At 44.4% G+C, this 142,600-nt stretch overlaps 3 protein-coding genes and 3 long non-coding RNA genes across 13 annotated transcripts; 4 read left to right on the forward strand and 2 right to left on the reverse strand.

Annotated features, from left to right (window-relative positions):
- Positions 1-1,091: 1,091 nt before the first annotated feature.
- LOC135315693 (uncharacterized) lies at positions 1,092-15,684 on the forward strand. Of its 5 annotated transcripts, none has more exons than XR_010375190.1 (5): positions 1,095-1,387; positions 6,198-6,300; positions 7,089-8,810; positions 9,645-11,158; positions 12,135-15,684. It is a non-coding gene; the product is annotated as an uncharacterized LOC135315693 (long non-coding RNA). The 5 variants fall into 5 exon arrangements; XR_010375189.1 differs by having other exon boundaries at positions 1,107-1,387; positions 7,089-7,287; positions 8,664-11,158; XR_010375187.1 differs by having other exon boundaries at positions 1,092-1,387; positions 6,198-6,355; positions 7,089-11,158.
- A 6,503-nt stretch (positions 15,685-22,187) lies between these two features.
- Positions 22,188-72,571, reverse strand: BCAS1 (brain enriched myelin associated protein 1). Of its 3 annotated transcripts, XM_064465256.1 has the most exons (12): positions 72,479-72,571; positions 72,291-72,372; positions 61,895-62,478; positions 56,213-56,368; positions 55,617-55,661; positions 50,772-50,912; positions 47,585-47,620; positions 47,046-47,249; positions 38,798-38,965; positions 32,668-32,733; positions 28,635-28,901; positions 22,188-23,146 (listed from the first exon to the last, which is right to left on the reverse strand). In XM_064465256.1, the coding sequence occupies exons 1-12, from the start codon at positions 72,545-72,547 to the stop codon at positions 23,072-23,074; spliced, it is 1,893 nt and encodes a 630-aa protein (XP_064321326.1). In that variant the 5' UTR covers positions 72,548-72,571; the 3' UTR covers positions 22,188-23,071. The 3 variants fall into 3 exon arrangements, with proteins under 3 accessions (XP_064321326.1, XP_064321324.1, XP_064321323.1); XM_064465254.1 differs by lacking the exons at positions 50,772-50,912; positions 72,291-72,372; positions 72,479-72,571 and having other exon boundaries at positions 61,895-62,495; XM_064465253.1 differs by lacking the exons at positions 32,668-32,733; positions 72,291-72,372; positions 72,479-72,571 and having other exon boundaries at positions 61,895-62,495.
- LOC135315694 (uncharacterized) lies at positions 38,653-41,475 on the forward strand. The gene is made up of 3 exons (XR_010375191.1): positions 38,653-38,818; positions 40,487-40,606; positions 40,697-41,475. It is a non-coding gene; the product is annotated as an uncharacterized LOC135315694 (long non-coding RNA).
- A 26,598-nt stretch (positions 72,572-99,169) lies between the features above and the next one.
- LOC135315695 (uncharacterized) lies at positions 99,170-119,895 on the forward strand. Its single transcript, XR_010375192.1, has 4 exons — positions 99,170-99,242; positions 102,639-104,307; positions 108,151-108,204; positions 119,659-119,895. It is a non-coding gene; the product is annotated as an uncharacterized LOC135315695 (long non-coding RNA).
- LOC104039545 (1,25-dihydroxyvitamin D(3) 24-hydroxylase, mitochondrial) lies at positions 112,317-121,474 on the reverse strand. The gene is made up of 12 exons (XM_064465257.1): positions 121,232-121,474; positions 120,943-121,133; positions 120,655-120,748; positions 119,876-119,972; positions 118,545-118,636; positions 117,632-117,743; positions 116,078-116,223; positions 115,601-115,767; positions 115,382-115,460; positions 114,772-114,966; positions 114,553-114,664; positions 112,317-113,686 (listed from the first exon to the last, which is right to left on the reverse strand). Exons 1-11 carry the CDS (start codon positions 121,472-121,474, stop codon positions 114,554-114,556), a joined length of 1,527 nt encoding a protein of 508 aa, XP_064321327.1. The 3' UTR covers positions 112,317-113,686; position 114,553.
- Positions 121,475-133,923: 12,449 nt separating this feature from the next.
- Positions 133,924-137,017, forward strand: PFDN4 (prefoldin subunit 4). 2 transcript variants are annotated; one of them, XM_064465258.1, is made up of 4 exons: positions 133,924-134,170; positions 134,997-135,104; positions 136,129-136,272; positions 136,607-137,017. In XM_064465258.1, exons 1-4 carry the CDS (start codon positions 134,147-134,149, stop codon positions 136,736-136,738), a joined length of 408 nt encoding a protein of 135 aa, XP_064321328.1. In that variant the 5' UTR covers positions 133,924-134,146; the 3' UTR covers positions 136,739-137,017. The 2 variants fall into 2 exon arrangements, with proteins under 2 accessions (XP_064321328.1, XP_064321329.1); XM_064465259.1 differs by lacking the exon at positions 133,924-134,170 and adding an exon at positions 134,374-134,582.
- Positions 137,018-142,600: the final 5,583 nt, after the last annotated feature.

Raw genomic sequence — 142,600 nt, forward strand, 5'->3', positions numbered from 1 at the left:
GTCGCCTTCTGCATAGCCGATGCGGCGCTGCCAGCAGGGCGAGGGAATGAGGAAGAGTGCGGAGCTGCTGCTTTCGCACACACCTGGCTATTGTTCCAGCCGCTAAGTAAATGAACAAAGGGGCTAAAGCCGTTTTCAGACGCCGGTAGTAAACAGGCAGTTACGCTCGTCCAGCTCATTGTCAAAACCTGAGCGTTCTGCCCTGCGATGAGGAACAAGGAATGAGGAACTTTTCCAGTTTTAGTTTTCAGAAGGGCTGTTACGGAGCTGCGTTCGTAAGAGGCCAAGCAGCCTCTGCTTTCAGAGTTCCCAGAACAGAAATTCAGGCGCAAATACAAATCTGGCACAAGCAGGCTCGATTCCATTGAAAACTGAACGGTGTCTCCAGATCTGATTCACGGACAACTCACTTTTGTTATAAATATTTATGTGCTCTTATTAATCCCAGTGGGAGAACTTTGGGCACGCATTATCAGTTATTTATATACTCCCTGCCCCTAGAAAGCTGAGGCTTTTACGTCTGACCCGGGAGAGTAACAAGTTACTCAAAAGTAAAGCCAGTCAGAAACTTTCTGACAAAGCGAGGGTTTGTTGGATAATCACAATTTGCTAAGCCTGAAACGTGTTATTTAAAACATCCTGGGGTTTGATGAGCAGCCACCGAGGCTGGGGCAGGGTCGAGCCCAGCTGCTGGGCCAGCCTGCTGCCCTCGGCGCTTCGCCGCTGCTCTTGTCAATTCTCCCGGCGGGCTGGGGGGGCCCGAGCCAGCGCCTGCAGAGATCTTCGCCCCCCCAGTACCCAGAGCGAGTTCAAAATGAGCAAGCAAACAGGATTAAAAAACCCAAACAAAAAAAAGGACACAACCCAAAATAAAATGAAAAAAAATCCCTGCAAACTGGAAACCCTGCTTTTCAAGCCAGCTGTACTCCGGAGTAATTAAACCAAAACAAAACAAGATCTCTGTATTTGAAACTGAGATTTAAAGGAGGAGAATCAGTCCGGAAAGATTCTGCCCCCGGTCAGCATGCCGGTCAATATTAGATACCCTTTGCCTATGTTGGGCGTACATCTACAACTGGAAAAGCACATGCTTTCAAGCATATATAAAGTATACTTAGCTTATCTTTGCTTATCTACAGTCTGAACAGCGCAACCGCGGCCAAACAGAAGGTTCGGCGCGCAGCAGGTTTTGCCCGAGTGTGTGCGCGCACACGTGTGTGCGTGAAGTCAGAGCACAAAAATCACAGAAATGCAAAGCTGGCACTCAGCGAGGGCTGCTGGAAAAGCTTCACGTTGAAAGACAAAAGCTGATGTGTTCCCTAGGAAAGATTTCCTTGCTCTGCAGTTATTTCACCCAAGGTGCGCCTTTCTGTGTGCATCTGGAAAGGTATGTGATTGTTTTTCTGACTGAGTTTCGTGTTTTAGTAACAGGTGGTTGGACTAATCCTCAGAAAATAGCATGCAACACACAAAGCTTAACTCATTCTGAATACTGCTTTTACCGTACTGAATCAGCACACACCCAGCTTAAAGGTTATGAAACCTCCTGAGTGAAACTATCCAAGTTGCTTACCTCTCCCCTAACACGGGAACAGTGAGGATGTTACACAAATACTCTCATCTGTGCTTTATCCTAAACCTTTAGGCCACGCCTTTAGTTGGAATAAATCAGAGGAGCCAAACCGATAGCAGCAGGACAATGCGTGCGCTTAAAATCAAAGCCAACGGCTTGTGAAACCCAGAGTTTTCATTAACTCACAGAATTTAGCCCTCTTTCCAAAGATTTGCCAAAAAGCGTACAGTTCCCCTTTAAATTCCTTTCCTTGCTCCACTTTCAAGTTTTCTTTACTTTTTAATTCCTTTCTTCTTCCTCCTTCTACTACCACTCCTCTGCTTCCTCCCTCCACTGGGGGAGGGGAAAGGGAAGAATAAGTGCTTTGTTGTTACTCCCCTCCCCCAGCTTGTAAAGTTTTCTTCTCGTATCCCACTGGAAAATAGCATTTCCCCAACCATCTGAAAAAAATGCTGCAATTTTTAATTGACAATTAGATGTTTGAAAAAGTAAAAAGAAAGAAAAAAAAAAGAAAGGCTTTGTGGGGAGAAAGAATGCATCACTCTTTTTTTTTCCTCCTGTCGGACACGTGATGTGTAACTCTGCAGAGTGGGACTCTGCATCACGGTGTCTACGTTCGCGATCGTATCGCTCCCACCAGTGAGAGCCGGGCAAAGTGAACTAATTGAAAAGTGAGAGAAGCCACTCCCTCCAGCTACTGCAGCTCCATCTTCCTCAATTACTCTGCTTTTGAGGCCTTTTAGGGTTTTACTTCTCCAGGCTCTGTTCTGCGGGAATTTCCTATTCCCAGCTATTTCAGTCCCTTCCACTTTATAAAGCGATCAGCTGTTAAACAATTCCCACCGGCAGGAAGTGCCATTACTCCACTGGAACACTTAATGTTCCAGACACGGAGGAAACGCGGGGCAGCCTGCGCCAGCCTCCCCGCCTGCTCAAAGGCCATCCTAATATCAGTTTAAAATTCCAAGCAGTCTCTTCGCTATTATCTCCGTACTCCTCTTTCAGCCTTCACTACACCCCAAAAGCCAGCCGACTGTTTGAAAGGGGCAGTTTGTTGTCTCGCGGAAGGACAAATGCATAATGAATAATTTCACACGAATCATAAGTGTGCTAAATTAAATCACCACTGAAGACCCTGGGAAAATAACACAAGTCACCAACTAATTTTAGAATCGTACAAACCTGATCACTGAGAGGAGCTCTGAACCGACAGGGAGGGGACTGGCAAAAAAAAAAAAAACAACCAAAAAACAAACAACCGACACCAAAAAACCCCAGACTTAATTTGCACAACTGTTGTAATCTTCACAGAGACTCTTCTGTCTACCCCCCCCAATCCTTCCAATTAAAAAAAAGTTTATTACATTGCTGAGTATATTTTAATACTTCTGTATGAACTCCCTTTGATTTTATAAACTTCCCCTTTTTACCCCCACCCCAATGTCCAGCTGTTTATAGGGTTCTATCGCTAACTCAGGGACGAGAAAAATAACTAGGCTTCTGGGTGAATTAATTTATTTAAAAAGAAAAAAAGACAAAAAAGACGACAACAGAAAGGTTGAACACATGTAATTTGGTAAAATTATGACTAAGGGAGGATATGATAACAGCCTAAAATATTTGATGTGTGCAAACATTAAAGACTGGCATGAAATAGTGTGGGCTGAAATGAAATTAGACTGACTAGCAACACAGTCTCTCCTAGACTGTGGAATATTTTGCTAACAGGAGTGGTGTTTGAATCACTTCAACCTAGACTGGACAGGGAACTGGAGAACATACTACATGGTTAGAGACACAGCTACATCAAAGGGTGATTTTCAGTCTATGAGTCACCGTGACAGCTGTGCCCCGCTGGGAAAATGCGTATCACAAAGCTCAGGATGAAGCACATGAGAGGCAGAGACAAAGCTTTCTCTGTCGAGGGGAGCTGGCTACACAGCGGCCTTCAGCAAAGAGATCAGGGAAATCCAGAGTCTGAGCATCTTTAGGACACGCTGCAAAACCGCCTCCCTTAAAAAGTCTCTCCACTAGGAGACAAGCAGGATATTGATAGTCCCTTCCACTCTGAAAGTGCAACCGACTGACTGACAAGAAGTAAGGGAAAAAAGAAGACAAACCCCAAACACACCACCAACCCAACTTGTCTGTAAACAAAGATCTTATCCCAGAACTTTGACCCTGAAATGCAGAAAGGACCCACACCCCGTGAAGCCCACTACAGACTCGCCCGTGCAGCAGTGCCCACACACTGACCTCTGAATAAAGCTCCTTAATCCAAAAGAGGAGTTATTCCAGCAAAATTAATAAATACATATTTTCTAGTAGCTGCTTTTCTCATATAAATAACCTCAGGCCCAGAGCACAGAAGAATCCTGAAATGACAGGGAAGTAAGTGGGCCATTTGGCCAGACCTCTTTAATTTCTTATTTTAAACTCAGCCTTTAAAACACTGCGTGTGCAGTCTGCCCAGGGGAAACTGCTGCTTAAAATCAGCGTATTGGATGAAGATAAGCTGAGGATGAAGATATACCGATTTACACTCAGGGTCTACATATATGTCACAAAAATCAAAGTTTGCTAGCACTGTTTTGTTGTATTTCTGTTGTATAAATCCAGCCTAGTCATTAAAGCCTCACACCATCAGTAAGGTTTGCTGCGCTGATCTGCGATGTTTATATACTTCAGGTAACTCTCTCCTTGTTTAAATAACCAAAATGAAAGCAACTCTTCCAACCAGGCTACTCATAACTAAAAGCTGTAACAACAGAAATCCCCTTTCTTCATCCAAAATAACTGCAGCCGGAAATTACCCTCGACCAATTTTAGAGTTAAGAAATTCACTGTCATCTGAAAAGAAATGGGAATTTGGAATTAGGCAGGCGTCGTTCTTACTGTCTTATTGAGACAGAGCTGCTCCCGGGGCGCTCCCAGGAAAGCCCACCCCGCTGTACCAGTGACGAACACGGCCATTTAACAGGCACGAATTTGTGCAAACAATAGTTCTCGTGTACGCGCAAATTCACCTAAAAATTAGAAATATTTGTTTCATATACTGCAGCTTTAAGTGGCCGCATTCTGTTCCAACCTAATGATAACAACGTTCATTTAGCCCTTCCCCCCTTCCCAGATACACGTAAAACCAGAAAATAAAACTACAGTTCTGCCAAAAGTTTGACTTGACTTTGGGTTGAGAGATACTGGGTTACTGGGTTTGTTCCAAATGTTAAAAAAGTCTCACATTTCTAGACTTGAAAACTCTTGTATTTTTCTTATTAGAATAGACAGCACTGTAGTCTAAACTACGAAACAAATGGACAAAAACAAGTACCCTGTTTTTCTCCTAAAACTAGTTTAAATGTAACCTTGTCAAACCTTCCTGGTTTTGACCTGAACAGAATCCTGGTTACACTGGTGGGATTTCACGAAGCACTTTAACTCCAAGAGTCCTGCATATAACCAGCTCCTGATTTCCTATGGGTGAATTCCCCCATTTGCAGATTAAACCAGACTCTGCCATGGCCAGGAGCACCCTTGCTGCAGAGTACACGCTACGCTGCCTGGCCTTGTTCGCCGTCTGATAATTTATAGGTTTTTAAAACAGGAATTTAATGCATATTATTCCTACGGCCTGACATCCGCGCTATACGATGGGTTTCGCTTTATGTACGTGGCTCCTCCCTACCTCTTCAGCCCCCTGAGTTGCCAGAGGTAACCGAAAGCCAACCACGGTCAGCGAGTACGATTTTGTCAAACAACTGCGAGTTTGCTGCCAGACAATGCTTGAACGTCTGCCTTTTTTCTCTCAGGTATATTCTCACTAAACATACCTTTATAAAAAAAGGTCTTGTATTAGCAGACACAGAATTAGTTTAGTGACCTTTGGGTTTTGTGTGATCTTATCTTGTGGTCTTTCATTTTCATTTAAACCAATGTTAAACTGTGGCTGAGATTATTAAAAGAAGCGCTATGTAGGCTACAGGAAACTAATGTGGGATTGTTTTAAATCTCTTCCTCAACCATCATTCATTTGTACTACTTTTTCTTTTTTGGTTCAATTTACTAACAGACAATAACGCCGGGGCCATACCGGCACCCACCCCCCGCAACCGAAAGGTACTATTTTTGTATGGTCTGACAGGCCTGCAATGCTTCTGGGGCCTTTGCACAGTTTCACATCTAATTTAAATTACATTAGTGCGTGCAATTAGCGCCAGCGTGGCAGTGCACAGCCACTTGTGCACGTAGCTGCACAGTCTTTGTATAAGACCCGCAAACTGCCTCTCTACAGGGAAATGAAGAAAGTGGCCCATGATGATTCATCAAACGAACAACTGCCCAGCTTCAAAGTTTTGAGGTAGCTTTTAAACCAAAGACGCATAAAGCATTACCAAAGAAATAAGGCCAGGTGTCCAAACACGGAGAGCAAAGATCCGAGCGGCTTTGCTGCCCAGAGCACTGAGGAAGAGCAGCTCCACCGTGAGCACCGGTGCAAAACACCTTGGGTTGAACAGGCAGAAGGAAGAGGGTTCTTGGGACAATTCTCAAAAGCTAGGCTTTTATTTGCATAACAGATCAGATAATTTGCAAGACCTGCCATCTCTTATTTTTTGTCATCAAACAGGAAACAGCAATAACAGAATGTGACTTGTGGCCGATCATGTGACAAAAAACCCGAACGACATGAACCGACTCCTGGACTGTCTACGGAAAAATCACAGGACACGGTTTGTTTGCACAGGCTATTTGATGATTCATTGTGAACAAACAGACTTAAATCAGGTGATTTAAAACAAAACAAAACAAAAAAGGATTAAATTAGGTTATTCGTGATCTCTGTGATCAAATCTCTAAGTGGCTTATTTTATTCCGTTCCACAAAATATTACTTTTTATCTAGACAGAGTGCCCAATGCCTAAGTTTAACGCATTTAAGTGTCTCCAGATAAAGTGGGCCACACGGAGCAATATTTTGAGTGAAGAAGGGGAAAGTTCTGAGCCTCTCGCAGCTCAGATTTGGGTCGCTTCTTTTATTCAGCCTAGTTTGCTCATTCCAAAGCCAGGCTTGACTTTCACTGACATTATAAACATCGCTTGCCCTACTCCAGATACTATGAGTCTTTTTTTCTTTTTAAGCCCACTAATATTCAAACACCTTCTGTGTGGAAACAAAATCAGCAGTTTCTCTTTCTATAACTATCTCTGACATAGATAGCACCGACGGCTTCTGGCACAAACAGGCAGGAGCTTTCGGAGAGGTTATCAGCCGCCGCACGCAGGCTGGGTACACACCCCCAAACCTTCCTGCGTTCCAGAAGTGGGGTTTCTGGCTCAATTCCACTGTCGCTTGGTAGACTTTAAAGAAGGAACCACTGTTCCTGCTTCGCAGAATAAATCATCCTGCAAAATATCCATCGCCCGGTTCCAATAAACCCCTGTGCACCTTGCAGGCTATATTCTTAGCTGTACTTTGCAGATCGTTCTTCTTTCAGCCCTCTCTCCCTCTCTTTTTCCAGAGTTTTATCGGTGAGCCTAAAATAAGTGATTTCTCAGAACACGGCCACACTCTTTCAAAGAACACAGAAATCTCTCAAGAAAATCTGCACCAAGATGTTCAAAAAGCATTGCTGCACGTGGGAAGTTGCGTTTCACAAGCCTCTCACGACACTGCCTCCATTATGCATGCCAATAAAACCAGGGCACAGGCCCTCGGAGGTAAGCGCTGCATTTATTTGGTCTTTAAGCTTTGATAGAGTATTAACTGCTGTGTGATCTTTATTAGAAGCAAGGAAACACTGTGTCAGGCAGCAGCAGATGTGAAGTAGTGTGTGTGGGGTTTTTGTTTTGGGGTTGTTTTTTTTTTTTTTCCCTCCTAGCAAGCTCTGTCAGCCCTGCAAACAAACACTTGGCCAAATGCTGTGTATCAGTGTACGATGTGCAGGCTTTTTGTGCTTTTTATTTCAAGCTTTCATTCACTATAGTGAGGTTACGGTCAGAAAGCACTATCTGAAAACATGCCCTTCCTCACTATGCTTCTTACTGTCTTATTAACCACAACTTTTACTGTATCTGCTTGCACTGCTCAGGTACAGGGATGCTGAAAGGGAAGCATATAAACTAGATTTATGCTGGTCGCCCAGATTTGCCCTGGTGACACTCCCTGCTTATTATAATAAATCAATACCTCCCTACGGAGGAAAAAGTGGAAGCGGCTTATTGCTGAATCTTAAACCACGGGCAGGTCTCTGTGCCCACTCAGCTGCTCATCACTGCCATCTCAGAATTTGCTGGCAAGCTGCTTTTTATGGCTGCCTCTGGCTCGTTTGGCCTGAAATCAACAAACTTGACCACAAAAGTGCGAAGTTTTCTGAAAACCTGGCTCCTTTTGCCTGCGGAAGGTTTGGGACCAATCCCATAAGCAGCTTTGCTCCCAGGCTGGGCAAGGGGCAGCGACTCTCCCGCCTCGGCTAGGCGAAGGTGTGCATCTGTGGTCCTTGCACGTGGGTATGCGTTGTCCTGTAGTGGAAGCGGAGGCCTGCATCCATCCTGGGCGCTGCTCCGGACTCCCCAAGCATCCCGAAAGCTCAGAGCTCCAGCCTGTGCCACCTCTTCCCTTCCAAGAGGATGTCTGGCTTACAGGAATGGCACTACTGGAAACGTTTGCTTGACAGAAGTGCAACAGGAGCAGCTGAGCAGGTTATCCCACCCTTCCTTACGCCAGGCAAAGCTACAGGGAGATGTAAGACTCTTTACTAGGCCGACTGACACATTATTTTTCTTCTTCTCCTTCCAGACTGTGTTAAAAAAATAAATATCTTTCTGGCTCTGTTAACTAGGTCTTTGTCCACCACAGGGTTCAAGTGCATGGAGAGTCAGAAATATAGACCAAGCTTTCTAGGGATGAAAACACAGTGGTTTTGTAAGCACAAGAACCTGAAATTAAATTTATGGGTGTTTTTTTTTTTAACCCCTGTTATCTAAGTACCTGCCCCCTTCCAATAACTTCTCTTTTAACCTGTGAGTTGTGATTAAAGGGTAAATTGCTAATTGCCTCAGCCAACAGGCTGAAGTACTTATTCTTATCACCAAAGAAATCTCAGTGCATTGATGAGCCTGTCAGAACCCAGCAAAGAACCTGAACATTTGCCTCATTTACACAAAAATTCGATCTGGATCCGTGACTCATATCTGCCTGAACCAGAATGCTGACACCGAATACCAAGAACTTCAGACACCACGTTGAGTAGGAACCATCCTTTATCTTTAAAGGGAGAGTTCAGAATATGGTTTTTCCATTATTAAACTGAAATATGTATTAGTCAGTTTTAGAAGAGTTTCACCATTTTCAGTCTCAGGAAGTACCGTAGTTCCTAAGAGCCACAGCCACAAACTAGAACCCCGTTGTGTGAAGTACTGTACCAAAGGACTGAGAGGCTTTACAAAGACAATGCCTTCTCCGATTTATAACGAAAGGAGGAAATTAAGAATTTTCCTTTATGCTGAAAGGACGTAGCTGATAACGCACACCCTGGACGGGACCTGCTGAGTGTGCTGTTTAAACTGGGTTGAATTTGCACTAAATAATACCGGAAATGCTGGCAAATTATTTTTCAGCTTCAGCTTAGGGCAGGGACCTTGAATACTTTGAACTGGTACAGACTGCAGGATAAGAATACTTCCTTTTAGAAGCGACTGATTCTGCAGCAGCTATTTTGCTGAGGTTACAGAGATGACAAGTTAAGGACTCCAGTTGTCCCAGTATATGCAAGGCTTTCCCATTAGTAACTCAGCTGTCTGTCCAAGCTCAGCCTATTGCGACAGGTACGACTGCACTCCTATTTTACTCACGCAGTTACGACTGCGTACGGTATTTAATTAATTATGCACGGGACTAGGCAATTATGCATCTCACTAAGCAGTTATACAGTTATCCGACTTATACGTGAACTGAAAGCACAGAACTGACTGTACGACTGTATATATACTCATGACAGCTGTCAGTCACGAATCAGGTGTCTTTGCTCAACGGTGTGCAGTTATCAGCCACCGACCCTCTTTATATTTTGTACCAGCCGCGCTTCGGTTACTTCCATGAGGTAACAGCTTTCCCAGCTGGATGGCAATGCTCGCAGAGAAAGGTTCACAGCAAGAGGTTTCACAGGTCTCAAGCAGAAAGCTGAAAGTTGCTTTCTGAGAAGAATACGGTAAGAGTAAACAGCGCCGTTTTTCTTCAAAGCAACGTGGTAAAGTACACAGGTAGGCACGTTTCCTCTCAGCCAGCCATCTGTCCCAGCAGGGCTTTGGCCCTCGCTTGTCATTAGCATTGTTTTTATTTCATTCTTCATACGAACAAGGCAGCGAGAGAAGAACAATAACACATCCACAATCGCACAAAAAGCGACTTCCGTGTTATGGTGTCGACCAAATCTCTCTTGACCTTTTTGTTTCTTCTGCATTTGAAAGGCAAAGAGAGAATGGAGCGGAGAATACGTCTTTTCACATACATAAGGCACTTACTCTCATTTATCCTCTCTCTTTTTAATTTAAAAGCACTTCTGTGAGGCTTACTTAACATTCATGTCACACTGCGCACAGATACATTTTTAGGCATGTTATTATTTTTCTCCTGTCCTAAGAACATTGGTTTTCGCAAGGCAGCAGATGAAGCAGCCAGAGCGCTCTCATTTCCCCTTTACCATCACCCCTCTCCCTTTCCGTGACACTCCTTCGCTTTTGTCTGCCCCGCTCCCACAGTCACCCCCCCCCACATCACCTCTTAACCAGCGGGATCCCAGAACAGGCACCCACGGGCAGCCCACCTCCAGCGACACCCAGCAGTGCTGAGCAGGGCCTCTCCTGAGCCGGGCATCAAGTATTAAACCCTACGGTGGCATTGCTTTATTCTCTGTGAAGGAGGGTGGGATTCACGGGAAACCTGAACAGAGATCACGGGATGCAACATCCACCCTAAGCTGTCAATTCTGAAGATAAAAAAACTACCCAGGCGTAAGCAGAGGAAGAAGCAGGGGGGCTTGGGGGTGCGCGCTGTCGTGCCGTGCGGAGCGCAGAGTTAGGCTAAGGCACCATTTCGCTGAGAAGGCAGAAGTGTTATTTACCCAGAGCACCGCTGTGAAGGAATTGCTCTGAAAACATTTTGGAGAACCCTTTCATTAGCCTCCCTCCACGGTCAGAAAGAGCCTCCTAATGAAAACAGATGACTTGGAGTTTACCAAAACGGGGTCCCCCAGCATCGTCCCGTGCTGTGACGTCCCCATCCCTGGCACATCTTCACCTCCAGGCACCGCTCTCCCCTCCCTGATCTCTACGTAAATTCTGATCATGTAGGTTTGGGTTTTTGGTTTGCTTGGGTTTTGTCGGTTGGTTTTTTGTTTGTTGTGTTTTTTTTTTTTTTCTTTTTGTCTCCAGGTTTCTATGAATGGGAGGACACCAAAAAAAAAAAACACAAACAAAAACCCAACAACCTAAACCTGCAAGTGCAACTGCTTGAATAGTTTTAGCGACTGAAACGTCCAAGACACTAAGTCCAAGTGCCCTCTACTGGCATCGGCGAGGAGGATGTGGCTGGGTAACGTGGGTGGGGAGGGGGGTGGCAGGAGGAGGAGGGAAGTGGTGTTAAGCAATAGTAAAAGGAAACTGTGTCAATAAAGTGGGTATGGCCTGAAAACTATAATCGCATAGCAGAGCTATTAAATTGTTGGCAGGCTGGGTTGTTAGTGTAACGTACAGCACATGCCAAAAAGCATATTGCTGGTATGAAAGTAGTACCAAGCCAGGATGTTGAAACAACTTCTGTTTTGGGGGTGGGGAAGGGGGAGATAATGAAACTCTCCTTAATGTAATGTCTCTACTTCTGATACAGGAGATGGCTTTTTTTAATTTTAAAATATATATTTATTTTTGGCTTTTAAATTTCACATTGGAAAAAACTAGTCAGAGAGGTAAGGAGGAAAAGTTGGTTATTTAGTACTTAATGTCTTTATTTTAAAGCTGAGAAAAGCAGTTGTGCAACAATGACATTACCACATGAATCTGGTCCTGGAAGAAATTATATCATGTGTGCTTATGGGAACTTAATCCATGAGGTCCCGGGAATGCCGGGATTGTATGTGTGTACATGCACGCACACACACTGACAAAACAGTTCATGGAAAATCTGTTTCAGACAGTCATTTTTGGACAGAACAACTCATTCTTGCCCTGCTAGAAAAGCAGCGTGTACTATTTTATTGGTACCACTGTGCTGACATTTAGTAAATTTGCAAGATCAAGAAGCAGTGTCATATACATTGTAGGGCGTACAGATTTTACTGAGCTCGGTAATCCACAGGATCTTATCAACTGCCTCATCAGAAATTAAACCTAACGTTATTATAGACAAACAGAACAACTGCAGTAGAACAGCAGGGCTATGTAAGAAAAAAAAAAAAGAGAGTTTAACAGACATTCAAGCAGCAAACTTTGATAAACTGGTGGTTAGAAATACATGTAGTTCTGGGAAAGTACTTTCCAATTCTTGTAATAACAGCAGCCCCTTTTTTCAGATTTACTGAGGAGACCACGTCGGGAACGGAGAGTCACACAGCATTCACAAGACAAAGGCACTGGGGAAGCGAAGCCCAGAACAGGAGAGCTGGACGGAGATGGGATTCAGCTGCCGCATGAGGAAGCAACTTGGGGAAGTGACAATTCTGTTTGTTTTTCTGCCAGGAAGGCAGGGGAGGAGACTGCTCTGCACGGTCTGAATAGAACTGGATGGGATTGCGATTACTCACTGGAAGAGAGAGATGTGACGATTACAAATCTCTGTACTGTGTCCTTTTCCCCTGCTATGTCCAGAATCAGTTTCAGAAATGTCATGTACTAAGTAATTCAGTAAGTAGCTGCAATATTTATCATACTGAGAGAGGACGAGCACCACTCACGGTTTGCAGAGCTGCATCTGTTCTGCACTCTGTGATTCTACTAAATTCAGTTTAGGTAATCCTGAGGTATATGCATTCATTACATTAAAAGCAAGTCAATTTTTGACATCTAAATTCAACATGCACTAGGATAAACCTACCAGAAATGGTGACAAAACCTTCTGTGAAATCAGGTTCATGCATTATATTTTTCCTTAAAAATTCCTTAAGGAATCTCCTTAGGGTTTTTTCCTTAAAAAACCCCACGTATTATGCATTTGTCAGACTGGAACTGGAGGCAAGGATCACATCGAGTTCCCAGTAACCACCACCAGATCAGCCACACAGTATCAGCCTAAAAAAAAAAAAAGCTTAAAATCTTGGTCAGCTTTCTAATATAAAAACAAATACATACAAAAATCGTCCTGCTAGCCAGTCAGCTTAGGGTCTCTTTCTGTACGAAACAGATGTTGATATTTGATTACTCCCTTTAATAGTGTCCATCTGTGGAAAGGGCCGCAGTGCTAGTACACATGCATGAAAGCAGTAATCGTATTTTCAATACCAAGGATACCAAGGATTGTTTTATCTACCTCATCTTTAATATTTCACTGCTGAGGCCAGGTTGTGCATGTGGCTCCGCAGCAGCTTGTTTGCAGCCCATTTCATTGCGAACACCTCCCTTCTCGCACCTTCCCTTTTCCACCTGAGCTGATTCTTTGTACAGTGCGGCAACATTAGCTTTTATATAGTGTTCATCATCTGGCCCAGGCCTAAACCTCCTCATGGGCAGGATATTAAATCATAAACGGCTCAGGACTAGTTCTGATACTGAAAGTTAAATATCCCACCAAATGCAAAAAGGAAAAAATGAGAAAAAGTCCATCATGCCTAAGCATGGACACGCTTGAACCACCACATGTGAATCAGGGCTACGGTGAGACTGGAAACCTTGTCCCTTGGAGACAGTTACCAAACCTGTCATGTGGAGGAGTGTCTCAGGTGTAACATACACCGGGAAAACTGAAATTAAACATATATATGTAGCTATCTTTTTACTTGTTCCTTGCATACTAGTCCGGGAAGAGCCTGGCTTGCCCCTGCCTAGTTCAGGGTCTTCACTTGGCGTGGAAGTCCCCGGTCCCGCCAGCTCCCAGAGCAGCAGAGGGTAAGCAAGCCCCACAGCCCCGTTTCGGCCCCTTTGCAGAGGTGGCGTATCAGCCCTCCATCTGCCTCGCATTGCTCTTGGAGGAGGCTACGAGGGAAAGCACCGTCAACAGGGAGAGGCCCTAAGGGTGACCCGTGCTGCCCTCACCCCGCCGCAGACCCCCCTCCTCTGTTGGGCAGCGTTTCATCGCTTTCTGTATCTCTGCCTGCAACGTAAGGAAGCCCAGCTACACCGATGAAGTACAATAAATGCAAGAACAATGTATTCACTTACTGGAGGTGTCTATTTTGAAGGTAGACATTGCATTAACTTGCAAAAACTGATCTTTCCAGCCATGGAATTGTTTTTCCTCTCTAGACTGTTAATGGCAAGATCCAAATTCAGACAAACAACTAGAGCAAAGATCTCGCTTCAAATATCCGAGACGTTTGTTAGTGATCACAACTGGATTGCTCACATTAGTTTTAATTCTCATCTCAGAGTGCAAATTGAGATCTTTCAGAAGCACTTCAGTACTTCGTGTTCCCTTGTCCGTAGGGCAGAGATCAACTAAACGTATTAAGAGGAAGTCAGACATTAAAAAATGTACTTAGATAAATGAGATTAATGCATGGGGTCTGACAATAAATTTTTGGTCCTAAACACAAAATATTCCACAGAAACAGATAATAAATCATCCCCGAACTCCGAAATCGAGTTCCAAACTAATAATATTTTTCGACTTTTATAGGAACTTACACTACGGTCTCAAAGACTAGTCATCTTGGGGGACCAAATCCAAAATAAATGCGAAGACTGAAAGCATGCTAATACTGTCAAATTGGGGTGACCTTTACACTATCTCACTGCCAAAGAATCAGCTTTCATAAAAGGTTAATTTCTTTGAGAAGGTACAAGCTGAATACCCCAAAACTGAAGCATGCATAATCATTAGTTGCTTAGGAAATTCTTGGCAGACGCACGTACATAAGAACAAAGATACATCTGTGAACAAAAAGCTTAAGGAACACTTTCTGCAAAACCCTAAATACTATTTCCACCCTAGAATATAGACATTTACAAGTAATTCTGCCAGTAACCAGTAGTAATTTTAGTACAATGTTTGTTTCCAAGTGCTTGAAAGCACCTACTCTTGTGTAATGGGCTATGAATAGTAACTACCATCTTTATCCTGTCTACAGCAATTACTCCCCCCCCCCACCCTTGAAGCTAGAAAAATGAGGCACAGGCTTGATGGAAAGAAAGTAAATTTTTCTAAATTCTTCCACGTTCAGCATATGGTTTAGTTTCAGTTTTCTCCAAGCCAGAACAATATGCTTTACAGGAGACAAGATGATGAAGGCTTAATTCTGGGTTCAGTTAAAACAAACAACTTTCTCTAAAAGCACATGCTTTGTTTCAAAGTGACATTTGTTAAAAGCCTCAGTGTCCACATTACATCACTGCGGGTCAGCTATCATGACTGACACGGTGACACGGGACAATGAAAGGAAGGCAGATTTGCCTTAACCCTCGCCACGCCACATCTGTACGCTCTGACCACACCAGACTTTAGGTTCCTTCTGCGTTGTTTTTACACCTCTTTGCCACAACCAAGGAAGAATACAAACTTAAGATATATAGAGATTTTTCCTTGCTGAGAAAAAAAAACCCTAAATGCAACCCCCCCAAGATTAACCTGATGAAAATAGACTAAAAAAGTATTTCCTACAGAGCACACGCCAAGAAGCAATATCTCACGCTGTCCGGCACAGGCAGGCTTTCCGATGCTGGCGTGCCAAAATCCACCATTACTCTCTCACCTCAAGATACTCGATACAAGCCCTGCTTGGGTCCCTCAGCGAGGCTGTGAAGCGACATATCCCCTACTTACAAAACAGCAGCGCATTTTACAGGGAAAAGCAACTTCATAAAGTAAGCTTGTTATTTCTGTGATGAGTGTTCCTATGTACTTACAGGCTTTGGTAAATTTACATTTTAGCATTGCCATTCACCTTTAAATAAATATTGATGGAGGGCAAAGCTGTTTATGATTTCAGGGTTGAAGTTAGGTGGCTAAGTCCACATTTAGGCCTCTGACAAACAGGCGGGAAAGCGTATCGCTTCACTGGGTTACAGGAGTGCAACGCGTCCCAAAGGATGGGTTTTAATGAGGGCTCGAGCTAAGGCACAGCTCCTCCAGACAAGTCACACCACGAACGCCAAAGAAAGCTAAACCCAGGAAAGCTTATCGAGGAGCCGGGTCTCCTTGGGAGGCCATAGATGGACTCCATGCAAAAGGCTGAGCACATACTCCAGACTGAAAAAGACAACAAAACAACCAAACACTGGCCTGTTTGCCCGAGGGATGGTTCCTTAACGCACAGCTCCAGGCTGGTCCCGTCCAAACCTGGCCTTTCTTCCAGCAGCTAACGTGCTAGCTCTGTCTTCCTTCCCAACCCCTTCCAAAGGAACTTAAACCTTCTCAGCAGCTTATATATGAAAACCAATTGGGCTGACTCACCCCACTTGCAGTAATTAACTCCGGCTGGTGCTCTGGGGGACCCGCAGACCCCGCCGCAACAGCAGGGCGGTGGAGGCAAAAGCCTAGTTTTTACCTGGCAGTTTAACCGGCAGGGTTGCGTGGAGGCGAGAGGGTGGGAGAAGAGAGTCAAAAATGGTTTTCAGGTATAGCCACAACATCAGTAAAAGCCTTAGCATGGATTTAGTTGCACTGGAATTAAATTTGTGTGGCTCAGGCCTCTGGCAGGGGTGCTCTGCTGGCACAGTTGCAAGCACTTAGCTGCAATCACCAAAATGCTTCTAGTGTGCACCAGTAGTGGGTTCATCTGGCAACAGGGAACTGTTCCTTTAACATCTAAGACCAAGTTCTGCTCCAGGATTGGGGATTTAAATATAGATACAGCCATTTTTGTATCAAAAAAACCGTGCTAATAAAGTTATCTAGCTTTGACCACTGGATTTGATGAAAGATGCCTGCTAATTTGTGCTGCAGACATTTAGGAGGTTACTGTCTCCACCTGCTTGCTCTCCAGTTCTTCTGGCAGCTGAGCGAGAGGACACCTTTCAGTCATCTCAGGTCACACCTGGGGATGTTCGTTTACAGAGATACATATCCAGGGCTGTGAAATACTTCAGCTGAAGAGCTAGCACAGGTTTACTTCTGTATGTCTCCCATAGTGCTTCTAGTGAGAATCACCAGGCTTTAGGAGCTCACCAGGTATCCGTTCATCTAGATGTTTATATGAACCTGATCTCCTCAGCAGCAAAGCATGATGTCCATTCACACATAGCACGGTATCGCCTCTGGAGCAGTGGCAACAAGCACTTAGGTTCATATATTCACTAGAAATAGTATAAACTACGTAGAGATAGGAATTTATGGCCTCCTGTACAGAGGCTGAGGGAGAAGGCTTTGAGAAGGAACAGGTACGGGATCAGAAGCAGGCAGCCGTACATCTGCAAACTAAACCCTTGCTGCTCCTACAAGCCTCGCGCTATAGCAGCGATTACAGCGCTGCCCACTGCCCCGTTAACCCTCGCTCCCTCCCAGCCCACTCCGGTGGAGGCTGAAGCCAGCTGCTGGCAAAGTCCCACACTTCCTTCAAACCCTCTGCTGGTGCCCTCGAAGGGAGACGCTTCCTGAAGGCAGCACTCGGTGACAACCTGCTTGCGGAGGAATCGTGACAGCAGTGTTTTGATTTGAGCCTTCTAAAGTGAATGAGTGATAGGAAGATTTTCAGTTCTACCAGACAGACATATGTTCTTATTTCTATCAGTCTTTTCCTTATCAGGGGTTATATAATCTTATTTGTGTAGGAACAGGGCATTTGATAATTACATGCTTTTCCAATACCGTGAATCGGTGGTTAAAGAAAAACAAAAACAAGCAAGATAAAGGATTGCTTCAGAGGCAAGCTCAATTTTACGAGCAAATTTTTCACAAGCCATTCTTTTCCTGCACTTATGGCAGCCACTGCCAGCACTCAAAAGCTGCAAAGAGAAAGCTTCCTGTGATGACAGTGCCTCAACATACTGGGTTGCTTCAGTCTCATTTATTCAAGCAATTTCAGTTTATACCGACGAAGAATCTATTTCTCCAATTGACTAGAAACTGCCGACAGAAAAAAAAAAAATAGCGAAAACTCTGCACCTAAATCCTCACTTCCCTTATGTTTTTTCAAACAATCCTAATGAAGAAATCACAAACATCCTTAAAATTTGCGAAGTATTGCAACAAAGATGAGTCTGCAAAATTCTAATCGTGTTTTAAATGTCCTGAAGGTTGTGTCCAGGGTCTGTCTTTATCATTCCCCCTGCATTGCGATAATCGTAAAGGACCTTACTCCCACTCTGGGTAAAGGTAGGTGAAGGGGTAGTGCCGAATGCTGCATCACCTGCTTACAGTGGGCTGTGATAAAGAAGGAATTTGGACTTTGTGCCTTTCCGGTTTAAAGTCAAACCGCTAATGCTTCCTGTGCAGGAGGCTGTTTTCCTCTGCAGTTTGGTAGGTGGCAAATTTAATAGGAAATGGTTAAGTAAAAGCACAGAGTGTTGATAAGGGATTTATTCTCCTCCAAGGCTTTTGATAATTTGTTTTCAGAAAATAATACAGTCTTTAAGGAATTTATACGCATCTTCAGCCTCCATCAAGGCTGCTGCAGAATTTCCTGTTTTTGTGTTCTCAGAACTGCTAAACTGCTGAAGTTGCCAGTAAAGACCTGGGTGTGTTATCCAGAAGAGGTGGAGTCTATAGCAAATCCAGATTCTTCACTGATATCCTCAGATGAGTACACAGAAATTAGAGCTATTCCATCTCTACCCTCACAAACAGAGTCACTTCCCACAGCCACAACTCATCTGTGCATTAACCATGTCTTTTATCTCCTGTTGTGCTCTCTTTTCTGTGTATGAAACCATGGATTTTGTTGCATAACTCGCCTCAAAGCCAGCTGTAAGCATTTACATATAAAAAGACATTAAGGTAGTCTTAAAACATGTTCTACGCCCTGGGTGCAGAGCTAGATGTGCAGCACGTGTACCCTGGAAGCAGCGTTGTACTCCCTCAGCTGTTAGATCCCGGTCTCAGTATGAGCACAGCGTCTCCTAAAGCAAGGAATCTTGTACTTACGAGGGGCAAGATCCTAATCAGATCCCCAGCTGGAGCCTTAACACCAGGCTGAGGGTAGATACAGGCCTGGCATGGTCAAAAGGGAGAAGGTCTGTACTTTCTAGATACTCTCAGAGGTGTTTATCGCTCTGCAAACCTCCCTGGGAACGCAAACGCAGCGTGATTGATGGATGCACACAATTCAACAGAACAAACCATTTCAGCAGACAGGTGGCCCAACAGGAACCTCCGAAGATGATGTTATGCAAGAACGAGACTGTAATGATGATATTTCCAAGCATATATTCTGCAGGAGCTGGGAGCCGCAGAAACTCCTTGGCGGCCGCCCCGCTTCGGCCGGGGCAGGAGCGGCAGGCGGAGGGGGCTGAGGGGACCCGAAAGCGTGTGGAGCAGATCGTGGGGTGCCAAGGTGCGGTGCCTGCCCACACAACAGCCAGCGCTGCTCTGGCACCAGCCGTCGAAGCAACGCTTCGTCTCCCCACGGGTCACATGCGGTGAGGTCTCTTTCTTTCTGTGACCCGCCAAGCGATTCCTTACACTTCATAGCCATTTTGGGGCTGCCAGAGGGCCCAGCGCCAGCACTCCCGCCAGATAAAAGCCAGGATGGATCACAGCAGCCTTCACAAACCATCCCCGAGCACAGACATGGGCCAGGCCCCCCCCCAGCTTTGCCTCAGTTTCCCTCCCTCCCCTAAAATGTAGAGGGGAGCGTGACAACTCTGCCAGTCCCTCTCCTCACCCTGGGGGTGGGGACAGGCGACCTTGGGTGACAGGAGACATGGAGACAGCCTTGGCCATGGAGACAGACCTGGCCAAGGACACAGACCTGGCCAAGGAGAGACCTGGCCATGGAGCAGACTGTCCGTGGAGGCAGACCTGGCCATGAATACAACAGACCTGGCCATGGAGACGACAGACCTGTCCAAGGAGACGGACCTGGCCATGGAGACAGCCTTGGCCATGGAGGCAGACCTGGCCATGAATACAACGGACCTGGCCATGGAGATGACAGACCTGGCCATGAAGACGACAGACCTGTCCAAGGAGACAGACCTGTCCAAGGAGACAGACCTGGCCATGGCCTCTGACGGGGCCCCCTCAGAGCCACCCCCTCCAAGACACGCACAAGACAACCCGTGGACGGGGCAGGCTGAAAAACCACCAGGTTTTGGGGGGTTTAGATTTTTTTTTAGGAAAGGGTCTGTAGACTATACTTACACCAAATAAATAATAGCTGCTGAAGTGCAATGACCTGTTTTGCGTGCACTGCTAATTAGCTGCTGGTTACGCACAGAATTAATGGGCGGACTGTCTAACACCAGAAATCACATTGTTCCACTCGGGCTGTGCATTGTGAGAGTCTGCGCTGGGCAGTTTTGCCAGGAGTTATCTATAAAAACCTTCTTGAAATGCAGTGGAGTTAAACATCTGGACAGCTTCCAGGGAAGAATAATTGAGCTCAGGTATACCTTCCTGGGAGATAATTTGCTTTCGGGTTACGAAAACCTGCGGCACCCAACCTGCTGTGAAGCTGCTCGCTTCTCCGTGCTTCGATGGTGAGCTCGGCTCACTGAGGGCTCGTCCTGGAGACAGTGGGACACGTGCGGCAGAGCCCTGAACCTCCCCCAGCAACGTCCTCCTTTACAGAGAGGGGGGAATACACATCTGTCCATTGGAGGGAAGCATTTCTTACACAAAAAGTTGCAATTTTAATCCGTTCCCTGAGATTTTTATATTTGTGAGATTGCATTAGCTTCTTAAAATTCTCCCAGTCTAAACGTAATGTCTTTCTTTGGCTGCTCTTTTCCTTTGTCTTGGATTTCAGCCTCTTCCAAAGCTTTGCTTTCTAAATAACTTATTAAGCTTTACGCCCTGAACATAAAAGCTGTACTTTTATGTTTCTTATATGACACGTGGAATGCGGAAGCTCAACTTAACTGTGGATGCATCTCCTAAGACTTTTCTTCCTCTTGGGGCTCCATGTGTTGCTGCTTTTTGAGAAGGCTGACTCGCTTCTTCAAAACTTGTGTTGTTCCTGTTATCAGAGAGGAATCAAACAAAACGGGGAGTTTCTACACAGGAGGCAGTGCCAACACCAGCCGTTATTTCATCTGGAATAATAGCTCGGTGGCATAAGGGGTATCCACGGCCAAATTTACTGTTTTTCTTGTTTTTCTGCCAAGAGGATTTCCTGATTCCTGAAATTAGCCCCGTTGCCAAGTGATATGGTCAGATCACGGGGTCAGCAGTCCTAATTGCCTCGGGAATACAGAATTCAGTCAACACAGACCTGCTCCTAAAGCGCGGACTAGGGAAGAGCTGTTCTCTTCCACAGAAGGCCTGACCTATCCATAATACAAAATTAATATCTACATTGGCCGTAATAATAATATATATGGTCTATAATGTAATTAGTTAGCCAGGGCACATTTTTATTTGAAAATTGCTTAAATGCTATTCTAACACAGAGGCAATTACAGCAGCGTGAAGCCAGCAAAGAGCATGATGGCTCATTCCTCCTGTCTGATAACACTCACTACGCTGACATCTGGCACTTTCATACCAGCATGTAACCGCGGTGGGCGTCTCTCTGTATGCAGCTCTATATGCATAGATTTAATTAAAGCTGTATACTCTTGCAGTGTAGACAAAGCCTAAGACTTATTTGTGGAGCAAAGCTGGCTATAACAAGCCCAATTCTTCTCTCAGGCTACCATAAATGGGGATGCACAGAAGTCACCGCTCCTACACAGACCTAGAAGTAGATCGTTACGAATCGGGTCTGAAATCTGTAGGCAGTCGCTCGTGATTGATATCACTTTATGTGGCATCAAAGGCCCATTGTGCTGGGAGGAGAACAGAAAGTACTGTTATAACTAAAGGAGCTTTTGTCTGTGCTCTCTGTGCATAGAACCAGCGGCAAGTTTTGGTCGCCCGCCACAAGTCCACAGGTTTGCAGAGGCCGGTGCAAAAATACCACCTACCTGCAATGGCTCGTATGGAGAAACGTGGCTCCTTTACCTCACTCTTCTATGACTAGTTAGAAATGTAATTCAGCAGGTTTTACAGAATCCTCACTTCATTTCCAGTTATAATCGTTACTCAAATAAAGAAAGAATGACAGCTATTCACTCCGCAGGCAGGGTTTTTGTGTGTTGATTTATGCCTTAATATCCCATCAATCACCAGAAAACAGGGACGTAAATAACAAACTTAGTTTTACTATTAAAGCAGTAAATTATTTTTTTTTTTTACAGGATAAATATTCGTTTATTTAATCATAACAATGTCAAAATATACAGTATGGTATCACTCAGACGCTAGCGTGGATTAAAATGTCAGGCCCACGGTTCCCCGTCCAGGTTAGCCCAGGGTTGAATAAACCACAGAAATCTTAATTTTCTGTAAAATTTATTAATTACAGTTGTTACAAGAGTCTTGTGAAGCAGGGAGGTGCCTGGACAGCCTTGATTTTGGTTTTTATTAGGATTAATTACAAGTGTGGATATAAACAAGTAGCCGATGAAACCACTAAGTTTCCTATCATCTACAAAACATTAATAACAGGATTGTAGGTACAGCCTCGGAGTTAGGACTACGCTGGGGACGCGGGTGCCCCCTTGTGTTCCTATTAGAACCTTAAATAGTTTTTAATTTGTTATCCCACCTCACCAAGACGAGAGAGAAGTTGTCTCAATCACGTAAAGCCTTTGCATTTTAGCATTTTAATTTACATTAATAACCAATATGAAGCATAACTTTATAACCACTGATTCTATTGTACTGCAGACTTCTGGCTAATTTCAGCTCTATTGAAAAACCACAAAAGGTGACTTGGTTGTTTTTACATTTAAGTATAACATTTATCAAAGGAGGTTGTTTTTTTTTTTTTTCCTGGCTGCTTTAAAGCTCTCTAAAGCTGAGGATTTGTTGCTCACGCCTTGCTGCACCAACTGCATTCCTTTGTCACATGCATTTTTTTCTGCCGTTTATTGAATTCACTGCCACTTTCTTACCTTACATACTCTACCCTCTATAGACTTAAAATCATCCACATGACCGTTCGTTAAATATACTACACGTTGCTTGGTGATCTTTAGAGTTGCTGTCTAACATCTAACGAACAAACCCCGTAAATGATATACCTTACATGATACACCGACGTTTGCTTTAGCCTCAGGCATTTGATGACAGCCATGTAAAGGAAAATAATGAGTCATCTCTACTGCAAGGGAGCTTACAGAGAGCTGCTGATCCTTCAGCAGCCACGTGTATTTATTACTTGGATTTCCCAGCAGGTAGGATAGACACAGGATCTGTTTGCACTTCTGCATCAGACATCCTTTTGGAGCCCTAGAGAAAAAAAAAAAGATACAGAAATTTAGAAAAAATTTCAAATATTTCAGAACAGGTAAGTCTGGGATTATGTGTCAGAGTTTTGCTAGCAGATAGTTTTCCACTCATTTAGCTTTGCTGCTTTTCTTGATTTGCCCTTTATTTATTTATATTTATTTATATTTATAAATATATTTATATTTATATATATACTATATATATATTTATATTTATTATGCATAAGTAAATAAGTAAATGAGCACCATTAGCACCACGACAACCCCAAAAAGCTACGGCTCGCACCTCTGCCTAAATGTGTTGGTTATTTTAATATGATTTTCCCGGTCAGCATGGAAAGCTGTTGTCCTTAGAAGCTGGGCTAAGATACCAGAGACACGGTACTGCGTAATGGTGTTTCTGGTGTAACTTTCTCTAAAATCTCTCTGGCCTAAACGGTTCACTGAAACCACGCTGAGAGTCCTTCAAGCATGATTAATAGCATATTATAGCCAGCCATGGTCTGCTCTAAGTTAAAGGACATTAAATACTTTTATGCATGACAGGTATTTGACAATGTTAGAGTGATAAAGGCTTTTTACACTACAAATATAATTCTGGCTTTGGAACCAGTTCAAGGCACTAATCCAGCCTAGGTGAAGGAAATGCATGATCCAGCTATACCAGCTAAATTTTTGACTGGTAATTGATAAAAACTTAGCTTAAGCTTAAGATGCCTTGACCTGATTTTGCTGGCCCAGAGCCATCGAAACTTCAGAACATAACAGCAAAATGGACCCACAGTCCCTGTTTCAGAGGTCACTGTCAGCACGGCCAGGATGCCAACCCCGTTTGCAGCCAGATGCCAACCTCATTGCACGCCAAACAGAAAGGACAGCATGACAAAGCTAAAGGTGGCTGCTGTGCTCTTTCCCTGCAGTAGGAACCGTGCAGAATCATACGCGAATTGTCCTTTCACACAGTACGTTTCACAGTGGAAACCTGACTCATCACTTCAGGCCACTGTAGGACTATTCTGTGTCAGACCGGGAGAGCGAAAAAGCTCAACTTCCTCATCCCTTTCAGGGAAGTAAAAACAGTGGGGTTTTTATACTGATTAGACTCCACCTCACTCATATTCTTTTAACTTTTCACCTTTGAAAATTTAAGCATAAAAAAGAGCAGCCAAAAATCACAATGGACTGAAAGAATCCCCTATCTTTAACCGTAATCTTGTGCAGCTCAACTGGTTGCAATGGGTTTGCTTCTGCTTACGTCGATGTTGGGCTTGGAAGATGCTCTAGAACCAAATCAAATTTTTTGGCCACTTATACGTAGCAGCAAATGGAAGACATAAAAAAAAAAAAAGGTAATAGGTCCTAATATCCATCAAACAATACCAAACGAGCAAGTCATACCATATTTATCCAGCAACCCTAAAAACCTACACCTCAGTTAAAAGATTTCCCAAATTGCAAGAGTAACGGAGCCTGTCAGCTGTAGCTGTTCCTCTCTGATACGTGAGGGCATTAAGCCGTTCCTAGACTGGTCTAGGAAACAAGGTGATACTATTTGCCATTCTTCCTATAAATGGGTGGAGGGAGGAGTAGAGGAGAGGGAGCTCATTTGAGATAATCCCCGTTTTGACTCATTTAGCACATTTGCAGAAGTGCCGTGTTATTTGCTTACAGTCTCCCTGCTGCACCCATTTTCAAGGTGGTTGCCGATTAAAGCAGGAAGCTTTGAGGGAGACTGGCTGATGATTCTTGTTAAACTGGATTTTCCAAGCCCAGTCTGAAATAAAGAACTTTGTTCCTGCCCTTTCAAAGGGCAAATTCCAGCTCCGCTCTCCGATTCAGAGGCGCAGGGGCCGCCGGCTCACGTCGCGCTCTCAGTTACTTTGCGTAGCACCTTTCGGTGCAGTGGAAGCTGCCTGCATCTGTGGCAGCTAAGCTGGAACGTCTTATTTTGGGCAGAGCGCTTTGAACCGCACACACATGAATGTCATGGTATTGCAGGATGTATTTTTCTTTCCCAGCTTGTGCTCAGGAGGCGCTTGTGCCAGTATACCAGATACTCCGATCAGAGTAGGTCAGAATAGTTTCCGCATGCTAAGCACTCTCAGCTTCTGACAACTTCAGTATGAGTTATTCCAGCTCAGGAAACAATGTCATTAATCTTCTGGGTTTTTTTTTTTTTTTCTTTCTAATCTAATCTTGCTAAGACTCACTAAATACCTTTGCATTTTATATAGCTTATAAATTAATCTCTTTTACCATAGGAACAGCCACTGGACCTTATCGTCTGTGCTAAAAACCCGCAGCTGGGCCGTTAACGCTACTTGCTTGCATAAATGGCTCCATTTCTATCAAAAGTTTCAGTATTTGTTAGCCCAACTGGGAGCAGATGCTTGACCTAAAGTGTTCTCATCAGCTGCATTCCTGCGCTATGACATCCTCTTACTCTGTGCCCTTTCCCAGAGGGATCGATGGATTCAGGAGAGAGTGGTGTTAAGAGCTGCTATTGAAATAGCTCACCAGAATTTAGGAGGAGCTCGGTAGGCACAGATTAACGAGCAAGTAAGGCCTGCTGGATCCCCTCTTAAATATCTCCTGCTTCCATTTTATCAGCATAAAGCGTAATAGTTCTGCTGAGTTGTTGCCTGTTGTTCGAGCTGGTATCTTGAAAGGGAAATTCTGGCATTGGTTTGTGTGTGATCTAATACTTTTAGATCAATGATTACACCTTCCTGGACTTAGTATGATCACCTAGGAGATGTGTGGATTACTTCTGAGAAGCACTGCAGGATTAGTTGCTTAGGCGTGGGCACCCTTGGGGATATTCAAGAAGAGGTAGTCATTTTCTGTGATGTATTTTCCATACACAGACCTTATTGCTGTGTGTTTGGTTTTTCCACCCCAGTTTACAATAAAATGACAAAATCAGCTATACTGTTATCAAAAACTTTTTTTTTTTTAAATGCCATCTTTTGTTAATGGGAGAGGGAAGCTGTAGGAATACTATTGACCTCTATGATTGCAAGAGAAGATAAGGGACTATTCAGCCCAACTGTCTGGCATACTACTCGAGCAAGTGAAAGTATCTCACAGAACATCTCTACTTCCTCTGCCTTAGTCTGCATTTTTTTTCCCCAAATGGTCTTTCTACTTCTTCACCATCTCCTCGTTTGATCAAAAGTGTTTTTCTTGCCCTTTGGATCAGGGACACCTTTCCTGCCTCCCTCAGCGTCTTTCACGAACTTGCACTTGAAAGCACGTTTCCTCACTAGCTTGCGCTTCCTCATATCTCCTTTTCTGGAATAATTCTAAATTTGTATTTATTGTTAAACTCTCTGAAAGATTTTTGGATACAGCTTGGGTGAATGACACCACACAAAATGAAGTGCAGTTGTCAACAGACAAAACCTTTCTCATACAGTGGCTACAGAGAGAACTTTGGCAAAGGGGGGCTGTCAGTGCTTGATTTCAACAAATCTCCAGTCCAGAAAAACAAATCTCAGTTTTCTCCAGAAAAAAACAGAAGTAGTTAACACGTGCTCCATTTCTAGATAACCTACGCCAGAAAAATGTGGCTGTCTTCCTCCCCTCTAGTTGACATGAGAGATCTGTTACCATCATCTAAGTGGTTTAAGTAACAGCACTCCTGGTTTCCCTGCTGGGGGAGGCTGCCAGTGCCCAGAGCAGGATGCGACACCCACACACCACGCTTGTGAGCGTGGGTCAGGTGTTACGCACGTGCGCCGATGCGGTGCACAAGCGAAATTTCGTACGGAATTTGGAGGCAAAGGGGGCGAGGAAGGCAAAACGCAGGTGAGCGCGCATGTGTTTGGTAACTTCCATCAGCTGGCATCGTTCACAGAGACATATAAAACACCACCCTGGCTTTTTCACTTTGTGCTAAGCACAAAGATTTCTCCTCTTGACTTCACTGCAAGCCAGGATGAGTGGAAGCCAATGCAAGCCTGTAGTTACTTTGGGTGAGCTCCAGGACTTCCTTGCTCCACCGAACCTACGGGAAAATCCCACTGATTCACGGTGGACCAGGATTTTACCCCAGCCCAATGGGGTGAAACAGAAAGCAGAAGTGGCTAATCAATATTGCAGAAAGTTAGTTTTCCTCTGTTCTTAATTCTCCTTCTAATATGTAATTATTCTGGTAATGCAAATCGCCCTCTGTAGGATACATAGTAATTCTGTGAAATGCGTGCAAATTAAACACTTCTTATGACGTGGAAAAACATCTGCCTCTCAGTGAGTCATACTGGGCTGCATGGCAGCCTAAGTTTATAACTCGGCGTCCTAACAGTACCAATTTTCAAAGCTGCCTTACCATTTCAAACTACATTGCGTGACTTCTCTTCTTTCAGACCTGGAGACTGCCTAGCTCTTTTTCTTTCCTGACAGCCTTACAAATAAAGTAGGGAGGAAGGAAAAAAAGCTGTATGTCTCTCAGGGGAGCCAGATTCACTAGGGATCACTGCAGGTAACAGTCAAACCTGTTTAGGTTCTTTGCATCACTTGAAATTTGTGATGAAGCTCAGTTTGCACACAAGGTTTCCGAAAGATGCTAAAAATGACCCCATAGCTCTGAGGATTCATCGCTGTTGTGGCAAGGTGAGGAAAGGGGAGCCAACTTCATCCTTCCAATTTATTTATAGAAAGCAAAGGAAATCTGCCCTCTTGCCGAGGCTTGAGAGGCAGTCCCAGGTCTCACCTGTGCTTTTGTGTCTACATTGGCCCCTGAATATGGACAAGGGGGAAAAAATTCCATCTATTTAATGCTCTGAGGAACCACTAGTTGCATCAGTGACACGAAGCCTTATAGAAACTCCGATTTTTAGTACGCTGAATTCTTTCATTTCTAAATTTCAGGTTTCAGTGATGGGGGAATAGCAAATCTAGGGTAAGATCTAACAAAAAAAGCAGGAAGAAAAAATACCACATGTATTTTTTTGTGTGCTTTAACTAATCTATAACCGATTGCTAACATGAAGCTCTTATCTTGTGACCACTCTGCTGGTTCCCACCCACCCAGTGGTCTACCTTGATTTTTTCCTCGCAGGGATTTCCCGCCTTGCAGGGATGTCCCAGCTGCTGTGAAGCAGCAGCAGAACCACCATCACGGCAGGCAGGTTACTCTGGTAAACCAGCACCACCACCACTCTTCCTTAATAATAAACACACCGTAATTTGTAGGTGGTTCAGTACCTGCTACAGGAACGGCTGAGTCACCCCGGTAGCCGAGGCACGAACCTCTAGAACAGCGGCGTGGGAACAATTATGGCTCTCCCGTAGCAAACCGTACCTGCCTGTGAATCAGTACCCTGAGGCCCAAGTTTTCTTGCCTTTGCTCGAAAACTTGCTCTTGTTTGGCCTTAGTCCTGCAAGCCGCTCCGCCCGAGGAGCACAAATCTCACGTGGTTAACAGCTTGCAGGCTGGGTGCTTAAATTAGCTGAAAAAGGACTAAGATAAGATTAAGTTAACGTACAAGGCCCTTAAAAAACCCTCCAAGTGACTGCCTCTTCTCTGTCTTCTTGAAGGAGGGTTCCTTCGAAGCGTCTCCTCCGTTCTGGATGGAGTCGGTCTCGGCCGCTTGCTGCTCCCTGGCGTCTGGCTGCTCCCTGGTCTCCTGTTTGCTGCCTTTCTGCTTGCTCAGCTCCGCTGCAGGCTTCTTGTCTTTTGAGCTCTCTTTGCTCTTTTGGCCCACAGGTTCACTTTCAGCTGGGGCAACTGGCCTCTCTGTGGAGTTTAACGTCTGAAGCAGTTTCAAACAATGGTTATTTTTAGTGTGAAATGTAAACATTTGGAAGGCGATCCACAAATACATTTAAAAAAAAAAAAGGCCACCTGGCAGGGAGAAATCCTGCTGTCCGACAGGTTTCCATTTACAGAGGCTGGGACAGGCTCCTGCAGCCTTGACTTAGGGAAGGACTCCCAGGGAGCGGATAGAATTACTTACATGAGTAAAGACTGCAAGATCAAACCATCCCTGCATAGACTTGCTTTATTTATGTATATGTCTATGCTGAAGCTGTTTTAGGAGGCAGAAAACATGCATGGAGAGATGCAGAGAGTCACAAGCACGCACTGCTAACGGAGATTCCCCAAGCTTTTGCATCCCAGGCTGTGAAGGCACCCCAAAATTGCAAGGGAAAGATTTGGGAGAGAAAAGAAGTAAAAGACACTATAAAGCAAAGGATAAAACCAAAATAGCAACACTCCACCAAAAAATTAACAACACGGGGCTTGGCTATGGAAGGCCACAGCATCATACAAAATCTCACTTACAAGTGCAAAAGAAGAGGTAGCAAATATTCCAAAGACAAACACAATGACAGAGCACCTATTTATAGTAAAGGAAAAGATCCTGAAGCTCAGGGAAGTACGGGGTATGTTTGAAGTTCACAGGAGACAAATCAGATCTGGCAAACAAAGGACAAGACAATGAAACTGTCACAGTTTGCAGAGAAGCAAACGACTGGATACGTTTTTGCTGGGGGATCTGTTTGCAAATGGGATTTTCTTTCTTCTTATGCAAAAAAAAATAATCATGTTGCCTTATTTATTAACATAACAATTAAAATAGCACACGAATCTGCCACGTTGAAAAGCTGGAAGTCTTACATCTGCACTCAGGGCACAGCCCAGAGCTTAATGCCAGTAATTTTTCCAACTTTGGGGATTTTACCATTAACGTTGAAATATTCGGTGTTCTTTTAAAGGCCTAGGGTTATACACTTACGTGACAAGCTTAGCTTTCATTAAAAACAAATACATTTTTAGACATCATGATTTCAGAGGAAAACCTGAAAGCAGAAACTCTAGGGAAGCAGAATGCAAATACCCCTCTCATATCTATTTAAAAAAAAAAAAACAACCCTCAAGCCACTCTAATTTTGGGGAAACAATACTGCCACTGACCTTTTTCACTTGATTCACCTTTCTTCCCCACCTAATCTAAAAAAAACCCCATATTTAAATTATAGAACCTGCAACCATTTAATACATTTAGTCTTGACCGGATAGCTTAAGTCCTCAGCAAAATACGTGCTTGTATTTAACCATTTCCTTTCCCGAAGGGCAGACATACGTGGGCATGTATTTGCTTACGTCTGGATTTGTCTGCTTTCAGGCTTGAAGAAGAGGCTCACGAAGGTCGCCTTTGCTCTGGCTGCGCAGGCGATCCGCGAGGGCAGCGCATGGATGCGGAGGCACCGGTGCTCCGTAACCCCGTACAGCGCACGCAGGCACCGTCTGAGCCTCAGTACTTTATTGAAGCAAATTCAATAGCCTCAGAGTAGAGGAGAAGCATCGGCCGGGGCTGCACAGACACCAGCCACTACCTGCATCCCGATCGCCTCGCCTGAGGAGAGAGACCCGCCTGGATGCGCCTCCGAGCGCCCGGGCGACGCAGGAGCTCTCCGGGCACGAGGATGAACTGACCTCGATGAACCCAAATTTAAATCTGCCTCTTTCTTTCTGACTCATTGTAACTACCAGACGGGAAGCTCCCCGTTGCCGAACCCCTTGGGTAATTTGACGAGATCCTTCTTACTCTTACTCGCCTTAGCTCGCTTTTGCAATGTTTCTCTTCGGTACAATCGCAAACGTGCACGTTCAATTCAAAAATAACCACGGCGCCCAAAAAGCAGCTACGAGGCTGGGTACGGCCGAGTTCAGAGGTGCCAGAACAACTTCGAACCTTATTAACGCTCTGTGAAATCTGCGGGTTTATTCTGCGGGTGTAAAACTAGAGTCGAGCCTTCCTCACCACACGCGTTTGATGGTGTAGGTGCCTCAGAGCTACGCTGTGGCAGCCAGATCCGAACTGGATGCAACGGGACTATTTCTGCGAGCAGGTTTGGGCCTTTGATGTTAGTCAAACAAAACACTTTTTTAAAAAAAAAAATATTCATAATGCATTTTCCAGGCAAAATAAGAAAAAAAAGAATTCCAATCAGATAATCTCTTTGAGGTGTTTCATATTAACCTTGAAAGGCAGGAAATTGGCATATTTTATATTGATGGGAGCAGCTCAGGAAATACAAAGTGAAGCCTATGAATAATGAAACATGTTAATGTTTCTTATTCTAGAGGGTGATCTGCACCTGACAGATTGCTTTTACCCTCTAAACATTAACAGTGCCACTGAAAAAAAGAAAAAAAAAAAGATTAACAGTGTAGAATTTTCCCCCATCACGTTACAGGAGACCTTAATCCAAGGCTGCTTTTTAAGAGCAAAAGGCAGACCCCTAAATTTCCACGGGTTTTGGGTCAGTGTCGCAATGCCTTTCTGCAGCGCACAGAATGGCCGTGGTGAAAAGCAAAGAAGAATCACAGCGTCCCGGAGCTGCGGTGGCATAATTTAAGGACATCATTTCACACAAGTTCTAAAAAAGGAAAAAGTCAACAGAAGATACAGCCTTCCTTGAGCTCTTCTGGGTAATAAAGCTGTGCTTTACCAGTGCAAGGGGGAGCAGGAGGGAGACTAATGTTGATCTAAAAAAATGGAAGGAAACTGGCTACTAATTAAAATAATAAAATAATAAAATGTAGACCGAGGACTGTAACTCTTGCTCTTGTTCATTTCACAGAGCTGCTGTATGAAATAAAGAGCAAATGTCACAAGACCACACCTTCTATATTTGGGATGCTTTTAGAGAAATAATTCATGAAAACTAACATTGGTATCATAAGACTACATGAAAATAGGAAGAGTGAGAAAATAATTTCACTACTAATGAAAAAAAGGAAGTTCTGAAAGGTCAGTTTTCAACACACCTTCAGTTTTGCTCCCAGGTTAGAGGAAACCCTATGTCTATACACAGAACCTGTGTTTTATTTCTCATTATTAAACACAATTATTCTGGATATCGTGACTTTGCAACAGACGAGGGTTTGACTCTCAGAAAAGGTAACGGTATTTGTATTTCTAATGAAACTGTGATTTTTCTGAAGCATTTTTAAAGCCATAAAGAATCTAATGTCAAGGTCACATCCAAAGTTTTGGTTTAGTTTTTATGAACATAGAATGAAAGAAAGAAAAACAGAATAAGAAAAAGTATTTTCGTGGCTTTTGTTAAACTGCAGCGAACAGTTTTTGTTCTCACTTTAATTTCTCTTCTGTGGAGTTTCCACTCAAATGATCCTTTCCTCAGCAGACAAATAAATCAACAAAGTAAAAATCACTCTAACTGGGTGGATTTAGTTTCACTGCCTAAGCCAAGGTACGTGCAGAAAGTAAAGCAAGAGCAAGAGAGAGAAGAATGAAATTGATCATAAAAATGCTAATTATTTTAAGAAAAGGAACACACCTGGAAAAAGGCAATTTTTCATCTGATAGTGACCCTTTAAAATCTTGTTTAGTAGCATGCGTAGGTAAAATAAAGAAATACGTAAAGATACGAAGCTCAGTGGCCATGTAGCACTTTTCTTTCAGTGATTTTTACATTTCAAAAGCTCGAGTCGTAAATAGGTGGCAACAACCCACCACCAGAAGATGAAAAACTCCAGGCACTTACTTGGTGGCGGGGGCTTGGGCCAGTTACCTCTTCTGAACTGATTGTCCCTCCATCACCCTTCACTGACTAAAATAACAAAGGGTTATAGGACTTCCAACGGGGTTCTTGTTTGAGGCATTAATTCAATACGAAAACACACGTGAATAAAAAAAAAAAAAAGCAAGGTTTGATTTAAGGATACTCTTTACAACACTGCAACAAAGCCAGACATTTCAGAAACTCTACCAATGTTTTTGAAACACCCACATCTCCCGGGCAGATTTTTGCTAGCTCTTTTCTCTGTGAAGCGACTACCTCTTGCAAGTCAGTTTTCCCATTAAGGCCTGAGAAATGTGAACGGGGCCGCCATGGACCAGAGGGCTTATCAGCCAGTAGGCGAGGCAGCGCTATCGGCCACCGGAGTTCTCTAGGATAAAGAGCTTTTGTTTGCTTTTCGGAGACAAATCTGTCTCGTAGGATCTAGTGGGACTTCCTTTCTATTTAACGATCATACTAAGTGCATATCCCGTAAATAATTAAAACCCACTCAGCTTTATAGATATATTTCTGTATTTTATCATCAGCATCCTTTTTTTTTTTTTTTTTTTTTTTTGCAATTTTTGCTTTCCAGTTTGTGCCTTCTCTCTCTATACGTCTAAGTAGCGGCCCTTCCTGGTGCTGGCTCTTCCCAGGCAGGAGAAGCAGAGCAGACCCTGAGGCTGCAGCACTGGCAGGTCATTCAGAACAAACCTTGACCCTGAAAAAATGGGGTTTTCTTTAAGGTACGACCCCCTGTTTCTCTCTAGATTTAACAATGAGAAAAACCGCTTTGACAAAACTGGCTCAATGAAGAAAAATTACAAGATTTGTGACAATTAGATTAAGCCTTAGTTACAATTAGTAACGTAAAAGAAACTAAAGGGATGGTGTCTACCTGTTTAATTAAAAAGCATGTTAGAGGGGTCAAGCCGGTATTCTCCTGAGTACCGTACAAACCACGGAGCTTAGCAGCAAAGCAAAAAGTATAAACTCCAGTATTTCAAAGTGCCCAAATATAAATGTCATTTTTCATTGCATAAGTTCAATGAAAACAATGAAAGGATGTGACTTTCGTTCTAAAGATAGATCAGGCGGATTTGTGGTTTTCTGCACCTTGTAGATTTGTTACTTGAAGCACAACAGCATCAGCTTGATCCTATGTACGGTGTTATTGCCAGGACCTATTTCACTCTCTGATTTCCCTATAAACCCACAGAAAATCAATATGTAGCAGCAGCATGACAGATAACTAAACCGCCCCATGATTCATTACTTGTCACAAATAGTGGGAAAAATTCTCTTTCTGGAACACGCTGCTGCTCAGCCTCTTGCGTGTTTATGCTCGTGACTCTTTATCTGTCTCGGAGGTTGCAGAAATGGAGGGGAGGAAGCAGTGTGGTCTGTCTCAACATTGCAGGAGAGAAACCCAGTCCGGAGCGTATGAAGATGTGTATTGTGATAAGATCTAGTTTGCATTTCTATTTCAGTAAGTCTTTAAATGCCTTTAGGAAGAAAAAAAAGTTTATGCTACAACAGCAACCGCTTTGTTACCTTCTTTTCCCTGAAAAAAACAAACCCCAAAACCCAGAAAAAAAGGAAAAAACCCTGGTTTAGCCAACTTTTAGTATTCCATCTGTCTCTTATTTTTTTTTTTTTTTTTTAAACCAGAATATGAATAACAGGGTAACGACCTGGAGGTCTTTGCCTATACAAAGCTCCCTCTTGCCGTCGGTGAAACGTATACGTAATGATGGCAAGGGTTTCTCTCTAGAGCACTGCTGACCTCTTATCCCTGCCTTTGGTCCTTTAGGATTGCTGCTGCTGAAAGCTTCCCGAAAGGGTTGTCTGCGGCAATGAGGGTGGATCAGCACATCCTTAAATGGAGGAGAGAGGGGACAAGCAATAGACTTGCTCCCTTTTCATGAATAATGAAGGAAAACTAAGGTGGGCAACATAAAATAGTTGTTCTTGATTCCAAATGCTATTTATTATGTAAAAGCTTATTTATGTGGGGAAGTAGGTAAGCACAGACACGGCAGACAATTTGGAAATAATCGTTTTTGTCATTCCAGAAAGACATATTCTCCTTGGGAGCATCTTCAGTAATCCAGAAATAGGATGTTTTATTTGCAGAGACCAACCATGCTGCCGGTCAACTTCCTGGCTGAGCACAAAGGCTGCGGCCTCCGTTTACCGTTGGTAATGCTGATTAAAAAATACCATTTCACACCCTTACCTCCACAAAATATCTCAGAACAGACATTTTGAAAAGGTTTACCTTACCTAGGTTTGCATCTGTTTATATTCTATGGAGAAAGCAGGGACTTTCAGGGCTCACACCATCTGACATCAGTCCTAAGGGGCTCTCAGACCTGCTCACCTCTAGGCAGTGCCTCTAAAGGGAACCTGGGGTGACTAGCTCAGGTGTAGCCATTTCTGTCAAGACATCTGCACTGGGTCTGATGTATCCCACCCCGTAAATAAGAAGATGGCTGTTTGATGTTGGTTAATGAGGCACGAGTGAGTTGGAAGCACAGGATTTCACATCCACGGAGGTGTGGCTTAGAGAAAAGAGCTGCGGTATTTCTGCATCTCTCATTGAATCGCAGGGCTTTAAACTAATATTTTGCATCTTTCTGTATTTTCCCAATAGCTTCTATAACGTTAGCAAACCCTCTCCCATTTTAACCGCAGCGCTGACATTTGTGACCTTTGCAATTGCAAACGATTTGTCACAAATGAGAAGGGACGGCTGTACTGAGCAAGCCAGCAGGCAGTCTTCGAGATGTGCACTGCCTTTTCCAGAGTAAATTACTCCTCTCCTCGCAACGGCTACCCTTGTGTCAACAGCGGTAACGACACTGCTATGGATCTAAACGCCTACTTGCTACCGGCCTGTGCTTGTGCTCTGTGAGCAGAGCGTGTCAGAACTGAGGCACGTGGAAAATAACTGACGTGCATCTCCGAGACTCAGGATGGACTGAAGGAGAATTAAGCTTAATTTCTGAGTCCCAGTCTCGATTCCTAAGAGGATAAGCCACCTTTTCTTAAGCACCTGGGTGGCTGACCTGTGTGGCATAACCGTGGATGTTATCAGAGTACCTTGGGATCACCTTCTGCAGGCAGAAGAGAAGCCTGGTAGAAAACCATATAAATGTAAAATTAAAAGTCGATCTCCTTCAGCAGCCAGAGCAATAATCCCTCTGTTGCCAGAATGGCGACTAAACAATAAAGTGTATCAGAAAACAGGAGCCTGGTTTTATCAAGGAAGTCCTGCCACGTCCCTTCCCGCCGACAAGCAGGGTTTGTTTTGGCGACCCTAAGTACCTGTGCTCGTTCAGATCCTACCTGATAAGAACCCATGGCTCTCTCCACCTGCAGCAGGGCAGGAGTGCTGCAAGAGGACCCGCTGGACGAGCCAGTGACCTGCACCACGCGGATGGCACGGTTTGAACAGGCTCTGACGCCACTTGAGGGTGTTTCCCACACCTCCGGCAGCCCCCAGCCCCGGCGTCACCTCTGGGAGGTGGAACACCACCAGGCACATTTAGGCGTTGGCTGAGTTTTGTCCAGATTTGCAAGTGAGAGAGGTTGAACAGATGCAACCACGTAAAGACATCGTTTTATCCCCAGTGCTTCAGGTAAGAGGTGCTACGGATGGAGTTCCTCACGCAGGTAGAAAGCACAGGGGGACGGTCTCATGGCAGGCCCGTCGCTGCGCTCCTCAAACGCGCGTTCACGCCCTGGCCAGAGCTGCGGCGTAAACTCTCGTACCTCTGAGTTAGTTTTAAATTAACCAGCATTAGTACGAACAGCAGACTAACGACATCAGGATGAGGGCTGGGGGGGCTGCAAATGGCAGCCCCCCAAAACGTGCCAATTACTCTGCTCTGAGCTCCGCAGCACCAGAATTACGCTGCTACCAGGATGTGAGCGAGCTATTGAAGCTGGCTCGGGAATATCCTCCACGTTAGGGCTGTTACTAGCGGGTAGCCAGACCTCAAGAGAAAACTACAGTGGAAACGGACTTTTCCTGGGTGGAAGCGATACCTTCCAGTACACAGGCTGCCAGTGTAGCTATTCGGAGCAGCAGGGCCCTGTTAGGCACGCCTGCAGTACTCATCTCAGCCCCACAGCGCCGGAGCTTCCCCCGCTTCTCCTTGTAAGAAAAATCAAGCCTGTGTTGGAGTCTTAAACATGTCATGCATTTTCAGCACTCACCACCAGTCAAAAGCCTTACAGAAGCCAGTTGTTTAACAGTGGCTTAAAAATCCTTCTGTCTGCCTTAGGAATCAGAAATACTGATTGACCAGTTGGCACAAGGGGCAGCTACATCGCTCTGCTTGTGCGCAACAGGATGGCAGTGATCCAGCAATCCAAAAGTTATTCGGAAGGAACAGCCTGGGACATGCGTCAAAGACAATAAATATATTAAAATAACCCATAGTCTGGTTGGAAATTGATAGCCAAAAGTAGAGCAGATGAATACTAAAGGTTTCAAAAAGCTGCCAAACCAGTTACACAGTTAATACAGTTCTGTTTCCCGTGTGGGCAGATGTTTGCCTACACACTAGTTCGGTCTTCCTAGGCCAAAATCTGGATTAAATCCCTGCTCTGATTACAGCAGCGTTACATCTCCCGCTTTTAACACAGCGCTGCTTTCTCCCATGGTGACTAAGATGGGTGTGGGACAGCTTTATTTTTTGTTAGGGTGACATAATTTGTAGCCTTGCTTGCCACAGACACCAGCGTTTGATAGGTGCTGCTCCCGAGTCACCTGCCCCATGCCTAGCACGCGCCATGGCGACGAGCCTCCATGCGGGACGACCACAAGCCCCCTTGGATTTAGGAATAAGGTTGAGATTTTTTTATGAAATGACTAATTTTGTCAAGCGTTATTTGGAATTAAAGGCATATTGGATGCATGATTCTCGGCTGGTATTATGAATTTTATCTTAGATCCTCAAATAAACCAGAGTAGCTGTGTGGTAAAGTGACTCTGAAGGCAGAAGTAAACGCACCCATCGTGGTTTGGGCTAGAGGCTAATGAACAACTGAAAATAAAAGAGCCACTGTAATATTTTGGAAACAAAAAAAGTAGATCAGGATTCGGCGTGTTGCTTGTACCATCTAGGGTCTGACTCACGAATTTTAACCATTGGCAGTGTGACTGCTCACAGCTGCACGTACCAGCGCGTGCCCGAGAGCAGACGGTTCGGACAACCTGGGCTGTTTATTACATTGCGTTATAAGAAGACGTTTATCATGTTTTAATGTATAAGCTACACTGACACCCGGCACCACGTTGCTGCCTGAAAGATAAGACTGATTAAAACCTGAAATCTTTCATACACATTTGCAAACCTTGCCGAAATAGATGAATTGCTATATAAATCCTCAAGGCCTGATACAGTTTGTATCGGGGAAGTGTTAGTTCTAGATTTGGGTTATTTTCCTGGCCACTTTTCTAGACTCTTTTGAAGAACACTGTCTGGCTGCTGTTTGTACTCAACTCCATCAGGACGGCTCTTCATACCTACAACCACAAGACGATACGAGCCACATCATCGCCTCAGCGGTTTCCTTCTTCCCCCCAAGTCTTCCTCTGGGAAGGAAGATTGGATTCTACTTTGTGCCTTTCTTTTTCCATCTAACGTATGACATCTTCGAAGCAGCAATTGCACCCTTTCACGTGCGAGTTTAGCTACCCTACGTAAGCTGCTAAAAAGGTTTTACTACCAAGAATACGACCCCCCGAAGCAAGCAGGGGACTTCGCAAGGGCGCAGCGCGGCCGGCGGTTGCCTCTAGGAGCCCCCCACCAGGGGCTCGCCCGGCGGCCATCGCGGCTGCTGGACGGAGCCCCACGGAGCCCCACGGAGCCCCACGGCGGGCGTGGGGCTGCGGCGGCCCCGGGCTCTTCCTGGAGCAGCCACGAGAGGGAGATGCAGAACGCGAAATGCGGGGGATGCGCGGTGCGGGGTCACGCAGCCCTGCGTGGGCACAGCCCCCCCCTCCGCACGCTGCTTTTCCAAAGGTTTTCCGAGAATTACCACCCCCCGCCTCGCAGCGAGCACCTCGCCCCAAACCCTTGAAATTCAGCGCTTTGCTTACCAGCTTAAAAAACTTCCTCAGGTTCGCTTTGGGGGTTTTGCTTTCTTCTCTTCTAGGTTTTGCTTCTGCAGCTTCTGGGCTCTTACTCTCCTCTTTGTCAGGAGCCACGGCTTCTGCAGACGCGTCTGCTTTTTCATGGCTCACGATCTCTGCTTCCTCCGATGCGTTCTGGGGTGATTTGGGGCAAATATTAAGAAAGTGGGAAGAAAAAAAAACAAAACCAAACCAAACAGACTTAATCCGTGAGGCTTTGGGGTTTCTTACAGAGGTTACAATCAAAGTGCTTCAGTAGCGCGGTAAGTCGGTACATCACGAACAAACGTGGCATTAAAGCATTCTCAGCGTCTCTCTATCTGTATGGGTTTCTTCAGGAATTTGATTCATCCCAATTAAAGAAAAATATATAAACTGGTGGGATTTTAAGCACTTGTTTAAACTGAAGAAACAGCCTTTCTTGATTTGCAGTACCAGTTCTCACACACAGTGATTTATCTTTGATTCTGATTTAAAAAGAACACTTAAAATTACTTACACTTACAGCAGCATGTGCCGTGAGCAGATGACACTTAGGTAAAAGCAGTAAAAATGAGAAAGATCGTACCCAGGAGTTTGCACACAAAAGAAAGAAGCTGCTTAAGTAATTAAAACCCACCATGGACTTTATTAATTGTTAAAACTCTGCTTAACACCCTTCTTAGAGTGAAACACAAGCGCAGTGTCCCAGCCACAGCGTTCTCAGGCTGGTCACACAGGCAGCGCTAGCTCCTCTTCCCAGTTGCAAAGATATAAATGACTTCTTGGGGTACAAGATAGTTAAGTAGCTCATCTATTACTTCACTTAATCCCACGGGTCACAGTCACCCTCTTTGATAGTGATGACCCTCATTTGAATTCAAGAAAAGCCGCTGGGTACTCAGCAGCGTTGCCTTTAAAGGAGGATTTTTGGGTCCCACTGAGCTTTTGTGAATTACTGAAAAGTTCCTTCTATTATAATAGTACTTCAACCAGGGCACGCGGTTTGTAAATTCCTCTGAAATATGGATCCCCATAAGATTTATCGATTAACCTCCTGCATGCCTCATTCCACAGCCTTCGCGAGGCTGTCCTGGGAATGCTCAACGTGCTTGAGGGAACGGGGAGACCCGTGCAGGGCAGGACGCGCGAACAGGGGGCACGTTTCTGCCATAGGAGGTGGAGGCACAGCTGGGCAGAGGCTGGGCACGCATCTCCTTAGCTCACACTTCTGCCCTGGTAAATAACTTTCTTCCATGCCCTCAAAAATACTAATTAACTCCCACCTCACTGGAACTCTATGAAGAAATACCTCCCTTTCTGCCATCAAAAGAAGCTCTTATGCTAATAAGCAGGTAATTTGACCTGAAGCAAGCCCTTTACCGTTCTGCAGCTTATTGCAGGAAGGTACAGCACCTTGGAGAAGCAGGATAAGTTGCACCCTCAGCCTCCAATACTGAATCAAGTAGAAGCAGTTACCCTAGGTATTGGCATTTCAACACATGCTGCTGCTTAAAAAACCCAGCATAATTACAGCTGAAGCGTATGCTGTGGTTACTATAGGAGAGAACTGCTGTAAGTCAGTCTCGATTATTTATATTTCACAATTTTTACATATACTTACAGGAATTCACATCCAACGCATGCTCATAGTTATTTTGACCAAATTAATTTTAGCCACACGAACCTGAGAAAGGTTTGAAGATAACATCAAAGAGTCTCTGCAGCCCCAGAGCCGGACGCAGAGGCAGAAATGGCTGCCCCCCCCGCAGCAGCTTTCCGTACTACTGCCCCCAGGTACGTTTCCAATTGTCTTCAAGTCAGCGCTCCCCAGGTAGTAGCTTTAGTTTAATAGCCTTTGATGGATTTTTTTTTTTTTTCCTACAGGAGTTTAACTAAATTATTTCTGAATTGATGTAAGTTCCTGACATCCAGCAGCATCCCGTGAGAAAGAACTCTACAGCTGAAGTTTGGGGTTTTTTAAAAAAAAAGTACTTTCTTTTTGTTTGTCACTATATTTCTTTTGATACTCTCTACTGCCTTTATTTTGAGCAACAACTGATCTTTCCTGTTCACCTTTTATGTTACAGTAGCCATTGCATATGCTTCTGTCATCTTCCTTTCTGCCACTCCTTTCTGAGCCAATGAAAAAAAAGGATTTCCTAATTTATGTAGTCCTTGGTACAGACACCATTCAATACATTTATGCACTTTTCTCTCCGCATTTTACCTTTTAGTTCTGCCATTCTTTTTTGAGCTGGGGAGACCCCACATGCAAGATGGGGACTCACCATGGACTTCTACAGCAGCACGAGAGAGATTTTGCTTTGTTCTTTGCTCCTCTTTTGTGGAAGAAATGAGCATTTTGGGGGTGGGGTAGGGGGGGCAAGAGTGATGAGGGAATAAATATTCCCTGTCCCCTGCTGCCTGAGATGACTGCAGCATAACCTGCTTCCCCACGGAATTGTAGATTTAATTTATATTTATGAACATTTTTGAGATGATCAATCTAATAATTTTAATCTGTATTTCTATTCACACATACATATAATCAATTCACCATCTATTTGCTTGAAGGAAATGATTCATTGCATGAGTTGAAACAGTGGCTCAATAAAGCAGCAGCCTAGCTTCTGGGAGCTCATCATTCAAAGATTACAGTTTGGGATCGTATTACTGCCACGCTGCTCCAGCTGCAACCCAAACGAGTTTCGTCTCTCAAGCTATGTCTACACAACGGTGTTAGTGTCACTACTGAAAACAAATGCGTCCTGGGGTGAGATGCCAAACTCTGAAAAGCACTGTCTATTTAAATAAGGAAAAAGAGCTAAGTGAGTGTCAACTCTTCAGAGACTGATTTGTTTAAAGTAATGGGTGACTTTTTCTTGATGGATTCCACAGGAGGCTTTAGGAAAGTTTAAATCCTGTTTTAGAATACCTTATTTTTACCTTTTTTTTTTTTTTTTTAAACTTAGCTATCCAACATACCTCTGCAGTTACTTTAATTTGGTACTATTAGGCATACCAAAGTTGTCGCAGAAGTTACAGGCTATCTTGTTTAAGATCTTAGGCTTGCTATTAAAAAAATTATGATAAATTTCTTGTGATTATCTCCAGGAATCATTCTTGTATACCCATCTTCCTCTGTAAGATCGAATTAACTGATGTTGAAGATTTTCTGTTACAATTTTGTGATCTCAAAGATATCTCTGGAGGCCTAGTCCAACCTCCTGCTCAAAGTTGCTGAGGGCCTTGTCAAGTTGAGCTTACAGTAGCTCCAAGGCTGGAGGTTCCACAACTTCTGTGCCATCAGATCAGGGTACTCAGATATGCTGGCACAGAAGGAAGCTCTAGAGACACCACAAAACCCCCTCAAGTAAGACTGAGCAGGGTGACAGGTTCTTGGAGACTGATGACACACGACCAGGGTATAGTGGTGTACTTTCAGAGATGCAGAGATTGGTCTTTCACAGTAGAAGGGAAACCCCCTTTCAGCTGAGAAGGTTTTCTGACTTACTTAAAAGACAGGAGTTTTTAATTTTTGTTCTTGTTTCCCCTAAGAAACTGGAAGAAAAATCTCCATTTCTGCATTCAAGAGAATCACCAACGTGTTTCTGGCAGGAATTGAAAGTGTAATAGGAAGAGCTTGATGAAGATAAAAAGTCAATACACTTTGAATGATGTTACATTAACCTAAACGGTTCTCTAGAGCAACGGGCTAAGCTACTTCTTTGTTTCACCTGGGAGAAAGACAAAAATTATATCAAGTTTTGTGACTAGCTTTAGGATGAAACTGCGGTTTGTATATAATAATAATAATAATTTGCAAACAGCCCAGCTCTATCAGCTTCATGAGCCTTTAATGCCTAAGTGTTCTCATATATGTCAGTTATCACCTTATACCTATAAACTGCAACAACTGAGGTCGCTGGATTCATGGGTCCAAATTTTGCCTCAGGCACAAATTGTAGTAAATTCAACTTAAGTCAGCAGCTATTTTATGCACCACGGAAAGTATTTTACTTTTTACTAGGCTCTTTGTTTCACCACGCTTGGGAAGCATTGCTCCATCTCTAAAAAGGCAGTGTCCCTACTTTCCTCTAGTAATAAGCTTATTTAAAACAGTTATGGTGGAAAGTTTGTGTCTACTCTTTGGAGTTGTCTTGGGGTTCTTGTTTTGGGGAACCGTTACTACACCAATTTTCTTGTCTAGGTTCCCGACCATACAAACTGTTGCCTTACGCGAGTGTAACTTGTGTTGTGACGTGGATAACTTTGACAGGAGTTTTCTTTTTGCTTTCTGCATCTTTCCTCAAAATTGAGATAAACACAATACCCTGCTTTGATCTTGTGCTAGAGCCTGAACTGGCACTCTCCACTGCATTTCATTAGACTCAGGGAATAGTTCTGTTTTTCCTGGGTCATACCTTCTTTATGAAGCAGCTTTTCTTTTATCTTAACAATATATATGAAAGATGACCTTTTGCTCAAGAAATTTCCACTTAAAAGAGCAGTTATGCTTGAGATCTGTTCCTGCTGCTCACAGACTCACAGGCGGGAAGCAGAGAGGGTTAGAGAGACTTTAATCCACCTTTCTGCCCTCCTTGGCCAATGCAAAGACAACAGAGGCTGCTGCCGTTAAGGCACCTCAGCTTCAGCCATCAACGTGCTCTTGGACCTCCACCCTGAAGCCCCCATGACCTACAGCTCCTGCCTGAACGAGCCACGCAGCAGACCTTGAGCTATTAGAGCTGAGACTATATTAACTAATTAGTATTAACCTCTGTCAGCTTATAGTTAGACCGCACCGGTCTGCAAAGAGCCCAGGAGCGTGGCTCTGACTCACCAGTTCAATTGCCTTTATTTGCTGGGTTGAGGAGGCGAAGGGCCCTCCCTGCTGCAAGGATGGCACCTATGGCAGCAGGCAGGCTGCGAAATGGCACCCAAAAGCCCACTGCTTATTGTCCTCCTCACTCCCTCAACCCGGGAGGATTCTCATTAAAGCTTCTTCATCCACTTACCCAGCAAAAAACAGCCAGAATCTCCTCTGCTGCCTGGTGGGCAGCATGTTCCAGTACGGGGGCAGGTAAACTGCTCCCAGCCGGGAATATGTGCAAACTTGGTAAGTCCTCAGTAATTCTAACTTTTATCTTGCACACTCCACCCAAATATTTATCTCCGCTTTCCTATGGCAGAGTATGGTTGCAGGCTCAGCAATAAAAAGGTGTTATTCTGCTTCACTTAATAGCTAACCAGCCTGCTGTTTCTATTATCAGTGCATAAATATTCCCCAGGAGAAAGGGCATGATTTTGTGGTGTTTGTATGGCAACAGAATTGCAACAGCTTAAAATTTTAGTTTTTTTTTTTAAAATATATATTTGCTTTTAAAGATAATTCACAGAGCAGTCTAAATAATACTTCATCAATCACTTTCCTCCATCATTTACTGGCATGCTTTGATCAGATATAAATGAAATGTCACATTTCTCTGCCCTAATCAGATATCTACAAGGTCTTGATAACCAGGTTTCCGACACAAATATGTGAAATTACTAACTGCAATCTTCTATTAATATTCCTTAGTATGTGGAAAAAAAATGCTAGTTTGACAAACATTTAAGCAACAGTCATGAAAATCCTGGTGCAGACCCACCAGGAAACGGGGCAAATTCTGTCAAAGGGGTTTCCATCCAAGGAGTTGAATAAAGATTTTAGTTCTCTTTCTTTTACATATTTATTCATCTGTAGTCAGAGCAGCGGCATTAACTGCCACGTGTTGACAGGCACTTCATTAGCTTTACTTTGAAGTGAAAGCTCATCAGAAGATAGATATTTGAGGGACTGCCTGGAAAGAGAGAAGTTGGACCCGAATCCTGGATCTATTGAGTGTTGTGGTTGCTATTTATTAGTTCAAAAGGAAAATCTACACACGATGGAATTATACACCTCTTTGGAACAGTTGCTAGCTTCGATCCTCCAACCTAGCAAACAGGCTGTACATTAATGGTGCCAGACAGAAAGATAAAATCACTGCAGAGAAAAAATGAAAGGCAAAATCCTTGAACCAGGCTGGGGTTGAGGCTAACCTGTACTCTGAGGACTTGTATTTTTTACTTTTTTGGGTTTTTTTAAACTTCAAGCTGACTGGGTCACTAAGGTCTTTTTCAAAGGAAATATATTATTATTCTCTGTCAGGAAAATCCAGTAAAGCAACATCAGCCTTTTGTAGGTAAGGATTTGATGTGCAAGCAGGCAGAAATATTTATTTTTTATTTTTTATTTAAAAATTCCATAGGACCAAGTTCAGTTCTGTACTGCAAAAGTTTACTCCAGAAAACTTGCAAAAACATTCGGTCTCTGGACGATTCCAGACCCAAGAAGTTCTAACTAGGCAGAAACAGCCTCATTTTACAAAGTTAAAAGTCAGATTTCACATAGTTCAGTGCATTTGGGTAAATGATTTAACTAACCCCTAATATTTTTGGTAGCAACCCAAACCTGCTCGGAGTTTCAGAGAGCTCCCTACACTTTCCATTTACTGATGTAAGCAGCTTTATTTTAATGTCGATGTAGGATAAATTGAACCCAACACTATGGACAAAGAGCAGGGAAGGACAGAATTTCGGCACAAGGTTTATACCCCTGAGATGTCCGAGATCCCAAGGACTTCACGTGAAGGTTGTTGCAAGGTTAAAAAGACCCAGGGCATTACCTAGACCTAGTTTAGCTTAGCTATGAGATACGGGGAGCTGGTGTTCACCGGGGGCAGAACCAACATGACACAGAGCAGTAAAATATCTACAGCTACATTAGTTTGCGTTAGCCTGTCAAAATAAGGTTTTGAAATCTTACTAAAACCTTATCAGATTATTATTTTTTTTTTTAAACCAACCATCAGAACCAGTTAATCCCCCCCAGGAGTGATTTTTTCACTGTTTTTCTGCAAGAAAAAGAAACTTTCCTTTCTTACATGCTGTTTCTTTGTTTCTCAAATACACAAAAGGCCTTGTTGCTTTATTATGAAAATACTGGACTTTAGATTTATCACTCTCAGTTTTATACTGAAACTGCACACAACCGTTTGCCAGAAGGCCTCTTTTTTTTTTCTTATTTTGTCCTGATGTTCGGCACACATCCTGCTTCCCATCTCTGTTTTCAAATAAGCCAGACTACTCAGACAGAGGAGGAGGTTTCCGTAGCAACAGTAACTATATAAAAACCCTCCCTGTCCCTCTCCTTCACAACTCTCCTTTCATTCCAAGTACCTGATTTGCCCAGTTCCAGAGGAAAATAAGTCGGGAGGTGTTTCAAGCTTAGATTGTTTACAAGCACGTTTACTCTGTAAATATCTAAACACCTTCATTTTTTCAACATACCCGAACCGTATCTCCATGTCACTGCCCAGGAGGGAAAAAACAGCTGAAGAAGCTGCAGGGCGAACCGCTCTGTCAGCATCTGTGTGTTTGGAAGCTTTTCATTTCTGGGATTTGAACTTGAACAGAAGCCCAGGAAAGCAGTTATTCAACATACAGTGACTCAGTAAAGTTTCATACAGCTCTTCTCTTAAATGAACAGAGAAGAGAATAAGCCTTCGGCTTATAAACAACCGAGGATCATAGAAACAGGAACCACGTTTTCCAAGTTAGTCCTAATTTTAGTTAAAATCATCGTTTAACCTGAGGAAAAATATATCTTCCCAAGCAATCGACCTCCGTCCCCAACCTTAAAGACGGATCCGCTCTAGTATGAAGCTTTTATGTCTACTGAGTAAAATAAACCCACCAGATTCCAGGTTTTCAGACCCTGAGAACTAAATCGAACAGTTCTCAAAAACGAAACGTGCTTTCCTAGCTCTATTATTGACATAATTTGGTAAAGAACACTAAATTTCTATAGGATTTTTAACAAGCGTGTTGAAGTAGCAGCGTAATGTTCCTTCTTCCATAACATCGTTCAAAAAATAGTACAGGCAGATTTAAAAGACTACATTTTCACAAGATTCCTCTGCAGGAGTCTAACTGCCATGACTGGCCACGCGCGTACGAGACTGCCCCAAAGCTCCCCTATGCGTTTGTAACCGGGCACAGCATTTACGCCCCTCGTGCGTTTAGCACGTGGGTCGCGCTCAGCTTTGCCGATACGACTGCTTTACCGTAGCTCTATGCTTAGCGATAACTCTAGACGCTGCGTGAAGAGGGAGCTGCGGGACGCACCAGCTCCGAAATCCAGACGTACCTTTTTCCAAAAGAGCTTGCTCAGCGGCGTAGGGGTGGACGACGCTTTCTCCTTCGTCACCTCTCTGGGGGCTTCGGCGGCCGCCGCCTGCTGTTGGGCTGCAGCCTCGGGGGCTTTTGCATTCTGCTTAGTTGCCTGCGGCTCTTGGGAGGAAGGGACGCTTTTGTCCGGTTTTACAGAGGTAACCGGCTGCTGTTCGGTGCTCTGGAAAGAAACACGAACACGCAGGTTATCGGAAGCGCGTGAGGGACGTTGCAGGGCGTTCGGGCATCGCCTGGCACGAGGGGCAAGCGCGCAGCGGACCACCGTGGCACAGGAGCGCCGTGCGACAGGGCGCCGCTCGTGAGCTGCATTGCCCCGTCCTTGCAGATGGATTAGCGCCTTGAACAGAGGAAGCAAATAACGTAGTAACCCACCCCTTGTAACAGAAACGATTGATTAAGAAATTAAAACAGTGTCTTTGAGATGGCAAATGACAGCAAGAATAATTACCCTTTGACTGCGTTATTCATACAGATAACTCGAATCATCCTACTCACTTTGGTATTAGTTGTCTGTTGCGTCTCTTTTGCAGCCTGGAGGGAAACAAAACACAAAGACAAGTCTGTCCCCAGCAACGTCGGCACTCACAGTTACAACAGTTCAGGAATTGTCTGTGTCACAAATTATTTTATTTTTAGCGAATGTTTGTGAAAGTCCTGGCTCCTGCAACCATGGAAACTGATCTCTGGCCGAGGCGAGGCTGCCCGAAGGGACGGCCGTCTCGCATCCTTCTACCTCGCGTTGAATCGCTTTGCGCTCATGCTACCATGCCTGCGGTCCTCAGCTTGTTCTTTAAAAATACATGTATTTATAGATGCATTCCCAGCCTCTCCAGGTAAGGCATTACACTGGATTTTATGACATTAGCGGGCATTTTTTTTGTGAGCTGGGTCTGCGTGTGCAGCTTCCCGCGCACACACGTACAAGCCAGAGCTGGGTCTTTTCCACTGGGGGAATTGCAGACCGGTCAGGGATGTGCAAACGTTGCCTCCAAAGCAGGAGGCTTTGCTTTCTGGGACACAAATCTGAGGCAGACGACTGCCTGGAAATGAAGGGCATAGAACAGCAGAGGCTTTAGAACTTAGAAGCAGGTGTTGCAGCTCCATAAAGAGAAGCTCTGAGGGTGCTGCAGGCTTGGTTAGTCCATCCGCTCACACTTTTGCACATTAGGTGGGAGTTACTTTTTTTGTGTGCAAAAAAACCCATTCACAGGGATCTGGTTTCATCAAAATGCACGAAGCCAAGAAGGATGCTGTTTGTTAAACGCCTTTCTGACCGGTGATATATATCAGTACCTACAGTCCAGCATTGCTTACACCAAAGAGTAATAGCTGAACTGTAAAAAAGAGGAGCAGCAAGCCACAAATTCAAGTAGATGTGAGCCCAGCACCCCCGGGCTCAGGCAGCCTGCCGCACACTTCACAGGTTTCTTGAAAGAATAGGTGAGAGTTATTTTGCAGGAGCCAAGAACTTCTTTTTGTGGTTAGCTCTAACGAACAAGATCCAGAGCAAGTGGTAAAGAAAGGAGTGTAATACCACAAGCCGGCTTCGGTACTAGTGCTGAAAATGAGTGATTAACCCTTCTGAGTCAAAATTCCATAAATAAGTACAGTTATACTGCAAAACTGGCATGAAATGCAGGGCAAATAGACAGGGATGGGAGTAGAAGAACTGGCAGGGACCCGGCTGTCGAGGGCCATCCAAACTCAGTCTTTGAGGTCAAATCCCATCCCATCAGCTTATGTTATGGATTTATATTAGGAAGCACATTGCCGTTGGGAAGCAGCATTGACGAGTTGCTTTGAAGTTAGTATTGATGTAAACACAGGACACCAAAAGACAATGTTTGTTAAGCTAAGAGTAAATCTTTTCTTAGCCAAGGTACCGAGAAGTGCGATGTGGAAGACTTGCAGAGACGGAGCTTTCAGCGAGCGCAAAGTGCTCAAAATGAAATATGACTACGTATATTAAAATGATCATTTCAAAGGGAATTCATTACCTGTTCATCTAGCTGACACATCACGCCAAGGCATTTAAAATGAAGAGACATAAACAGACCCTTTTTTTTTTTTACTACAGGCGATAACTTCAGGCCTTGCCCGGCCCATCATTGCTCTGATTTGAATTTTCACTTTCAATCAGCTTTATAAGCAAATTGTCGGTGCCGTTTTAATTCTTCTTTTTTATTCTTAATGTGTCATGAATGATACCCCACTTATTGTTTCTGTATTTTGTATGTAGAAAGGAAGCTGTGAAAATGAACTCAAACAAGAAAAAAACTATTTAAAAAGTAACGGCATTTTATAGGGCAGATTTTTCTTCTTACTGTAAAAATTCAGTGTTGTTGCATTCTTTCAAGATAACTGCTTTCATTCCAGACCAAGTCTTTAAAATTCTATCAAATAGCCTAATGAAAACCAATCATCTCTCCCAACAGCTCACAGTGAGATTTTCAACTATTGTAGAAGAAACTTAGCACCTTAAAATATGCTAGCCAGGTATGTATTTATTTTTTTACCAGGAAGCCCTAAATCATTACGAACAAGTAATTCATATTTTAATTGTATTAAATATCAAAGCTATTAGCTCTTAATGTAGTATATACAAGATGAGATCTTAACTTTAAGCTGTTGGCAAGAGCTGTGGGTTTATAACCACTGGGAAGATTATTATTCCTTCAGTAATATGCAGATGACATTTTTTTATCTCAAAAATGAGACAGTGGAGAGAACATTTTTGTTTTGAAAATGCCTTAAAGGACTCCCTTTGCCTTGTGCCCATGATTATAAAGCCCCCTACTCACCAGAAATTCCACGTGGGTGTTCTGAGTGAGCATTAAATATTAATTACTTTCCTCCCCCAGTGGAAGGGTCTCTGCTTCTGCATTCTTTAGGCTAAAAAGCTACAATTCTCTGCTTCCCTGCCACACAGCACCAGGGCAAATTATCTTCTTCACAGAACACAGAAACGCCCAAATACGGACCTTGAGACCAAAGCTGATGAGAAGTTTTCAGTGACTTTTTAAAAAGAGATATAAGCTAATGTCTTCTAAGACAACTATTTGCACAAAAAATGTGCCTTTTGAACTTTGAAGTATCTTTGAAAACCAAACTTTTTCCATCCAAACTAAACTTCCAATTCAGTTGACAATTACTTTTCTTGTTTTGAGCGAAAAGTAACCATTTCTGACGGAAATTCCACGCTCTGACCTTCTCTGTGCCATTTCAGATGCCCCAGTTCACAAAATGTTAACCGCAGGGCAGCGCATGTTAAGGCAATGTGGATCACAAAGCCTTAAGTGTAGTTAGACCGAGCTCTTAAACCTGTCCTATAATTGCAGGCGCTGTTCATATCTGCATAATTCATTGTCAGTACCTTTATTCTTATTTTACGTGGCCAGGGAGGTTTAGTCAGGGTTAGTAAGAGTAACTGGGAAGCGCGTAGCAGGGAAGGTTAGAGGAATCGTTTCAGAATCCTGAATTCACAGATGGTATAACGAGAGAAACGTTGCGCATGAAGTTTGTTTTCATACACGTGGCACAGAAATGCTCACGCCAGTGGTTTTCAGAGCACTGCACAGCTGGCCAGATGCTGATTGCAGTTACCAATTAAACAGCTTTGCTCTGTGAGAGGAGCCATCTGTTACTGCTCAGGGTTCCGCTCTTGCCAGAGGTTCATACAGACCTTGTGCCTAAAGAGTTTACTAAATGTACTGTGTCCTAGCTTGGGACTCTCTGCCTTCTTTTTCTTGGCTCCTTTAGTCTGGGATTCTGCCGCCGTCTTCGGAGCAGGCTGCCCACCATGGCCTTTTTCCACTTTCGATCCCTTTCGTACAACAGCATTTGAAGTTGAATACTTATTGCAGAGTTCTTATTTGGTTCAGGAAAAACATTCACTCATACATCTTGTATTAAACCCAAACATTTCCTTTTTGCCCTAGACAACAAATTGTGTTTTCAATTCTCAGTTCTCCTTGGACTTTCTTTGACATAAGTAGCGAAATAAATATAAAAGCTAGGGCGATCCAGTTGACTCAAACTAAACCACAATTTGCCCTCCAAATTCTTCACTAAACAAAGCTCAAAGATCGAGACTTCTGTACTTTAAATGTGTGAGTAACCAACTGAATTTGGGATTTATCAGTTTAAAATAAGCAGATACATAAATCATTGAAAATGCCTTCATTCTTTTTATTGTAGTATTATAGGGACTTTAAAATGCTTCACGTAATGCATTATTTATGAAAAGGGCAGTATGAATATTCATGATATATATGTTATATTAAATATTTTAAATCCCCCAAATGTTCATGAAGTAAGTTAGAAACAAAAGTATCAGAAAAATAGTAGTGATAGACTGATACTGAAAGGGTTGAACCAGAAAGAGCTGCTTCCTTTTCCTGCCGCTCTAAACGCCCGCAGAAGGCAATCAGCGCCCACTGACATTAGAGACGGGATCCCTCAAAATCTAGGCACCACATCGGAAAACCCACTCCTGAGTGCTATAAATTAAAGAAAAACATTGATACTGATGTCTAGATGGAAAAAGCAGTATCAGGCTATTTTTAAGCCGACTCCCTGCAGCTCAGTGCAGGAGCTACCCCGCCTGGTGGGCAGGGTGGAGGTGGCCCTGCTCAGATGCGTGACTTTTCTACAAGTCTTGAAGAAACTTGCGTAACATTTGCTAAAACATTCCATTGAAACTTTTTACAGCATTGGAAAAAAAAAAAAACATTTCCAAATTCAAGAATCTCTTAAAAATTTCACTGTTCAAGCCCCCCCCTTCCCTTCAAAGTTCAACACAACCCCCTGGATTTATCAGTGCAAGAAAAAAGCTTAAAATTTCATGTTATGGACAATAAGGGTGGGTTTTTTCCCCCTTCCCCACCATCTTCACCTTTTCAATAATAAAAAAGGAGGGGGACACAAAGCCACAAGTATCTAAGGTTGCTTAACCGAGCTTCAACATAAACAAGTTAACAAAAGAGCCTGTTCTATGGTAACTGCACTGTAGATATGGGCATAACATTGACTAATCACCAATAACACAGGGTAGAATTCTTCACCTTTCAGCGGTTCAGTGTCAGGTTTTAAAGCAGTAAGATGTACTTAGTACAACAGAAGATGTAGTATTTTTTACTTCTGCTTGCTAGTATCCTGGACTTCATTCTGGTCTCCCTGAAAAATTTATTTCCTGATTTAATTAAGAATCAGGCCCGTATATAGTGAAGGAATACAGATTTTTAAAATCCTGTTTCAATGACAGATGACCCAAGCGTTCACCCTCCAGGTAATTAGCTTGTCCTTCCGCAAGCTTCAGTTACACTTTACATTGCACATTTTCTTGTACGCTTGAACAAGGCAAAAATAAAAGCTTCCAACCAGAAAAAAAGCTTTAAAATGAGTTGCCAAAAATTTCCAGGAACTATGGAAGCATGAAGAAACCCAAACTCCAAAGAAACAATGAGCCTACAGGATTTACAACGTGAAGTATCAAGCACTGTGGTCCACCACGACTAGCAGGGTTAGGAGGAAAGGTCCAGGGTACAGAACAGACCACTCTGAGCACGTGAAGTTGAGATCTTTGTCTCAAGCTTGTTTTATTCAGTGCAGTTACACGCTCCCTACAAAGTGCTTTGTACTATGGAGACGCTGGGGCCCGTCGCGTCGAAGTTGGCCCTTCCCCCCCCCAATATTCTGCGCCATTCACTGAGCGCTTGGGAATACCGAGATGCAGGGACAAATCAGGAGCTGCTACGGGAGGGTCCGATCGGTGGCTTGTGGCAGGTGTGATCGGAATGCCATGCCGGTTAGCATAACCCCGCAGAGGGTCAATCGACCCAAGGAAGTATGACTCAAGTCAAACTCCTGTGTTTACACAGATGAAATGACAATCATTAAGGGCGCGCCCAGGCTGCTGAAAGCCTACGTGCCTTTAGCCAGCTGATTAAAGCCAGAGGCGTTGCTGATGACAGCACGTTGCTACAAAACCCACCAAGATCCGCTTTGCTGATGTCACACGCCTCTGCATTTCAGCGGGGGGGGGGGGGAATATGCCGCCATGCTTGGCAGAGCCGAGGTGGGCAGCGGCTGCTTCTCAGATTTATGAGCAAGCTTGTCTCTCCTCTTCGCCGTGGGAGAGCACTGCCCAGAGACCCTGGGGACGTACCAGCCCTTGTGTGACAAAACCCAGCTCCTCCCTGCAAAGGAGGCGCACGAGCAGCCAAAATGACAGGGCGGCAGGACTCAAAGGCACAGCGGCCCCTGCGCCAGCGGCACTCTCCTAAGGCTCAGACGGCACGAAGGGGAAAGCCCCGCTTAAGAACACATCCTTACCATTAAGACCAAAGTTATTTCTCAGAAGAAATGCTTATTATTTCATGATACATGTCAGCTGAAAAATCTGCAGCTTTTTAATATGACAGTGGATAAATTCACCAGTATAAAATATATTTCCTTTAATGTAGTGAAAATGTCATTCTTTGTATCAGGAAGATCACGAAGATAAAGAAATTCTTTGTAAAAAAAACAACTCCCATTTAACCTCTATATAATGAGTTTGCATATCCTGCTAGTCATCTGGATGTGTTTACCCTCAGAGGTGTGATAGCAAACCAAACCCCAACAGCATATTTGTTTCCCAATTACAGTACGCCCACACCAACAGTCACCTGCTAGAGAAGCACACGGGTGCGCTCGATAAGGTCGGGTGAGCAAACAGGACTCAGCAACTGGGGTTTTCAGAAATTGCTGAGAGCGCTACAAGTCTCACTGAAACAGTGCAATTCGATAAGTCCTTTTTTTGGATATCTTGGAAGACCTTTAGCCCTGGTTGACCATTTCCAGAATTATTGTGCTATAATCGGGGAGTGACGTGTATCCTCCATGTACTCACTAAGCTGTCTGGAGAGCCTGACAGCACCATTTCAGTACCAGGTGATATAAAAAAATTGAACGGGACAAAAAGGATAAAAAATAGGGCAGAAAACAAGAGTGTTGATGCCTGTAGTGATTTTGGCTACCTGATAGTTGCATGGAAAGACCATTTCCTCTTTTAGGGTTTCATTCTTCATGTGTTAATCAAATTTTATCACTGGCGTTGCAAGAAAAACTTCAGTTATTAGTCACAACAATGCATAAGGACATTGAATGTTCCCAGTTATGCAGCCAGTGATGTGCCTGGAAGCCACTGAAACACTAGAAGACAGAAGGCAGCTTAATACAAATTGTCTCACTACTGCTTCTGTTGAAACCCTTGTAAGTTTTGGCACTAACAGAAGAGGTAAAAAGGGGAAGGAGTCTTTGAACACCTGCATTTTTCCATTTTAGAAGATTAAAAAAGAAAAAGTGGGAAAACCTAAACTGTAAAAAACATTAAAAAATTTGTTAAATATGTTGGATTGATCTGATATTTTCAATGTCTCCAATAGCAAATGAAAGCCATAATAATGAAGCTTTTCTAAATTCACATATAAAGGATCATCACTGCTCATGGATGCTAAAACCAAGTTTCTTCTTGCCAGTGGAATCCAAGAACAGATGGTTCGTAAAGAGGCAAGCAAGAGGCCACATCTACCTGTTCCACGGAGGAGCGTTTTCCAGACTGGTTTTGTACCAGTCGAGCCAATACTGATTTCAGTTCCCAGCAGGAACGTCACACGCTTGCAGTCAGCCTGATGCATTGTATTAGAACAGCTTGAGCATTCAATGCACCCCACTTAAAACCCCCCCGATCCTCATCTCTGCACGTAAAGGGAAGAATCCTGAGCAGTCGGGGAAGGACAGCTCTCCCTGCAAGCCCCAGAGCTGCTCAGAGCAGCTCCATCGTCTTCCTGAGGTTTCAGCTGCTGCTGGGACCGCCAGCCCTGACCGCAGCACAGGGCGTACGGGGGTGCTTCAGCCAGAGGAGTCCCGGGGAGGAAATGCTGGGATCTCCTTCTGCTTTTTACTAATCTCAGTGGGAAGCTGATCCTTGCCCATCCTCCTGCCCCGCAAGGGGGACCCCGCTGTAGCTGTGGGTGCACTGCCGGGGCAGGAGGGTGGGGGCCGGCTCCTGCCCACCCAGCCGCGGAGCAGCCCAGGCGGGGGGACCTCGCTGCTCCTCCCCGCCGGGACGTGGCACCTCCAGCAGGTATAAAGAGAGGTAAAGCAGACACGCATATACGTAACTGGAAATGAAAAACCAGAAGCTTTTTGTACAGCTCTATGAGCAAATGGAGTTTTCTGCGGACTCGGAAGGGTTTCATCGCAGGGACCTTTAGTTTTAGATCAAGGACAAGTCAGAGGTATGACCAAAAGCACTACCAGGTCATCATAAACCTTGTGGAAAATGCTGCAGTTTGGATCTTAATTGTAATATATGGTATGAAAAATTGCACTGTTTATGCTCACCTTCCTTTCAAATTTATTCAGGGGAAAAAATATTTTAAATGACTTCAAATTATAACAACTGGGGGAAAAGCAACACACTGAAGAAATACCAGTGTCAAAAACATCTAGTGACCAGTGACAGCATGAGGAATCTGCCTACCTTGTCTTCAGAGTCACTTTTGGCTTCAGCTTTGCTTGGGGAGACCTTAAATATTAGAGAAAAAACAAACAGTCACACCCAACCCAATCTTCCAGACAATCCGAAAGACCATACGTCTGAAACTAGCAGGTTTTTCTCTAGCACAAAGGTGAAAGAAGTGCAAGTATTTCTTTCTCCCCCATTTGGGAAGGTTTCTAATATAAATATTTTGAGAACAACTTAATGGCTAAATTGAAAAATATCTGGACCGAAGATATATTATTCAAGCTTATACATCCGAATAATCTATAAAAATGAACTTTTAGAGATTTTACAAAATGAAGTTCCATCATGAAGAAAATCCTTAAGACAGCTAAATACCTCCAGGTCTGCAAGTATTTATGCAGAAGAGGAAGTTTCCAGAGTAGGTCATAATCTTTGACCATAACTGCACTGTACCTACACATCTACCACTCTTCAAATCATTAAGGCATCCGTTTGGCTTCATTACTCCTCGGTGCCCGTGACAGTGAATATGTTACTTTTAGCTCAACTTGTCCACATGGGATATTTTTATAAGCCATCTAAAGAGATGAGAAGGAAAGGCAAAAGCTTACCAGCGTTTTAAGGAAACTCATGACGGAGTTGTCTACGGCAGCAGCTGGTTGGGGGTTGCCTTGTTTTACCTCTGCCTTTTCAGATGGCTCAGCAGTGAGACCGTTGACACCTGCCGAGTCCTGCTGTAGGTCTTTTTGGTTGCAGTCATCTATCTCCTAAAGAAAAGGGGGCAGAGTTTCCTCAGTCCTAGCTTGCTTAATTTCCAGTGGAATGCAAAAGTAACATTTGTGACTTGCATTATGTTGCTCTGAGAGTCACAACCCTAATTCCAACCATACTTCTCCAGCCTACGTATTCAGAACAATCAAGCATTTATACAACTCTTTCCCCTCTTTTCTAATATATTCAGCATTCGCCATCGGTTGGAGGAACATTGTTCTCGGCTACCAAGTATAACAAACACAAGTAAAGTTGCACACGGCATCCCAAACAACACTGCTTTTCTCTTTTCAAGGCTGAACTTGTGAATAGGAACAAATGCTGAGATTTTGGCCTTTGACAGCTCAGTGTCTGACTGTGCCATACAAAGATTGCTTCCGATACTCCGTGTTCTGTGATTCCAGAAATAATTTTTATCTAGCAAACACAAACATGGTACAGATTAGAAGAAGGAAAAACGCAGCAACCCTAAGTAATTCTTCTGAGCCAGATGGAGCTGCCTCCTCTCCTCCTGGAATTACGGTTCCCAGAGCCCAAAAATAGTTTTCCAGTGCTCAAGAGCTCAGAAGTATGTAATATTAAGTTACAGTTTCTCTTTAGACACCTAAACAAGGGTCTGTTTTTTTAAAAAATCTCCTCTTGGACCAGTTTTGAAGAGCTTGGCACCCTTCTAGGCTGAACTTGCCTGCCATTCTGGCCACTTTCACCTTGAGCCTGCACAGGTAAAGCCAACACAAACATTGTGCAGGAGAGAGCAGCTCGAGACAAGTCCTCAGGTCCCACTCAGCATTTCCTTTTTTTGACATTTAACAGTACTACATCAGGCTCGAAATGTCCGAGTCTGATAATAACCCTCCTCCCTTTTGTCTGCCTACAGTGTAAGTGCAAGGCTGGCTCTGTCAGTTGTTATTACAGTAAATGGTGCCCAGCACGATGGTGACCTTGACTTCGGCGGGGGATTTGAGACGTTATCGAACGGACAATCACTGCAGTGCCAGAGTTCTTCAGCAAAAGTTATCGTCCCCAACTGTTTAGACAGCATACACATCTGGCCATTTAAGAAACAGGGACTTAGGAAGCAATTGTTAGGATACTAGATGCCCAGATTATGCCAGAGGAAAAATCAGGACAAGAAATAAAACTGATGAGCCTCTCCAGCTGTTTCCAATAAACAGCATCTTTGAATCACCGCTCTCAAAGACTGCCTGGAGGTCTAAGTGACACCAAGGCGTTTTTCCTAACCTGCCAATTAGATGTAGTTGTTCAGTGCCATTTTTACCAGGAAAAGTTAAACTAAAGTTGTGCTCTTGAGCACTTTTTCCGGCATTGGGCGATTTAAAATACCCCACGATATTCGTATGGGATTTGCAAAGGGCATACATTTCTGGAGGTCACTAAAAGGAGGAGTAGACTAAAGATGCCTAAGTGTTTTAAAACTTCAGAGGGCTAATTTGGCATCAGGAAAGAAGAGCATGGAGCAGCCAGTCTCCACACAGCATTTAAGGAGTTAAAATACGCAAGGTTTTAGTCGCAAGAAGAGACTTCAGTCTAATTCTCCACCCACCATTTTCCAAGTTTACCCAGGAAGAAACAGAGCCCAGTAGTTCAGAGTGCTTCAACAGGCTATTGAGAAGTTTCTTACAAGGGTCTAACACACCACTTTGTCCCGCTGCCAGTTACGGGCCAGAGTGGCTCCAAGAACAATATGTCCCATGCAGAACACGCGTGGCCACGCCAGCTTCGGCAGCCCTGCTTCCAGGGATGCCATCTAAAGAGCTCGGGTCGCATGAAAAATGCTGGCTCTATTTCAGATACTAAAGGAGCGACAGAGGCGTGAGGCGAGGGAGCAAAGAAGCAGGAGGCAGAAGATGTGTTGCTAAACAAAACTAGCTTCATAACTGAAGTAGTACTTGATGCTATCAAACAAAACCAAACAAACTTATTTTTTTTAAACACACACAAAGCTCTCGTATTGGGCTGCACTGTTTAGGAGGAAGGATCTCTTCGCAAAGCATTGTAGCAAACGGCTGTTATCAGCAGAGACCGCCTGGGACAACTGCGGAGGTGGCTGGTACCACCGCTGGCAGCAATAGCTGCTCCAGGGTATCTCCCTGCTAAAGCCACGCTTTGCCCTGCAGAAGCGAGAGCTGTTGCAGGCTCTGTGGAGCTTGAGGCACGACGCCACACAAAAAACCATCCCCGAACTCTGACTGGCAGAGCACAAATGGGCCCCATAATGGCCCAGGGCTGCACGAGGAACCCTACCCCAGCATCCCCGAGCCAAGGCTGCCATCAGCTACCCAGATACCGCTGAAATCTGGACTCTGATAGATGCTGTGATCCCTCTTGCGCATTCATGGGAATCCTGCTGTAGGAAGGCGCACAGACTCAGGCCATCAGCATATAAATCAGGGAGAGATAACGTGGAGTCCTACAACATCACATTTTCAGAGCCGTAGTCAAATAACCACAAAACCCCTCTGTCGCAGCTCGCTGCGTAATGTGCTGCGCAAAGCCCCGGAGGCAAATAAGGGAAGAAAACTCTAGAAATAACAGAAGAAAGTCAGTATTAGAAGTTAACAGATACTATGTAAATGTTGGATTCATTTCTTTGAGGAGCCAAATTTGAGGGTAATAAACACCTTAAATACTTGTACTGTAGTTTCAGTTCAGCCATTAGAAAAACATATCAAAAGAATGTATTCCTGCCAGCACTTTTGTTCGTATGAATCATGGCTCAGTGAAACATTTCAGGCATATAATTTATCTTTTCTTTGGCTCCCATAGTAAATGCTTCATGAATTAATGAATTCTGTCCTTGTTTTAATTATGCTGTGTTCTGAATGTAGTTTTGTAGACCACAAAAATAAAGAGTGGTTCACCAAACACAGAATGTTTGTGCAGCTCTTAAGCTACAACTGTGGAGCCTCTCTCTTACTTACCAGCAATGCTGTTTGTTTTGTGTTGGCACTCTATTCAGGGAAACTTTGCTTTGCTTTCAGCTTTTACAGATACTACAAGTCATAATCCACCAAATAATAATAAAAAAAGAAGCTGTTGGCAGCAATACCTGGATTTTTAGTATGATTATTTGGTAACAGTTTGTAGTTACTACAGTAACAGCAATTAAATTAGTCTTGGTCATTCTCCCATCCTACATGAGAACTGGCAACTTTAGAGGGAACAGAAGGCAACTGTGCTGCAAGGCAGAGCCACAGCCTTTGTTTTAGAAATGAAGTTAAAGTAAGTTTGGCAACATATCAGAAGTTGATATATTTTTCCCAGAAAAGGTCCTTAACTCCTCTCTGCCTCCACCATATACTCCTTTTCGTGTTTGAAGAGTGAAGAACAAAAATTACAGTGCAGAAACTCAAGGGTAAGGTTAAATTTTCACTCTCCCTGTGATACAGTTCTGCCAGTCATTTACACTGAGCAACCTGAACCCCGATTTTGTGAGTCCTCAAAGATTGTCGGTGGAACAGCTTTAAGCACACGTGTGTGGAAGAGGCACAGTCACTTTTTTTAAAGAGGAGACCCGTCCTCAAGCAGGCCCCCAGGCGCCAAAAAGCTGTTGTGTGGGGTAGGATCCTGCAAAGGCTTACACACATACCAAACATAGCCTACAGCTGACGAGTGCCTGGGATTTCCAGATTATTCCCATTAGTGAGGTTCAGGACGTGGCTAGGTATAAGCTGAAAATAATTCAAAATTAAGAAAGCTAGGCATTATTGATATAAAAAAAGCTTGATCTGAATGAACAGTGCTTCTAGGATCTCAACTGGCAGAATAAGATCTAGATTATCTTGTCCTGTCCCCTGATGGTTGCTCATTAAAAACACTTCCTTACTCGAGCTTTCCCAACACGACTCTTTGCTACCAGCAAATGTTTAAATCCAACTCCTGGTTAAAGCTACTGCAGATCGTTATTTCATTAGAGTTTCACACTTCAACAGCACCAACCGTGACCTTTCACACTCTGTAGTTTGCAATCACAGCAAAATAGGAAATTATGCATTTTGCATTTGATCGTAAAAGTAACAACTCCTGCGAGCCACGGGCAAAACTTATTCTTTGTGTGTATTTGTCAAAAATATCTGCAGGAGTTTACAGTGTTGAAAAGCTTTACTCTTCTAAGCTACAGACAGAAGTACCAGTATGCACTCAATAGACTCTTCATCCTGAATTATTCACCCTGTTCTGTTTACGTAGTGAATGACTTGATATTCTGCTAGGTGGAACCTACGGAATTCTTTAAATGCACATATGTAGCTTTCTGAAATACCAGTGATGGGTGCCACTGTTGAAGGGCAACGGTCAAAAGCGCAACTGTTTAGTCTTATAAAAGAATCTTCAGAAAAACAGGAAAATTTTTAAGTTTATACAAGAAATGTGATCTTAAATTTGAGGAGGCATAAGAGAGAAGACAAAGCAGAAGAACAGAAGTTGAAGAAACTTTTGGGGACAACCTGCAGCATCATTAGTGCAAGCAGTGGGCATCTTGTGAGCTACGCTCAACACTATTCAAAGCATTTGCGATCATCCAGCAGCCTTGCTTGGAAGCCTGAACTAGGCCAATAAAAGCAGTTATTAAAATGGCATTTACACATAGATTCTGATGAGGGGACCGTGCAGTTGGTTTCTCCCTCCTCTTCCCGACATTGGGCAGGATTTGAGCTAGATCATCAGTTAGCCTACGCTGGCACCTCTCCATCGCAACTAATAAGAGTTATGCCACTTATCTCCATCCAGGGGATGGACTTTTTCAGTGGTTAATTACCTGAAGGTTAATCCTACAGTATTTTTGCTGATATCAAACTTTGCAGGAAGTATAAAATCTAAACATCTCTGTTTTCAGCTCCTTTCTTTGATTAGCGTGTTCTCTCAGATAAGTTACTTAATTTCTTATACCGTGTTCTTGTCCTGTAAAAATCAATTCTAAGGGACCACGTTTCCTTAACTAAAAAAATCTCAATAGCTAAGAGTGCAAAAATTGCTACCACACAATATTCCTTATTCTAGTACGTAGGGTATGCAACAAGCAGCTATGGCTCAAGCAGAGTAACTATTTTAAGAATGGCACACAACGTGCTAAAGAACTCCTTTAAAACCATCCAGTGTCAAACTCCAAGCTCCTAAAGCACAAAAACCAATCTGACTTTCAGGTATTTTTCCTTTCATTTGTAGCTGGCTGCTGTTCATCATCCCGGCAACCGGAGCGTGAGCACAGCGCGCTCGCCCCAACCTTTCAGAGAAATACCGATGCATTCAAACCGGAGCTCAGACGCCCGCGTTTATAGCCACGAGGCAGACAGCAGCGCTATCACCGCTCCGCCGTAGGTGGTTCTCCCACACCTCTATTGAACCACCCCTTGGGGGGGGGGGGGGGGGCGTTACCTGCAATAATTTTAAGAGCAACACCGACTTGTTCACGCAGCCATCGCGACGTCAAGTTGCCCTGCACTATTAATATTCCTAAGAGGTTTCATTAAGAGAGAAATGGATATTCCTACTGAAGCACTTGCCTTCCCCTGTGGGACGCCGTTTGATGTGCTCTGTAATCCAGCAGCCTCTTTCGCTGTGATGGGCCCGTCAGGAAGGTCTGAAGTCTGCCTTTCCTCCTGGGTATCAATTTGCGTTTTACTCCTTTCCTTCCCCTTCTCCAGTTTGAAGATCCTGTCAAAGAAGGTTACTTGTTTTGTCTTTGAGGCGGCCGCATCCTCTCCCTCAGGTGTCACCGATGCGGTGAGATCGACGCCACAAAGCGATGCTGCCGGCGGGGCACAGGTCAGGTTTTTATGTGCGCCTTCCTCCCGCGCAGCTGCCGCGGGAACCTCCACGCTGTCACTTGGTGCTTTGTTCGCGCCGGGCGCCTCCGAGCTGACATCAAGTTTCGCCGATCCAAGTGATGAATCCGTAGCTGGATCTTCAGTACGCCCTGGTACAGACCATGAAAACGCAAAGACAGAGCGGGATTTAGCAGATGGCAGAGCTCTGCTGGCAGCGCTCCCGAGACTCTGCCCGCCCGCGTCGGGAACGGGGCTCTGCTCCATTGTCTTCGGGGAAGAAACGGCCACATTATCCCGTGCAACACTTGCCTTTGCATCCACTACAAACAGAAGCATAAAACAGTAATTATCCAGCACAGCAAAGAAGTTATACTGGTTGTACAATTAATCACGGTGACCTCGCTCTTTAATAAACTAGTTCTGAAACATGGAGCCTCAGGGAGGACCACACAGACTGCGGCTTGTTTAGAGACCCTGTTGTCTTCCCGCGCTAAATACGAGCTGCCGCTCATCTATCAGACCTGCCCGTCTGATTTTCTTTCCTGTCATTCCTCATTGAGGCTGGTGCAAGTCTTACATTCTCCGCAGCCCCCGCTCAGCTGCCCAAGTCAGAGAGCGGCCCAGGGTTTTGACTACTTGGCCCAGTGGACATGCTGAGGATATTTTACTTTCCAGTTAAAATTAAAGAGGTGATACATAAAAAAAAAATCAGTAAGGCTCGAGACAAAGTTATATATTAATATATTACACTTTCCTCTGTCAAAGCTAAATGGGAAAAAAGAATGGAAACTGCGAGGAGCGGCTTCGTTTCCCGGCTTGCCAAACCACCCCCCCAGGGCTTTGCAGTCATAACTTATTTCGTTCCTTTTTCCAGCGCTGCTCCTTGCCTCGCTGCCTGCTCTCTGTAGTGCAGTTTCTACTTGCACTTCTCTATTGTCTGTAGGGTAGGTTAGTTTAAGCCTGATTTGAATACTTATAAATCACGTCTGAGCCAGGTTTCTTATCCTTATATTTCTCTTTACCCACAAACAATATGGCTCTTAATCATGTTCCCCCCTGCCAAAATTCTCACAAGTAATTCCCCTTATGTACACACATGGCCATCACACGAGATGTGAAATAAATCTTTCCCCTTAAAAGTGCATTTTATGATTTTATATTACAGCGACGCTTCGATAAAAGAGCTGAGGTGAAAATCCCTAATACTGTATATGCAGGAGAAGGGCCCTGCTTTAGAGAAGACAAAAGAAACAAGAAACAAAAGACTAAAAAAAAGTCTTTCTTGTATCTGTTTTGTGGATGGGAGACTGACTCACAGATGATGTGAAACCCCAGTGAACAAGAGGAGGCTTGTTGAGAGGTAAACCTTGCGGCTCCCCCTCAGCTTGAGCTTCTCTTCCCTGCTTCGACTACAATATATATCTGATCTCCCTGTCAATCATTGCCACAGATTTCAAGGATGAATTTAGATCTACTTAATTATAACTATGAGAAACTGACAGTCTCAAAATGACTTGCTAAATTAGAATTTTAAAATTGTCAGTTTCAGTGTAAAATTGAAATTATTTCAAATTATAATTGTAATAGTCTAGTCAATATTATGCCCTTCACGTTTTACTTTAACAGAAATAAAACCGCAGATACCAACAAAACCCGACTGAAACGCCTGTCTTCCACGGTGCAGACCTTCACCGTTCAGTTTAATCTTTTAAATCCCTTTTGAAAATAAGAAAGCAGCACATTTTTAGATCACAGCTTTCAGAACCACCCCATAGCCTTTCACAGCAAAGCTACCCCAACTTTCCACCCCCAAGGCTTTTGCGTGACACCACTCAAGCACCAGCAGGCACCGCGTAACGCGTGTCTGTCCCCCTCGGATGCTGTCGCCCTGCGGCAGCGCTCAGGGACCCCGGTCACGCCCCTGGGCAAACGCAGGAGGAGAACAGAGCCCCAGCACCCAGCCGCGACACCCCCTTCCCCACAGCCTCAACCCCGTGACCCAGAGACCCCGCTGGACCCTGGTTCCACGGTCCAGGCTTGGTGCTGGCTGGCAGGAGGTGGGAGCCCCCATAAACCCAAGAGCTGAGACGAGCCGGGGCGTGCAGCGCGCTGGGGAATCTCAAGTGCCTTCACCGAAATACTCGCTGGCAGCGGAGGCAACCGCTGCCAAAGTAAGGGCTGCGGTGGCAGGATTCACAACTGCGGCCAGTTTTACCGGCCGCCGGGGAGCTGGCTCCTAACTTCTCTACTTCTAGCATTTTTAACCTGATATTTTCTTTCTCATTGTGTTTCGGGCATAGGCAAGCATGCAGAGGGGCCAGAGCGCCTCGGTACAACCTGGTCTGTCCAGGTAAATAGATATTTATTTCTTTATGTGCACTCTAATGGAGAAAATGTCTTTCCCTGGATTCTCTCTGTTACTAGTCATGTAAGAAAATAACTCACATAGGCAAGAACCCTTTGCCAGTAATGTTCTTCTGCAGTATTTCACGAGCACCTATTCTAACATACTGACATGCAAAGAAAAGGTACGCATAACTTGCTACTCAACCACCTATTCAGTCAGGGCCACTAAGTATCAGTTATAGTTTCCTAAGCCTCCTGCAGTGCTGTGTGAAAAAACTGAAGCATTAAATTCTAATTTTAGTTGGAAACTTGGGAAGGAAGCAAAAAGCAAACCCTTCCCCAGCTAGAGAAAGGAGGAACAACATCCACTGGAAAATAATTGTAATAGATGCTGAACTTCTGCTTTATGTAACAGATAAAAATGAAACACAGGAAAACTCTCTTTAGTACAAAAATAGGAATATAAGCTCATCATTAAGAAAACCAACCAAACAAAAAGTAGCTCATGAACCTATCAAGCTCCTTTTATCTCTGATTATCATGGAAGGAATGAAAGACCTGGAAAATATCACCGGCCTGAGCTCTGTAGCGTGTCTTCTGTGTCAAAACATGCAAACTGTTTGAGGGAAAATCTGCTCAGACACCAGGCAAAGCAGATCCCACCACCAGAGAGGAGACGCTAATGTGGTGGGCTGAGCAGAAGTTTGACTCATGCCATATTCTCAGCAAACTGCAGGACAAACGCTTTGAAATGGCAGTTTTGGGGATGAAAAGCGCATGATATTTTCGTTTTTAAAGACACACACAAATGCCATTCCTTCCAAAATTACTGCACAATCCAGAGGCAGAATTAGGAATAGAAGCAAAACCTCCCAAATTGTAGGCCAGGTCTGCAAGTAGATCAAAGCTGCTCACTCTGGATGAAATTAACTGCTCTGAAATGAAAAATCAATACACAATTTACAGCACTGCTGTAAGATTGCATTTCATACTGCTACACAGGCAGTTTCCTTCCAAGTATTTAACAAAAAGACAGACACACTGCAGAAGATTCATCCTTCCTTTCCCTTCACTTCATCAGGGTACGTTAAAAAGGCAATACTAGAGCTGCACAAAGTCCTTCTTCTGTAAGAGCGCACTCAAAATAAGGATACTTTTTCCAAAATTTGCTAGATTAGACCAACATTTTTTCCTTGACTTATAAGAAAAACTGTACAGACAAGAGGAATGGTTGGTGCAAGGTTATGCCAGTACCATTTCCCCACTGAGAAGTAATTGCTGACAGACTTTCTCCCCCTTCCTTTCATATCCTTGACTTTTTAATCACTTCCATAGGCTGAGGCTGAAGAACAGCACTATGTTTGCTGGCACAGACTGGGACCGAGTCCGCAGAATTAGCACTGAGTTTTAAAAAGCAAGCGCTTAGGTTTTAGTAGGCAGATCCAGAAGATAACGTATTATAACGGACAAAGCCTTAAGGCGAGCACAGGCGTTAAGCTGATGATGCCAGCTGCAAATCTGACCGTACAGGTACGGAATGATTTCTTTCCCTTACGGGACCTAACGTACCCGGACGCCGTGGGCGGGCAGAACTGGGGAAGCATCGGTGTAGGGTGCCTGCAGCCAGGCACCTCTTTCACATGTGTTTGGGACCAAGACGCAGCCCTCGACCAGAGGGAAGAGCAGATGCCGGCAGGAATCCTGACAATGTGACTGACATGAAAGGAAGTTCAGAGCCGCCAGTCTGACATAAATGAAAAGGCTGCCTGAGCTTTTGTCAGCTGATTTGCTTTTGCTAATCAGTGGGAATATAACCAGACTTCAGCCTGGTGCACGTAACAGATGGCAGCCAAACTCCCTCAAGTGGGACCAGAAGCAATTCTGTCCAGCCTTTCCAGATTGCCTTCCCCCCTCCTCCGCTATAACCCAGTTCTCTCTGAAGCTTAGTTTGCTCTTTTTATTCCTGGCAGCAGCCTCGGCCACGTACTAGGTAGGCATCTATTTTTGATGCTCAGTTTGCCCGAGTTAAATCCTTCAGTCGCTGTCTCAAAACATGCTCCTTTTCCTCAGCCTTTGATTGCGAGGCTGGTTTCAGCACTTACGGCTGATACTCACACCCTCACGGTTAATGCTTACACGTAGGGAACACGTAAAATAAAGGTCCTGTGGTGTCGTACATGGGCAGCTTCTCACCTCCTGCCATTTATCCCGGCTCTTTCACAGGGCAAGTAATCTTTAGCTGTTGAACAAGGAGCAACTGGAACTGGCAGGGTCTTCAGCATAGACATCTCCTGTAGGCCACTAGCACGTGAACAGGGCATAAAATAAATGCTAGGAGAAAGCGTTTTCTGGTGCTGTTGCTTTTGACAATGGGGAAAAAACCAAACAGGTTTTTTTGAGACTGAACAGAGCAAGCCATCAGCAACAAATACGGTTGGAGTATCTCTGGCTATTTTGACTACAAGCCGGTTACAAACAGGTATTTTGCTCAGCAATGTGATTATAGCACCACAGCATTATCTTGTTCCCTGGAGTTCAGGTAATCATGGAGACAACAGATTTTTAAAAGCCATGAAGGAACCACTAAGAGCTACGAGGCAACATTTGGCACTAAGAAGTCCATCAGTGTAGGCCAGCACAATGGATTATAATAGCCCTGAATGAATTACTGCAGCAAATACTAGGCTTAAAAATCTAAATACCTAGCAATGAAGAGTGAATTTTCTAATTCACATTTCTGATAGAATTTTATAGATATCGCGCAGGTCAATTTTTCCTTCCATTATTTCGAACTGAGTTGGTATCAATGTTGCAGTTTTCAGATCTCCGCGTATATATCGTGCTTGCGTGGGAAACCCCCAAAAACTGCTGTGACAGGACTAAATGTGCTTCCAGAGCATTAGAGAATTCCAAAGACAATTTTACCCTTTCTTAAAAGAAAAAACATATTAATTCTTTTGCAATCTTGCTCAACCATTCTATGCAAATAAAGTTGACATTTATGCTCTAAGAATTATTTTGTTTCACTAAGTTAAGTAGCATTGTTATTTACCTAATAGATTTACTGAAATTCATGGACATTGGGGAAGAGAAGCTAGCAGCAAGAATAGTATAGATCATTCTTAAAAAAAACCAACCAAAACTAACACACATTGTGTTCCACACACCTTACAGGCGCACGGAGTTATTGCCGTACACTCATTTCTGTAGCTACTGGCTAGTGGCAGAATTTGCTGAATCGGATTTATCCTCTGGAACAGGCGAGTTCCATCTCAACTGAACTTTTCTTCCTTGCATAATCTTTATTAATGATACTAATAATGAGCGTGTCATTGTTTTAATCAGCATGTAATTGCCAGCCAAATACAAAGATTTTCCCCATTTTGTCCTCCTGATAAGTTTCTGCTAGTAGTTCTGATAGTAGTTCTGATAAGTAGTGCAAATCTCAGCGACATACGGCTTTCAGTTCTGGCCGCCTTCTCTTTACCTGTTGTCCACCAGGTACTTACAGTACTTAAAGTTCAAGGAGGCCAACAGAAAACATTAGGAAGAGTCAGGATCAAGTTTGCTGTCCTTTTGCTTGCGAAGCAACGCGTCACGAAGTAGCAGTAAGGGCACAACTACTAGTCAAATGGCATTTCAGGAGGAGAAGGTGGATGCTGTGCAATGTCTGCAGCCCTGGTGATCAATAGAAGCGGGAAAGGCAAGTCATGGAAAGAATCCCTAAGTCCACACATCTGTCAGCCTGTTTGAGCAGAAGCAGCAAATGCAGGGATCCAGCCAGCAATCTGCTCACCCAGATGTGAAGCAGATGGTGACGGGGCTCTTCCAAATAACATTACTTCCTCTGGTCATATTAAGTTAACTCTCTGGATTCTTTTTTCATTATATTAGCAGATATAGATTTCATAGAGTCATTTATCAACTATACCGTTTAATGCACAGCACATGGTCAGATCACTGGCAATCACAGAAATGCAAACTAACAAGACCAAGACCACAAACATACCTCTAACACTATTAATAAAATCCTCTTGCTCCACTTGCTTTCTTTGCAGCTCTTTTGTCTTCCCCAGAAGTGCTCGCTTTCTGACCATAAAATAGATTACAGTACTATTTCTTCCTTTATTTCATTTTAGAAATACTATCAACTACATTTTCTACAGGAATAACTTCTATCTCCAAACAGCCCTTGCACTTTTATTTCACCAAGACCTTGGTTACATTACACAAGCCGGCGAGATTCCAGTGGTATCTAAATAGTTAATGATTTTAACTGGTTTTTAAACAATAAAGTTAAAATGCGAGTAATATCAACACAGGACAGTAATTTTTCAACTTGCTGCTTAAACTGATTTAGTAATTACATTAATTAGGTGATCCATTTAAGTAAAACAAGGCCATATGCTTCATTTTATATATTGTGAGTGAAACATACACTTATTTTTTAGGTCTTCAGACAGTGTAAGTCATCTGGCTTTTATTTACTTCCCAGAACTCTGCTGGTTTACACCAGCAGAAACACACAGCTACAGGCTTTTATTTTCTAGGAGGCAACCATTTAAACTGACTTCTTACAGCTAGATGGCATTAGGGATTTCGCCACGGAACAGGGGTTCCCAACTGTAATCGGTACCACCTGCATGTTGCCATACCGGTCTCTGATTATTTTTGTCTCAGCTTAGATTTTTCAACTGGATGTAACAGGCTGAGAGGTTTCCCTTAACAATGAATTACAAAATATTTTCATTCCTTAAGGAGACTGGGGAGAACTGCTGGCTTTTATTGTATCCTGAAAACAGAAGGAAATCCAACGCAAGGAAAACATTGGTGAAATTAAGGTGGCTGCATCTGCAGAGACGTGAACTGAAGTAATGCTGCTCCAAGCAAGCACTGCCTGAACGCTGCTCAAAAAGGGTCCAAAGCCAACAAGAGGTGGAAGGAGAAATTAATGAGGTGCTGAAAGGTGAAGGGAGAGACATGTTTGTGGATGAGGGCAATTGCCCATGAATATGTGGAGATAACTTTTCAAAACTACTTGGAGCCAAATGTTTAATGCTCAGGCCGTGTAGTTCACACCACATTTCCGAGATGTCAGCGCTGGAAGTGGGGCTCAGCTGCCGACAGGCACCTTTCCATGGGGAGCCCAGGGTCCAGCCTGCCGCCGGTGATGGCTCAAACACCCCCCAGACTGGTCTGAAACGGGGTGCCCTTGTGAGCAGTGACTTACCCATACCCCCGGCAACTACTCGACTTCTACACTAACACCCACGGTTTAGACATAATAGGGGCATACTGATTTTATTTCGTTTGTGTCCAGAGAAACAAGTTGGGGTGTGTGTGTCCCCAGCTCTTGTTGACTTGGCGGTAGTTGAATAATATCCAATACGGTCTATAACAGCAACAGGAGAGAGTTAATCAGGGTTATAACATCAGTCCTGCGACACAGTTTTAATAAAATCTTGTAAATAGGCCTGACCTCTTAGTAATAACATTGCCAGCCACGCTGCATTCCCAGCTGTCACTTATCGAGCTCTATAAATTACTGTGCTATGCCTTAAATTCCCTAGAATTCAAACACAGGTAGTTGACACAGATGTTGTTTACAAAGATGTCAGTGCAGATCAGAGGTGCTCTGCTCCCGTCAAGGTCTGCTACAGCTGAAATGAGAGCAAGGCAGGTTTCTACATACGAAAGGCACCGCTAAGGCCCAGCTTCAGATCAGGAGTGGCATTTCACTGCAAAACCTCAGGTCCAGAGGCAGTTACGTTATAACATCACTGCAGGTCTAATGCTTGGCCGCCTTACAGTACTTTTCCCAATCATTTTTTTCTAAATGACAAACAGGACAGGAAAAAAATATCCCTGTACATATTTCATTGTTAACAAATAATTGTTTGGTATCTTTGAAGTCAAAGCAATGCAACTACTCAAGAACACAGGACCAGAAATCACAGAACAAGATGGAAGCGTTTCAACGAACAAAGAGGCACTCACATTTCTAGCATATCACTTGCTGAAATTGCTGTGAAAGGATCAGAAATAGGGTTTCACACACACAAAAAAAAGAATGCAGAGGTGGTTTCTAAGACTTTACAGTCTTGTAGATGAGATCATGTAGCTGGGGCCTGGATTTTATTTTATTTTTTAATTTTATTTTGGTTTTTGTAACTAGTTTGCAAGGAGTTTTGCAAAATTTTCCTTTATTTAATATTAAACTATTTGAAACACCCCAGAAGACTGAGTACAAGCAGAATGTTTCAAAATGATGTCTTTTATTGCAGCCACTAAGAGAAATCCCCCCCAAACAGTTTCCTACTCCCTTCTTTTTCCCTGTGTCACTTTAATACATTACTCTGGTCTTTAAATAGTTTACACCAATACACTCCTTTTGGGCCTGCCTGATTCCCCCACCCTTTCCTACACTTGCTAGTGTAGGAACCTGGGGCGCTCGGTGAGCACCCTCAGAGTCACAGAGCTAAAATGCCAGCTCAGCAGGGTGAACTCCTCCTTTACCAGCCTCGGGTATCCCTTGAGACGCCTTCCTCGAGCTCCTTACGAAACTTAAATCGAGTGAGATGCATTGACCTCATTGGTGTTACCTGGAGCAATACAACAGTCATTTTTATGGCCCGTTACTGCCTTACCTCCTCCATCCATCCCAAGATACTCCACTTCTGCAGAGCTTGCTGCAAAGCAGCTGTTCTAGCCTGCCTATCTTTAGGCATCATTGTTAGGTAATTTGGGGATAGACCTTTAAGCCTCGGGCACTTGGTTGATTCCTTTTATAAACAGAAAATTATAGTGGCTCTCCGTAACAGCCCAGTCTCTGCCCAGTCCCAGAGCGGTGCCCAATGGGACCAGAGAACAGGTTTGGCAAAACAAAGCCGCCTGGTCAACAGCACGGACGTGTGTCTTGCGAAGGTTACTCCACAGTGGTTGGGGAATATTTTGAAGCTCAACAAATTTGGTTTCTAGCCTGCATGTACTTTTTCCAATGTATTCAGTCCCCTTGCGGCATTGTTTTTGTTGGTTGTTTGTTTATTTGTTTGGTTGGGGTTTTTTAATCGTCTCCTACATCCCCTCCAGACTATGGGTTTCCACACCAGTGGATATTTCAGTCTGGCATCCGAGCACGACGACATCACCTGGTGACTCCCTGCTAGCAGCAGGGGTGCCATGGCATTACTTAAAGCCAGCTTGCTCTCCCTTCCAACACGCGAACTGCTCTCGTACTCCAGCCTGCAAAACAGCATTTCACTGTGCCCCCCACAAACACAAAACCTCGGTAACGGCCACCGACCCTTGCACTGGTGCCGTTGCCACGTTCTGCCCCTTTCAGGAGCCCCGGTTTGTGCTCCTTGCAGCAACGATCCCTCCAAGGCTCTTAGAGGCACCATTTCCACCAGAGCCCAGCGCGGGGGGAGCTTGTCACGGGACACCCTGAGGTTTGCACAGCAACCTGAAGGGGACCAGTGCCAAACCACTCCTGCCCTATCATACTTCACACTAACCAAAATCTTTGCTCTATAAAACCACTTTTTGTGGACCAGATGCAGAACCAGATCCTCAGAACAACTAAACAGCTTCCAGAGGCCTTTGGAGACGTTTGCCTATTTTACTCTTTGTTATCTTTAAACTTTCAAGCTTCTGAAAAAACCACATGTACTGATTCACAGGTAATTTGAGGCCATGCACCAATATTTGTTGTTGCTCCAGTATAAACCTCTCTCCACCTGTCTGGTGAAAAAGAAGTGCAAATATGCCACCCTTTCCCAGTACATACCTTCACCATTCATTGCAGGAGCATGAGGCTGAACGAATGCAACAGATCCATTTTTAATATTGTCAGGAGAGTCAGACAGAGCCTGAAATAGCAAATAATACAGTTCTTAGCACTGAGTAAATCATGCAATTTGAAAATTGCAATACTGCAGTAAGCAGGGAAGGTGGGAGCAGACAGCTCTTGCGTACCTGATAGCTCTTTACCATGCATGTATTGTCTTCTTCAGCTTCCTCTGGGATGCTCATTGTATTCCCCATAATTCCTGCAAGGAGGAAGGAAAAAGAAACCTTTCTTTGTCATTAATATGCATTTACTGCCTAATTCAAATTAAGAGCCAGCCAATGGTGACAGACTTTGGCAGGCTGTTTAAGTTCCTAATAAGCCCCACCTGCCTCCCCAAAGGCACCTGCCCCCGTCACCGGGCTGCACCCACCGCTCTCACTCGAAGCCAGTTATGCACAGGGGCTCACAGCTGCTCACTGAAAACGGTACAAACTGGTCCTGTTGGCTGAGGAAGACTGGGTGCAATCACACCTGCATCATTCATTAGGACTCAGTCTATAGTAACGTGGAGTTAGCAGCAGAATAAATTGGAAAAGACTAAAATCCATGAATCAGTGGCTTGGTGGGGGTTTATATTTTTGTTTGGTTTTCATTTAAAAAAGAGAAGAGAGAAAAGAGGCAGCATGGAAAGACATTGTGCACATCAACTCTGAAAATCAGGCCCTGTAGGTCCTGCAGTTACGCATAACAAATCCCTGGGGAGAACTTTCGCCTGTGGCTGTGGAGGTATTTCGCCTGCTCCAGACGGCTTCAGCAGTCGCCTGCAGCTCACAGCAGTAACTGCACTCCCTCTCCTTGGCCAGTCCGAGCGCTGCCAAGACTGTAGCTGCAGCAAGTCAGAGACAAGAGGAACCAGCCACCGCAGCGTTCATCTGGGGTCTGGGATGTGATTTTCGAGCATCTTGCGTTGCCACAGGTGCAGCACTACTGACACCCAAGCTAGTCAGTTTAACATGGCTTTCTTATGGTCATACCTGCTGGAGTCACAGCTCTGACTGCAATCCAGGCATAATCTTAGCTGGTTAATTACTGTTAGTCCATTAGATAGTTCAACACTTAGTGAAACACTTCTGATTTCTTTAAACTTTGTTTCAGGAGCAATGTGTTTGATTCGATTTTAGCCTCTTTCCTATCTACAAGTACATATAAACCTGCTGGGGTTTTTTGTTTTGTTTGTTTGTTTTCTTTTTCCCCTCAATTTAAAATACATTTATGTACCCTCTGAGCTCACTAAGCTTTAGGACTGCAAATTCTTGGGGGCCAAACACACTCCCTGGAGCATGGTTGAAGGGCAAACCAGTTTGAAGTTGAGAGGACGGTTCCTATTGACTTTGGCTCAGGATATATATGTATATACACTGTTAAAGCTACACAAACAATAAGGAGAAACTATTCTGAGCCACACCTTGAAGGAGGAAGGTCTCCCAAGAGAGGAAGGCAGAGGGCTGGAGCCGGCTCCAGCCTCAGTGCTCATCCTGTTGGAAATCCTTCACAGCCACCATGGGCACCAAGTGCTCCTCTGCTTTGTTATTGCTCTGGTTCATGCCCGTATGAACCAGTGAAGCTGCAGAGGTATGGACAAGAGGAACTTCTTCGGTGTTTTAATTAAATAACCCTTGGATATTGGAGAAAAGAAGGAAAAGAGTATTTTTGCTAAATCACGTTCACCAGAATTCAGATGGGAGCACTGGGGGCAGCTCTCCTTTCAGCCCACGGACCCAAGCCTCTGCTTCCAGTTACTGCCTGCAGAGCTTGAGCCGGTGTTTTCCTAACCCCAATCTACAAACCTTTGCTTTACAGGGATGGTCCAGATCTGGCTTCTATTTTATGTTGCATCCTAGCTGGCATGAAATCCAAGCTGGGTCTCTCTCCAGAGATGGCTGTTGTTCTCTGCTAAGTGCCCAGTGCCGCGCTGGACGCCGAACGGCCCCCACTGATGCTGAAACATGAACTGTGGTCGTGCACTGCTGAGAGTCGCTGCATAAAGTGTAGCTGTAGGACTGAGCCCTGCTTTCAGAGTGCAGAGTTATTTTACAGCGATTTTATCTTCTCAGCTGATATTTCCACTATAAATCAGAACTTCTGATTTATGGTGGAAAACAGCCAACGTTTCCCCGTGGATGTACAATGGCCTCTTGTCCTTGCTATGTGATTCTGTTTCCTAGCAACTTTAAGCATTATCCTATCGGAAGAGAAGAAAACAAGATTCAAATCCTACTGCTTAGTCTCGATGGTAAATTTAGTATCTGGCTGAATCTGGAGGATTTACTTTTGTTTTCCATTCACAAGGCCGCCTGGTTTATGCCAGGAGACAACTTAAGCAGAGGACGGAATATTTGCAGGTTATGTACTTCCTTTTTCACATGTGCTGTAAAATCAGCACATATCTGTGGGGAGCGAGAGAAGCAAATTCCTTTTTTTTTTCTCTCTTTTGACAATGATTTGCAGCTTGATTCTCAATTGCTTCAGTTTCCTGTTGATGCAGCTCTACTCACATCAGGTAAGTTATCTTTAACTGATACAGAGCAGAGATGACAGGCTCTGAGCTCTGGCATATTTTGCTCTAGGACAGGTTACCCATTCTCTACAATCAAGTTTATAATTCTCACTGAAATAAAACACACACAGTGGTCACGTGGAATTTTAAAGATTTTCACTCACCGGAACCCTCTCTCTCATAGAAAGCTGGACAAGACTTGGAGGCTTTTTTTTTGCTAAATATGGGATCAACCTGCTACACAACCCTCTCAGGAATACGAACCCAAAACAGCAAATGCAGTTCTCCACCATGCACGTATACAACATGTCTTCAGACTTTTCCACTCCTTGCAATAGTAGTCGATTACTGTATTGCACTGCTTTTTGCGTTGTGCGAGCCGTATTACAGCTACACGTTTGTCATGCTCTGGGGCAAAGGGGCTACTGAAGAAAGGGGACAAGGCTGTGGCCGTTCCTCTGGGTGCAGGGCGCAGTCAGTGGCACAGCCTCACAGCCCTGGCCCAGATCCTTTAGTAAAATTAGGAGGATATATATGTATGTATGCTTCGGTCCTATTTTACAGAAAAAGTGAAAGGTCACTGCCACCTATAGACAAAAGTGAGTATCAGCAGAAGTGATATATACTCATACAAAATGGTATCAAATTTGCAGAGTTTCAAGTTTCCAAGCAAGTAATGTCACAGCTATTCGCTTCTGCCATCGCATCTAGAAATTGCTGCTGCAGAGGCTATTGCATCTGATGGCACCCATATGCGGCTCTAGATTTACATAAATGAGCAACTCCAGCCTGGTCTTTAACACTAAAAGGTTATGTTTTTCCCAAAGTGCTCAGGGCTCTAGTTCATATGAACAAATCAATTTTTTCCTTCATTTGAAACACCTTCTCGTGAAGATAAAATTATTAAACATGGAGCCAAGGAGGTTTTCAGAAATATAAGGAACTCCCACAAGGCTCTCATTTGGTGTCTTTTTTCACCAGTGCATTTACAAAGACCACCATTTTAGACGCGGGCTGCCAAAAGCTAAGCCCCAAGCCCCATTTTGGCAGCCAGCTAAAGCCCTCACACAAGCAAAGGGATTTTCAAAGGATGCTGAGGGCTCCCGTGTGCAGTGACTCGCCTGAGAGCCTTGGGGGGCAGCCAGGGTCTGGCCACACGCTTGTTCCTGGTGGGCAGAATCAGACATTGCCAACGGCTGAGGACCTCTGTCCAGCTGCGAACCCTTCACTGTCTCTTGGGATGCTGACTTAGACTCTCCATTGGGTGTTTTTGGTACATCTCGGTTATTAACCATGGCTATTTCTTAGTGGTACAACCACCAGGCAGGACTTATTTGTGCCCTTTGTTCTACACCTGAAAAGCACAAAGCTGGGCTCTGTGGTAAGCTGTGAGCATGGAGCAAACCTCCACCAGAGGTGGGAGGTGTGGTCGGCACGGTGTCTGTTTTCTCAGGGAAGGTTTCACAACATTCACAGGGACAAGGCAATTTTCATAGAATAGAACCATAGAATCATTAAGGCTGGAAAAGACCCCTAGGATCATCAAGTCCAACCATCAACCCAACACCCCCAGGCCTCCTAAACCGTGCCCTGAAGTGTCGTGTCTCCTTGTTTTTTGAACCCCCCCAGGGACGGTGACGCCCCCACCTCTCTGGGCAGCCTGTGCCAGTGCCTGACCACTCTGGCAGGGAAGAAGTTCTTCCTAATATCCAACCTAAACCTCCCCGACGCAGCTTGGGGCCGTTTCCTCTTGTCCTATCGCTAGTAACTTGGGAGCAGAGACCAAATTTGGGAGAAGAGACCAAGGGGATTTTTGGGGATTGAGAGGGAAAAACAGATGATGCCGATGTAAGAACACTTTTTTTCAAAATTAGAAGAAACCCCTTAGAAGTTGAGAGGAACCTGAGTGAGCTCATCCTCATCCTTAAGCTTCCTTTCTGGATACAGATTTTTCGGTTAAGTTTCAAGGATATTATCCTTGAGGGGGTGGGAGTGGGGGGAGGTGGGAGGAGGACAGACCCATGGACTCATTCAGACCAGCTGGAATGCAGCCCAACTGGTTTAAAAAGGAACATGAATTACCAGCCTCCAGATCAGACAGAGCTCTGAAACTTGCCCAAATTATGCTTCACTGCTTCTATTGTAATTCAGAAAGCAATCCAAAAGAAAATTTTATTTTTCAGGTTTTTTTCAACATTATATGAACTGTAGTGTGTCCCAAGCATCAGCTCAAGGCTTGGTAAAATTCTCCTTTTTCTCTTACTCTCAAAAATCATTATTTTGGTCCTGGCGGAGTGGTAAAAGCTTTGAAAACTATGCGAGAAAATCACAACAAAATCCATGATCTGCTGTGTGCCCTGGCTAAAGCCAGAGAAGCCTGACCTTCCTGAAGTATTGACCAACCTCGAATATTACGATCACCTGTGTCACAGTGTCTATTAATACAAAAACTACACAATTAATTCCTCACTAAAACTTGCCATATGTTGTACTTAAATGTCAGAAGAAAACCCAATCACCTTTACTTAGCTCTGTTTGCATATCCTTTCGTTACAGATACTCCACTCCGCAGGTGTCGGGGAAAGACTTAAACAAACTCGCGTGTATTCCAGAGGCAGAGGAAGGTCCTAGCACGCAATAATTAATGCAAAAAGCAGCCGGCCTTGTGGCCGCAGGGCAAGGACTGGATCTGCTTTAGTAGGTCCCTGTCCCTTATCCTGCCTCTTGGAAAAGAGGTGAACGTGGGGACGTGTCGGTCAGCATCCAGCTAGAAAGGCAGGAGGTCCTGCTCTGGTTGATGTGGAGCCGAAGAAGGACTCCGAATAGGATAGGGTTTTAGAAAGTCTCCTTACCTTCCTTCAGTGCAGCTCTCGATTGCTCTCCTGCGGAAAAAGATAGCTCAGACACGTGTTGGGTATGATGAAACCACTGGACGAACGCGCCTGAGCATTGTCCGTGGCTCCGGAGGAGAAATGGACACACAACAGACAGTAATGAAGGGACAGGAGAAGGAAGGATTGAGATGACTCACCTAGAGCAAACAAGAAACACCCAAGAACAATTTGAATAGCAACCTGGCAGCTGGCCGTGCATCCAGGACATGCAGAATTACAGTCCTTAAGCCTCTAGGAGCAGATTTTAACGCGTTTCTTTCAGCCACCCGCATTGTAACCAAATGGGAAAAGCAAAACAGTTCAAACATTCACACCCTGGGCTTTCAGGGAGGGAACGGTTCAACAGTGCCACAAAGGTGAACAACGCCAACCTGGCTGGTGGAAACGCTCTGTCAGAGAGCTGATCTTGTTATTCTTGTGTCCTTTTGCAGAAAATGCCAGTGCACCAAAAGGGAAAATTTATACGAAGCGCTTTAAAGCCCAAACAAAAAAAGCTCCCAAGATCATTCAGCACCAGAGCCCATGCAGGACTAAACTCAAGCATCGGATGAAAAACCAGCAGAAAAAGAGCAAAAGCAAAACCCAGGAGAAGCCAAACCGACAGCAGCAGCACAAGTTACCTGGGGGAGGGCGGCGGGGGCACGCAGCCCCCCTGGGAGCGGAGCTGGTCAGGGCGAGGTGCTGCTGGCCCAGCCCCGCAGCGCTGCCCCTGCCCCAGCCTCTGCCTCCCGCAATCAGCCCAGGGAGCGCTCACAAACACCGGGTGCAGACACACAGAGGGCTGGTGTGGTCCACCTTCCCAGCCCTTCTCGAAATATCTTCTGTTCCTGAGCCACCCAAACCTGATCAAATGCAAGCTCGACTTTACGGCTCTGGGGCAGCCCAACGCTTGCTGGAAACTGCAAAGTTGTGCTGAACACCTAAAAAACCCTTCCAAAGATGGATTTTTCCCACAACGGCAGAAAAAAACCAAAGTACATTTAATAATATGACTGTGTGCTGTAGTCAAAGTGGATCTTAATATCCTCCCATAATCTGCAAAATGACTAAGGGTTTATATTTTAAACCTATTTCCATAATTTACTGCTCCCTTACGTGAGTTACTAAGCCCACGCTCAGTCTGGGGGTGTCTGGAGCAGGGAAAGGCTTTCCGAGTTCTGAGTTTCTGGTCTGTGTTTTCACACCACCTCAGCCAATAAAAGGTTTCGGGAACTGGGGTTCCCACAGACTGTCGTAATACCGATAAAAAATTCCTTGTTTTGTAGTTTGGGAAAGCGATAGCAAAGAGTTGCGATATCATAAACCAGTGTGGGGACCGGCTGCAGCTCCCGCTGCAAGGCTGCGCCCCAGCACAGCCCGTGGCAGCAGCAATGCTGTTAACAGTCATGGTGAGAAGGTACTAAAAGCACAATGACAACTTCTCTTTAATTATTCATTAAATATCCCGAGGCCAGGGGTTCCCAGAAGTTCTCTTTAGGCTTCCTTTCATCCAAGCCTGGTGTCCATCGATCACTTGACTGTCAGCTTCAAGCGATCAAATATATTAATCAGCTTGTCTCCAGCAGTGTGTTGCCTGCACAGAATGCGCCTCAAGATTCAAATAAACTGGAAAGCCATTGCAGTCCCTGCGATCTGTTCCCTATATACTTGCTCCTATCATCCTGACGGCACTCTCATGTCTGTGTCGCTTCGTGGTTTTGAATATAAATCTGTTATTAGCCATCGTAAAGAAACGGATCTGTAACAAGGGTGATGTGCTGGCTGTGAATGGTGACAGATGCTTCAGAGGACGATGAAGGAACTATAGGCGTGAAAACAGAGCTTCTGATTACGTCCACCAGCTCAGCCGTGCATGGGAGGATGAGTGGATATTCTGATTCCCTCAGGTTTTCAAGCGTGAGGTCGAGCAGTTTTATCGTTTTTTCCTTATTTTATCACCTTAGATATTGCAAATCTTTGCCTACAAGCACAGATGATACCCCACAAGTTCAGTCTCATAATCCTGTCCAGAGAAAGAATCTGGTGTTTGGGGATGGTCTCTGGATGGCACATGTGGTGGCGGCAACACAACTTACCTGCGGGCTAAGGTGCAAAATACCAACCTGGCTGCGAAGCCAGTCGCCCGTTCAGTGCCTCTGGACTAGTTTTCATTCACTGATTTTTTTTGTTGTTGTTGTTCTTTTTTGGTCTTTCTCCTTGGGTTTAATTACTATAATGAAATAATTTTTGAAATGCAAGATGTAAATGTTTCGGTCCAGCAATACTTCATTTCTTTAAGAAAATGACATTCTCTTATGTCATAAGATTCAGTATGTTTGCTTTCCATGGAGCTATTTGCTCCTAAAAACACATAAAATTCAGTCTTAAAAACTTAATGTGGATCGTGAAAAAAAAATAATATGGATTACCGTATACTTCACCTTATGGCATGTGCTGTGACTATATGAATAAAAATACTCCTTTTCCTTGTAAAAGTCCATTTTTAGAATTAAGCCCAAGCAGACGGTAGTATTGCTGAAGGATGTTTGTACGCTTTCCTTTATTTCCCACAGAATTGTGTTTGCCATTATTCATCCAGGCATTTTTCCCCTTCATGACATGGACTGGGCAGGAATAGTTTAGATACTTTTAAAAGGAAAGGTCAGTGCCTACCTTTGGACATTCAACGTAAGCGTTTAGGTGAGGGGACACATCTCCTTTGGATGCTGCACAGGCTGTGCTGTGAATCTGCGTCACCGCGGAGAAATGAGGAGGTGGCTGTGGCACCCATCAGAAGTGCCTTTCCCTCTCAAGGCCGATCCCTGAATTCTGGCAACGGAGCTGGGTGCCTGCAGCCAGGCAATGTGGACGCTCTCGGTGTCCCCCTGTGTCTTTCCGCAGTATAAAGGCTGTTTGTGTTGAGATCAAAGCCGTTTCTCCCTCCCCTCCTCCTCGTAGCTCATCCTCCTCTGACCTGGTTTGGCAGCGCTTACAGCGACAGAAATAACTGCAGCAAATATCAGAGGAAATATCTTTCTGCTGTGACTCCTCCAACATCAGTGCAATTAGACTGAGAGCTCATTTGATGTGCAGCCACTGAGATGCTCTTCTTGGTTACACTGGCGTAACCTTATTAAATTAGAGAGATCAGAGGGAGGTTTATACCGATTTAATTTTTCCCAGTTATGGGATCCTAATGGACAATTATCCATCCATTCTTTGAGGCATATTTCAGCTCCGGTTTTATTATTCTTTTACAGCCATTTCGAAGGCATCCCATGTATTCATGAGGGACAGGCCAGCGGTGCACACGGTGAGTTTTGGTTTGCCTCGTGCTCAGGAATTATTTAGCTGGATGGCAGCGGAGGGAGGACGATGGCCACGGAGGAGAATCCTCTCCGGAGCAGAGCAAACTGGGTGTTTCTTTCATGATTTTTCAGTGAGGAAAATGCAATTTTTTTCTATCCAAAATCTATAATGAATCCGTCACCAAATAAATCTTTCCCCCCTGCAGGAAATGCTCAGCGTGTGCATCTGACAGCTGCATGAAACTTCCTGTTAACTAATGGCACAGAGCTCCCAACAATTATATATGATTAGCCAGCTTCTTTTATGACTGTCCAGAATGAAAGCCAACACCATTTCAAATATTGGTAATTGAAGAGGGGATTAATATTGGTCTATATTTGCATCTCCTTTTGCTATATGTGGTCCTGACAGGGGCTGACGTGTTAATTTAAGGTGAGGACTTCCATCTGGCTGTTACAGACAAGGTTTATTTAGCAGAGCAGGAGGGATGAGCAGCAATACACCCTTAGCAACACTAGGGAGAGCTGAGAGGAGGAAAGTGCAGGAGAACAGCTGGGGAAGAAAAAATGAAGCATAACTCCAGTCAAATTGTGACAGGTTCAGACAAAATACAAATGAAGCTTTGACTCAGCCTTTCCCATTTCAGTCCCAAGAGGATGGATGAAGGGAGTCATGGACTTCCTCCTTCTTTCCGATGAGGGAGGACCAGCCCAACATTTGCATTGCTTAATTTACCCCAGATCCCGAGTGGGAAGAGCCGTGTGAGCCACCTAAACCCCAGGGCCAGCCCAGGACTCACCTGCCCTCGGCACCCGGGCAGGTTCGGACCGACTGACCGAGGGGTGACACACCAACCGCCGAGGTCCGCGGGGTTTGCCCTGCACTGACGGCTGAGTAACAGCCGCAAGCAGGGATGAGTTGTGAAATAAAGGAGGCTTTGTTTACAGTGAAAAATTCCAAGTTCGTTGAGTTCAATTTCAATCCTGTCCAAGATGACCGTGGAAAGGGTAAATGGGGTATGTTTCTGCCTTCTTTGGTCAGAGAAGCAGGCTGAGCTACAAGGAATCCAGCGGGGCTGCAAGTCTAAACTAGGTGATTTGGTTCCAGGCGGTGCTGGAAGGAAGCAGACACCAAAGTAACTGGAGCTGGTGGCACAGAGTCGTTTCTCACAGAAACTCAATAAATCTGTCAGGAGCTACGTAACCATCTTCCTTTCCACCATTCTGTGGTTTCAGCTTAATCTGAACATCCAAACCACATTTAATATCATCTGACTATCCCAGTGGGAATTTTCCGCAGTGAAAACGTTGGTGAAATACCATGTTTCAGGGAAGGCTGTCCTGGCAATGAGAGTTTTTTCACCCTAACACAATCATTTCAGAAGAAAGGGAGAGTCTCCGTCCTGTCCAGCGCTTCAGTGCAGATGGCACATGGCGAACACAGCGACTCCTAGTCTTCAGGGGTAACCTTGCCTCCCTAAGAAGCTTTGGGTGAGCCCTCTGAGGTTCAGATTTGTCAGATCAGTGTAAGTTACTTCGGTAACCCACTGTAGAGCAGGTTTCCAGACACCCAGAGTCAGTGCAGTGTTTGATGTTGCTACAGACCTGCGGCTTCGCCCACCGATGTAGCCCAGAATAAGATGCTGGCGCTCCTAAACACCTGGAGTGAAAGCTATAATCCTCGGGACAGGCACGAGGTCGAACGATGGGGCAGAGGTAGAGTCAGACGCATCACACCAGCAACGCAAACACCCCCATCTTCCAGAGAGCAGGTGCTGTTTTGAACTGGAATAGAAAAGCACATCTGAACTCATGTGCCTCCAAAACTGAAATGCCTGACTCAGAGTTACACGGAAAACTGTTTCTGCTTAAGTTCTGCTTCAGTTTTAAGCTTTATTGGATCTGGCTCCTTTACAGTTAGCGATTCCTAGTGATTACCGAAGAATTATGTTTTCAGCAAGTAGGTTTTCCCCACTGTCTCTTATGGAGTCCATATTAATTGTTGCATCTGTCTTGTATTTAGCCAATGCGGTCTGAATGGGTAATGAAAAGGAGAGAATAATTGCTTCAGCGCGGGGAGCTCCAGGGAAGCAGAATCATCAGTAATTATTACCATGCTCCCCGTACCTCTCAGCAGGGACCGCGAGCGAGGCTGCAGCCTGAGTTACTGCGGTTTCGCTCTGAAATAACTCCACCAAACCCCGTGGAATCCCTCCAGATCCCCACTAACGCGAAAGCAGGATCTGGCTCACGCGCTTCAGCTGAAACACCGTGCCGAATGAGAAGCCTTCGCTCGTGCTGCTGACCGGGAAGAGCCTGAACATGGTTTTTCAACCTATGTACTGCAACTTCTAGTTTCTCCAGACGCTGACTGCGGTTCGCAGTGTTCATGTGGGAAGGGAACTGGTGATCTGTTATTGTTTCTCTTTCCCCCGTCACAAAAAACCAACAGGTTCCTGCTGTCACTATTTTTTTTAAAGAGGGAGAATTACAAAATATATACCAGCTATTTCTTCATGTGGGAGCTTCTAGAACAGATAAAACATTACTGTGTCAGGATCGAAACAGAGAGTTATTGTATACATAGTGCCTTAGTGGGTGGGACAGGCATTTGAACAACAGTTATCTTCCTGTATGAGCATTTTATGTTTCCCTCAAATATGCACTGATGATAACAATACTATGTTAAATATTTCACTCCATTAATACAGCTTCTGCAAAGGCTGGGCCACGACTTTCGCCAGCTGTCCCAGCTTTGAAGCCTGCGGGCTGCACTTTCCCCCTGGCAGTCTATCACCCTTCCCCTTCCCAAGCCTGAAATATAAAATGTGAGGAGCTTGGCTTACTAAGAAGAAAAAACAGGGTGAAAAGGCTTGTTGTAGACCATGTATTTCGTTCTTCGCTTTAGCGAGAAGCTAGCCCAGTCACAATCAGCACGAACCCGCGGCAGCATCAGCAGTACGAGAAGTAATTGCCTTTCAGAGGGTGCTTGAGCCGCGGGGATCGTGTCTACGACGCTCTTCTCTCCTGAGGAGGAGGCAGGCGTGAGGCGAAGGCTGCGCCAGCACACGGCGGGCGGGCTGAGCTGGCGATACGGGCTGGCCTTCGCGCGGAGGGCGAGTCCCCACGGTCGGGTTTTGGCTTGGCAAACGCCCGGTGCCGACTGCCGCGAAGGCGAAGCGGTGTGGGCAGTCCTGCCTTTCTGTCGTGCTCTTGATTTCAAACCTGTATTTCACCACCAGCTGCCCGCATGGCTTTGGGCTGGGGAAAATGTACAAATTTTTTCTTTTCTCTTTTCTTTTCTTTTCTTTTTCTTTTCTTTTCTTTTCTTTTCTTTTCTTTTCTTTTCTTTTCTTTTCTTTTCTTTTCTTTTCTTTTCTTTTCTTTTCTTTTCTTTTCTTTTCTTTTCTTTTCTTTTCTTTTCTTTTCTTTTCTTTTCTTTTCTTTTCTTTTCTTTTCTTTTCTTTTCTTTTCTTTTCTTTTCTTTTCTTTTCTTTTCTTTTCTTTTCTTTTCTTTTCTTTTCTTTTCTTTTCTTTTCTTTTCTTTTCTTTTCTTTTCTTTTCTTTTCTTTTCTTTTTTTCTTTTCTTTTCCTTTCCTTTCCCTTCCCTTCCCTTCCCTTCCCTTCCCTTCCCTTCCCTTCCCTTCCCTTCCCTTCCCTTCCCTTCCCTTCCCTTCCCTTCCCTTTCCCTTCCCTTCCCCTCCCTTTCCCTTCCCTTCCCTTTCCTTTCCTTTCCTTTTCCTTCCCTTTTCCTTCTTTCCTTTTCCTTTGACTTCTTCCAAGAAAACAATATTGACTGGCCCCTTTGGCACCTTGTTTGGATGCTTCTTGCTCACAGGGCGTGATCTGGGAAAACCCTGCGTAGAGACTCCAGCTGCGAATCCCCGCCGCTGCCGCCGCGCGCAGTTAATACTCCTCTTCAGCGCAGGAGAGCTCCCTTAGGTCACTGCAGGGTTAGGGCAGCTGGAGCTAATATTTCTTCCTGGAAAAATACGATTTGTTAAACTTCTGTCAAGTGAAAACATAAGCATGGGCAGCCCTAACTTTAGTACACTGAAGGGATAAAAGCTTGAAATTATTAAGGAAACACTGATTTCGGTGAATGGCTGTGAAGTATGAGAATACTGTATAATTTCATGGCTACCACTGGAGATGAGCTGCCAGTGAGATAGCTGATATGACCTCTGCCAGCTCCTGCGCTGCCCCTTCCCCTTTCTGAAACCACCACCTCAGCGCTTCAGCTAATCTCCATGACTCTGCCGTATTACTCAGCGAGTTCTTGATTGCTACAAGCTAAAGCTTTCTTTCAGGATAACTCCCAGCTTTAAACAGAGCGGGACCACCCTTCGCCATGGAAGTCAATGACATTGCGCCAGCAGAGAGTGAACGTGGCACCGGTGAGCTGGGAGAAACAAAGCAGGAGTCTCAAGCAGCACGGGAGGGCTTCTTGTAAATCCTCCTGGTTCATGAAACCAGTTATTTCACGTAAAAAAAAATATGGCACATGTCTTGGAATTTTGTAGTTTTATTGATTCAGTGGTGCTTGTGTTTGAATGCGTTTTAAAACATTTTGATAGATTTGGGGTTTTGTTTTAAATGAATTGTCAACGTGAAAGAAATTGTCAGGTTGTAAAGAAGCAGCAAAGAGGCTATCAAATATTCAAAATTCACACTGCGATTCAAGAGGTCTACAAACTAACTGTAACTCACTACCAGTAATATCAATAACACTCAAATCCAGTAACATTTTATATTTTTTGTAGGGGATAATATTACCAGATAGTAACTTCTTGACTAAATTTAATATTTCAAACTGTAAAATCTCAATAGCAAAAGTGAGAGCTATTTGAAGATTTCTAGGTCTGATGCAGCTTGGAGTAATTACTTCTGGATTCAAAACTCTATATCCGTTTTTCTGCTTTAAATGAAGAAGATTCACCTAATTTAGGAGGAGCTCTGCAGGAGTGACAGGTTACTGACACACTGTGCCCTTCAATCACCGGGGTATGCCCTGACCTGTCCTCCATGACCGAGGCTCAGGATTTCTATGTTCTATGTAAGCTTCAACTTCGTGTTTCATTTTGCCCACTCGTGAAATGGAAGGGCAACTTTACTTCCCACCACGTGCTCAGCATCCCATTGTAGAGGATTGGGAAGAGCTAAAATATTACTGCAAAGGGACTCCCAAGCATTCAGAGAGATGTCAAAACTCAAGTCCTTGTTCTTGGGCTTCAAGAAAAAGACATTCAGGCTCTTGAAGAAATGCAAAAGTGTTTAGTCCTTCCCCATTTCAAAGATGCATCCCCAAACACTGTTGATCACTTGCTCTCCAATACCTAGTGAAATTGTGTTCCTTCACAAACTAACCTGAAAATCCCTAGGATGCAGTTTCTTAAGGTGAGAACTTAATGCCAAGTCTTTTCTTCCCTGTCCTTCAGGACTGGTTGTAAGAACATTCTCCTGTGGCCCCACTGCAGTCCTCATAACACCCAAAATTCAGTTCACAGACAAGCTTTGGATGGCAGAGGTGATGTTCTGGCAGCCAGTTAAAAACCCTAGCAGGACGAACAGTGGGGATGCCCTGGTGCCCTCTCTGCTAGGCATCAGAGGATTTGTTTGACTTCATATGTTGCGTTAATTTGTCAACGTATTCTAGAGTGTACTAGCAACGGAGCCAGAGGTGCAGAAATCACTGCGACAGAGGGGTTTTAATGCCAAACAGGTGACTTTGTGCTATTTAGAAGACACACTTTTTGCAGTCGGGTTCTTTGGAACTAGCTCATTGTACAGATGGATGACCAACACAACATTCCTTTTGATTTCATGGACTTGTAAAGTCATAAACTTTGAGCTTCCCTCCCATTGTATGTCTCTAGCCAATATTGTCCAGATTCCTAATGCTTTGGTATAGTATTACAAAGTCATGCATGTCCCTAAAAATCAACATTGCGGAAATACAATTAAACGATCCAGGTAATAGCTGAATGAGTAACACCCACAAAAGTAAGCAAATTATAGATCAGATAAACAAAGCCCAGAAGCAAATGTGGGTTGAGCGAAAGCACCTCTCTGTCTTGATAGTACAGAGTGATTGCGCTTTGCCTTTGGGAACAGTGCCAAAGGGAATGCCTTCTGGGTGGAAAAGCATGTCTCCTGGCTAGCTCCAGTGCTGGCTTGTGTTGAGACTACGCAGTGAATACCTCCGCTAGTTTAACCCTCCAGTGGGGAGGTGAAGTGCCAGCAGCACGGATCTAGGCACAGCTGATCGTATGAATGGTGAGTTAGCCCTCCCCTGGCAAGAAACACTAACCAATACCTGGAATAGCCGGAATGTCTTGGCCAGCGACACCACAAACAACGAAGGAGTCCGTGTGAGCGCAGGGCAGGCCATCCTCCTGCCTTCCCCTGAACCCCGATGTGTATCCGGCTGCGCCTCGTTAAGCCTAAGTAAAGCCATAACTGCATGGAAGCAACTATACTTAAAAAAAAACAACACACAACAACATTCCTCTCTCACTTCTTGCCCACAAAGTTGCACAGCTTTTACTCATGTAACTCCCAGGAGGGGCTGTTTGCAGAGCTGGGGGCTGGTCTGCGCCCAGCCCTGCCGCCGGCTGTGACCGGACCGGGTGGCGGCGCGCGGTGCCCCCGCGCAGAGCGGAGGCCCCCAGCCCGCCTCGATGCGCGCGTTTCTTTCACACGAAGGGAACGGGGAGCCTGTGCCCGGCTGCGGCTCTGGGAGCCGTCCTGCACAGCACGCTCTCGCAGGACAGCCACAACCCTTCCCAAAGATTCCTGCCATTTTCCTCGTTTTCCAGTTGAAAATAGGCAGTCCGGCTTTAAAATATTCCATTACGAGGATTTCCTTACATATCTTAAAACTGACATATGGAGTACACATATTTTACTCATCTACCAATTTTTTTTCTCCCAATCTGCCCTTTGTAGGAGTATCTTAAGGGCAAGAGATGTGTAAGAGATTGTTTTGTTGACACCTTTCTCTTATTGCTTCTAATAAAGACTCAGGAATATGTCTTCTCCCTCCATGATTTATTTTAATTTAATCATCCTCTGATAACCGTGAACCACCCAACCTTTCCTCTGATACTTAAACATGAGGAGTTCTTCTAATATTCCTTTTTCTGCCAAGCTCCAGTTTGTTTCAAGTGTTATTCTGGGGCCTTTCTTTAATTTGCCAATTTTGAAATGATGCAAATAGATTAAACGCAGAAATGTCACCTGCGTTGCAAAAGGGACTACAAGAAGCTTACCTTGTTATTATGAATGAGCTTGGTATATATTTAAAAGCCTTTTATGGATTTACGCTGCAAGTCAAACAATGAATTTGTTATTCTTTGCTACTTGTGCCTTTTCACATTGATCGTGTCCTCTTTTTCTTCTTCCCCATAGGTCTCTACTTCGAAGCATGGGGGTTTTTTGTCAGAGTTAGGTCTATTTTGTTTTTCTTTTCTAGTGTGATCTAGTGTGATCCTCTAAACTGCTTCTTCATAGGTTCCCTCCAGCAAAGCAATAAATGGTGGCTGCTCTCCACACCATTTTTTTCTTGAAAATTCAATAAAATGAAAGCTCACGAAAGTGAACGAGGTGAGCCATTGCCAGGTGAGTCAGGGCTAGTGAGAAATCACATGAATTAAACAAAACCGCCACTGAAGCCAGGCTTTCTATAGCTCCATTGTGACGAAGAGGAAGAAAGCTCTTCGTGCACCAAGGCTCTCTAATTTTTGCCTTCTGGGTATTTACAAGCCAGCCAGCCCTCTGAAAGAGAGCCAAGATTTCACCTTGGATTTCTGCTGAGAAATAGACAACAAGAAATGAATTCTTCACTAACTAGTCCCTCTTCCACTACAGAGGCTGAAGTATCTTCCCATTAGTAAGCTTCTCCAGCTGTGAGTAAGCATATTTACCTGTGGGAGCTGGTAACCCTTGGCATCTCTTTCCACAATTATAAGAGGTCTGTTGCCTTCTTTGCACTTCTTACTTCTCTCTGCTCAATTATTCTAGTGCCTTTAGCCCCACGTTAAGATTGAACAGGGTAGGAAACAAACGCCGGGGAATGCAAGTCCAGAACCGCAGTTTGAAGGAACTACAGCATTAAAAACTGTAACTTCTCCTAACAGCATTTTTTAAAAAGAGAGACTTTTTTGTTGTTGTTACAAAGAATGAGAGCACAGATCAGGCTGTTGCTGCTGCTGGCATAATTCATTCACATATAGAAGGTACCCTACCCTATAGATTTTATTTGGAAGCTATCAGCAGATTATAGAATTACCCACGCTACTTTTGTAGTGGTGTGGGTTGTTGTGGTTTTTAAATTCTGAGACGATGGCAACGATAACGCATGAGACAAAGCAAAGAAAAACATAAAACCCCACAACTTCCATACTGCAACAATTCTGAGATGTAAAAACAGGGATGAATTCACCCTGCTGGAAACATTTTCCCCGCTCTGACAGCAAAAGCAGGGAGATGGGGCCCAGAGTCCAGGGCTGTTGCAGCCTGACGGCAGATGGCAGCCTTAAATCACACTGAACAAGGCGCCTCGCGCCGTGTGCAGCGTTTCAGTCCAAAAGAGGCAGCAATGAAGCAGCCCCTGGGATCTGCAAGGCAACATCCACTTGAGAGGGTTTAGAGTCTGCTTTGGAGCTGAACCTCGCTGCTGCGTGGCCGCCCCAACCTGCCCGCGTAGGTAAAACCACAGCTGGGTGCCGACGCTTTGGGTCGCAGAGGCTCAGTTCTGCATCTGAGCACCATTGCGAATGGTCAGAAATATTCCCAGCAAAACAAAATGCCTTCAGATAGCAAAGTCTTCCATCTGGGGTGTTCGACTAAAACACGGGACCCCTTTTTTCTTTTTCTGCATTGTTTTGTCATGCATTCGCCAGGTGATCTGGGCAGCGTCTCTTAGCTATTAATAATGGGCATTGCAGTTCAATGAGTGAAAAAAATTACTCAGGGATGACTCAAAATGAAAATATTTCTCAAACAAGTGAAAAAGAAATCCTCAAACGAGCTAGGTCATTTGGAAAATTTTATTTGATCAGGAAGTATGCATTACATAACCCACTCTAATTCATTAAAAACCCCCACATGTCAAGAATTTACAAAATGAAAACAAAACTTCTGAATTTATTGGAATACTTTCCCCTACTTTTTTTCCTTGCCAAAATTCTTCACAGGATTTAAGCAGTTTCATCAACATCTAAGAACAATTTCCCTCCCGCTTTTTTTGCCACTGTAAGAACTACCTGCTGAAAATACTTCGCCTTAATCCCTGTGAAACACAGGGCGATTTTGGCTAGATGCTCCCGCTCGGTGCGGTTTTGCCTGTGTCACCTTACCTGAATCACTTTGTATTCATCTATTTACAAATTGGCCGAGCCCACACGGTGCAGCGCAAGATCTAAACATTTGAGGAGGAGGAGCCAGAGGAAAGGCCATTATTAGCACTGCTGCGATGACAGATGCGTAACTCTCGCGCCTGTCCATACTTACAGAAAGAATGCCCTAAATCAATGGGAGCCTGTTGTCTGGCAACGCTGTTATCAAGGGTCGCTACTGCAAATTCTGCGAATGGATTTGGGAAAATATGTGCCTCCCTAGTTAGACGTGAACGATGTAGGCAGCTGGAAGGAGGGCGGACCCTCTGAACTGCAGCTGAGGATTCCCAGAGGCCAAACTCTCACTTGAGTCGCATGGCGGCATTTCTCCGTTACTCCCAAAGCTGGCGAGAGCTGCCGGCAGAGGATTGGCAGGAAGGAGCCGCTCGGAGGAGAACATTCAACAGCGTAAGAGAGATTTGTGAAGGGCGATGTTAGGGAAGCAATACCTGGGAAAAGAATGGAAAATTGGCAACCAGCATTTCTCCTTGAAGTTGTCTGCTGCAGCGGTGACTCATTGGGGAGTGCCTGGAACGCTGTTCTGGTTTGCATTTCACTTTCCCCATCAATCTGATTAATAAGGTTGGCTGCACACGGCTTGGGGTAAGCCATCGCAAGTAGCATTTCTTTCCGACTTCGGGTTTTTTGGATTTAATTATTAGAGCGACACTTCAGATATACATAGCTGCGTCATCATTTGGCTCCTTTATACCCCTGCTAAGCTGTAGAGTTTATCAGTTTGGTATACGCTGCTCCTCCTGCCACACCTGTCTCCTTCATGTCTTTGCACGTTGCACTTCTAGGCTTGGCATCTCCTTTTTTCAAATGCTGTTGGTTTGGCGTGCACAGTGACGATCACAAATGGCAAAGGTTGAACCACAGCACGCATGAAACTCGGATTTCAGAAGCCTTCAGAGGACATTGGCTGCCATATGAAAAAAAAAATCCAATAATAACAATGGTTACTGCTGATGTGTTTCTGAAATAGCATTAAATAGAATATTTTAGGATTTAAGACAATCTCTTACTAGAGAGTAAGAGACCCCTAATAAGGAACGGTGTGTTTGGTACCTAGCTAAAACCATCGCCCTCCTGCCTTGCTTTGAAGGTCTTAGATCACCCCTGAAGACAGCAGGATCACTGGCTGACCAAAGGTCTCACCTGGAAGAGTAATTCCAATGGTTCAATAGTCTGATTGTTCAATAATTTAGATGGCATCTTGGTAACTATACTAAAAAATAGAATCACAGAAACACAGAATGGTTTGGGTTGGAAGGGACCTTAAAGATCATCTAGTTCCAGCCCCCTGACATGGGCAGAGACACCTTCCTCTAGACCAGGTTGCTCACAGCCCCATCCAACCTGGCCTTGAACATGTCCAGGGATGGGGCATCCACAGCATCTCTGGGCAGCCTGTGCCAGCGACCCACCACCCTCAGAGTGAAGAATTTCTTCCTTGTACCTAATCCAAACCTACCCTCTGGCAGTTTAAAGCCATCACCCCTTGTCCTGTCACCACATGCCCTTGTAGAAAGTCCCTCTCCAGCCTTCTTGCAGCCCCCTTCAGGTCCTGGAAGGTCTCCCCGCAGCCTTCTCTCCTCCAGGCTGCACAACCCCGACTCTCTCAGCCTGTCCTCACAGCAGAGGGGCTCCAGCCCTCAGATCGTCTTCGTGGCCCTTCCCTGGACTCGCTCCAACAGGTCCCTGTCCTTCTTATGTTGAGGGCCCCAGAGCTGAACATTCCTGGTAACAAGCCATTTTCTTTCATATTATTTCCACCAAATGAGAGTATCGTGTCTACCAAAAAGTTCCATTGTTCCAGCAAGCTTCTATTTTATCCATTATTTGGTATTTTCTTCCAATCTAGGTTCAAGTTCCCAGAGGACATTGCTGTGATTACAATCTCAGCACGTGGACTTCTGGCCTTCTCAACTCATCCTGCAGGTATGACTTTGGGAGTTTGCCTTTCCAAACCTGCTTAGTCTGGTTCATAGCTGTCCACTGTGTTTATCTTTGCATAACTATTTTGCAGTCTGTTTATGAATTCTGGATTAGAAAGAACTCAATGCCTCAAGTGAAGTCCTGTTAAAACCACCAAATGTTTTCCAAGCAGTATGATTTGCATAATTTCCCCAACAAAAACCACCTTTCAGCCATATGCTGTCCTTGACATGAAGCTAAAGGCCATCTGAAATGTCAGACCTGGGATTATTTGAAACGCAGATTTGGACTATCTGGGAATTTTGCAGAGGTCACCTTGCCATGGGATCTTGACTCATTTGGCAACTTGTGTAGGGTAGTCTGAAACTGAGTTTGCCTAATCTGTCCTCCAACCCGAACGTCAGCAAGGGGCTGTGGTTCAGGACATACTTCAGACAACTATTTCTGACATCTGTGTCCTGCAACTTCCATTGCCAGAAAACAAGCCATCCCTTGCCTTGCCTTTTCCTCACTAGTAGCAGGCGTCATGAGGTTATCAACCTCATTTTTAAGTTTCTAAACATTTTTGTTAGTCGAAATGGGGTACTCTTATGCAGTCTCATGCCTTATAACCTTTCACGGGTACTTCCAGCCACTTCGTCCCTCCAGCAAGGGAATTTTCTATCGGTTCTCTTTTGCCTTGAACCAGGGATAAACCGTCTGATTAATTGCACATGTACGCACATGTTTGTACAATTCAAGCCACAAGTGACATCTCTACTATTTAATCGCCAACCCCTGGAAAAAAACTCGTCTTTTTAAGCACTCTGATTTTTCTTCACGCTTATACAGCACACGGTTTCCCTTGTGTTATTAAAACACACACACTGTGGTGACTGTGGTGACTGACTGGAGAGTTTGGCTGCAAAAGAGCTGTTCTTGTCATGACATCCTCATGGCCAGGTCTGTTTTTAGCATCTGTAGTAAAAACATAAGTCACAGCTGTGAAAATAATATGTCGGTATCATCAGGCCAAGGTACACATACGTCCTTCACAAAACCTGTGTGTTCCCCAAAGCATGTTATCATTTCAATCGCCTTTTAAATAAAGAAATACAACCAAAACCCAGGAGAAGCGAAGGTTTTTCTTTGACACTTGGCTAGTTAAGAGTAACTTAAACATTTCTTCAACTGACTATCAAATTACTCTTGTTAGCATAGACTGGACAAGGCATGAATGCACTAGCTCTTACGTTCAACTCCTTGAGCAGCCAAATTATTTCCTAGTCTAGCTTTATTCTTTTGTTCTCGTTTTGAACGAGAAGGCCGATTTAGGCATGAGAAACTTTCCAAAGATGCATCGACCTCCCCGGCTCGTCCAGCCACAGCCCCACCGTGTGTACGCCATGACATGACTCAGGTTGTCTTTCAAGCCGCAGGACTGACTATGTTTGGTCTGAACTAGTCTCATTCTAAAGTTAGCTTTTTCAGATCAAGTTTTTGCGTTGTTAAATTTGTTCCCTGGGGTCATAGAGTCCATGCTGACATTTTCAGGTGGGGTTAATGATTTAATGTGACTCATATGTTAGTGCAAACTCACTCAGGTCTCACAACAAATCCAACTGATGACTCAGGAAACGTTTTTATTATTGTATTTAAATGATGTGTGCTTACAGTGCTCAAGATTTCTAAAAGAAAGAGAAATAATATATATTTAGCAGGGGTTTTTTTGTCCCTACTATCTCTTTTCAACTCTTGAAGTGATTAGATAGCCCTTATCGGAAACAGACCACATCTCCCAGAAAACGCCAGGTTATGGCCTCCCTGCTGCTGATAGTGGGCTGGGTTTAAAGAGGACATAGTGGTTAATGTTTTTGCAGTTAGCATGTGACTTCAGCCAGAGGGGACACACAAGTAAGGAGAGAAAGGGGATCTGTATATCATGTGGCACCGTCAGGGTTGCCGAGTGCAAAAGACAATCATTTCAGGCCTCACCTAAGCACGTTCAACCCAACAGAAAGGAACCCACCAATTTTAGTAAGCTCTGGAAACCACCGTTAATATGCGCGAAGAGTAATCACAAGAACACTGTAGGAACACTGTTGTGTTTTGCAGGTGCTGGTGTGCACAGCCTCGGCACTCAGACGTGCTCAAAGACAAGAACGGCCCCGGGCTTAGACGTACGAGCGCATCCCAGGTCCGTGCCAGCGTGAGACCTTTGCACAGCCTTTTGCACCCTGCTCCTGACTTTCCTGGGTTATGGAACAAAAAGGAGCCACAGGCTGCTCCAGGTAAATGTAGTCACCACCTGCCCTGCAGTTTAGATGCAGCCAACAAGAACTCCTAGTTCCACTGGAGAAACATTTATTCAGTAGAATACCTTCAAGTCTATTTCCTTCTTCAGTTCTGAAAATGAGCTCTAATAGCTTTTTCTGGACATAACCAAAAGGCTTTTGAATGCTGTAACTACGCACTGAGAGCTTTCTTAGCACTTTTTTTTTAACACCTACAACAAAGTAAGATCTTGGTGATGAAGCATTGAATTGAATTAATTTTGGAAATGGTGCTGAGCAGGGATTACAGTAGGTGTGACTGCCATATGTCACCATGCCTGTTGATTTGCCAGAGGCAGAAATAGTATAAATAGCAGCTAAGTTTTGGTCAAAAGTAAAGAATGAGCTTGAAATGTTGAGTCATAATAGATACCACAGAGGAAAAGTATAAGCACAGATCTGAGACCTGGGGGTGGCTCATAAAATGGGATTTCTTTCGCATGTTTGGTAATCGCTTAAATACTGTGTTATATAAATGTAAGTCTTTCTTACACTTGTGAAAGACAGAGGCTACTTTTTTTCTAGAAAGTTTTGGTTAGGAATTTTAAGAGCATCTTTATTGTATTTGTGGATCCTGAAATTTCATATTAAAGCAATTCGGAAGAGTGATCTTGATATTTACCTAACTCTGGACCTTTGAGAGTTATAAATAACTGGTAGGAAGTACCACACATACTAGCTTGTATAATATTTAAAGGAGGTCAGTGTGCAATGAACTCTTCAGGTAACGGAGTGCAGTAGGCAATTATTGCCTGACACTTCAGTTTTCTATTTGGATAATTTGACCTTTTAATTGAGCACTTAACCTGAAAGTTTACACAGTTTGGGGCCACTTTCAGGGAAAAACTCCTCTATTACATATATTCTTCTCTAAATTTCCAATTAGAGAAAAAAAGAAATTGAAAAATATAAGAGTTTACATTTAGCTGACAACTGGTGTTAAAGCTTACAGGAAAAATACCGGGGTGTTTTTCACCCGAAGCAGTAGTGCCCATATTTTCCGGCAGGGCAGAGTGGGTCACATACTCATGTCAGTGCTGGGATAGGCTGCACTCTTTGGCCTTTCCCTTATCGCGTAAGGGATTCGTGCTGTATATTTGTTCTGCACGCACATGGTAAGACCCAGCGTGAGCTAGGTTTGCTGTGCATACACAACATGACTGTATTTCGTGTTTTCCCAAAACTCGACGCTTTCCTGGAAGCACTGGATTCACCATGTGTGCGCAGTTAATTCACTCAGCAAATTCTTAAGGGCACGCCAGGAAAAGGCTTGAGGAGGCAGCAGCCAGGTGCGGGCTGCTGCCGCCCATACGATTGTGCCTGCCTGCAACCTGCTCCCTGTGCATTCCCAAACTGCCTCCTAGCACAGGCCTTTCCAAGACCGGGCTGAGTATGCTTTTAATTGTCTTGATAGTCTAGATACTGCCTGCAAGTCGTAGGCTGAGTTGCGTTCCTAAAGAATGAGACTCGTTATAAAAGAGGATTCTGCTGAAAACATTGTTTAGAAAAGCCACGTCTTGCTAAAAAAAAAAAAAAAAAAAAAGTAATTCTTAGTGTACTTTTCTGCAGCAGCTAGTTAATTTTACAGCTCTTATGGGCTGCCTGGCTGGTAAAATGGGTTGTAACACTGCCAAGGAACTAGCACAGAGTTTCTGAGGCCTCAAATTCCAATGTTTTTTTTCCAGCCTTAATAATGTCTACTAAAAGATAAAGGATGAGAAGCAAACTGTTCTCCTTTAGAACAACAATTGCTGAAAGCAAGGGCAGTGCTCTTACTCATAAGCAAGCTTGATAATGCCAGCAAACTCACTCATCCATTCTCTGAGACGAATATATTCCAGTTCGGATCATGCAGTTCATTGCTGGTAAGAAAGGGGACAAACTTTTGCAGTAAGTTCCTATGAGCTGATCATCCTTTCCTACTAGCCTTTTTTTAACAGTTTGCCCAAGAAAATTAAAGAAAACCCCAACTAGACTTTTCCACACCACTAGCTACCCAATGCTTTTGTTGGCTGCAATGAACCTCGACTTGGAAGACACTGTGCAACATGTAGGTGGACTGGGCGGTGGGGACAATAACTGAAAATGCAAAACCAAACTCAGGGTTTAGGATGTGGGATTTTGGATGCTTCTGCTTTGGGTGAGACGGAGAGAGAGGGAAAGAGAAAGAAGTTTGACACAGAACAGGTCCTTGCAGAAAATTCTCAGTAAAATTGGAGGGAAATCAGGAAGAAATGGTTGTGGGAGATAATTTTTGTGACAGTTCTCAAAACATTGGCACGGCAAAGAAAAACCGGTGGCTATAAAGGCTTTCATGTCTTTGTTGCCAGTTAGACTCTGAATGTTTTCAGTATCTTCTGTGCAATAAGAAAGCGGTCTTGACTGAAGCCTCACTGGACAAGGTGTCCGCAACTGTCCTTAGTGGCAGCTCCAGCTGAAAAAACAAGCAATTAACATGCAAAATTAGTGATAGTCTCTCAACTGAAACAAGACCATTCAGGTAAAGGCTAATGGAGCTTTAACGATGTCTAGCTAGAAAATGGAAATGGTCATTTCCAGCAGAGCCGGGCATATCCCTTTTACCATCAAAAACAGGGAAGTGATGTTGCGTGTCTGGGATATTGAATGTTGTCGTAAGATGGAGGTATACAATCAATGGAGACATTAATTTTAAATCAAAGTAAATGTAAAGAATCTTGTGGAGCAAACACAGTAACCTGAGCCTCCTCCTGCTGGGACTAGTGACAATGACCACATGCATTTCCTCGTACTTGGTAGGTTTTCTTTAATAATAAACCATCAACTAAGCCCTAAGTGGGAAACAGAAAATGGCTAAAAAACACTTTTCAAAGAACAGCACGTAGCTCCATTCCTTTTTTCACACACCGCTAATAAATAACTTGCACTGACTTTCCTGCTGAGAGCCGGGGTCCTCCGGGCTGGCTCAGAACAGGCAGGGGCTGTCCATCACTCCTCTGGGTGAGGGCTATGTTGGCTCCTGCTTAATTCATCAGAGCCGGCGGAGCTCGTATGCGCTAGCAAAGGAAAGTCACAATGTACATGTATTTATTATGCTGTCAGCCAACTTGTTCTGGCTCCAGCCTAGCCCCGAGACACAGCCACTCCAAACCTTGTGCTCCCACTATTCTGGCTGTAAGAGCCTTCTCATCTTTACCCAAGGGATGGTGTCTGGGGGAAATCTTGCTCTGAGAGTGCCTGTGAGAAGGAACCTTTAACTTGTAAGAGTAGGGAAGAGCAACCAGTTATTCTGTATGTATTTATTATTTGTGTCTTAGTCCTGTCCAGTTTGGAAAATTTAAAAAAAAAAGATACTTTATTTCTTAAGTGAACACAAATCTGGATTAATCCTTGTAACGTTACAGGAAAACTGGGGGAGTAGATAGACCAAAAATAGGGGAAATCCGCATGGGCCCAGAAAAATGTTAACATTTTTTACAAATAAACATAATGTGTCGTCGGATGATCAAGGTTGCTGGATTAGTTCAAATAGTATTCTTGGAAAAGAGTAGCAAACAATCCCTTTCTGTTTCTCAGTTAATCTTGCAAGTAAAAATGCCAGTAGACCTGAGAGTGTCGCATACGGCTCTGAAATAAACGCAGCTCTCCTGGCCTGGTTTTCCTCCTGTCTTTCCTCCCTTCTTCCGAGGCCAGGTGGCTACAACGTGCCAGATACCTACACGCTGACACTGACTCCCACTTGCTGCACCGTAACCCACGGTGGCATTTTGGGTTTATGCACGACCCACGTTATCTCTGTGCAACGCGGCATCTTAAAATTATCTGGATCCTTTACTTCCCCTTAAATCATGACTCCTCCCTGCTTTCCAGACTCAGAGCAGCTCCTACCAAGCGAATACGAGAGAGGCTGGGAGAAATGTGGAGCTGAGACTTGTGAGCCTGGATCCGCCACTCGTCCCTGCCTCGTGGTCCCCGGGAGACATCCTCCCGCCAGCCCCGCGCCGCTCCTCTCCCACAGCAGCAGGCGGGTTGAGGCACGAAGCCTGTGGCAGTTTGGGCGCAGTTCTGTATCCAGGCTGTGGCTGCCCGGCCACCAGCCAGGGGGAAGTTTGGCACCCCGGGACCGGCCAGGCCGGGCTGCGCGCCCGCACGCGGCGCGGGGCTGAGTCACCGCGGTGCCGCCGGCAGCCCTGCACGCACCCGCTCCTTCTCGCTCGGGCGTTCTGGCAGAGCCCTCTATTGTTTTTTAAGTGGGTATCAAGTCATAAAGTTCACAGAAGCAGATTGCAAAGAAGTGGGAATGTATTATCACGCACCGTGAGACTGGTTACTTATTAAACCCTTTTTCTATTAATAGCAAAACACCATCAAGAGGTTAGGAGTGCAAGTTCAGCCAGTGTGTTTTCCAACTGAAGGATGCCAAAAATAGGCACATGAAAGTCCAACCCTGATAAAACTTTAATTTTTTTAGGAAAAAACACATACTATACTAACTCTGTGAGCCCTGGAGGCACTGAACCCTGATACGCACTTGCTAGCTCCTCAGAAGGTATAGACTACACGTTGTCTTAAAAAAAGCAGGTAAGCATCATCTACTTTATTTGTAGTCTCTCTTTTGGTAGAATTTCCAAATTAATATATAGCAAAGGGTTTGTCTGCTTCTCAGCTGGTGAGTTGAAATGAAGTTCAAGGGTGTTTTAATGTACTTTATTAACTGCAGTCAAAATGAATACAAAGCAACAGTTAAGTCAATTCTAAACAACAAAAAAAAAGTATTAGATTTCAGTTTCGATGTTATGAAGCTGCCAGTATTAATCCTGTGACTGCAGTAATCCCTAGTTTGGCATGTGCTGATGTAGCTGAGAACCTACCCATTCCAGAAGATATTCCACTTAAGACTCAAACCTACATTTCTTGGACACTTCCCAACTTACGAGAAAGTTGACAAATATTTTCAGCATTCAAGAAAGACAGGACTGAGCACTGCAGTATATAAAGACCAACCAAAACGTTGTTCTCCATGTCTGAAGAACTGTTCACCATCAGCACACGGGAAACAACATCAGATAAGTGAAAGAGAAATTGCCATAAAACTCTCAAGCCAATTAGCAAAGCATAACTAAGCAGCAAATTGTTGACATGAGGGAAATTCTTCCTCCAGCTGGAGCTCAAAGCAGTTGCAGGGAACGTTTTAGAGCTGGCATTGCCAGACGTATCTTCCTTCAGGTTTTCTTTCACAGTTGACTGTGAGATTGACTCACTCAGTGGAAGAGTTTTGAAATAAGCCTCTTGGGACGAAATAATTCAGCAGATGACACTAAGTAGTGTCACAGGTTATTTTAGGAAAACATTGAGTGCAAGTCAAACCAGTTTAGTGAAGAAGACCTAACAGATGTGGGGTTTTTTTGCTGGAGATGAAATGTACACCGCCCCAGGTCCTTTGACCTAGCCTTATCACATGGGAACTGCAAAGCAGCCACCACATGTATCACTAGCAACATCATGATAAGCTCAACATTAAAAATACAATAAAAACACAGTATAAAAACACAGAAGTCTCATGACTTCCACATGCAGCTGAGATGCACAGGTCATTGTCTGGCTTTCCAGTCGGCAGCCCTTATCTCCTGTAAATAAGAATCTGTGATAGTTAGACTTTCACCCAATAATTAGTGCCAACACAGCACCTTCTGTGCTTATTCAGTTGTGGGTCATCCAAATGTATTTCAGCTCAATGGCAATACTTACACATGGAGTCATGCCTCTGTTCTCTCAAAATTCAGTCAACCACCAGACCCAAATCTAATGAGAAACAGGTTACATTAGCGATAGTTCTCATACAAGTGATTCATTGTTATCTGAACTTTCAGGGATTAACAGTGAAGTAATTAAATCTCCTGTTTCTGGGATGTGCTGAATAACACAAATAGTTGGCATAGGAGCTGCCCCCAGATCCCTCCACAGTCCTGACTAATGTTTCTCCGTGCCCTTCCTCAGGAAGAAACAGTGACAAAAATAAAAAGCAAAAAGGGCCTAGAAGAAAGGAGTCATGCTGGCTATACCCTGTCTCCCCCCAGCAGTTGCAAGACATTGCAGAGATTATGAATCATCACTTTGTCTAGACACATTCTGTAAATTTTTCCTCTCCTTGAAAAAGATCAGAAGAGATGCTATGTGGCACATTCCCCCCGCCCCCCCCCCTCCCCCCCCTTTCTTTTTTCTGCATCTCAGCTACTGGATGTCATTCATCAGTGGCAACAGGTTGATATTCTTTTGCAGTCACTCTCTACACAGGCTTGCTGGGACAATAACTGTGCTAAAACAAGCCTCCTGGCCATAATTTGATAGTCCAGTCATGGACAGGGGCAGAAGGTGTTATCTTCATTGCCCTGTCTGGTTTTGTTCAGCGTGTCTCAAGGAAGATATGGTACAGGCTGAGGAAAGAGCCCAGGGAATGCTAGAAAGTGGGTAGTTAGGTGAAACACACATGTGGGGATTACCCAGGAGCGAAGGAGAAAGGCGTCTGACAGGCTGAGATAAGCACCAAGGGTGAGAATTGATGGATCCTCCACTTCTATGCAATTGCACGAGCTAAATCTGGACAGATAAAGCAGGAAATGAGAGGACAGTACTCTGAGGGGAATCAAAGGAGATAGAGCCTGCCTGCTTTTAAGTAAGTGCAGAATTAACTTTGAGTGAGATGCTGTTACCTGGCTTTTTAAAGTATCTACATGCTCTAAGTCACTAATATAATATTTATTACTTCTACGCAAGCTAAGAATGTTACAGAGTTGTACACAGACTGTCAGAAATGTTCTGGAGGACAGGTTTCCCCCCAGAATGGCACTGCCTAATTAAAGGATGGTCCTCTGTGCCAGGTCTCCTATAAGCAAGACTCTAGCTCTGGGTTAGCAACTGAAAATAAACCAGTTGATTCTGAGTGCACGTGCTGAGACTAGACCATGTAGGAAAGGGAGCAATGGTTGTGTATTTCTGAAGACTTAACTGTTATCCGCACACACACAAAAAAAGGTGCAACCTTTGACAGAAGCCCAGTGTGAAGTTTTCTGATGAATACCCTTACTCAGGTCGGTGACTGGTTTTTCCCTGCTAACACAAACAGCGTTTGTGTGAAGCCTTGCAGATGTCTGGCAAGCACGGTTAATAAACTTTTCTGCATCTGATCACAGACCGTGTTTCAGTAGGGTCCCTGTATGAACAGGGGAAGGTTTCATGGGGCAGGTTGTCCATCAAGTCAATCAGAAGTTTGTTGCAGAAGGAATTAAGGATACCAAGAACATATCTGTGGAGGTGTATAACGTACCAGGTCTTTCACACACAAAACATCAATAGTTTAATCAGCATATGCAAAATTTTAGATGGCTATCATTGGTGCTGCAATCATAAATCAAGGAGTACAGGAGTGTTTACCATATAGCTTCCAGAGATTTAAAAGTCTTTGGGGGAAAAGGTGTGGTTTAAAAGCAGGCTCAAGAGTTTATTGGATACTTTCTACTCAGAGTGACTTTGCCCGAGGTTTTTACACAGTTTAATGTTGCTGAGTTGTGCCCGATGATGCTGTGCCTGGAGCTGTTTGAAAATGGATCTGCTTTCTTAAAATCAAAACATGCCATGAGATTAAGGCAGCTTTCGTTAAACGCTCTTTCAAAATGAAAATGAAGACCTGTTGACATAATAATGTTGAAAGCTACCAGTTAGGAGCTTGGCTGAAAGAAAAATCTTTGTCCTGGCATAATTTCTTCTAACAGCTCTGCTATTTCTTAAAAACAATTCCAAGGAATTTTCTAAAAGATGCCTTTTCTCCAGGTATATTCACCCCGAAGTATTTTCTCTCTCCCAAACTCGATTTTGCAAGACATTTCTTCATTTACCTTTCATTTCATTTTCTAAACACAAAAGAATTGGAAGTCTCAAGATTGTAAAAGAAAAGCAAACCTTGTTCCCATCCTCTTTCAGCTGCAACACAAAGCACCAGCCCTGTGCGAGGGGTAAAGCCAAGGAGCTGTCGGCTTCCACTCACATTGCACCAAAGTACGGCATCCCTCCAGAAAGAAGAATAACAAGTGGAGGAGTCTGAGCACGGCCAGCGTTAGGCATGTGGCTTCACAGGGCTGCACAGCCACCTCCTTGTGAAATTCTGAGCATCCCGTGAGACCGTTAGGGAAGCCAGCAGATGTTCGTGCTTTGAATAGTGCATTTCGTTGTGACCGTACGAGCACGGTTCTCGGCGGTTTAACTGTCCCTGCGTGTTTGTGCCGTGCAGGTCCTGCACCCGTCTCCCTTCCCAGGGCATCCCGCCCCCCGCCGTGCCACCGCTGGGCGACGGCGAGCCGCGGGAGCCCGGAGTCCGGCCGAGGCTGCCCCGCTGTGCCCCAACACGAGGGCTCAGGCTGCGGCTCAGGCAGCCAAACACAATATCCATTTCCTTTCATAACCCCCATCATTCTTGTGCCTGATCTCTGTCTGTTGAGGCAGGCGTGTTAGTGATTGCTGTACGATATGTCTGAACACCCTCTACTGTGACTTCCCTTACGAGCATGTTATTTCCATTACGCAGAATTCACACCTTTGTTTGTTTGCCCAGGAGCTCTGATTTTCCCCAGAACTGCCAGTTGGTCTTGCTATTTTTTTTTCCCCTGGATCCCACTGACTTCTATATATAGCACAATACTCTTCACGTCCTCAAAAATCTACTGCCTTTTCCAGTGAAGCAACTGCGTGCCAATCACAGCCCAAGAGTGGCTCGGAGGAAACAGTGGCTTCCCGAGGGGCTATGGAATATGCACAAAAATGTGTGCTCTGTTTTTCTAAGGGCACCTGCCAGAACCCTGTTGTTGGATCAAAGCACACATCAAATATTTGGCATCAGCCATATCCCTCCCCGAACACTTCCACCTGCAAGTAGTATAATATGCTATTTTTAAATATTTATTCCATTCATTTGTGTCTACGCATAAATAAAACTCTCCCCCCCCCGCAGTGAACGCTGAATATCTGCACGCTGTTGGCTCACAGCTAACTCTTTGATTCCTCAAGCAATGAGCTGATCTAGTTTCTCTTTCAATTCTGCCTTTGGGCAAGAAAAACTTTGCAAGAGTTATGAATCAACTCTATTTGAAGCTACCCCGCTTCCTGGAAAATGTCCTCAAGCACATCTTCCTGGGCATCAGTTGCCAGACTTCCCTCTGAGTGTGCCCCTTTGCTGGAAATTTGTTTTGCCACGGTTCAGCAACAAGGACATCTTTTGCAATTAGTTTTTCTTTTCTGATTTGCTCAAAACAGAAGGAACGTTCCTGAGAGGTCCTTGTGTATCCAAAGTGAAACTTTGGCATTTGGGGGGGGGGGGGGGGGGGGGTACCTCCTCCTGGATTTAGATGCCTTAATTTCACCTAAATATGTAAGGACCTGAGGATCTGCATCTCAAACTAAGTGGTTCAGCACCCGTATTTCTCTCCCTAGGTCGGTCTGTGCAGCTACAGGTACAATTACAAGGTTCCTTTGGCTGATAAAGCCATGCTGCAGCTCAGACAGTGGTCTTGCCCTTTCCAGCTCCGAGGTGTCATCCCCCAGAGACGTGCTCATGCCACTTTCCCACTGTTGACTCCAGCAATTTTGTAACCAAGAGGTGAGTCACAGGAGCTCTCTGATCCTGCTCAAACCAACCCTGCAAAAAAGGTTTTTGTCTGGATCAAAGTCTCATGGCTGAGAGAGATCAGGATACATCGTCATGAGAGGGGTGGAGGACAACAGCCCATAATTAGTCTGTGAACCAACAAAGTTCCCTTGGGGTGCAATCTCCACAGGGTTTTTATTGCAGGTTAGCTAACCACACCTAAAAAAATTCACACAACCACCCTATTTGTGTTGGTGTGAAAGGCTTCTTTGCATTTTCAGAGGAGGCTGCAGAGTTTAACTCTCATTGACAGCTAGTTAACATCACTGAAGCCCCAGATATCTAAATCAAGGGTGTAAACATCATTTATAAAGAGGCCTCAAAAAAATAAATAACCCTAAAATTAAGAGCCTGCATTCTTCTTGTAGTTCTACCACACTTTGTCTCCCTGAAAGGTCTTTTTCAATCTGCATGTAAATAGGTATTTAATAGGTGGGTTGAGCAGAAGCTGCTTCTGCATCTAATAACCCGATAAAGCAATATTTCATTTCACTGGAAATGTTTCCCTCAGTCTGCACTTTTTATCAGTCCTTTCAAGAGGAGTTAGACGTGGACTTTGAAATATCAAATTTTCTTAGGAAAAGCAAATGCCTCATACCTTATGGAGCCAAATTCCCATCATATGTCTTGAGAAACATGTCTTTCAATTTCCTTCTTTTCTGGGAGTTGGTGAGAAAAAATAATGTAGTTATTTTTGGTCTAATTAACATTTCTTTCTTTTGTTCAAGCTTTGGAATGGATATTGAATGTTTATTGAACATGAGTATGGTTTTGAACTGAGCTGTTTCCCGTTAATAGCAAAGTGTACTTGGATCCTTGCTATTTAGACTGGTAATGACTTTTCACTAAATAAATAATTCATGGTCAGAAATGATACTTTTCATCTTAGAAACCCAATGTTTATTCTAAGGCTTCTCTTCAGGGAGGTATACTTTTGACCTGTACCAAAATGTGACTTTTTAATAGCTTCTTCGATGACAACTGTCATGGTTTTAGCTGGGATAAAGTTAATTTTCCTTCACTGCAGCTGGCATAGTGCTGTGTTTTGGGCTTGGTATGAAAATAATGTTGATAACATGTGATGTTTTAGTTGTTGCTGGGTAGTGCTTAGACTAGTCAAGGACTTTTCCAGCTTCCCGTGCTCAGCCGGTGCACGAGGAGCTGGGAGGGGAGGGGGCAAAGCCAAGACAGCCGATCCAGACCAGCTTAGTTACTGGCTGGGGCTAAACCACAACAACAACCCAGCAATATTTTGCATTATCTAACAGATTTCTATTCCTCCAATGATTTGTCCATGTTCTTCAAAGCTAAAAGTCAGACACTGTCATACACCTCTCTTACTAAAAACAGGTTTAAACAAATTAAGTTTGCTGCTGACACAAAGCTGGGAGGAGCTGTTGACACTCCGGGGGGCAGAGAGGCCCTGCAGAGGGATCTAGACAAATGAGAGCTGGGCCGTCACCAACCCTACGGAGTTGAACAAGGGCAAGTGCCGGGTGTTGCCCCTGGGGCGCGGCAGCCCTGCACAGACAGACGGGGGCACGAGGGGCTGGGGAGCAGCTCTGCGGGGACCCGGGGGCTCTGGTCCATGGCAAGTTGAACCCGAGCCCCCAGCGTGCCCTGGCAGCCCAGAGGCCAGCCGTGCCCCGGGGGGCACCGAGCCCTGCATCGCAGCCGGGCGAGGGGGGGATTGTCCCGCTCTGCCCCGCGCTGGGGCGGCCTCACCCCGAGTGCTGCGGGCAGCGTTGGGCACCGCAGGACATGGAGGGTATAAAGGTACTGGAGAGTGTCCAGAGGAGGCCATGGAGTTGGTGAGGGGTTTAGAGGGGAAACCGTACGAGGGGCGGCTGGAGTCCCTGGGTTTGTTCAGCTGGAGCAGAGGAGGCCGAGGGCAGCCTCATGGCCTCTGCAGCTCCCTCCCGAGGGCAGGAGGAGGGGCCGGGCTGGTCTCTGCTCTCTGGTGCCCAACGCCAGGCCCCGAGGGACTGGCAGGGAGATGTGCCAGGGGCGGGTGAGGCTGGGCATTAGGGAAAGGCTCTTCCCCCAGAGGGTGGTGGGGCCCTGGCACAGGCTCCCCAGGGAGGCATCGCGGCACCAGCCTGGCGATATTCCAGAAGCCCTTGGACACGGCCCTCAGAGACCTGGTGTGAATTTGGGGTGTCCTGTGGTGGGACAGGAGCTGGGCTCGATGGCCCTCGTGGGTCCCTCCCAGCTTAGGGCGTTCTGTGATTCTATGAGACACCCACAAATTCCTTTACTTATCACCTCACAAAAAATCTTTTCCTCATTTACTGACAAATAATTTGCATTAAAATGTAAAAGTGAAATTTTTTAGCAGAAACTCCATTGCATAAAGAATTTTATTTGGTCACTAGCCTTGCTTGGAAAATATCCTGAGCTTTTACTATGTATTTTTAGAGATTTTATCGATGCTTCATTATAGGCTTTTGAATTTTTTATACCCACAGACACACACACATTTCATTCATTGTGATTTTTTGAAAAGCGTAATCAGTGACACACTCTTATGAGAAAATACATGTCTGTTTCATCCTGTAAAAATATTTAAACAGAGCATTGGTTTCAAATTCATTTTAAAGCAAAAAAACTTCTATTTTTTCAAAGCTAGAAATTACAGTTAACACCCATAATTAATACGCTGTTTCATATAGTAAAGGTATATCGCTGCAGATCAGCTAATATTAGCAATTCAAATATGTGAAGTATTTTATTAAAAAAAAAACTAGCTGTTAATTTTGTCTTCTTTGAAGTTATTTAAAGATTTCACAATTCTGCAAGTTGCACAGTTTCCTTCCATTAGGTAGAAAATACAAGATGCTCCGGGGTTTATTCTTTAATGATTAAAAACACCTTTCTGTGTCATTCCAACCTCTTGTACACTTATTCAAATGCAGAAGCTACAGTGAAGGCTTCCAATAAGAATCTAATAATATGTCCAGGGTGTCCAAATACCTGAGAAATTTATATCAGTGTGTTCAGTGGCGGTGGACACGATACCTCCTGTTTTGCTCTCTTTTTCAGTGGAGTGTGCTTTGAAGCTTTTCTCTTGCATTGAAATGAGATACTGAATGTGCGTGTCACAAGGAGCAATGGATATTTAAAGTTTTTCTTTCTATTACTCTGACTTTCAAACATAGCCAGAGGGAAGACAGGATTGTTCTGGAGTACCAAAACCTGGCATCTCCTGAACTGAGCAAAAGATGTGTGTGAACCAAGCTATCTTCATGTCTTCCTGCCCAGAACCTTGCTCCCAAAGCCTTCCTTCTTTTACTTGTGCTCTGCAGGTCCCATCCAGAATGACTACAATTTGGAACCCAGCTGCAGCCTTCTCTTGTGCTTTACGTTAGGCCAGTCCGTTGAATCCTATCAACCTGCACCCGCAAATTAATGGGTGCGTCGACAAAGTGCAGTTGAGTATTTGCAGCCTGTGGCTGAATGATCCTGCAAAGCCACCAAAGCAGCTCCCAGTTTTAGGACTGAGGATAGCCTTTGCTCATGGATTGAGCTGGCTCTTGGCTGACTCCTGATCAGATATGTGGGTACCTTTGCCCTGAACCGAGTGGGACTAAGCTTGGTTCGCCTCATCTTGATTGACCTCATCTGCAAAACTATTTGTGATTTCCATTTGTATGACTGAGATAACAAGGGGATTTTTGTGGGAACTTGAAAGTCTAGATAAGTGCGGCCCATACTGCCTGAAGCGTGGTTTTTCAAAGACTTCCTTCCATTATTTCCATTAAATTTAGAGAACTTTTTTCCTTTCTTCACCTTGAGCCATCTCCGTGCTGCTGGAAGTCCATCCGAGATTGAGGTACCCTTTAGTTCAAGGTAAGCAAAACCTGCACCGTTCCCCTGCTTCTCTCCTATTTCCTGTTTTTATGTGGAACACAGTTCAATAGCAGGATGAATCAGATGTGATTTGTTTGATTTGCTATCAAGTTTCTGGGCACCTAAGTTGATAGCGGAGGGTAAAGTATCATAAACGCGCATACCAATTTGGGAAGACCAAGGGGTAACTCTCGTACTCAGAGTTCCCCTTTATTGCCTTGTGCTCCCTGCCAGCTGCTGCCTCCGCTGCCTTCCCTCCTCCTCTGACATGCGGTGCCTGGAGTTCATTCAACACGCTTAACAATTAGAGGCAAAGAGTTTGAACTTGTCGAGAGGAACATGCCCAAGAAAGCAAAGTATAATTTACCCTGATTATAAAATGCATTCCATTCCACACTTGTTTTGACATTGTCCCTTGGAGAAAAATATTTTGTCTCATAAAGATGTCTCATTGTTGCTTCCCTTGTCAGGAGGAGGATTGCTCCATAAGCATTCAGCTCCATCCAAACCCCACAATGTAAAGATATCTAAAACTCCTTCTGGATCTGAATACCGTAGCTTGAGTGTAACTTTTCATGTTGTTCCAAAGCCACAGGCTACTGATGGTACAGCTGAGACAAAAACCAGGGACAAGAGTTGAAAGTCAATGCAGTTCTTCCTCTGCCAGCAAGGAAGGCCATAGGAATATAGAAGATAGGGCCCAGATAGGTATAGTATGAGGTGTTAATGCTCTTCTGGGTAAACAGGCAAGAAATAAGTGAACAGTAGTATTCATACAGAGGGTTGAGCTGTCTTGAAAGAATTACACTGGAGCCTTGAGCCAGATCCCGAGTGTGGTCTCCATCCGTACCAGTTACACTTCCCTGCCCACAACACTGTACTGATTCTGTAGTGGCTGATACCAGTTTCATGTTAGTTTACATTTCTGAGTGTCAAGATATATATACCTTGGTGTGCAAAAGTGATTTAAGCGGTGGGATTTCAGCCCTGAGCTACAGTGTAAGGGAGCGGAGAGTCGGCAGCATCGCCGGAAGGGTCAGGACATGTGCTGTTTCTGTGACAAAACAGTTCAGCATCTGTGTTTTTCACTCTCTTGAAAGCTGATACTCAGAAATACCCAAGAATAAATGTAAGTGAATAAGCATAACACTCGGTTTTGTAATGTAATATTCATACTTTTTCCCAAGCCATGCCTGCAAGAACACATAAAAAAAATTTGAATGCAGCCACCCACACTCCGGTATATCAATCCACAAGTTATCAGAACAACACACACATCCAGAGAGAGATATTAATGGGACTGCTTGTACTTTCCACCTCAATAGGCCCTTTGTTTCGATTATCGGAAGTAAAAAGGCAGCTTTTTCTTCTAAAGCTACAGCCCTTACGTGAATTTGGGATTATGTGTGCCACAAATGATGTGCTGGAAATCATTAAGCTTTCTTCTTTGATGACAATGCATAAAGAACCCGCCACAAACACATGCAGCCCCACTGGGGTCAAGCTGATGTTTCACGTATTTAAAATTAAGCACATGCCAAGTTGTTCTCTTAAAATTTGTTCTGAAATGAACTTTAGCTATTAACATTTTGCAGAATACATTTTTTTAGAGCTTGGGTTACTTTGCCCCATCAGTTAAAGTCAGCACTGACACCGACATGAATTCGACCTCTAGTTGTTTGTGAGAACAAAGAACCTTCTCGTTGTGGAAGGAGACAAACCAGAACATGTTACCTGCCGTCTAATCACAGCACTGAAAGGTGTAAGCAGAGACTGACTCAGAGCATACTGTCTAATAGCCAGTTTATAACGAACAGAACATACATGAAAAATGCCAGATTGTCAGTCCTGAAAACTGGCATTCTTCATTCATAAAAAAGAGCGCACATTAGTTGGCTCCAACTTCATCTATATAATTCCCACTGACGTGCCTAAAACCTGAACAGAATTAACTTCCTTTTGGATATGTAAACCTTGTTCACTTCCTTGTTGAGAAAGTTAATGTGGAGGCCAATTAATTCCATTCATTTTACGACCCAACTCTCTTCCTCTGAGGAGTAACCGTAGGAAACGGTAAGAGGGAAGTAGTGTTGTCGTTGTCTTTTTAATCAGTAATTCTAAATGAGCAAATCATTTCAAAGAGGCAAAGAACTGAACTGAATTTGTCCAGCTGACCACAGGTGAAAGGTTTCATAGGCATTTATTAATCTCAGAAGCATCGTGCTGTTTCTCCTACTTCTGAAATATGAGAAAAAGAAAGCCGCACGGGTTTCTTAACGTGCAAGTCTGGCTTGGTCATTCATTATCTGCGCAGTTTGATAATTACCTATTCCCTAGGTAAATTGCTTTGGACATTTACTCTGAGGTATCAGATTAATGAAGTTCTTTGAAAACTTCAGGAACTTGAAAATCTACAAAGCTTCCGGAACAAAATTTTCCAGGTCAGCGATTATTGTACTTTCAGAAATCCAGAAGACAGCACACATTTGTACCTCAGCTTGCACAGAGTTGGCTCCAAGTGTTACTCAAAGCAACGCTTGCATAGATCTTTGAGTCCACTAAATTTAAATAGCAAAAATAATTGGCAGTCCAGTAAGCACGAACCTGTGATTTACTATACAGAAGCAATAAAGGATTTCGAAATAGCTGATAACTAGGCTGTCAAGGTCAGTTCAGCTAGATACCACCTCTTCTCTTTGGTTGTCTTTAAAAGTTAAATAGTTGGAACATTTGTGAGCAATGTGATATCCCAGGAATTGAACAGCAGTCCTGACTTTCTGTTAGCACTTAATCATAGAATCATTAAGGCTGGAAAAGACCTCCAGGATTATCAAGATCAACTGTTTTCTCAACGCTACCATGTCCCCAAGCGCCACGTCTACACGTCTTTTGAACCCCCCCAGGGACGGTGACTCCCCCACCTCTCTGGGCAGCCTGTGCCAGGGCCTGACTGCTCTGGCAGGGAAGACATTTTTCCTAATATCCAGTCTAGTACTTGTTTCATATCGGCACAACTCTGTTGGCTCTCCTGGAGTAATATTAATTTATAATACTGTAAGAAGAGACTTAGCGTATATTATTGTTGTAGCACCTTGGGCAGATCTCCCCACACAGCCTTGCACCTTAGCACGAGCTACCAAAGCTCCCCGGGGATCAGGCGAGCACCTACGGTCTCCCAGCCCACCTTCCCGGGGCTCTGGGACCCGCTGCTCCCGGCTGCCAGGTGCGTTTCAGCAGCACGAACTACAGCTACTCTGAAGTACACGTTGCAATATGTTTTTTCAGAAAAGCGTTATTCTCACACAGCCCTGTACCGGGTTTTTCTTACACCATCATTCACTGAGCTGGAGGCAGCCTTCCCTTGGCAAAGGCAGCACGGTTTTGGTAACTGTCAGCTTTGCTCTTTGCATTACCATCAGGCTGTCAGTCACAGTGCCGGGTGGACGGCTTTTTTATATATATCCCACTTCTTTTGATCCTGCAAAGGTTCAAACTGTTTTCATCTTTCCTCAAAACTTTATATTGATTTTATCTTGTCATAATGCAGAGACCCCATCCCTGGAGACCTCAGTGCCGTGCATGCTGGGGAGGAGCATGTTCAGGCTGTGCTGTGGATGCAGACAGCTTGCATCCACCGAGGGATTATACAGAGGGAAAGGGACTGTAGGCATGGATTTAACATTCCCAAATACCAGGGCTAGCTTGGATTGAAGGAGCAGCAAGAAGATTAACAGCACAAAAGGAGTTTGGTATCAAAGCTCTGTGCTGCAGGGCTTACCTCCCCCGTACTTGCCGACCCGGGATCCACCTCCCCGGGATGGTCCTGCGCCCACTATACCCTCCCGCCGGGAGCTGGGCTTTGCAAACAGTTTCCCAGCTAAGGGGTTGTTACAGCACACAATCAAGCAACTTGAGGCTGTTGTGAAGCAGAATTTTTTCCGTGTTGAGTTAAAGTAACTTGATTTTGTAGAACTTCAATTTCAAGCCCACTGAGGATGTTAAGCAGAGGGATGAAAATCCCACAGCAATTTTTTTGCAAGAAGTTACTACGAAAGACAAGGTTTCTGTAATGCTACAAAGACTTTATAGCAAACTATGGAAGACTATTTATAGAAAAAAAAATATAAATCTTTATTTTATTACAAAATTGACTATTACCAAATGGACTAGAAAGGTGCAGATCATGCACAAATTGCCTTACACATTGTAGTACGGCTACATTTACATGTCTGAGTACAACAGCAGAGGAAACCAAACATAAAACCGCAGGAGACAGACCAACAAATGCTAAGAACTTGTATCATTTCAGAATGTAAAAAAATAAAAATAACCATTCACGGTTATATATATAAACCTGTACTTGAAACTGCATCATGGGAAAAACACAGTAGTGACCGTAATAGCTAACATACAGTATTACATGCAGGGCAGTGGCGGCTTTAACCTTTAGATAGAGGTGCTGAAATCTCTGCAGGAAATAGACCTCTTCGAAACGTTTAGGATCCTTATTTCCTGTGTTCTTTGAAATATACGTTTTACATTACTCATCTGATGAAGTAACTATCCTGTTAGGATAATCATCATTTAATAGTGGCAGAACCCATAGGATTCCAGTGATTCCATTTACGGAAAAGGCCTTTCATGCAATAAAAGGCCACCAAGGTTTTACAATAAAGGTGTGAAAAAAATGGCTCGTGTGGGAGTTGGAGGCATGAGACACTCTATGGGTATGAGCAGAGTAAGTGGCAGGCACAGTATTGCAACCCTCCGAAGCAAAGTACTGTGCAGGCACGAGGAATAAACCCTGTAATATTCCCTTGTCCTTATTTCCCTTTTATTAAGGAAGTGAATACCATTAGGAAAAGCATCCTTAATCCATCATCCTGAATTTTAAGCCCCATTGTTAGCGTAGTTACAGCCTGCTACCTTACTTCTCAGTTTAATTCATGACATCATTGGTAATTTGATAAGGACTAAGCGACTTTCTCCCTTAAACTGACTTCTTGAAACTCTTCAACTCTGACCTAACAGGATCAGCTCAGCCATGACTAGCGTTCCCCCAGGTGTCCTATATGATACCCACAAACTGGAAACCAGCTCTTTCCAAACTAGCCTGTTGAATGGCTTGGGGCCATCAGCATTTCACTGTGCACGAAGAAGAACTATACCTAACGCTCCACAGCTCATTGTCGGGCTCCATCCTGTACAGTCCCTCAGCTGCACTAAATCAGTATATTTGCATAGGTTTACGAGCGTGCATGGTATTTTTCTTTCCTTTTGACATTGCTAAGTACAGCTGAACTAACCACATTTTCCAATAAAACAGTATGGGAGCCTTTGTTGATACTCTTTCTGGCTCAGCAACTGTTCAAGGGATGGGTGTTGCAGTTTCTCCACTGGTTACCATAGGCTTTGGCTTTCCCAGTCAACGTATACTATTTCAGAGAAGGCAGCAGCAGGGTTGTCATTTATTTTCTGCAAGCTGTATTAAAGAGAAAAAGAACCTATTGAGTGATGGATTGTTTAAAAGCAAACAGCAATGAACAAACTTCAGTTAAAGGACTTAATGGAATTAATGCCCTTACTCAAATTACATGGGGTGATTCCTTCCTGTGGTGTTGGCCAGCAAAAAAAATATCTCCCATAGTATTTAAATGTCACTTGATTTCTAATTTGAGGACTTAATTCTAGATCAAAGACCCAGTTTTCCAATTTAGATTTTTATAGAAATAAGCTTTTATGTTAGCTTATTTGTGTAAGCTTGTGAGCAGAGAAAAATCTTATATTCAATGTTTTTGAACCAAAAAAATGTATAAGTTGCAACATTGCGTGACTATTTACAAATAGATTTTTTTTTATCCTTCTGCCTAAAATCAAGTTTTCTGATGTAAACATTGTAGAGCCCTGGTGTACTGTTCCCTCACTAGGGCATTTTCTTTTCAATCTGCGCGCTGATGCTCAAAATCAAATGCTACTTTAGAGGAAATATCTTCTAGAAATGCAGTGGAGAAGGTATGCCATAACAAAATAATGGCTGTTATTTTCCCCAACAGTATATACATTTTGATTTCCCTGTTCCTGATCTGCATCATGCACAGAAGACACGGTCCCTTGGAGTTTAAAACCAGACAGCTAACTTCAGAGCCACGAGCCGTACAAAATTTGTCTTCTTAGTACATGGAATATTTTCTGGTAAAAGTAATGAAATGTGATGGCATTTAATAAATCTCCCATTGTGAGAATAAAGCTTAGAAAAACATCTGTTCTCTTACACTCACAGTTCTATGAAACTCCTAAATGAGGTTCAAGGAGCAGCCCGATGTACTCGGGAGACCCTTATGCACATACCTTATCGCCTGTGAAATGCAATGGGGAGCTCCCGGCTGGGAATCAGTATTCCCGAGTGCAGCGTTTCCACTGGTTTGTTGTCAGTTGCTACAATCTGGTATTTGCGAATGAGCTGAAACACAAAGATTTCAGTTAGCGTTTCAGGCTTCTAGAACCTCTGAGTAGGTTCAGTGTGGACAAGCAGGCATTGTGCACAGAACGCCATTTGAGAGTATTTACCCAGCAAAGGGCCAAGTGAAGCTGTAGCTCTGCTACGCGGCGCCCGATGCACATCCTCTTCCCAATGCCAAAGGGAACATGAGAAAAAGGATTTATTGAGTTCTTCTGGAACCAGCGCTCCGGTTTAAACTGAGTCCAGCCATTAAAGTATTCTTCATTGCAACCCAGGGCATGGCTATTTATCATTAGTACGGTCTATAAACAAAGCAAAGGAGAGCGTCTCGTTACAAATTGGCTTAGAGCTACCGAGTAAATCAGCCTGTTAATGGAAAAAAAACAATGCAACAGTAAAGGCGAGGCAGCTTCCTCAGAAGACGTTGTGTAATTCTTTGAAGATCGATTCAAACACAGTTTCCTCAGAAAATCATTGGAAAGTTTGAAAAAAGTTTTTGAAATGGCACACCAAAATATCATTGTCCAAGTCCAACAGCAGCGCAGGCAGGTACGGTTTTCAGTTTAGGGGAATTCTTGGTGTGAATTTCTCATTCCTTACCCTGGGACTCATCCTTTGGCAAAGTCATTTTGAGACTGAAATATGACCAACTTCAGTGGTTTACAGGTCAGTTTTTCAACGACAAAATATTCTAATACGCGAAATTAATTGACTTACTCCTTTGGGCAGTACATAATCTCCCAGAACCATTTCTGTGTCGATGGTGCGAGTGGTAAATGGCACCGAGGGTGTTAATCTGCAGTGGAGGAAACAAAATGGGTTACATTTCCAGCATTTTTTCTTCCCGTTTCCATTATAGTTCACCCTAAACAACAAGGTGAACAAAAATTATATATACTAGAAAATCCTTTCTCAGTAGTTCTTTGAGAATTTTACCTCATGGATTCTTTCAGACATGCCTTTAGGTAAGGCATATTCTTCAAGTTCTCGGCACTTGGACTCTCATTAGCAGCCAAAACGTTCTGTATTTCCTGGAAAAGCTTCTGCTGAACATGCGGATTGCGTGAAATGTTATACAAAGCCCACAGTAAACTATTGGCCGTCTGAAATAAACCAAAAAGAAAAGTAAGACCTCCATTTGTGGCGGCAGGAACAAGAAGTTGCCAAAAGTTCAAAGCAACATTTACGGCTGGTCACTGCCTTATGGTATTTTGTAAACCTAAGGGATTATGAGCCATCCCAGTTGTTCTCTAGAAGTCACGAACAGTAGAAAGAATCTAGTGATTCCAGGTAAAAATTCACTTGCATTTAGGCCACCGAAGCAACTACAGGCTTAGCTCACTCTCACACGTCACGGAAGAAAGCAGGGGGTTGGAAGGAAGCTCTAGCAAGCCCTTGGGAAGTCGGGCTTACCGTTTCTACCCCGGCGATCTGGAGCTCCGCGATGGCGGCGTACAGCTCCTTCTTGGAAAGTTGTCCTCCAGAGTAGATGTCGCACAGGAAATCCTCCTGGGGGTTTGCAGAGTGTTTATCCAGTCGACAGTCAATTGAGTGCTTGGCTGAGGAGGGAGGAGCAGGAGGTAATTAATGGAAAATCACTAAAAATACTATAAAAATAAAAGCGAAAACACACCTTACAGGCAGGATTTTGGAAGAGGATAGCAAGCTGTGCTCTTTTTTCAAGGAATTAGCATAATACTGAATAAATAATGGTATATTCAAATTTTGAACAAAGAACTTGGTCACAAAACCCACGTCTGAACAGAAAGAGCCCCTGCAAACTATTAGGAATTCTGCTTTCTTGAGTTAGGAAAGGAAATCAGCCATGTGTTGAGTAAAATATTCAGCAAGCAGAAATACAAGTCTGTAAAATTTATTAGGTTGAATTTTCAAAGGGATCAAGGTGTTAAAAAAAAATCAAAAAGACTTAGCACTCAGACTCCCCAAGGGGAAATTTAATCCTTTAATTTACATGGGGAAGGCAAAAATAGATGCCAAATTTCTACACGCCTTTTTTTTTAAAAAATATAGAGAACTAGATTTTGCCCACCCTTTCTCATGGATAAGGTGTTCTCATTAATACCTTTCTCCTAGTAAGGAGCTATTCACGTCAGGTGAAGGTGTCAAACTGTTTCTTCTGAACAAAACTCGTTTAAAGTGTCTTTCCTAAAACCCATAAAGTAAGAAGCAGTACAAAAAGTGCACGTGTGGCTGGCATGACCAGAAGTCCTGAAGTATCAAGTACTCAGATACCCAAGAGAAATATATATCGTGTAGCGTTACAATCATCCAAGTGCCAAAACCTTTCTTAATCTTTAGCTATAACTGTCAGCCTCTAGCAAAATATTGAAAAATATAAACTTCATGTCCAGAATTAGAGAAATCTTTGTAACCTCGAAGGCCAATTCATCTTAAATAGGCAGAAAATGTTGTCAAAAAGCCGAACTGTACCTTATGATTTAAATTGCGTCCATTTTTAAATCTTACAGCTATATTCCAGGTAGTTCAGAAAACCTATATTTCTTCTTTTTTTTTTTTTTAGCAAACAGGCTTTTGTTGCATGTAAAATCCTAGTTTCTCAAGAAAACAACTCCCTTTGAGGTCCGTTGGAGGGAGGCCCTTTTCTTACTCATATGCCTCGCCTTTAAAGAGGTTATACACTTTCTGGCTATTTACTTTTATGACAGATTAAAGTGGACTCATGACATTGCTGGCTCCCAAATTCCTGGGGCTTCCCTGGGGATTGGGTAGTGCCCCACAACCAGAGCTAGGCGTTAGTCGTAAGAAAACAGCGCTCCTATGCCTGGAATAGGTCTGTGGTTAGCTGCAGCAAAGGTGTCTCAACCTGTGCTGAAGGTAGCAATTAACAGCAGCGTAGGGCAGTAGCAAGTGTGAAGAAAATTAATTCCACCAAATAGGAAACAGAGCAGAAGGAAAAGGAGAGGAATGATGTTAAAAAAAAATAACCTGTTTTAAATATATCATCCCATGCTTTAGTATGAGCTTGCCAGACTTTTGTGTTCAGACCCTTGTGAAGTTCCACGGGGGTCACCATCATCATTCCAAAAGTAGCCATCATCTGTGGTGGAGAAAGAGGTCTTGAAATCTTTCTTTAATCTACCTACTTGCAATTTGTAAATAAAATTGAGACTCTAAAGTAGGAGGCGATTTTCAGGAAGTCAGGATTCTGGCAGAGTTTCCCTACTGGACAGAAAGGATGGGTCTCAACCTACTAAAGACCGTATCCAGCTAAAACTTAGGGAGAGCCAGTGGAGGACAGGAGCTTCTCTAGCAGGTGATTCATCCTATCTATTTTAGGCACCTGTTTTAGAATGGGACAAGCCACCCTTTGGCAGTGCCTCTCTCTCCCTTGACAACAGATGGAGCTAAACAACTGGGCTAGGCTAGATGCCTATCTTTTAGATGGCTAAAATTAGGCAGATTTCTATCACCGGCGTCCAAGTTGCAGCAAGATGCACAGCAGGTGTGTTTCAGGAATGACTAACCTCCATATCCAGCGTATTTGCATAATCCCACACAACTCCAAGAGTCCTACCCAACTAAGAGCAGTGTTGCACAACAGGTGTCTCAGAGGGAGAGGGAAGTTAACCAACCAACCCCAGAACTCTATTTCCAGGATTACCCTGCTGTCCATACAGCATTTTTCCCCTACAGATTTAGGCATTTCATAAATGGGACAGTCTGACGGCCAGTGCTAGCATTGCACATAGAAGCGTCGCTCTGCATGAGCAAGGCTGCCAATACACATGTGGCACAGAAGCCCGAGCTTCTTTTTTCAGATGACCCATTTAAACTGGTACCTTCTCACTAGCAGTAGGGGTAGAAAATCACTGCAGCCCCAGTGAAGACCCTTCCATACCGTTTTTACAGCCTTGATGAAGTTCAAACTTTCTTCTTCTACATCCTGCTGTAGGAGACCAAACCTCTTTCCATACAGCACCAGGCAGATACCTGTTGTTGAGCAATATTATCATTAAATTATATAAACAGAAGGGAGTCTGGTGTCTGCCATTTATTGTCAAGGAACGGCTTGGACTATCCTTCTGGAAGATGGTCTCTGTTCTGTGATACCCACCTGAGAGGACAGCACTTCAGACCACCTTCTGCACGCTCGCCTCAGGCCCAAGCAGCCGTGTATCTAGCTAAGGTGCTCTTACAGTAGCCCTTTCTTCACAAATAAGAATCACCGCTGATCCCTTCACGAGCAGCAGATCATTCTGCCAAGCAGGGCTGGCAGTTTTGGCAAGTAAGCTATTTGGCAAAGCTACTGATGAGATCTGAGCCACAGGAAAACATGACCTGACGAGGCCATCTATTCCAGCGTGTCCTAGCCCTTTCCGCAGCCAGAAACCACTCACAAACACTGGCAGCATCCCACACTCCACCAGCTTCCACCTCTTTCCACTTGCTCTTGTTTTTTTCCCTCCCCCAGTGTGTCACTTCCTTTATCTCTTTCCAAAAGCAGCCATCGCCACTGAGAGTGGAAAAAAAAAAAACCAACACCAAAACATTTAAAACATTTTCAGGCAGCCAGTACACAGGCTGCTGAGATGAGCCGGCCAAGAGCAGACAGGTCTGGCGGAGGTCGCTCAGTTACGCGCTGTACCCAACCATCCCTCCTCGTCGGGAGCCACTGATGCGGTTTCTTCTGCCCCAAGTCATTCCCGGCAGATGGTGCCTTGCTGTACACTGAAAGCTTTCTAATGATAGAGGCTCCTGTCTTGGTAACTTATTCCAGTGGTTCTCAATCCCAACGCAAATGTTTTAAATGGTATTTTCCCACCCTTGTCTACAATGATTGATCATTCACTGTTATTGGATCATATAATTGATCTGCTGCTGGTAATTAACAAATATCAGATAGGCAAAAATGGTCATGTTCTAACCGATCCCACTCCTGATAAATGCACTGGATTCCCCCAGGTTTTGGATTTCTAAGTCACTACTAATGTTTGATTTTTTGTTTTTACAAGCCGCATAGATAACCTGACAGAACTGAAGAGAGAACAGATGCTGATGAATTCTGAACGTGTACTGATGGTCCCTGGCCTTTCTGCAACCCACTTTCCATGACGTTGTGGCTGACAGTTTGGAAATAATCAGCCTACACTGTCATCACTGGTCGTACTTCAGCTGAAATGCCACGGCAGGTACAACACATGTACATTCTCAGGCAAAAAAACAACTTACTTTCAAAGGACCACTTGTTGAATTCTGAATAGACATCTTCTATTTGTCCGTTGTGGTTACAAATATCATCTATTCTGTGCATGAAGTCCCCCAGGACCTAAGTGGTGGAGAGAAGAGAGGGAAAAGAAGGGAATAAAATGACATCAAGTAATAAAAAGCCTGTGTAATTTAACATTTCAGTTGTCTTAAATGGGTAACAATCTCACATAAGAGAGGAACACTTATATTTCCTGCTCAATTTCCCCCCGTGTTAATATGTTTGGGTTTTACATGACTCTCGTGCTATTCCTGCTTGTGCTTCGGTGAGCTGAGCTTTCCTCCGCAGGGATGAGACACTTCAGCCTGATGCTGGGATAACGCTGGAGTTTCACAATAAAGGGGATTAAGCTGTTTATCACCGATGCTCCTCAAACTCAGTGAGGAGCACAGCAGTTAAAGAGGGAAGCGTTCCCTGAGACGAGGAACGTAAGAATGAAGTGGTAAAGGCAAAAAACTACCGAATGCAAGAAAAGTAAGCAAAAACCCTCTTTGCAGGAGCCCGTATCATTGTGGAATCATCTTACTGTTCTGTGGAGAGGGACATCTCCCCAGTAAGATGATTGCACAGTGCCTACAGGTTTCTGTGCGGTCGCACTTCTGGCCAGACCCTGATAACCAGTCGGCGCTCGCTAGTCCCTGAATGATTTCAGATTTCATGGTTATACCGCCCTGCAGGTGAGCCCGCCCGCCCCGTCTGCTGGGGGCAGGGGGGAGAGAAGGGATTTCTCGAAGCGCAGCACCTCATTGATTGTGGCGTCCAGTTTCGCAACTTCCCTGGGTTTCATTAATTTCTTTTGAAAGGCGCTTCTTACCCTCTGCCAGTCCTTCCCTTCCCTGGATTGAATTAAAAACAGCGAGGATTGAATAAAAACGAGCGATTGAATTTTGAAGAGAGAAAAAGGCTTCGGGGAGGGGGCATCGCCCGGGGTCGATGGCGCCGGGGGGGGCGGGGGGCAAAAGCGGGGCGCCTCGGAACCGACCCCCGGGAGCAGCCCGCCCTCCCTGCACCCCCCGGGGCCGCCACTTACAGGATCAGCAGCCCGTAGCCCTCGTCGCGATAGTCCCGATAGGCTTTCCAGGGTTTGATCTCCAGGCGCTGGGGGCAGGCGCTCTCCCGGCGGTACAGGGCTTCCAGGAGGCAGGGGGCTGCGATGTGCACCGAGTCGAAAGCCCCCAGCTTCATGCGGAAAATCTTGCCAAACCTCCTGTGGTACTCGGCCTGGGGGCGCAGAAAGCCCCCCCCCCCAAGGTGAGTGCGAGGCGCTGCCCAGCCTCCCCCCGCCGCAGCATCCCCCGCCGCCCCTCCGCCCGCCTCACCAGCGTCTCATGCTGCCTCTTGAGCCCCCCCTTCCAGAGGACGTCGGGCAGGCTGCCCATCAGCGGCCAGCTCGGGGGGCCGGGCAGGGCGGCCAGGGGGTGCCCCCGGCCCCGCGGGGCGCTGAGGGGCCGGGGGGCGCTGAGGGGCCGGGGGGCGCTGAGGGGCCGGCGCCCGGCGGGGCTCATGGCGGCGCGGCCGCAGGTGAGGGCGGGGTGCCGGAGGAAGATGCTGCAGCCTCCCATAGCCGCCGTGACAGCCGCCCATCCGCATATATCTATATATATACAGCCGGGAGGCTCGCTGGACTTTCATCGGGGGCCAATGGGAGCCCTGGGTGGGGTGAGGTGGGGCCGGCTGGCCCGGCCCGGCCCGGCCCGGCCCGGGGAGGCTGCGGGGCAAGCGGTTCATGAAAGGGTTCAGACGAGGCGGGAGGGCACCGCGCCAGCGCCCTCCGCTCCGGAGCTTCCACGGCGGCCGCGGGTCCCCCTCTGACCCGGAGCATCCCGGGGGCTCCCGGTCCCTCCCTGACCCGGAGCATCCCGGTGGTCCCGGGTCCCCCCCGACCCGGAGCTCCCCGGGTCTCCTCGGTGGTCCCGGTCCCCCCCTGACCCGGAGCATCCCGGGGGCTCCCGGTGGTCCCGGGGGCTCCCGGTGGTCCCGGGTCCCGCCCTGACCCGGAGCATCCCGGGGGCTCCCGGTGGTCCCGGGTCCCGCCCTGACCCGGAGCTCCCCGGGACTCCCCGGTAGTCCCGGTCCTCCCCTGCCCCGGAGCTACCCGGGAGCATCTCGGTGGTCCCGGTCTCCCCTGCTCAGAGCATCCCTGTGGTCTCTGTCCCCCCCCTGCCTCGGAGCTTCCCTGGGGGCTCCCGGTGGTCTCGGTCTTCCCTGCCCCGGAGCTCCCCCGTGGTCCCGGGTCCCCCCTGCTCTGGAGAATCTCGGTGGTCCTGGGTCCCCCCTGCCGCGGAGCTTCCCTGGGGGCTCCCAGTGGTCCTGGTCCCCCCCTACCCTGGAGCTCCCTGAGCAGCACCCACTCCTTGGCAAAGGTGCCTGGCATTCGTGTGAACTGTCTCATAAAGCAATTAATCTCTTTTTTTTTTCTTTTCTTTTTTTTTTTTTTTAAATTCAGCTTCTTAAGGGGGGTGAGGCAGCCAGGGCACATCTGCATGAAGTGTGTGAGTAGGGGGGTTTGTGGTGTTCATACTGCGATGCACAGGTGGCCAAATAGCTCAGTCTTCCTTCAGTATTTGCACTTTGAAATGACGGAATAACAAATCCAGGGAGCTGAGGAATAACAAGTTTTGGTGGGTGGACTGCTCTTACCCTATCTCGCTGACTAACCACCTATGTATGAAAAGGGCATGTGAGTGCACCATCTGAGAAGGCAAAATTCCCTTCGCTGTTAGTGTTGGCAGCCATTAAAATCTGACAAAAATCAGTTATTGCCATGAGCCTTTTAATCGGAAGCTGAGCAGTAACCCTCAGAGAGCCAAAGGTTTTCGTGCTAAGCGAAGGCAGGAGAGGTGCTAGCCCAGATAAAGCAGCTCGGGTCACCTGGGCGCTTAGCACTCTGTCCTCTCCTTGCAAGAGAAGTCAGAAAGGCTGGGGATCTTGCTGTGAGACAAAAAGCTACCTGTAAACAGGAGGATTTCCAGGAAAGACAGGTAACTACAGTGAGGACTTGATTTTCTCCCACCCCACGCCACCTTTTTTCATCTTCCCCAAGTTGCGTTTTGTGACTCAGCTCTTAATCCCCTTTATTTAAGTGTCTGACGGTAGATGCAGAGCGTGCAGATAGATGGGTGTGTTAGACAAGGGCAGAAGCTGGGGAATAATCAGAAGATGGGTTTGACACAGAACCTGAAACCCAGAAAGGCACACGTCTCAAAGTCAAATCAATAACAATAAAGGGACCAAGGTCGCAGTGGTCATTACGGAGAAAAAGGTACAAAAGCGTGACATCTCAGCGCAGGCTCTTTCTGTGATTTTTTATACGTCCTTCCCAACCCTGCCCCTCTATTTCAGTGGTTTTCTTCTATGGGATCACACCACGAGGGCCACAAGATCAGAGCGCTTTCTAGGTGGGCTTTAAAATTAAAGCTGGCTCAAAGGTTTGCAAATTTATTTTTTTTTTTTTTTAGGGAAACACCACAACAAGTTGATATTCTTGTGATTTGTGTTCTTTGAACCAGTCCTACTGAAAACACATCTTGCTGTCCTTGTAGACCGAGAGCAGCTCGGGCTTCATTCAGTGATAAGTTCTTCTGAGAAACCAGACAAGAAGAGACAACTCGCATGCCCTGTGGACACCTGTCTATTTAAGGAATTAAAATGAACTCATTTGAAGGGTCACAGCTTGGTGCCTGTGAAACGATCTCTTTAGAAGAGTCTGGAATAGGCAAGTCAAGGCTAAACTGGGCACAGGTCAATTTTTCCATGTTCGGCGCTGCTATGGGGAAGAAACCACCCTGTTAATACGAAATCTCCTCTATTAAGCTGTTTTTAAATTACAGAATGGAAAAGGTTTTATTTAACTTCTGTGGTCGTGATGTAACTCTCTGGCAGGGAAGCTAGTGTATTTGTAGCTCAGCTGGGGCTGGAGCTGAGAGAGCTAATGATTGCCTCAATTTCTGGTAAAAAGCAGTTCTAAGGGCATTTTCAGCCTTCACTTCTTCCTCCCCTCCCTTTTAAGAGATCTCAAAAACAAGCCTTTAATTTTCAGCAAGATCTTTTCTTGTGACCTTTAGAACATATCGAGGGTTACCTTACGAGTAAAACGACGCTAGTTACAGGGTTCCTGAACTGGATTTTGGGGGCATATCCTCCCAGGAGTACCGCTCCACTGCGGCACCTGTAACAGTGAAGATGTCACCGCTGTCCCACAGCTTTTCTCTATGTCCCAATATTTTCTAATAATTTTAACAGCTAATGACAACAGAGTCATTCCCTTCTACCCTATGGCAAGGAGTATTTTCAGGTCAAAGACCAGAAAATATCTGAAGATCAAAACTAAATAGGTTACAATATGTATTTTTCTATGCTTCTCTTTTGCTATAGAAAAAAAAGTGTATTGATTTCTGCAGTCTCAGGTGTCAGGAGAGAACGTTCCTTGAAAAATGATCTGCCGGTGTGATGCGTCTGTAGAAGATCTGACAGGGACTGTCGTAGAGGCACAGAAAGGCTGTATCACAGCATATATTTTTCCTCACCGAAATATTTAATCAGCACCTGAAGTCCAAGTTTTGGAGCTGCTTCCTAAGCAGAAGTAATTGCTAGTCCTGCCTCCTGGGAAACAACAGTAACATATTCTTTAAACAAAGCTTGGAAATCCCATCCTCACTGGGATTTAAGAGACTGAGGTGTGCTTGGAAACCTCACTGAAACACGACAGCTGAACTGCTGAGATACTGTAAACCATACCAAAAGCATTGAGCTCATGAAAGGGAACTGAGTGCTTTTCATATAGCATGTTCCAAATACATGAAATATTACCAAAATAACCCCTCAGTGGGAAAGAGCTTGAGGTTGGCAGTGGATTCTTAATACCTGTAATTGCAGGAGCTTTGTTTTGTGACATATTACGCAATTCCTCTCTCCTGACCTCTACTCTGTCTCCTCGTTGGAAAAAACTTTTTGCTATTTTGGCCCTAAAATGCTTGTGAAGTCTCCTGCGTTTTCTAAAATACTGCAGTGTAGGAGGATGGGTCGACTGCCCAGGGAGAATCTCAGTCGCAGGCAAGGTATTTCACAATGCTGGGGAAGACAAAATGCAACTTGTAAACTCTAGTGTCAAAACACAAGGTTGTTATTCCAGGTTTTTGCTCATGTTTGTTTATACACTTTCAATTCTATGTCTCTTTCCAGCTGAGGATATGAGAGTTTTGTAAATATTGATGGATTCAGCCTCAGCTTAGGAAATGGGAAAGTACAGTAATTCCCGTGCTACAGAAGAGAAACTGAAATGCGTTTGAAAAGTGAGATCTCAAAGTCATTACACAGACACTCACTGTAAAATGAAAGCAAAAGAAATCTTTATAATATTTCTACTCAAACACTAGCTTTTTAACACTAAACCCTTCCGATCTCACTGCACACTGGACGGTTACACTCCTACAAGATGCCAGTAGCAGTGTGGAAACAAAGGTCTGACGAGCAAACTAAGACCAAGGTAATCCTTAGAGAGGGATCTAGTAAAACAGAATGGTAGATGAACAGCTCAAACTCCACCAGCCAAGGAATCTTCTAGCTGGCCATGACCTGTTTCAGATATCTACCTCTGCAATAAACATTGCGACATGCAACTACTGAAGGAGTCTCTAATTAAGTAAGTACACGGTTCAAGAAAATTAAGAGATTTCTTTTCTTAAATTAAGCATAGTTAATGTTTACTTAAAAAAAAAGTTGAGCCATCTTTTCTGTGAATAAAAATTTATTATCTGCTTCTCATGGAAAAAGCAGTGCGCCACACATGCTGCAATCTCTAGAGAGGTTAGGCTTACCGGGGATAAGCCAGGGAGAAAGTGGTAGGCACAGACCAAGAACCTGAGGTCCATGACAAGATGTTCTGACAGTCAGCTTGGAAATACTCAGGACGTGACTGGCTCTTCCCTTTCTCCCGATAACCAGAGCCGCTTTCTGGGCTTCTGCAGTTTCTTGTCTCTTTTAGCAACCTTGTCCTCCCAGAGCAGGGAAGGGAGTCATTGTAGCAAAGGATTTAGGATGCTGTGAGAACGAGTTACTGTCCCAGGCTGAATTTTCCTCTTTGAACAGAACTGACAGAAGTCCAGAAGCTTTCTTCACCTTCCACACAGCGCTGTGGAAGGCACATTTGGTTGAAAACCAGCAGCACTTAGGAATCTGTCAGAATATTTCATTTTTGAAAGCGTATGGTTGACGTTCAGGAGGTAGGAATCTCACTTGTGGAGACTGTGCCGTGGCAGGCGATGCTGGAAGTCCTGGGTTCTCCTTACTAGTCTTCAGCTCTTTCAGGGGGACACTGAATGTGAACTGAATCCCTCAGGATGGCTCAGAAGTACCTACTGACATCATGATTTTGTGATTGCACAACAATTGCGGGGGGATACCATCATACTAAGCAGGACAGCCTTGTTTGTCCCAGATGTCCGCAACCCATCTTTTTCCCGGTGATGCCCACCCTGGCCTTCTCTGTTCTGCAATTACTGACAGGCTTAATGTACAATCTAACTGTATTTTAAGGATGCAATTTGGTTATTTACTTGCAAAAGAGTTATGTACGTTTATGACTGTAAAAATCTAAGTGTCAATTTATTGCTGATGTTATCAGCGTAACACGATGTTATGCAAAGAAAGTCTTAGAGGACACAAAAAGTATAATGCAAATAGTATTTCCCTCGCCACTTGAACAGGGTGACCTAGCCTCTTTTATGATGCCTAATGATCCATGACACGTAAGCATTGTGCCTTTAGATCTAGTCTTTACTGAAGCATTTTAGCTTAGCAGTATCAACAAAGGTTTATCATTATATAGATTCCATAAATTACCATTAAACTCCTTTATTTTTGTGGTGGGTGTCAGGGACTTCAGGTGATGTATCTGCAAATCAGGCCAGCTTGCATCCACTTCAGCTTAGGCCTGCAGACGGTCCGTGTATATACGCAACGTCTAGATATCTATATCTTTATTAACTGATCCTAAAGGTACAGCGGGCAGAAGGGTCCTGGGAATTATTAGGAGGGACTGTGAAAGATTCCACCTAAAGTCTAAAGAAGCATTTGGGTGGTCGAGTTATGCCCGAGATTCAGGCCAAAGGAGTCGGTTAAAATTTGCCGTATCCCATGGAGACACGGAGCGTTAGGTCTCTACAGAGTTCGAAACATAGAACCGCAGGCATCCCATATCAAAAAGGCATCTAAATTATGTAGGTGCCTTTATTTATGTTTCCAGCTGTAAAAACCCCTAACAACTTGCATCTCTGCCACCATGAAAGTATGCAGCTATCCGCGTCCTGAGACAGTAACTCTTGGTGATTTTTCCCCATTGGGAAATTAATCTTGATTTTAGCTCTGCTTACAGAAACAGTGTACTTAAGAGCGATCGTGTATATTAATTTTTATGCACAATTATACTTTCAACCTTCTGCTGAGACATTTTACGTGTGCAGTTGCCTTGTTCCCCGGCAGTTAACACGCAGAGTAGCACTTGTGTTACGGTACTGAAAAATTATGAAAATGTTTTCAGTTTTAGTGGTATTAATAACTCTACAATGTAAGTAAGTGGCAAAAAACTGTTTGCCAAAAGCAAGGAGAGCTTTCAGAAGCAGGAAGAGTTGAGTATCCCTTTAACTCAACACTTGAAATTTAAAATAAAGATCTACTTTTATGAATCTGAAGATTTTAGTTGTTGTGTGACTGTCTTAATTGCCTGGAGAAATAGCTGTTATATGACTTCTTGAGAGAATTTGCTAAAGCTGGTTATACAAACACTTGAACCAGACTCAAACTCATTAAATTTACTGGATTTGTTGATTAAGCCTGTAATGTTGGTACAGATTACTTCTGGTCTGATGGATGTGCTTCTGCTGAGGTAAAACTGACCTCATACCAACTCCTTTGAAAGCAAACAGATACTTGCTACTTGCAAAATTTTGAAGGCTCTATTTCTGTGAGACGCTACCAGCCAGTTTGTCAATGAGAAGACAAAAACGATACTGCTTTTGTACATTTTTCTTACGTTTATCATAGAATAATAAATATTTATCTTATTGTTCCTGCCCTGACATGTTGTAATAAAATCTCATACAGCATAATTATGCAAATATAGTCTTTCATGTTATTTTTGTATTATACTGTGTTATATTTCTAGAATTAGAGCTTCACAGATATTAATATCTGGTCTCTAAATTCCCCTGAAATACCAGGCTAATAGGTGATGCTCTCATGGGGTTAGCATCTTGAACTCTTGCCAATACACGAGAGAGATGGTTTCGGAGGTTAAGTTAGTGACTAAGTAAGCGGTGTCTCCCCGCTGAGCCGGTGCAGAGCTCAGAGCCCCAACCAGCTGTTTGTAGCTTCTCCGCCGTTTGCAGCGAATGCCTTCTGAACAATGCACACCACCCCGGCCATTTGCAGGTGTTCAGAGTGGAGGAGTGCTGGTTATTATTATTATCATCATCTTGCCCATGAGAACAGTTTGGTAATAACATCTGGTCTGTAAATTTCCCAGAAACGGCAAATAGAAGGGAGATTTTAAATATTTTTTAGTAATTATTAGGGAGCACTGCTGTGTTTCATCCCAGGGAGGGGGTGTGTGAAACAGTCCTTGCCCATGGCCTTTACAATATTTTCTGATGAAAGTTCTAACAGATATGTAAAAGGTACTATTAATCCAGCAGCAGTTCTTTAAAACCACAAAGAAATGAGTTTGAACTTTAACTAGCAAATCGCTGTGAACTCCGTGCATTTTGCTTCTGTTGTCCTCATTAGAGCCATAAGAGAATATGAAAACTCCATCTCCCGTTACCATTAGTCAGCCAAAAGGCACTTGGGCTATGCTTTGCTGAACTCAATACCCTCTGGGCCACATCCTGGTTACTCCTATTCATTGCTTTCGGAGGGATTAGAGCAGATTGCATCAGTAGTTCATCAGATAAAGCCTTTGCCTGAAATCTGCTGTTTATTTCAGTTCAAATGCCTGGCCACAGACCTCTCTAGGGAAGAGTTTAGTTTCCTCAGATGTATGACTACTGAATGCAACTATTGCCCTTGGGAAAATATTTAATATATCTATTTGGTAAAGTATCAAATGAGCACATCTGGTACCTCCCCGAGGAAAACTCTTCTCCCAAACCCCGTTGAGATTCTGCCAACACTCCCCCCACCAAAAAAAAAAGAAAAAGAACATAAAAACTTGTGCAGGTTACAAAATGCTGAGTAACACTACAGAGAGGGCCTGTTAACGGCAGACCTGCTGTGAGTTTACAACCAGCCTCCGGACTCAGTGGCAAATACATTTATAATGCTTCAAGATGAAAGAATGCAGCAGGGTGACGGTTAAGGAGGGAACAGGACTCTAGTCCTCCTTATGTGTATTTTTTCAAAAAATAACATACAGGCTTTTGTAACTGGCCCTGGCAGTGCTGCTCTTAGACAGGAAATGATTTCTCCCTGTACAGGTGTAACTGCAGACCTGATTTCAGGGAGTTTGTGAGCGGTTCTTATTGCAGATCAACGACAAAAGTAAAAAAAGAGCAAGAGCGGCGATGCCGCAGTTCTAGGCCCTGTAGAGACACTTCCAGTCGCGAAATGGTCCCGGTAAACTGAGACTTGTTCCACCGCTAGAAACATTTCTGGACCAGGATGGATTGTGGAGTAACAGAAACATGTAGCTGATGTTTTGGACCCTGGTATATTCCCTGCTGATACTGAGATGCCACGTAGTGGTGAGGAAGGGCAGGGTTGCAGGGATAGCTCTTACCTTTTATTTTAAATAAAACCAGCAACAACTGTTCTGCTGGGACAGAAGCATGGGATTATAAGGCACTACGTTTACAGAATACCCTGTCCATAAAGGTGGAGTCAGGTCTCCTACTTTGCTTAACCATGGAGGGATTTCCCAGCAAAGGGGAATCTCCAGCTTCCATTTCAGGCACAAAAAGCCAGCAGAAACTCCCCTTGGCTTCATGGGTCCAGCTGATGCTGCAGAACTATCTGCAAAGCACTACAGTGAGGGAAAAGAGTTCACCTCACGGAGGGTGAAGTTTATGGGGATGGCTTGCAGAAAGGGGCTAACGCGATTTAATAACCCTAATGCTGGATATATATGAACATAGACAAGGGCTTGAACGAAGGGCAACGAAGCCGGTAAAGGGTCTGGAGAGCAGGTCTTACAAGGAGAGGTTGAGGGAGCTGGGGGGGTTTAGCCTGGAGAAGAGGGGGCTGAGGGGAGCCCTTCTCGCTCTCTGCAGCTGCCTGAGAGGGGCTGGAGTGAGGGGGGGCTGGTCTCTGCTCCCAAGTTACTAGTGATGGCCTCGAGCTGCATCAGGGAGGTTTAGATTGGAGATTAGCGAAAATGCCTTCCCTGCCAGAGGGGTCAGGCCCTGGCACAGGCTGCCCAGAGAGGTGGGGGAGTCACCGTCCCTGGGGGGTTCAAACACCGTGTAGACGTGGCCCCTGGGGACATGGTTTAGGAGGCCTGGGGGTGTTGCGTTGGCAGTTGGATTTGATGATCCTAGAGGTCTTTTCCAACCTTAGTGATTCTATGATTCTATGATTGAATGATGAAACGGTGATGTTGCTTTTGACTAACAGGAGGAATTTTCTTTCTTTGAAAGAACACGGTTAGAAATCTGAGAAAATCTGCCTTCCCTTTCCCAGACCACAAAAGAATGAAAAACTAAGGAGGATTTGTCCTATAAATACTTAAGACTTGTATCATTAAGAGCTGGCATGTCTTTCTGGAGAAGAACACCACCATTAGAAGGGGATTTTTCTTCTTCAACGCCCATTCCCCCTGCAATGCGGGTACGAGAAGGCCAGACACAGGCTTTCTGACACAAGGACCTTTATACCACAACAAATCACGCTGTCTAGTATTGGCAATACCATGCTACTGCTAGCTCTGCATCTGCACGCTACAGAAGCTGTACCCCTTTAGTACAGTGGCGCAATTAAAACAGAACAACTTTGTGCGGCTTTTGCTAATAGCAATCCACTTCAGAAAGGCTAAATCTAGATAAACCAACCACTTGGTCTCCATTAAGTTTTCTCCATTTCTAATGTATCTTGTATTAACAAACACTGTTGATGTGTGGGTGTTTCAAGACGCTCAAAGACTGACAAAGAGCTCTGTGTAACTTCAGGGAAAGGGTAAAGAGTTTGGTAATTCAAAACAACTCACTTAGGCAGCAAAGAGCACGGGAAGACTCCTTCTGAGCTGTATTGCAAAAGGCTACAGCAAGTAACATGAAAATGTGAAAAAGAACCACAGAGGAGACGTAAGATGAAGGGCGTGGGGGTTATACACACCATGGAAGGGATCCCACCAAGTGCAAGGTGAAGCTAACCACACTCACAACAACAAGGACCAGTACAAGAAAGAGCAAGTCCTTTTATGCAACTGAAAGAGAAATGAGGTCACCAAGTTCAATGAGTTTATCTTACTCCACCACTAGATGTTTGCACTCGTGCACTGTTTTCACTTTTATTTACATAAGAAAGGTCTACAGTAAGTTACTCTTGGCAACATGCTCACACCACAAATCTTGCCTAAGCATGTGGGAGAAAAAGAGATATTTTCAAAGCCTTCAAGTCATTAAATTCTTACGAAATCCACTCCTTTTCTCTTGAAGGAAATTACATTGGCTCAGACCTAACATGTATCATTCAGTTTATCCACCCGCGGAAATAACCATGCTTTAGACTACATCCTTTCATAGTAGGATCTTTAAGACGAGAGAAGACAGCTGACTTAGGGAAGAGTAGGAGAACAGCCAGAGAGAGGAGTTTGTTCTCTGAGAGAGACTTAGGATTATGTTCTTACGTAAGTTAGTAACAACATAATTCTCCAGGGAGAACTTTTGTGATGAATATTTTCCCTCTGTGGGAAACAAGTCAAAATTATGCACCAAAATAAAATGTAACAGTCATCTTGAGGGCCACTCAAAATATTTTCTTCCCTATTTTGTTTTTTTCTACTCGTTTGTAACAGGATTTTTGAAATGAGCAGTCATTCTGAACTGAAAACAAACAGAACTTTTTCATACAGTAAATATCCATTACAGAATCCTTTGATAGTTCTAAAATTTTTTCCCTCAACTGATTTTTAAGTTAGAATCCCACCCCAATCTTTCCCACAAGTAGTTGTGACTTTCTTACATTTATTCAGCAAAAGAGCAGTTACTGAAGGAGAGCTCCCAAAGCAGCTCTACCATGAAGTGAAGCTGAATGCCGTTGGTGTAAGCTCTGTCTCTATAAGTAATAAGGAAGGACCCCAAACTTTTCATTCTCACAGGCAGTAGGGCCACTGTTCCCATCTATGATGGGCAAAGCCAAGGCTGAGAGAGAACGATGTGAGTGTATGTGCTAAGACTCAAACGGAGCATGCCATATTTCAGCTCTTCCTAGTAAGGCCTAATTGCAGGAAATTAACCGGAAACTTTTAAAAGATATACCCATTCTTCTGCTGGGTGTTGTCTTCTATTGTTCTCCACGGATCTCCTTTGGGATGGACTTTTATGAGCTATCGTGGAACAAGGACTCTCCTGCAGCTGCAGGACTGGATTCTCCCTCAGCAACGAGTGGTTCTACCAAAATCAAACGCTAGCACTCCGTCCCATTGATCGTTCCTATATTTTTCATTAAAACTGTGTTGGATAACATAACACACGGAGTTATTTATGGTTGAGGCATTAGGAGGGGGGTGGGAGATGTGAATACCCATCAGACAGTAGGGAAGCGTACAGCAGCATCCCATACCACGCTCAAGCGTCTGAAGAACAAGACCATTGCGTGCAGTCAGGGTATTAGGCTTTTTAAAGCATAGCTTGAGAAAGAAAGGTTCTAAATTTTGCCTTCAGGAAACAGTTTTGATCTTTGGACTCCAAACTGGTGTGGGCGATTCTCGGCAGCTCTGAGAAAAGGTTCAGCAGTTTTGGCTGCCTGGGACCAAAATGTGCTGACCCGAGACAGCTCCTCGGTCACAGCACTGTCTGGTTGTCTTTCTGGAGATCCAGACTCTCCCCAGACACTGCTCAGTGAGCTGCAGACTCTAAGCCAGCTTTCCAAATTCCTTTCCAAAGCCTGACACTTTAGAAGCACGCCGTCCAGGGCCCTGGGCTCTCTGTACCTGGGTACTTTGGTCTCATGCTAACGACTTTCAACTGCAGCTCCCAGGAGGGCACAGCAGAAAGGTGAATCACAGCAAAACACCTGAAGATATTTACAAACACCTTTCCGAATCTTACACCGCAGACTCATTGCCGTCCCCTCCTGACACTGCCACAACAGCTCAGAAACCTTTGGAGCTGAGGTGTATCCAAATTTCCGAAGGCTCGTGGGTACCGCAGGGGCTGACCGTTCTCCGGGAAGGTCTTGGCAGACCCACGGAGGAGCCGGTCGCAGTCTCGAGGAGCCTCGGCCTGCCTCGATGCCTCCAGAAACCCTGCCCGATTTGAGCCTTGGCGTTGACAAACGCCCATCCACGGAGGGCCCCGGCCTTGGGACGCGGGGCCTCGCACCCACCGCCCACCTCTCCCCCGCAGCTGCCGAGGGCTACAATAACCCGGGTCCTTTCTTCTTCTGTTTGTTTTGTAGCTGCAAGAAGCTAAATAAACTTAAGCATGCGGAGGCAATTATACAGCTATCCGCGTTTCTGTTTAGAAACTGTCAATCAGGCTTTTCAGAAAAAAAATATTTATTTTTGCTTAAAAAAAAAAATAAAAATTAAAAAGACCCTCCGCAACGAGCTGACCTCGAAGGCCCCTTCCACAGCCGCTTCCAGAAAGGCGGCTGGTTCTGCTGGCGGGGGCTCGGGGGGGGGCTCGGGGGAGCCCCTCCCGCCCTCGGGGAGGCTGCCCGGGGGCGTGCGGCCGGGGCACCGGGAGGGCGGCGGGCACCGGAGGAGCCCCGAAGCCCCGTCTCGTGGCGCCACCTGCCCGCCGCGCCGGCCGCCCGCGGCCACAGCCCGCCTTTCCGCTCGGCGGAGGGGCGGAACCACGGCTCTTCCCCTTTAAGCAGGACGTACCAAGCGCCGCGGGGGTGGGTTGGGGTTCAGCGTGTGTCCCGGGGCGCCTCCGGGCCAGCCCGCCAGGCCGCGGCGAGAGGCAGAGGCGGGAGAAGCCCCGAGCCGCGCAGGGCCGCCGCCGCCGGGCGCTCCCCGTCGTTTGCCCGCGCCGGCAGCTCCTCCTCTGCGGGGAGGGGAATCGTCCCGTCCTTCCAGCATGGCCGCCACCATGAAGAAAGCGGTGAGTGCGTGAGGGGCTTGGTTTCCCCGTCCCTGGGCTCTCCCACCGCTGCGGGCTCCCCCCGAGGCGGGCGCGGCCCGGCTGCAGCCTCCCGCGCCGGCCCAGCCGAACCAGGCCGCTGGCGCTAGGCCGCGGCCGCGCCGGGCCCGCTCCGCCTTAGGCCCAGCCTAAGCTCCCTCCTCCCCCGCTCTGCTGTCGGTGGGGTAAGGTCCTGGAGTTGTTATGTTGGCTCTGCCGAAACGGCCCCTCGTGCCATCAACCGTGCAAGCACGGAGCTGGTTATGTGCTTTTTTTGGGGGGTGTCCTGTGCAGGGACAGGAGTTGGACTCGGTGGCCCCTGCGGGTCGCCCCCAGCTCAGCACATTCAATGATTCCGCACTGACATTGAGGCTCCGCGCTGATGCGCTTCGTGGTGAACTGCCCGCTCGAAGCGCCTGTGGATGGAGGATGGCTGGTGGCTCGGTGGGCTCCTGCAGCACCGCAGCACTTCCCAGCTAACCCATCCCTATAAAAACGGCGTCGATGGTGGGTTACACCGACCTTGTTAGGCTGTACCCTGCGGCGGTGCCCGGTTCGGCTGTCAGGGAAACAGCCTTTGGCGTTGGGATGCCGTGGATGGCTGGTGTCTTGGTGGGATGCTACTGGGGCCTCTGCCCAGCTACAGGTGGGCATTGCTGATGGCCTTGAGGAGGTGTTTGGAGGAGTCAAGCGTATAAGCAGAATGTAGTGGCTGTAAGGCTATTTTCCAGAAGCTTTGTAAGAGTAATCTTGTAGTGAGGTTCAAGTTAATGGAAGAAACAAAGTCTTTGTTTTGACCTCCTTGTAGGCTGCAGAAGATGTTAACGTTACTTTTGAAGATCAACAGAAAATTAACAAGTTTGCAAGAAATACTAGCAGGATCACAGAGCTGAAAGAAGAAATAGAAGTGAAAAAGGTATATTTGCTTCAAATATCACTTATTCCTCATGGCCCTGAATTAATTTTCAGCTGTAACACAGGAAATAGGGGCTGTGGGTGACTGTAAGTAATGCTTTGGTTGTAAGAGGGGATTTCTGATATTTTGAAAAAAGCTAGAGAACGTTAAAGTGGAAAAAGAAATCATGAGGAATAAAGGCCACTAGTATATTTCTGCGTGCAGGTCTTGGAACTCCTTAGCTGTCATATATGAAGCATCGTCTATATACAGTGGCTGTTTGTAGTGTCCATGAAATTCCCTGCCTGAGGTTGTTCATATTTATTTATTCCTGAGCCAGTAAGGCAGTTGTTCGTTACATCCTTCTTTCGTCGTGTTGGCAGAGATTGTCGTTCTGAGCGCAGAGGTTTTTTGCAAGGCTGAAGAGGATACATCATTCTAATTTTCTTTTTCGGTATTCATTCCCTTTCCTCAACAGCAGTCATAGCACTTCCACAGAAGTTTTACCGAGTTTTTAAAAAACGCGAGTACTGTCACAAAATGTTTTCTATAGTTACTTTGCCTGTTACATATGTTGCAAAAATGTTGCCTTTTTATGTTGGCGTTCCATTGATGAGGTAAGGTGCTGGGACTGTAAACAATCCTACTTTTGCAATGAAGTAATAAACATTTGCCCTCTTATTTATTATTCTTTTCTGTTCTATGGGTAAACTAAAAACAATCCTCTGTAAGAGCATATTAGATATTAGTGAAATTTATATCTGCTGTGTTTCCCTTGTCTAGGAAGTTAATTATCCTATTCACGACAGATAATGAGTATTGACTAGGAATTTTTACTGGTACAGCTGTGCTGAATTTAATACTTACGTAAATTACAGCTCTGGAACTGTTCTATTAAACGTGTTGGTGTCATGCTGGCAGGCAGGATTTTTGCCCAAAATGCAGACTCACTGAGTTCATTATTCAGCTGATAGCACGACAATGTACATGTTGAAATACCTTACCTGGTACGAAATGATCACTTTTCTTATGTCTTGATAAATAGAAACAGCTTCAGAATTTGGAAGATGCTTGTGATGACATCATGATGCTCGATGATGGTGACTCCCTTCTGATACCCTACCAAATTGGAGATGTCTTCATCAGTCATTCCCAAGAAGAGACGCAAGAGATGCTGGAAGAAGCAAAGGTTTGTCTGGGCGAACGGGAGCTCCTTTACTGTCCTGGCTGCTGTAGTGTGATGAGCTCTGGAATGGGCTGCTGTGTTCGTCCTTTGAACTTCTTACTTTCTAAAGCTTGCGTTTGGGGTATGGTTTGAGGAGGGGAATGTGCCTGCCCGGTAAGTCACAACTGGGACGTCAATATACGAAGTCACGCTAGCCTTTGTTTGGCCCCGTAATGAGTCTTACAGCCTGACTTGGCAAAAAGCTGGCAAAGTACCTCTTTATTGTTTACATGTTGCTGGCAAACAGAACTCAGTCTGTTTTACGTGACTAGTTGTTTTTTTTTTTTTCCTTTTTCAGAAAAGTTTACAAGAAGAAATTGAAGCGTTGGAATCCCGAGTGGAATCAATTCAGAGGGTGTTATCTGACCTGAAGGTTCAGCTTTATGCAAAGTTCGGAAATAACATAAATCTTGAGGCTGAGGACAGTTAAAGGTGTTCTAAATATACTATATAACTTTTCCTTGTTTTATTAAATGTTTTGATAACATTGTTCTGATTACATTTTTAAAAAAATCCACCACTGTTTCTTTTTTTTTTTTTTCTTTACTTTCCTGTCTTGGGTTCTACCTATTTAACAAGAGCTTTCTTATTTTGGTTATTGCGGTTATTTATTTGTTCAGGAAAGCATTAGCTTCATACTGCTGGTAAAGCATCAAGATTGGAATATTTGCATTGTGTATTAAAATAATAAAGTCAGGCACATATTGTAGTTTCCTTGGTCTTGTTTTCCACTCATCAAGATACTTAAGTATAAAAACAACAGAAATGGGGCATTTTTGATTGGCGCCGTAATGGCTGTTTGATAAAAGTTTCTCTGTAATATATATGGCGTGATCTCACATTCAGCTGTAATATTATTTAGCTGGTTTTAGCAGCCCTTCTGGAAATACTAAATCTATCCTTTGTGTTTCAATCTTAGCTCAGATAGCATAAACACTGTTAGCTCAGTGCACAGCGTGGCAACAAGTTGGCAGGGGAGAAAGCAGGGCTCTTTAAAGCTCGCCTTGATATTGAAGAAAAGCTTTTGGAGCCACAGTCCTACTGAGTCATTTACTGCTTTGTGTTTGGGAATCACAAAAGATGCTGTAAGTCAGAATGGTGAGTCTTAACTTCTGATTTTCCTGAACAATCCATTTTCTAAATCCAGATTTATATACTAAATTAACGTCAGAATTGTCCATCGATGATGTTGCTATGTCAGCATCAATCCCTGGAACTATGTGGAGTTGAATGTAATTTTTAAATGTCTTAATTTGCTGACTCCTTACCTTCTTAAAAAAATGATGTACTGTCTCACTGTAATTTTGCTTTTGGACTTTTGCCTGCTTTGATTAATGTATTGTTCCATGGAAATACCCGCACACTATGACTTCTTTCTAAAAATTAAATCTTAGAGTACTTAAATCATCTTTTAAAGCTATTTTCCAAAACAGCGTGGACAGAGAATTCAGTTGGATAAATATTAATCTACAGTCATTGTTTTTAATACCAATAATCAGACTCTGAGATGAGTATTTCTTGTAAAGTGATTAATACCTACGTGTCATATCAATTGTGTAGCATCTCTTCTTCAAACAGTGTGAGCATGGGTGAAAAAACCCCACAGGTTTCTCTATTATGGTTTTAACAGGGTAGCAATATTGCACTTTGATCTTCAGCACACCTGAGCAGGATCTCACCGGTGCATTGTTCTTTATGAATTACAGCGTTGTAACTTACCAAGTTGTTCACACAAGTTTATGAACATTGTATTACGAGGTTTAGCGTAGCCGCAAGAGAAGACTGTCTTTGACAGCGAAGACCTGATACCTCGACAGCAGCACTTGTGTTACAGCCGTCAGCTGATACACGTTGTACGTGAGTCTCAGAAGCTGTGCTAATGTCCTGTCTAGCCCTGGCGTTTCCCAAGCTTCTCTTCAGTAGAATTCCAGTGGTTTGTATGCTTCTGCTGCTGGACGTGTGTACAAATACCCTGGCTCTAACTGTACAGATTTTTAACCTTGTTTTCTAACTGGTTGCCGTTTTAATTCAAGCCTCTGCCTTAGGAAAGGGTTCAAGTTTTTCCTTACTTCTTGAGTGAATACTTCAGCTACTCTTAGGTAAAATGTGGCTATGGTAGCCATGGCAGCTCTGCTCAATCTGCCAGACAGTGCTTGTAGCAAATGAGGTGTGTTGGGCCTTCAAGAAGATGTAGGTGTTCCCCTACATGATTTTGAACCCTTCGTACGTTTTTTTCTGTGTTAGGTATGGGTTTGGCACCAAACTGCTTGGAGCAGTTCTGTTATTTTAGGCCCTAAAGGGGGAAGAAGTTGGTCATTTATTTGAGAGCAGCTGATATGAGTATTGTGGACTTAGGTGACTCAGCTCTGCCTTATCCTGCTTTATTAGATACAGCTCTTAGTCCTAAACTGTCTTTCAGGACAGTGCAGTTTGAGAGTGAAGTAATGCAAGGTTACTGTCTTAGGAGGTGCTGGTATCTTGACTTTTTTTTCTAAACAGCCAAACCATTCATTTGGTGTGTTAAAGTAAACCATCCAATGCACTTGTCTTTTTACTTATAAAGACAAGAAAATGTAAGAGACTTTTTTTTCCAGGTGAAAACTGAGCTAGTGATGGAGTTTGACCCATCATGAGAAGCATCCAGCAGATGGCATCAAAGAGCTGGGAAAGCCATTTTCTGGTAAGCCCGTGCCCGGGCTGAGTGCTGGTGCTGATTTGAGTGCCGTGAAACTTTGGCTGCAGTGATCGCATTCTCATTAATTGGTTGGTATCACTTTAAAATCCACTCCTAAGTGACTGCTGTGCCAGCTCTGCTGTTCTGAGCATATTCACGGCTGTGCAGGCTGCAGGTGTTTAAAATGGCGGGGATTTCCAGATAGGCCATAGTATGGATATGGCTTCATTATGGAAGAGAAAAAGGCAGCTAGTAAGGTTTGACTGTGGTTGCAGTGGCAGCTATAATGCCAGTGAGGACCTGAGCTCAGTAAAGGACCCAAAGGGAGAATGCTGGTGAGGTGTGAAGAGCTTGCATTATCCCTGCTGATCTTTGGTATCCTAGAGATGGAACTGTCCACATATACAGCCCAGGTGTTCAGGGAAACAGAGTGTTCTCCTGAATCCTCTCTGGTGCTGGATTTCAGTCCGCTGGGGTTTGTTTTGTGACACCACCCCCTTATTTTCTTTCTTCTTTGCTGGTTATCATGGTGTTAGTGTATTTTAGGCCATTTCTCTAGGCTTTCCTGCGCTACTGGAGTTTAGGCTTTTATGTGTATGACGTATCTTTCCTGTTTGCTTAGCCCTTACTTCAAACTGTATATCCATGCAGCCTTGAAAACCCAGGTGCCCTTTTGCATGTGTAATGTCCAGTTTCCTTGCATGGTTTGGACTATTGCATTTGCAAGTCAGGCAAGCAGTTATCCAACAAACTTTTTCAGATTAGCCTCTGGATCTTTGTAGGCTACAGAACATGCTGTCCCCAGCTATCATTTCATAATTTTGTATGCATAAAATTGAACATACAGGAAACTTTTTTGTTCTTAAGTTGCCTTTGTGGAAGTTAATTTGCAGATTATCCATCAGTTGCTTTGAAAGTATTTGACAAGAGTCCTAGCTGTTCCTTTTTATAGTCTTTCTCCTCCCTCATGAATATATGCAGTTGTTTTTCAGTTGGCATTTATTCTGTTCAGTGCCCCATCTTCTAAGTCCTTTTTATTTTTGGTAGATTGGAGGTTTTTCTTATCTCTACTAAATGTTTGCCTTACGGTTATCTTGTTCAGATAATGTAAGTCCATGAAAAGAACCTGGTCCTCTGTGCACCTCTGTACGTGTCATGAATCATTTAGCTGCACTTGACAACATACACTTTTTAATATCGTTGTCAGAATGCAAATAGCTTCCTGTCATTCTCTGTATTGTCGAGGGAGTCACATTTGTAAAGCGCTTCAAAGATGAAATGCACTGTAGAAGTGCTAAGTGTTATTTTAATCGAAGGGCTTCGTTTAGAGCATTGGGCCAATGACCTCTCACAACCTCTTTGTGATGGAATTAGCTGTTCAGCTCCATCTTTGTATTAAAACGTGGTTTCCATACTGGTTTTGTTTTGCAAGCCATAGAGCCGCCAGTGGCTGACTTTTCACTTGGTTGCAGCAATTAAAGCAGGTAAACTAGCAAAACCGTGGCCAGTGAGATACAGCTCATTTCAGTGCATGATGCCAAGGAAGCTTAACCTACCAGTTTTTCAAAGTAGCCTGATAAAAAAATCCTGTAAAACATAGTAGGACACAATCACTGTATTTTTAGGGACTTGTTTGTGATTCTGTATCTTGTCAGCTGATATAAAATTGTTTTCCACATGGTGATCTGTTGCATAACCTTCTCCAGTGGAACCTTCATTATTGCTCATCACTTTTGTGTAGAGATCCTCGGATACCATTACACTCCATAATATAAATGTGGTTGATAATTATTCAGTAATTAAGGAAGCAATGAGTAGCCGAAGTACAGATAATCTTGTGGTATTAACTATCGCTACAGAGAGCGAAACCAGATTGAATGCTGAATACTGAAGCCATATTTTCTATAGGAGCAACAGAATTAAGTAGTCTGGCTTGCATGAGTCAGTGGTTCAGATAAATTATCTAATGTTATTCTAATAGTCTGATTCATGAAAGAGGAAAAAATGTGCATGTATATAGGCGTGATAAGGCCTGACAGAAATTATTTACAACTGAGTTTGTCCTTATATTGATTGTATGAGTCATACAGAAAAACAAATTATTTTTGTAATTAAACGCTAGCTGCTGATGGGCTGGCACGGAACGCAGGGCATCAAACGCAGGCGCAAATGGCTGTGAAGGATTTCCCTCTGCAAGAGATGAAGTGGGTTTCCAGTTAAGGGGGACTGCATCCAGCTGTTAGAGATGTAATAGAAATATTACACACCCGAGTAGAACAGCTGTTTACTGCAGATTTACAAAAATCTTTTGTCTGCTGTTGCTCGCCAAAGCCGGCTAGTGTACGGTGACTTTGAGTTCCATTAAGAAACTGCAGGTATGGTTAGGTGGCCCTCTGTACTCATGCCAGCCAGCCCCACACGTGGGGATGCTGAGCGGTGGGGTGCAGGGCTGTATTGCACGTTCATCAAAGGATTGCTTCAGGATAACTGCTCTGTTACCGTCGTGATCCTAGTTAGTGATCATAACATCAGCCAGGTAACTGGCTACCACTTGGACAGGGGAGAGGAGAGATGAGATGTTCCTGATGTTGAAATACACACTTGGCCAGTGCCACACCTGGCCATTTCCATAAGCTATTAGGAAAATTTCCTGTTTGCTTTTTCAACACAGCCATGCAAAAGTGAGGAAAAACATTGTTCAGTGGATTTTTAGAGTCTGTCAAGTTCTGCCCCTTCAAGCACGGAACAGAAGTCCATCATGCCGTCACACGTTTGGATGATTTTCTTGCCTTGTTAACTGTAGCTAATAGGATTGTGCATACCAGGCTTAGAGTGCTCAGGTAAAGTTACAGCTTTTTATAGAATTATATTTACAGTTGAAATTTCTACTGTCTATTAGTTATCTGGATAGAGGTGTGAATTAAACCAGACTGATTGGTATGGGACAGTCATTGAGCAACAACATCCTGCAGCACACAAAAGTATAAAACCTGACTGCCTTTGGGTACACAGTAGCAGTAAATCAACTCAGATAAAAATGATTAATCTCAACTCAAATGGCTAAGGACTGATAGTAACTCTACACCCAAGACTGGTTTTTATTAACACTTTGGGCGAAAATAATAAAACTTTGTTTCATTTCTGTTGTGAAAGCTCTTTCTTCCCCAGCTGCTTAATTTTGCTATTAAAAGTTCATCCGTAAAAGCTTTAGTTTGCTTTTGAAAGTGTCTCCCAGCACCCATGTTAGACACGTCTAAGCTCTCAAACAGCCTCTGGGGAAGTTTTAAAACTTAAGACTTGTCTCTTCTTTGCAGGGGTTAGAGAAGCGTTCGTATGTTTTTTGTGTATGTGCTATCTTAGATGAATACATTATGATAATTTATGCTCTTGGAAAACATAGCAATGGATGTGTTTGAGATGTTCAGGATAGTATTTCTAGTGGTTGACTGTTGATGAGGGAAGGAAGGATAATGTCAGCCACAGATGGACATCCTGGCTTATGGAGATAGCAGTGTTAAACCTCCTATAAAAATGTGCCCCAACCATTTTACCTTTATTTCCCTTGAGGCGCAAAGTCAAAATCATATTAAGGGTGAAGGAACATTTTCCCCCTCCTTG

The sequence above is a fragment of the Phalacrocorax carbo genome, chromosome 14 (genome assembly GCF_963921805.1).
Source record: "Phalacrocorax carbo chromosome 14, bPhaCar2.1, whole genome shotgun sequence".
NCBI classification, from domain to species: Eukaryota; Metazoa; Chordata; class Aves; order Suliformes; family Phalacrocoracidae; genus Phalacrocorax; species Phalacrocorax carbo.

Excerpts from the sequence above, each read along its gene's own strand:
- PFDN4 (XM_064465258.1), top strand. The coding sequence starts at position 134,147 with ATGGCCGCCACCATGAAGAAAGCG. Across the intron at positions 134,171-134,996 it reads CCGCCACCATGAAGAAAGCG|GCTGCAGAAGATGTTAACGT; the intron begins GTGAGTGCGTGA and ends ACCTCCTTGTAG. Across the intron at positions 135,105-136,128 it reads AAGAAATAGAAGTGAAAAAG|AAACAGCTTCAGAATTTGGA; the intron begins GTATATTTGCTT and ends CTTGATAAATAG.
- LOC104039545 (XM_064465257.1), bottom strand. The coding sequence starts at position 121,474 with ATGGGAGGCTGCAGCATCTTCCTCCGGCACCCCGCCCTCACCTGCGGC. Across the intron at positions 121,134-121,231 it reads AGAGGCAGCATGAGACGCTG|GCCGAGTACCACAGGAGGTT; the intron begins GTGAGGCGGGCG and ends CTGCGCCCCCAG. Across the intron at positions 115,461-115,600 it reads TGTCTGAAAGAATCCATGAG|ATTAACACCCTCGGTGCCAT; the intron begins GTAAAATTCTCA and ends CCTCCACTGCAG.
- BCAS1 (XM_064465256.1), bottom strand. The coding sequence starts at position 72,547 with ATGGGGAATACAATGAGCATCCCAGAGGAAGCTGAAGAAGACAATACA. Across the intron at positions 47,621-50,771 it reads GTAAACTCTTTAGGCACAAG|GCTGCAAAAGAGACGCAACA; the intron begins GTCTGTATGAAC and ends GTTTCCCTCCAG. Across the intron at positions 32,734-38,797 it reads TGAGGAAGTTTTTTAAGCTG|TCAGTGAAGGGTGATGGAGG; the intron begins GTAAGCAAAGCG and ends TTGTTATTTTAG.